This window comes from Mytilus galloprovincialis, chromosome 2 (genome assembly GCF_965363235.1).
Source record: "Mytilus galloprovincialis chromosome 2, xbMytGall1.hap1.1, whole genome shotgun sequence".
Taxonomy (NCBI): Eukaryota; Metazoa; Mollusca; class Bivalvia; order Mytilida; family Mytilidae; genus Mytilus; species Mytilus galloprovincialis.
In genome coordinates, this window is record NC_134839.1 from 100,304,848 (window position 1) to 100,425,690 (window position 120,843).

Consider the following 120,843-nt stretch of genomic DNA (forward strand, 5'->3'; position numbering starts at 1 on the left):
AGGGAAGAACAAAATAATTGCGAAAGCAAATTTATAGTTCTAACATTGTTGGGTTGATGTTTAGACGAGTTGTACATATATACTTCTGACGCTAGATTAAAACTGACGTGGAAAGGTAAAACCCGACCACCGAAAGCTTCATTTTTATGAAGGCCAGGTGGTCGTGTGGTCTAGCGCGCCGGTTACAGTGCAGGCGATTTGGTGTCACGATATCTCAGTAGCATGGGTTCGAATCCCGTCGAGGGAAGAACAAACAATTTGCAAAAGCAAATTTACAGATCTAACATTGTTGGGTTAATGGTTAGACGAGTTGTATATACATAATGTATACAGCCATGTATCGCCATCATTGCTAGTGATCCGATGAATAAATCTGTTGTAGAGTTGTCACTGGCTCAGACGTACTTATAAATATAATTATTTTCTGTGACTGTATCTTACATTAATTTGTTGGATCCTTTACTATAGATAATTTAGCTGATCTGTAAAAATAACATCTCCATGCCTTATATATCATGTACTGTAGTACGATGCTAGATTAAAACTGACTGAAGTGGAAAGGTAACACCCGGCCACCGAAAGCTTCATTTTTATGAAGTCCAGGTGGTCGTGTGGTCTAGCGCAACGGTTACAGTGCAGGCGATTTTGTGTCACGATATCTCGGTATCCGGCGAGGGAAGAACCAAAAATTTGCGAAAGAAAATTTACAGATCTAACATTGTTGGGTTGATGTTTAGACGAGTTGTATATATATATATATATATATATATATATATATATATGTATACATTATAGTTAGTGTAGTATTCTGTGATACGTTATGTATTAAAGTAGATAAACTGAAACTTTATATCAGCGTTACTTTCGAACTTAATGTAGTTTTATTCTGCAGTGTAGAGAAAAATGTTTTATTAAAGTCACTCTCGCTATATAACATTACTCTATAAGTAAATGCCTCTGCTAATGGACTATCAGTCCCAGAGGGTTTCATTAGCTCATTAGTTAGTATACTTCTGTACTGACATTAATTAGAAGATACCTTTCTAAAACTGTCCATTTCTAGATTCTAAAATTTTATAAAGATTTCCACTCCTTCAGGCAAAGTTGGCCTTTGACGGACTTATACACCCTTGGCTTTCAAGTATTCGGCTTAGTGTGTTCCTTATGAAGATAGGTCCAGAAAAGCGCTTTGGACGAATGAAATTTATAACGTGCTTTTTTTTTATTTTATCAAAAAAAACCACTGGGTAGATACCTCGATGGTATAATCAGCCCAGTAGCAGGTACTTCGATATTGACATGATTAAGAACAAACCTTTCTACATTCTCCGTTTCTAAATTTTGATTATAACTTGAGAAACTAAAGTTCAACACCTCAGTCAAAGTTGGTATTAGATGGATAAGGCTTTTATTTTATGTCCTTTATAGCTCTTCAACTGTGTTGGTTTATTGTATATCATTGGCTTTAAATATTCGGCTTTGATCGTTGCTGATAATGGTAAATCCATTGTTGTTTTCATTTTTATTTACAAATAATATCTATATTCTTTTTTTTAATTTTCATCTAAAACAATTTTCGATTAAAAAAATAAACATGTTTGGTGGTTATGTCCAGCTGTTCGTGTCAAACAAATGAATCAATTAAACTAGCAATAATACAATAATAGACATCCGTTTTGTAATTATTTAGCAATAATTAATCGCTACTTCCCTTTTCATGTTTTTGTAGTCTGCAAATTAATTAGGTAATAGATTTGATATTTACTAAATAAGTTTTCATATTTGATATAAACAAACAGAAATATATTCAATTCCAGTAAATAATACACACAAATAGAAGAAATCAATCTTTTGAAGTAAATTCAATTTACTGAATTATTCAAACAAAATTTTTGACGTATACTATGAAGCGACCACAAATATGGCGACGGGTCTGCAAAACAATTAAATAGTCATGCAATCTTGTGTTTGAATTGAAAAATGCATCCTTTATTGGACAAAACACATATGGATAATCAGTCAAGTCAGAAACTTTAAGAACAAATAATTAAGAGAACTAATCAATCTTCAGTGGCGAATTCAGAAATTTTCTTAAGTGGGGGCCCACTGACTGACCTAAGAGGGGGCCCGCTCCAGTCACGCTTCAATGATTCCCTATATAAGCAACCAAATTTTTTCCCAAAAAGGGGGGGCGGACCCCCTGCCCCCCCCCCCCTAAATCCGCCTCTGATCTTACAACGGAATGTTTCCTCAAATGAAATATATTATGAACATGAAGGCTGAGATTAGTTTCAAAAGCAGGTTCTGCTAAGCGCGATATATTTTGATTGTAATGGGGAAGAGGACATGCGTGTTTATCAGAGACAGGCATTTTACCTCGTCGCGGGTCACTTACGGACACATTTGTAAAAATTTAATTAATCTTAAAACCGTAAGAAAAAAAAAATGTCAAGCTATTTTTATAAGAAGGTTTATTGAAATATAAAATATTATAATGACAAAAATGTTTGCTCTGTTTTCTCTTTGTGGTACTTTGAAAATGAATCCAGATTGACACAATAAAAATGACACGGGAAAAATACAATCTCAATAAAACTCAGAATTTCTAATTTAAACAAGTGCTGGTAGTCTCGTTCAAATAATCAAAGTATAGCTTTTTCTGTGTTTGGGGAGTTATTCTAATCAATATGTTCGTTTGTTATTTGAATATCAGTCCCACTTGTTTAACGAATTGTATTATTCAAGAAGCGATCTCAATATTACATTTTGAAATGCTCTCTACGGGGAATTAAGAATTCTCGATAGAAAACAATGGCAAATTGCTTACAAACTCTACGTGATGTTGTTCGCTTAGAAATTAAAATGTCACTTTAATGGGTAGTCTACATATAAATGAAGCCAGGAAAGGTATGATATAACTTGCTGTGTGACGCGTTTTACCCAATGACGTCACTGGCCATAGTTAACCATTTGCCTTGCATTGGAGAATGCACTAACTTTCAAAACCTGTAAAATACTGAAGAATTTTTTTTGTCAGTGACTGTTACGGGTCAGATAATTTAAACAATGCATAATGAAAAGGAGAATATCTCATTTAAACGATAGATATATAAGAATGTGTTACATAAAAATGAGAATGGAAATGGGGAATGTGTCAAAGAGACAACAACCCGACCATAGAGCAGACAACAGCCCAAGGCCACCAATGTTTGCTTTTCGTTTATTGTTCTGTGCATGAATTGAGCAGTTGATTTTTTCGTTGGAATTGTTTTGCATTTGTCGTTTCGGGGCCTTTTGTGGCCGACTGCGATATGGGCTTTGCTCGTTGTTGGGTTTTGTGTCGTGTTGGTCTCTTATGGAGAGTTGTCTCATTGGCAATCCTGTCACATCTTCTATTTTATATATATAATTTTTCCCTGATTGTTTGATTCAATTGGACATTGATATTTTTCATATTTTTTTAATAATACAAATACGGTGCAATAAAACATGAATATCAAAATAAATGTTGATGATGTCTTGCATGTATTATTATTACTGAATATCCATTGTGATATTTTTTTAATGTTAAGACTTCAAATTGCGATTTAACCTTTAAAATTAAATCTCGAATGCCGCGTGATATCACAAAATTAATCGGCTATTTCAATGGTTGATTCTATCCTAAAATATCGTATGTCCATCTACCACATCATCTCCCCTTCTAAACAACGTGTCTTGGCTGAACAAATTTTCATATAGTTCAGGCAGTCAGCAATGATACACAATGACGTAGATGTAAGAAACTAAATGCAACCGTTTGACCTTTTACTCAAAATCCGAAACCGAGAAGTAACCAACATAAATGTGAAAAAAAATCAATCGGGAAAAATCCATGGCAAGACTGGTTACATATCACAGAATCTTCTCGTCGTTCCATATCCAAGAACGAATGGATATAAAATTGCGAACGGAAATGGGGTATGTGTCAAAGAGACACCAACCCGGCCAGAGAGTAGATAACAAATGCTAAAATAACAGAAATTCAGATTATTTCACAACAAAGCTCCATGAGATGTTTTTGAAACCGGAACAGAGATGAGAGGATGGGACTGCACAACCAGCGCATTTCATTTTGGTATATGGAATGTTCAAAATTAAATGTTAATTTTCAAACCAAAACAATTACAAATTTGAATAAGGAAGTATGAAGATCCATTTCTAGATATTTTCTAACTTGTATAGGTCTTTTAGATCTACACAGATCACTCATACGTAACATAACTGACGACTTCGAAAGTTTTAAATTTTTGCGTACCTATCTTTTATAATATAAGTTCAGTTATGGACGTTAACAGGGATAGGCCAGTTTAACTTGTTTCAATCACATCCTAAAAGTTGGCCGACTGGAAATTCAATGTTAAAGAGAATGTAAGATTTACTTCAAACAATATTTTCAACCATTTGACATACTTCTACAAACTCTATCCTATTCATAATCAAACGTCTATCACTTCAATGATGGTGTTGGAACGGCATGGGTTCATGTTAGTTCGTATGTACTCTGAACTTGTTTTCAGCCACTGCGAGTATTCATTAATACATATATTATAACGTATCACGACTGTATACTTACATATCACTGCAAATATTAAAGATATCAGGGATTAATTTTTTGTTAAATTTAATCTAAGTACCCGCCTTCCTCGAATGATTGCGAACACCTTTAGATTGTCCTAGAATAATTGAAAACACCTTTTAAGAAAATGATCGCAAGTTTCTGTCACCGATTATTAGTAATTAAACAAAAGGGAAAACCAATATATAGAAACTAAAATAATTTTTAGAATAAATAACATTTATTGGAAATTTGAGTTTCTCCTACCTAACAAAGACAATATAATTTAATGACTTTTGTCAATAAATAAAATAATGTATCTTCGATTTTCGCACTTGTGCCTGGAAAGGTAAACATTAAACCACATGTTCGATTTCGAAGCTTGCGGAGTAATTCCGGCTGCATATGCTGTCTATTGGCGGATGTTGACTATTTACATTCTGTGTTATGTGGTTAACATTGATGATCTATAGATCGGGTCGATACATTGAAAGGAGTGAATAAACGAACATTGATGCAAATTAATTTCTCGACATGTAACGTTTTGTTTGGCATGTTAGACTGTAGAAGACCTGGAATTTACTGTGGTTAGAGAAGCGATGTTTAAAGCATATTCTTTTAATGGATTTTTATAAAATGGGTTGAAATAAAGGATTTTTAAAATGCCAGTTCGACGCGGACATGTCGCCCCTCCTAATATCTTTATTGATACTATCATTAGAAAATTCGACGATCAAAGTAAGTAGATATAGTATACACAACGTTTAATCAAGGGAATCGAACATACACAATATTTTTATCATGATAGAGATCGTATTGCTTATTTATATTTAATGTTTTAGTGTTTAATAAGTTGCGTGTTACTTGACTTATAGACACAGTATGCATGATACTAAACAAAATCTAGATAAGCCAAAATCTGGTTATAAAAGACTTCTTATTCTTATATACCTCTCTGAAAAAAAACCCCAATCGTTTTAGAGATAGCATAAGAAAACACACGTTTGATTTCACTTTGAGAGTAACAGCGAAGAAGAGACCGACCCCACACATTGATTAAAACTATAGGTTAATTGGTATGACTTATAAAGACCACTCTTGTGATTATGTTACTTCAAGGAAATCCTTTATATAATACAGTTCAAAATCCAGGTGTTTTTTAATAAAGCAATTTTTGATTTTGCATTTGTTTTGAATGTTTATGAATATATTCCATACATGATGATTGTACACGAAAAGCATATAAAGTAACTGCAAAAACGCTCCTCTGATATAATAATAAAGCGACAAGACAACTTTTGTTTCAATATATTTTCCCCTTTTTCACGATAAGGCAAAAAAAGACAATATAGAAAAATGTTTCCTGTTTCTAAAATTTACATGTGCAACCTACGTATATATTTTATGCCTTTATTATCATTGTAAATTTTATTAGGACACATTTTAATATGGCTATTTTAAACCATATACAAATAGGACGATGTTGTATGATTGCCAATGAGACAACTCTCCGCCAGAGACCGTAGTTATAAGCTCTTGTGCGGATCCAGGATTTTGAAAAAGGGGTGAGACATTGACAAACCAAGTATAGGAGAAAATCGTGTAAAAAAGGAAAAAGGTAAAATTCATTAAGGAAAACTTTACAAAAGTACAGTTAGAAAATATGCGTAATTACAAAATATGTAGCTCCACATGGAGGATGAGGTCCTCACGGGCCCCCAAAATCCGCTTCTAAAAGGAGTCGAGCTGATAAATGATAATGTCTTCTTTAAAAATCAACAAAACTCCAACAAATTGAATGTTTATCCTTTTTGTTTATGTAAAAACGTATACCCATTGTTTTATGTTTTAACAAATTTTAAATTATCTCTGAAAATTTTGAGATACTATTCTATAAAAAATACTTAACTGAAAGATTGTTCTAGAAATTATTTTTAGATTACTTTAAACAGACAATTCTTCTTTGAAGTTATATACTATTTTCATTTAAAGATATAATGGAAAGAATTAATTTCGAATATACTTTCCTGGTCGATTAGAACTAAATGCTCTTGGCTTTAATCTGAATTATTGTAAGGAGAATACAAATGACCCCTCTTCACCTTTCTCTATCGCTGGCGAAAATCAATTGTAATAGTAACTTTCTTGGTCAATACTCTACCAAAAAAATCTTTGCATAGTAAGGACGATAACAAAACTCTTAAAACAGGATCTATTCAAACAGTGTATTCAATAAACTGGCCAAGACACTGAAAAAAAATCACAGTGGTCCAGCAAGAGGCATTTTGTCAATTATCTATGTTACAGTCGAACCTCGTTCTGTCGAACTCGGTTAATTGTATATTGAAAGCGCACATATATCGAGGTATTTTGCCAGTACCGTTAAATATTATCATTACAATTTTATAAGCGCAAATAAATGATTTTTTTTTTTTTTTTAAGAAAAGTGATCGTTTTACGTCAAACAAATCTATTTTCGACTTGAGGAATCACTGCTTGGGTGGATTAGAATTATGCTGAACAATGTATTGGTATCTAGTTTGACATGTTCACCCTCGACATTCTTGCGACGACGTAAATTTTCTTCTCCTAATTGAGCAATATTATCCAGACAAAGTGTTAGTAATTCAGTATTGAATGTTTTATATTGGTTTTAGTTAGGACTTGAATGATGGTAAGAGGTTAACAAATGTCTCCGACACATCGTTTAGCCGCTTATTGGGTTCCAGAACAAATAATTTGACGAAAAAGTTCCTACAATGCCAAATAAATGGTGTATACAATTCTTTGTATATTGTGCTTACTGTTGATTACAACCCGGCAATCTATCATAGTTCCATTTTATATTTAAAGCTTTTAGTATTATAGGTTATAACTGAAAATCACAAATTACGCAAGTAAAACAAGAAGGGTTATTGTAACCTCAAATGAACTATCTTCCAGATATGACGTATGTTCGTTCGTGTATACCATACTTTTACTAACTTTTGTAAAGTTCTTTGTTTTTGTTGGCATAACATGAGAGTGCTTCGATATTGTGTTTGCTACCGAAACTTTTTTTGAATCAAGATTTGTTTAATGTACAAATGTTCGGATAAATTGAATGATTGTGATCACAAAAAAAAATCAGTCAGTGCTCGTTTCGGTAGACAAATTAAAAACCCCTAAGCAGATTGAAATACAAACCATGCATGTGTCCACGTTTCGGTTTCAAGAGCGTTTACATATTAGGATAACTAAAGCATATACATGGGATCTGTATTCTAATTAGATTCTTTGAAATTAACAATTATAAAGAAAAGAAAAGTTGAAATATATTTTCAGCTAGACAAGTTTTTTCACATTAAATTGTTTCGTAGAAGTAATTGTGACCAACAAGGATGCCGACGCGCGAGATTGGAATGTTCCTTATATTTTTCAGAGAATAAAGAAATGGCTCTCAGTCAAAGTTAATGAATATTAACCTATTATTTTCTTGTGTCAATGACAATAAATAGCAAGTACATATGATGCTGCTTTTCAGGTCTGTACTCGAATCGGACGCCGTTCAAATTTCAGTACGACCATACACCTGTTTTATGCTACATTTTATAGTTTTATTTCTCTTCAAGTAATAAATTGGCTAATCCCTTGCAATTTCAGCAAAGTTAGTTAAAAGGATCGATTAAAGAAAAGAATCCGTTCGACGTGCGTGACAATGAAGATTGAATCTTCCATGTTACGCAACCAAGTGTCGTAAAATGGAGTCGTTTGATTCATATTTAATGGTAAATATAGCGGGGATGAAAAAGTGTTAATCTAAAATACCGTGCGCTATACATGGGCATGAATTCCCCGTGTAGATATAAGGTTGAATGAAGAAAACACGTATCATTACCGAGATAAGTCGAAAATAATTAATTACACTCAAAACAAATAAAATGAGACTAATACACTAAATTTTAGTTAAGATTTTCTCTAACGTCTCTTATTTCTTCCACTCTCTTCAATACTGTAAACCTTGTGAAGACCATGTTCTGCTGAGATTTGGTAGTAACAGACTTCTTTTTGGAGAGTTTTGACAACATTTTGCAGGGCCGTAACTAGGGTTTGAATTCAGGGGAGGCAGGCGTTTGGGGAACGCCGATTGAGGCCCCATAGATTTTTTTCTCTCAGTAAAATGGCTAAAAAATGACCCGTTTTCCTTCGATTTCCTTACTTTAAGAAAGCTCAGTATTGCTTGAACCACTGGAAGCAATTTTTATGCAAAAACAAGCTGAGATTGCTGTTCAGGGTGAGCCAAGGCTCCGTCGTGAAGGTCGTACTTAGACCTATAATTATTAACATTATATACATTGTGACCGCGGATTTTTTTCTCAATAAAATCAGTGGCTAAAAATGACCCGTTTTCCTTCGATTTCCTTACTATAAGAAACATCAGTATTGCTGGATCCTGGAAGCAATTTTTATGCAAACGATTATTATCTGTATTTAAAGATATTTTTGTTAGAAATCAAACTGGTAAGTTAAAAAAAACATATAAAACAAGATCATAGAACGCAAGATATTTTTTATCGGGGACCTTGCATTTCAATATTGTTGAAAGCTGAACAGACATGTATATAACTACAACCAGAGACTTTCTATATTAGTATATACTTATAGTATAGAAAGTCCCATATACAACGAGTTTGAGTGTTTAACTACCAAGGCATTGACAATAATGTTATCGTACGATCGGGAGTCGTTAAAAAAAAATATCAAACAGTTGATTCAGCCAGTAACGAATTTCCGATATCATAAAAGATTCACAATACAAAGGGAACTTTCTCTGCTCAATTGAGCCCCTTAATAAATGTGAATAGTTAGGTTTTATTCAAAATTGTCGAAAGCACAGTTTTATGAATGTGTTCTCGTACGAATACTGAAGGTGTAATACCACCAAATCATGGTACGTCACATCCGGTTTCCTACGAAAGTAGGTCGAAAAAAATATTCCCTTGAATTTGACAGTTGTAGGTAATTAATCCTACATTTTATTGCAGTAAAACCATTTCTGTGTCATAAACACCATTACTTTTTATTAGCTCACCCGGCCCGAAGGGCCAAGTGAGCTTTTCCCATCCCTTTGCGTCCGTCGTCGTTAACTTTTACAAAAATCTTCTCCTCTGAAACCACTGGGCCAAATTAAACCAAACTTGGCCACAATCATCATTGGGGTATCTAGTTTAAAAAATGTGTGGCGTGACCTGGTCAACCAACCAAGATGGCCGCAACGGCTAAAAATAGAACATAGGGGTAAAATTCAGTTTTTGGCTTATAACTCAAAAACCAAAGCATTTAGAGCAAATCTGACAATTGTAAAATTGATTATCAGGTCAAGATCTATCTGCCCTGAAATTTTCAGATGAATCGGACGACCTGTTGTTGGGTTGCTGCCCCATGAATTGGTAATTTTAAGGAAATTTTGCTGTTTTTGGTTATTATCTTGAATATTATTATAGATAGAGATAAACTGTAAACAGCAATAATGTTCAGCAAAGTAAGATTTACAAATAAGTCAACATGACTGAAATGGTCAGTTGACCCCTTTAGGAGTTATTGCCCTTTATAGTCATTTTTGAACCATTTTTCGTAAATCTTAGTTATCTTTTACAAAAATCTTCTCCTCTGAAACTACTGGGCCAAGTTCATTTTAGATAGAGATAATTGTAAGCAGCAAGAATGTTCAGTAAAGTAAGATTTACAAACACATCACCATCACCAAAACACATTTTGTCATGAATCCATCTGCGTCCTTTGTTTAATATTCACATAGACCAAGGTGAGCGACACAGGCTCTTTAGAGCCTCTAGTTTGGGATTTCTATAGAAAATTTTGTAATCTTGAGGTTACATGGTGACTAAACCTTGTACACAGATAAAATAAGGGGAGAAATTTGATTGGTTAACTTCCAATGATGGTTATTTTCTTATAATATGCAATGAAATGTTATGTGAATTTTTTTCTATAGAACTGGACAGGATAAAACTTTACTCATGTCAAGTATTTCTTTATTTGAAACAAGGATAAATTCTGCACATTTTTTTGAAAAGTGCAAATTTAACAAAGACTAATAGGGGGAAATCAATGGTGGTATTACACCTGAATAACAGACGGACGGCCACACGAAAATAATAAAATAAAACAACTACTGAAACGGTTCACTATCGATCAAAAATCCGGAAAATGACACATATATCACGTATCATGATAACACTGTTAAAACTGTAAACTTGTGTTGTTTATAATATAAATTCAAGTTCTTCGTGTACATATTGTCAATATTTCATTTTATTACTAAAAAAAAAGATTTTTGGTGTAGAAAATTCAGGGGAGGCAGTTGCCTCCCCTGCCTCATAGGTAGTTACGGCCCTGTTTTGAAGGACCCGCAATGCCATACAGTGCATAAACAATTCTGTCCTTACCGTTTATACGTTAGTCCGTATGCACTCAAGTTTTTCTGATCCCTCGTATAAGCGAAGTGAGGACACGCACAGGTTATGTGTTTTAATCAAAATGTCAGTTGGCTTGCCTGGATAAATCATCGCACTCCCCTATCGAAACAAAACTTTTTTTTAAATAATCATCAGATAAAATCATATATACGTATATTGAAAAAAAATTGTTATGAACTTTTGCCGTAAAATGGGAACTTTGGGTATGAAGTAAACAGTGACAAGTTTTCCCATAATCTGAGTAACAAAAAAAAAACAAATATTATAAATTAATATGTTTTTATAAATCATCATGATATGATTTCGATGAAACTTAAAAATGTACAGTGGCGGATCCAGGGGGGGGGGGTTTCGGGGGTTCCAGGGTTGGAACCCCCCTTTTTAACCGATCAATGCATTTGAATGGGAGCATATAGTTGGAACCCCCCCCTTTTAAAAAGGCTGGATCCGCCACTGATGTATGAATATGAATACAATATGAATACAAGATTTTCGGTAAAGTAAAGAATGTTGATAAACCTCTAGCTCGAACAGATTAAATTTACGGTTTTATAACGATGCATTTTGTATGTCTCTTACACAGAAAATCGAGATAAAAATATTAATATTCAATACTACAACAACTATAAAAGAGAAATAAAAGAAGAATCAGGTTAAAAATATAGTCTTATTCTGCATTTTTTAATAGTGACATACATAAATCAAGAACGGCGATAGTGACCCCACCAATATTCAAAATTGATCTGTGTTTGGTGGTAATAAGCATTTTTATCATGAACATTTGAAGGAAGCATCACATTATACTGACTCCGGAAAGGACGATACTTTGCTCTTACTCCAAAATACTTACCCAAGAAACCATGCTTTGTTTTTAAAGGTGTTACCAAAAAAATATCAATGACACACTGACAGCATTTTATAACGACATACACTCGCAAAATAAAATGAGATAAACACATATGACAAACCAAAATGTGTTACAAGTCATTTAGAAGCATGAATTTAAGTAACTCTGATTAGAAATACCACTGGTTGAGTTTTGAAACTTGATTGCCTTGCCTATGCAAGTTTACAGAAAACCGCGTATAAAGATTAATTAGCAGATCAAGAAAGCAATTGGTAGATATTATTATTCCCTCTTTAATTCGACACTGTATCGAAGGGTAATGACAGCAAAAGTAAAATATGCATGCAGTTGCTTTTTGATAAGTGAGGATCATAAGTCTAAATAATCCGCCAAGGTTCGCTCGAGTTAATAGGTTTATGTAAGTATAATTACGGCGTTTATCTGATATATGAAGAAGGATATAATTTCAATAACCAAAAATATTCAAAAGATTTAAGTTGAAAAGCTCAGTCTATGTCAAAGAGACGTCCAAGAGATAGCCCATACACATACAGACACGCAGAAACAAAAATCGGATTATTGGTTTCATTCCCCTTTATAACAGGGTTCTAGTACTACATCAAGTTTACAGATACAAGTCAACAATTTATTTGAGTTTTAAAGATTCATTGTTTTCCTCACTACAGAAGATGGTAAAACAAGCAAACACTTTAGTTTCATTTGACATGGTCCACTCAATTACAGGTTAATCACCTTTTGTTTTGCGAGAAGGACGATTAAACTTCAAAAAAAGGAGGATCGGTTTATTTTTTCTTAAAAAATATTCTGATCCCAATTGTGGTCAAGCAGATGACAAAAAACTATATCCTGAATCAAAATAACCCCAATACCTTAATGTTTTTAAAATATTAAACTTTGAAAAAAATAATTTGATTGATAAATCACCAAAACTAAAACAAAAGGTTCTGACTCAGACAAAAAAAACATAATCCTCTGGTTGCTCCTTAACAGTACACATTGTTGATGTTATATATAGCATGCACATTTATTCATTAAAATACTTTTTATGTTTAAAAAAGCAAATTGTAGAATTTAGTAACCTTTATGAAGATCTGAATATTTATATTTTTGATATATCCTGTAAAATAGTAGAAATATGGTCCGTAAATTGTGAAAAATTATCACAAGCTACCGTTTGAATTTTGCTTGTCATATAATTTATATTTCTTCATTTTTCCTACTACAATTTTCCTGATAATATATGTAGACAGATGAGATCAATATGTTTTAAACCTGTTGAGAGATATAAGATTACACATGTCTGGTATACTCCCACTACATGTATCGCCAAATGGAAGAAAAGCTGAATACAGTGCATCTCAAAGTTTTCTTATACTAATGGGGAAAAATTATGAATACTGTTTTATACTGCAATCAGCTATTTTACTATACAGATAAAGCTATATACGTATAAACGTTAGCTTTATACGTCAATGACCTCAACTCACCTATAAGCCCCGCCTACTCACAACGTCACATCACAACCATGAAAATGTGTAGTAACAATGGTCAAACTTTTATGAATTTAAACCTGTTATGTCTTCAAATTGGTAATTTATATACCATGTTTATCAAATGTTATTAATTAAATTCATTTTCCCTTTCTAATTCCTTAAATTGTCAATGCTTACCGCCTAGACTAGGCTCATAGGGAAATACCCCAAAATGGTACCCCAAGGGGGAAATTCCAAACACTTTTTTTTTAATAATATTTGATTCATATTTTTATTATTTTTTTGATTTTTTTATCGATTTCAGTATAAAAACAATATACGTATAGTGTCTTGAAATATGAAATTTATTTGTATTCGGCACGAAACGGGAAAATGCGAGGTAGAACCTCGCATTTTCCCATTTCTAAGCCTCATACAAATAAATTTCATATTTCAAGACACTATACGTATTGTGTAAGTACACTCATATAAAAAGAAGATGGACAGTTGTATGCAGGCTGTGGCATGCATGCTGTCAACATATATGTGTTCCTCCTAACAGAACCTCATATGGACACGTTATTTTGAATAATGCTATAATATCTGTTCCTTTTGGAACAAATATATTCTATACCCTTTATTCTGTCAAGTACTATTACTACTATTCCAGTTTGAATCATATTTCAGAATATTTTATCCATTTAAAACAAATATTAATAAGGAACTTCAACTTCTTGACAATGTGCCCCCTCCTGAAATTGTCAAAGCACAGGTTGTTAAATTATGCAACGGAAGCTTTGAATGGTGGGGATAAAGGTTGGACATAAATTGAGAACTATAGTAGGATAAATTGAGAATTGTACTGTAAATGGAAACAGAAATAGTACCTATGCAAATGGAAATTCTGAGTGGACATTCTTACCTGAAAATAAATTATAAATACAAAACTGACAACCCTGTATCAAATATTTGTTAATTTCTTCATAAAATTTTGGCATTTTTCTAAATTAATTATTTATCTTCTATGAAGAGTATCTGTAATTTCATCTTAAGTTGAATGTGACACAAAGGTCTACTTATATATATATGTACATGTTCTGTATCTTGTTAGATGACAATTATTCCAAGACAATCATAATTGAAAGATTGAGTCAGAAGATTGTTATTATAAAACCAGGCTCCTTTAATCATTCACTTGTCTGTTTTTACAATACCAGAATATTTTATTGCTGTGCATAACTTTCAACAATGTATGAAATTATGTTAAAGAAAACTATAGCAAATCATGATCAGCAGGTGGTCTTGGCAAGGTACATTAAAATATATTTCATACCTAGTTGAAATTGATTGCAGTAGGATTCAAAATCTTCTTACATCTATCCCTGTCATAAGTCAGGTGTGATGCTAATTATACAGACACAAAAGATACAGAAACAGCTTTATAAACATTTATGTGGAATGCTAAAGCAATTAGCAGGGTCTGTGTAACTTGAGTTAGATATGTGTAAAGTGGTTTTTATGACAAAATAATTTCATTGTTAATGAGCAGATAATGTATGACAAGCTGAGTTTTGTGAAAAAAAGTTAATAACTGTGATGGTGATTAAGTGATTTAGTAAATTTAACATTATTGTACTCCTTCACCCTCTTTCACTAACCTGGTTAGGTAAGTCACATTAAACTGTACTCCTTTAATCCTTCTTTCACTAACCTGGTTAGGTAAGTCAACATATATTGTACTTCCTAACCTTCTTTCACTAACCCGGTTAGGTAAATTAACATATATTGTACTCCTTTAACCCTTCTGTCACTGACCTGGTTAGGTAAGTCAACATATTGTACTCCCTAACATTCTTTCACTAACCTGGTTAGGTAAGTTAACATATTGTACTCCCTAACATTCTTTCACTAACCTGGTTAGGTAAGTTAACATATTGTACTCCCTAACATTCTTTCACTAACCCTGTTAGGCAAGTCAACATATTGTACTCCCAAACATTCTTTCACTAACCCGGTTAGGTAAGTCAACATATTGTACTCCCTAACATTCTTTCACTAACCTGGTTAGGTAAGTTAACATATTGTACTCCTTTAACCCTTCTTTCACTAACCCGGTTAGGTAAGTCAACATATTGTACTCCCTAACATTCTTTCACTAACCCTGTTAGGTAAGTCAACATATTGTACTCCCTAACATTCTGTCACTAACCTGGTTAGGTAAGTTAACATATTGTACTCCCTAACATTCTTTCACTAACCTGGTTAGGTAAGTCAACATATTGTACTCCCAAACATTCTTTCACTAACCCTGTTAGGTAAGTCAACATATTGTACTCCTTAACATTCTTTCACTAACCTGGTTAGATAAGTTAACATATTGTACTCCTTTAACCCTTCTGTCACTGACCCGGTTAGGTAAGTCAACATATTGTACTCCCAATCATTCTTTCACTAACCCGGTTAGGTAAGTCAACATATTGTACTCCCTAACATTCTTTCACTAGCCTGGTTAGGTAAGTCAACATATTGTACTCCCTTACATTCTTTCACTGACCTGGTTAGGTAAGTCAACATATTGTACTCCCTAACATTCTTTCACTAACCTGGTTAGATAAGTTAACATATTGTACTCCTTTAACCCTTCTTTCACTAACCTGGTTAGGTAAGTCAATATATTGTACTCCCTAACATTCTTTCACTAACCCTGTTAGGTAAGTCAACATATTGTTCTCCCTAACATTCTTTCACTAACCCTGTTAGGTAAGTCAACATATTGTACTCCCTAACATTCTTTCACTAACCTGGTTAGGTAAGTCAACATATTGTACTCCCTAACATTCTTTCACTAACCCTGTTAGGTAAGTCAACATATTGTACTCCCTAACATTCTTTCACTAACCCGGTTAGGTAAGTCAACATATTGTACTCCCTAACATTCTTTCACTAGCCTGGTTAGGTAAGTCAACATATTGTACTCCCTAACATTCTTTCACTAACCTGGTTAGGTAAGTCAACATATTGTACTCCCTAACATTCTTTCACTAACCCTGTTAGGTAAGTCAACATATTGTACTCCCTAACATTCTTTCACTAACCCTGTTAGGTAAGTCAACATATTGTACTCCCTAACATTCTTTCACTAACCCGGTTAGGTAAGTCAACATATTGTACTCCCTAACATTCTTTCACTAACCCGGTTAGGTAAGTCAACATATTGTACTCCCAAACATTCTTTCACTAACCCTGTTAGGTAAGTCAACATATTGTACTCCCAAACATTCTTTCACTAACCCTGTTAGGTAAGTCAACATATTGTACTCCTTTAACCCTTCTTTCACTAACCTGGTTAGGTAAGTCAACATATTGTACTCCCTAACAATTTTCACTAACCTGGTTAGGTAAGTCAACATATTGTACTCCCTAACATTCTATCATTAACCTGGTTAGGTAAGTTAACATATTGTACTCCCTAACATTCTTTCACTAACCCGGTTAGGTAAGTCAACATATTGTACTCCCAAACATTCTTTCACTAAACTGGTTAGGTAAGTTAACATATTGTACTCCCTAATATTCTTTCACTAACCTGGTTAGGTAAGTCAACATATTGTACTCCTTTAACCCTTCTTTCACTAACCTGGTTAGGTAAGTCAACATATTGTACTCCCAAACATTCTTTCACTAACCCTGTTAGGTAAGTCAACATATTGTACTCCCTAACATTCTTTCACTAACCTGGTTAGATAAGTTAACATATTGTACTCCTTTAACCCTTCTGTCACTGACCCGGTTAGGTAAGTCAACATATTGTACTCCCAATCATTCTTTCACTAACCCGGTTAGGTAAGTCAACATATTGTACTCCCTAACATTCTTTCACTAACCTGGTTAGGTAAGTCAACATATTGTACTCCTTTAACCCTTCTTTCACTAACCCTGTTAGGTAAGTCAAGATATTGTACTCCCTAACATTCTTTCACTAACCTGGTTAGGTAAGTCAACATATTGTACTCCCAATCATTCTTTCACTAACCCTGTTAGGTAAGTCAACATATTGTACTCCCAATCATTCTTTTACTAACCCTGTTAGGTAAGTCAACATATTGTACTCCCTAACATTCTTTCACTAACCCTGTTAGGTAAGTCAACATATTGTACTCCCTAACATTCTTTCACTAACCCGGTTAGGTAAGTCAACATATTGTACTCCCTAACATTCTTTCACTAACCCTGTTAGGTAAGTCAACATATTGTACTCCCTAACATTCTTTCACTAACCCGGTTAGGTAAATCAACATATTGTACTCCCTAACATTCTTTCACTAACCTGGTTAGGTAAGTCAACATATTGTACTCCCAAACATTCTTTCACTAACCTGGTTAGGTAAGTCAACATATTGTACTCCCTAACATTCTTTCACTAACCCTGTTAGGTAAGTCAACATATTGTACTCCCAATCATTCTTTCACTAACCCTGTTAGATAAGTCAACATATTGTACTCCCTAACATTCTTTCACTAACCTGGTTAGGTAAGTCAACATATTGTACTCCATAACCTTCTTTCACTAACCTGGTTAGGTAAGTCAACATATTGTACTCCCTAACAATTTTTCACTATTACCTGGTTAGGTAAGTCAACATAATGTACTCCTTTAACCATTCTTTCACTGACCTGGTTAGGTAAGTCAACATATTTACGATCAAACATTCTTTCACTAACCCTGTTAGGTAAGTCAACATATTGTACTCCCTAACAATTTTTCACTAACCGGGTTAGGTAAGTCAAAATATTGTACTCCCTAACAATTTTTCACTAACCGGGTTAGGTAAGTCAACATATTGTACTCCCAAACATTCTTTCACTAACCTGGTTAGGTAAGTCAACATATTGTACTCCTATAACCCTTTTTTCACTAACCTGGTTAGGTAAGTTAACATATTGTACTCTCAAACATTCTTTCACTAACCCTGTTAGGAAGTCAACATATTGTACTCCCTAACATTTTTTCACTAACCTGGTTAGGTAAGTCAACATATTGTACTCCCTAACATTCTTTCACTAACCTGGTTAGGTAAGTCAACATATTGTACTCCCTAACATTCTTTCACTAGCCTGGTTAGGCAAGTCAACATATTGTACTCCCTAACATTCTTTCACTAACCCGGTTAGGTAAGTCAACATATTGTACTCCCAAACATTCTTTCACTAACCCTGTTAGGTAAGTCAACATATTGTACTCCCGAACTTTCTTTCACTAACCCTGTTATGTAAGTCAACATATTGTACTCCCTAAAATTCTTTCACTAACCCTGTTAGGTAAGTCAACATTACAGTGTCCTGTGACTTACTCAGTTAGGTAAACTAACATTATAGTGTACTTCTTAACCTTGCTTCATTGGCCAAGTTAATTAAGCGTCTAAGCTATTTAGTTGCAAGATATATATGTCATTTCAGCTAGGCAATTACCATGATAAAATGTATAATTAGTTGTTAGTACACTTTTGAGAGCTTTGCTATTTCAGTCTCTGGTACATGTAATTTAGTCATTATACATTTTGGAGAGTTCTGCTATTTCAGTTTAAGGTCACTTTATAGTCATAAGTATACATTAAAGAGATCTGTTATTGCAGTTTCTGGTTCATGTCACATAGTCATTAGTGTACATTGGAGATCTGTTATTGCAGTTTCTGGTTCATGTCACATAGTCATTAGTGTACATTGGAGATCTGTTATTGCAGTTTCTGGTTCATGTCACATAGTCATTAGTGTACATTGGAGATCTGTTATTGCAGTTTCTGGTTCATGTCACATAGTCATTAGTGTACATTGGAGATCTGTTATTGCAGTTTCTGGTTCATGTCACATAGTCATTAGTATACATTGGAGATCTGTTATTGCAGTTTCTGGTTCATGTCACATAGTCATTAGTGTACATTGGAGATCTGTTATTGCAGTTTCTGGTTGATGTCACATAGTCATTAGTGTACATTGGAGATCTGTTATTGCAGTTTCTGGTTGATGTCACATAGTCATTAGTGTACATTGGAGATCTGTTATTGCAGTTTCTGGTTGATGTCACATAGTCATTAGTGTACATTGGAGATCTGTTATTGCAGTTTCTGGTTGATGTCACATAGTCATTAGTGTACATTGGAGATCTGTTGTTATTGCAGTTTCTGGTTGATGTCACATAGTCATTAGTGTACATTGGAGATCTGTTGTTATTGTAGTTTCTGGTTGATGTCACATAGTCATTAGTGTACATTGGAGATCTGTTATTGCAGTTTCTGGTTGATGTCACATAGTCATTAGTGTACATTGGAGATCTGTTATTGCAGTTTCTGGTTGATGTCACATAGTCATTAGTGTACATTGGAGATCTGTTATTGCAGTTTCTGGTTGATGTCACATAGTCATTAGTGTACATTGGAGATCTGTTGTTATTGCAGTTTCTGGTTGATGTCACATAGTCATTAGTGTACATTGGAGATCTGTTATTGCAGTTTCTGGTTGATGTCACATAGTTATTAGTGTACATTGGAGATCTGTTGTTATTGCAGTTTCTGGTTGATGTCACATAGTCATTAGTGTACATTGGAGATCTGTTATTGCAGTTTCTGGTTGATGTCACATAGTCATTTGTGTACATTGGAGATCTGTTGTTTTTCAGTAACTGGTACCTGTCACTAAGACATTAGTACTTAAGGTAGATGGCATTTCACTGATACTGTGGATTCATTTATTTTTGTGGGCATCAATTTTCGTGGATGAAGGAAAACTTAAATGTTCTTGGACATTTAATTTCGTGGTTTTGCCGAAGTCTTTCTTCAAGCCTTTAGAAAATTTGTCATTTTTTGAACTTTATTTTCGTGGTTTGTCTATACCCAAGAAATCTACCAAAATTGGTATCCAACGAATAATACTGAATCCACACTCCATAGTAGAACATTTTAGATGACCTTCATATAACACTGTATTTTTATGCTTTACTGTATTTAGTCATAAATGGTGTGATTCTTAGCAATGTTGGTAATTTTTCACGCTATAGTCTATAGAGATGATTTTTGATTAAATGATATATTTACTGCAGAGTTCCTGCAAGTGCAGTCATCCTTTATTGATAAATCCTTGAAAGATGACAGGATATTATTTGTTTAGTTGGTAATCTAATCGACTAGACTTGTTAATGGGGATCCAAGGTCAGTGGTTAGACATTGCTATTTCTGTGTTTATTTTAAGTTTCTCTTTAGAAATTAAGAGTTTAAAGAAATTTTACTCTGAATTACTCTTAATAAAATGTGTTTAAACATTGCACAAGCCTCTCTAAGGAAACCTATAGCAGTCTTTAATCTGTATTTTCAAATTGAATTTATGATTTGAATAGTAAATAGGACTGTGGTAAAATAGATTATAATATCCCAGCACTACAGTTCATCCCTCCGCACTTAATGTTAAATTTTCTAAGAAGGTTCATTGCAGAACATGAATCTAGTTTTTTTTAAAGAAAACCATTGATAGTTTGAATTAATGACAAAAACATTGGAAAGTTCATGAAAAGGATATCCACATCAATATAGATGCAGTCATAATTTAGAGGTATTAAATTACTTATTGGATTTTGCTTAAAAACAGGCACAAGTTATCAATATGCTTGCAGTTTTCATTGTGTTGTTGGTATGCTGTCCAATTGATATATGTCATCTTTTTCATATCACACAAAATCTGAAGATCCTGTAGGAAATAACTTTTTAAGTATGTCATGTATGTTAAATTACTTTCTTTTTAAAAGGAAAACTACATGCTAAGCTTTAATATGTGTTATAACAATGGTCACACAGTCAATATTGAATATTACATGGTTGTTTATTATATACAGTTACAAGTTTTGGCAATTAATGGGGTGTTTATCTGTTCAGTCAAGAGTTATAATGTATCAGTTCAGATGGAGTGTAATATTTTTAAAAGCAATTAAATTTCTATTCCAAGAGCAAGAATATTTACATTTTCCAAATTCAAATAATTAATATAGAAGAGAACACAATTTTTAATTATATTGTACATGAATTGAGAAGGCTCTTGACCTCAGATAATGAGAAAGTTGCTGTTTTCTTAATACATTTATTTATGTAATTAAATTATGAAACTTCAAAAGCTAATGGGTAAAATAAGCACTGCAGTTAAAATGTACAATCAGTATAAAGATCATAAACATCTTTATTGTTTACAGTTTATGTTATAATTAATATATTCTGGTACTTTATTGATCTGACATCTTGAATTTTTTATAACCATTATATGAAGCATTTTGTTCTTTTATTATGACCTGATAGTATGGAAGTGTCAATAAAAAATAATTAAACAATACTTCAATGATAAAGTATTTTTAGCATCAGTAATTATAAAGTTCTTTTTATGTTATTTACTTATGAACATAGCAAAAATTAATAAATGGGTATATTTTTGGATTATTGATTCAACACAGTATTTAAAAATGAAAACCTATATATCCATAGATGTAGCATAAAAATGCATGTTCACACGGTTGATGAGAAATGCGACCTAAAAACAAGGTATTACGAACAGTTCACCAAATGTTAAGTAAAAGCAAATATAATGCCAAGTGATATAATACTTAAATTTGAAAACAGTAAGGAACTAAAAAATTAATTTGTCCAAATCAGTATATGAGTTGTTAACAGTAGTGAGAAATCTTGAATGTCATATCCTTGATGAATAAGAACATGTATTCTGTCAAGCATAGACATATAACCAGACCAACCAATCATATGAAAAGTTACAGAGCAAGATAAATGATAGTCAGTGATTTTCAAGTAATTTGCCAGATACTACATTCCCACCCTATATGGACACATTGTTCTGATTCTGTGTTGACCAGTTTTTGCACTTTTAAATGGCATCCTTTTTGTGGAAAAGTAGAAAATTCCAATCTGAAAGTAATTGATGTGATTAAATATCTAATGAAATCGGCAGCCTCCTACACCTGAGGACAGCAATGTACTGGGAGACAAATTAGATGGCAAGGTAGCTGACATAATAACATACATTAGACAAAACCATTCATTACATAATTTCAAAGGCATATATCAATTGCACAAAAAGTACATCAATCACATGTCCTAGATGCCTGAGGTTATCAATCTGTAAGGCATATCTTGTGAAATTTGCTATACAAAGCTCGACAAGACAGACACTACTGGGACTAAACAATGCAGTGAAGAGGAAATGCAAGATCATTTTCTACTGCAATTTAGTCTATACAAACTCTGAGAAATAATCCACACTGTCAGCTTCCAAATCATGGATTACACATAAGCTTTATACCAGAATATAAGATATAGTTTGATTAGAATAGTATCTCTTATGTTTCTATATATAGACTGATTAATCATTGTTTGCAATTAATCCCCTCTACCAGTGCTTAAAATTTTGTGAAGGATTCTTACACTTTAAAACGATATCAAATATCTAGGAACTGCAAAGTTGGTTTGTCATGTTTGAAGGCAAGACATTGAACAGCCACTGAAATTGGCTTAGGGGTAGGGACAAAAAATTGACTTTATAAGTAATTCATTCCAAAAAGTTATTTCAAGCGGTCATTAATCATTGTGCAAAGAGCATTATATTCTCTTAAAATAACTTAAAAGCAACTGGTTGCTTCCATAGTACCAACCCAAATTTAAAACTCATATCTGAACCCATTACAGGGAAGATAACATAGTATAAAGACAAATTATACCTTTGCTAAGATGATAAATTTATACTATCTTAAATCAAAACAAATATATTCTGTTTGTTTGACATATTGATGTTTCAATAGTAATCTTTTTTCTCAAATGATAACAAATTTTCATGGCAATTCTTTAAAATAAAGACAGATACTGATAAAGCAACTTCTTGGCATTTAATGTTTCTTGTTCAAACTGATGTATCATACTGGCTCCTTTGTAGCAAAGAATATAATGATCTACAAAATCCATTTAATATATATGTTGAGTTAAAATCATCATGAATAGTGAAAGTAAAAAAAAAAAACCAATTCTTGACCAAAAGTATTGATAAAGATTAAATATTATCATGTTTTGTCAGTACACAGATGTTGAAAAGTACTTGACCAAGTTTGTATAGAAATTGGCCTATATAGGCTTTTCTTTATATTTTATGTTAGATCAATTCGTTACAATGATGTAAAGTAAATAACAAGTTTACTAGGCTTAATAATGTTTGTTAATTGAAATATCAGAAGTAGTGGAGTTTTATCATACATGTTTTTGTTCAGATGTCTGCACAGATGGCTTTTTATGGGTCTCCAAGGAAGGTAGATTGGATAAGTTAGTTTTTGATGTAACATATACGAAACTGAGAATCCTCATTTCCATCTCAGTATTTGGCAATAATATAACCGTTAACTAGATATTTATAGACGTTATTTATAGTAATTATTTTGTTTTTGATCTTGTTTATTGTGAAAGTTGGTACATGTACCCGGTATATGAAAATTAAAACAATGGTTAAATTTCAAGGCTATATAGCATTCACTGTTACTGTCTACCAAATTTAAATTTCAATCACATTTGTGTAAGATACTGAACAGAATGACTTAATATTTGGCTAGCAGTTGTCTCTCTCTTGCTTGTATATATATATATATATTTTTTTTTTTTGGTAATTGAGTCAAAGTCATATGTACTGGTTGTAGGATTATTATTGTTTTTTAACATTTTTTTGCATTTGGTTATGCAATTTATTTGGTTGTTTGTTTATCTGAAGATATTCTTTGTCTCGCCATGGTAGTTATCTGACTGAAAACATACTGGGTTTCATTACTTTTATTTAAGGAAATGCACTTGTATTTAAACTTGAAAAAGTGACACCTAGACTTACCATCAATCCAAGCTGAAAATATTTGACATTTAAATTGTAATCTAACAAAAATGGTGGATTAAAAATGACATACATTCATTAGGGGGAGATGGAAGACTCATTTATCATATTGCTAACCAGCTGTCATGTTATTCAATGCATATATGCAGATTTGGTGTACATCTTGGTGGGTGACCTTCAAATTCATAGTTCTGTAGGAAGAAAATCCATAACCTCTGCTTCCGTAAATAAAAGAAATTTATTGAATTTTTCATAATGTATGTAATAGTTAAGACACATGTTGTGTAAATTTAAAAAAAGAACAAAGTTTTTGAAATGTATTGTGTAACACAATACTATTGTAAAGCATTGATACTATTGTCAAGAATTGACTTAGTTTACAAAGTTTGAAATGTCAGCATGATAGCTACCCTATTACATGGGTAACAGTTGGTATAAGCTATATAAAATATATCAGAACCATGGTGTTCAGAATAATGTAGTGTTGAAAAGAACTAATTTCTTCCTCCCATATTTGTATCCATAAGATAGAGTAAATTTAGTTAGGTAGAACATTATCTTCAGTAAGGCAATTGGCTGGAGCAATCCTGCTCATCTCAGGCATGAAACACAATATTGCATTTTGCAGAATATTTATTAGAAATTTCATAGTTGACTGCTTTTATAAATTATTACCAATTTTTTATACAGCTGTAATCTGATTTTTTTGTCAGTGCCCTTTTTGCTTGGAACACAATTTTCTGTTTTACGAGTGAGTGCTTTAGTATAAGCAAAAGTAAACAATAACAGGCAAATACAGTAGATCATTTTTCTGAAGACCAGGTAGGAATTGCTCACTGTGTCAACTAAGTCTTATAAAATCAAGAATGGAAATGTGGAATTTGTCAAGAGACAACAACCGGACCAAAGTGTAGATTACAGACGAAGGCCACCAATTGGTCTTCAATGCAGTGTGAAAATCACTCAACCAGAGGTGGGCCTCAGCTGACCCCTAAATAAAAACATGTTCTAGTTCAGTGAAAATGATGTTTCAGTAGTAGATATTTCTATATCATTGATATGGGGCACTATTGTTTAACCAGGCTGCTAATGGGTGTATATATATGTAGGACTCTAAAGTGCGATGGTACTCTAAAGTGCGATGGTCACGCTAAAGTGCGATGGTCTACGCTAAAGTACGATGGTGTATCACGGCGTGACGCTAAAGTGCAATGGTTGTTTTGTTTATTAACGTACGATTGTATATCACGCTAAAGTGCAATGAACCAATATAGTAAGGTTCGAGGGATTAAAGCTAGTTTCATAATGGTTGTAGAGTAAGCCGACTTTTTAGTCAGCTTGCTTGCATATATGCAATATTCGCCAAGCTTTCTTCTTCTTTGTAATGAGTACCAATAGATATAGGTAGATGTTGTATGAGTGCCAATGAGACAACTTTTCATCCAACTGCATTACAAATTTATAAAAGTAAACCATTATAAGTCAAGATACGGCCTTCAACACAAAGGCATCACTACATGTTATATTTTCCTACACTGTACAAAATAATGTTTTAGCGGATAATTTATGATTTACGCATGAATCTACTAAATTACGAACGAAAAGGTGAGAATTCAATGAACTTGGATCCATTCTTAAGCGAGCATGAAGAATTTGACCAAAACGATGTCCTATATAATAATACACTGGGGCCTTACTATTTTGGGTACTAATTTGTGTTTTGAATAATGACAGAGATTCACATTTTCTTATGTTTAGGTTAAGAGTGTTCCATAGTTTTGTTGTTGCAGGGATGAAATATTTAGATTATAAACGGGTCCGTGTGTTGACTTCTGTAATATTATTTCTTGTCTTGTATTATGATCATGCCGACTTCCTACTGAATCAGGCAATAAGTCTATTAAATATTTGAACGGGGACCGCAAAGTAGAAAAAAAACTGCAACATAAAAAATAATTTCAATTATCCGTTATAGCTTCTAAGGGAGCTACCATTTGATTTTTATGGGGGGGCTAGGATGAAAAATTTTGTCCTGCTTTTTTTTTTAGTTGTAATCCCTGTCCTGCCTTTTTATTTTTTACTCTATTCGGTCCTGCCTTTTTTTTTTACTAGTTTATCCTGACTTTTTTTACACAAATTGTCATCCTGCCTTTTTTTTTTACCAAGTTGCTCATCCTGCCTTTTTTTTCCCTCAAAACTCCTGTCCTGCCTATTTTTTTCAAATTTCATCCTAGCCCCCCCATAAAAATCAAATGGTAGCTCCCTAATATAGAAACAAGATCAAGGATACTTTTGTATCTCATCTGTATAGTAAAATGGTCGACTGCAGGACATAAGTCCTTCCAGAACCCGGAAAAAACATTTACTTCAGCCAACAAAGCACGGTTAGGTTTAAATTAAGTAAGTCATGGACATTTCGTTTAAAGTTATTAATCAAATACATTTTTTGTATTTTAAACATTTATCTTTCGGCATGTTCATTTTTCGTTTGTATAAACGACTGTTCTCGTCATAATTCATTGTACGTTTATTACGTCTATACTTTCGCGGACAATCGCACTTTAGCGTGTGTAGGCATCGTACTTTAGCGTAAACCATCGCACTTTAGCGAAACCATCGTACTTTAGCGCCCCCATCGCACTTTAGAGTACTACATATATATTTCTCTAAGGCAGCAACCATTTGATTTTCTGGGGGGGGGGGGGGGGGGTTTGGAAAAAAAAATTTGTTTCCAGTTTTTGGAGAAAAAAATAATTTGTTTTTGATTCTGAGAAAAAAAAAATGTTTGTTTCACCCTCAGCTGCCACTATATGTAATGCTAAAATTGAAAGAAAAAAATTGTTTTCGACTTGTCGTGAAAAAAATAGACTGTTTTTCGCCGCAGGCGAAAAAAAAAATTTGTCCAGAAAAAAAAACCATAGCCCCCCCCAGAAAATCAAATGGTTGCTGCCTAATTATTCAATTTATCCCTTTCTGCACCCATTGTATAAAAAAATTTAATCAATGTGTGGTTCGTTTGAACTCAGTTCTTCATTGGTTAAAATCCGTTTATGATGTTGAATTTTCTTGCTTTCCTCTGAATTTCCAATTGTGACGGCATGAAAAAAGGCGACCGTATCTGATGACGTCACATAGAAAGAACACATCTTTTTGCAGATCAATCGAAAAGAAGGAATACGTTTGCCTGCATATTGTTTAAAATCAATAGAGAAACGGATTCTACCACCAAATCTTATGTAATACGATATGTATCCACTCTCGACAGTTATATTTTGAATATTTAAAACGCTCGGTGAGCCTCACGTTTTAAATTTGAAAATTTAACTGTCTCAAGTGGATAATATCATAACACACTCGATTCAGTGGTAGAATCTATTTATATATATATATATATATAGTTTTATTAAATTAAAAATAAATTTACAACGAACTAACATGTTTTAGCCTTGTTCAATGTTGCACTTTTGGTGAAGGGTTATGTTTTATATATCCAATTATTCAGTCTATAGATAGTGTGACGTCAACGTGGGTCATTTGCATAGCTAGGTCAGTAGTCCCATTCCTTGAAAATGTGGTAGTCAAGTGATGAAATGAGTGTAAATGATCGACATAATAGGACAAAATTGTAATGTAATTTCATTACAAAATTGCTTGTCTCCACCGGACTCGAACCCGGGACCTCTGTGTTACAAGGCAGCGCGCTAACCGACTGAGCTAAAGAAGTACTTCCTTAGCTCAACCGCTTACAGCTGACTAAGTATCTACCAAATGTTCTAAGGGAAGCAATCCCGTCACACTTCCCCCACCTCAAGAGTCATCATACCATTATGACTCTCACACAAACATACCCTAGCTAGAATTCCTCTCTAACTACCGTGGGTTTTTTAGTTGGGCGCCAATGTAACCGGAGAGCACGAATTTCATTACAAAATTGCTTGTCTCCGAGTCCCGGTGGAGACAAGCAATTTTGTAATGAAATTCGTGCTCTCCGGTGCTCAGTCGGTTAGCGCGCTGCCTTGTAACACAGAGGTCCCGGGTTCGAGTCCCGGTGGAGACAAGCAATTTTGTAATGAAATTCGTGCTCTCCGGTTACAAATGAATTAAATATTTCATTACAAACATCATGGATAATCTACAGAATTCAATATTTCACAAGGAGCAATCATGGAACTAAGGAAAACTTGCGTGAAGTTCCCCAGGACAATGGTTAGCAACGTCCGGGGATATGGGTTAGCAACACCCAGGGGCTATGGGTTTTGTAACGACGTGCGTTAACCAATCAAAATCCTAGATATATACTAAGCCGGGGATAATGTGTTTTATTTCTCATATTAAAAATATTTAATGTATCATTACACACGAAAAGTAAATATATTGGGCAAGACTTTTATGTTTTATTTAATTACATAAAATCAAGGTTATAATAGAAATAATAAAAATAGAAAACAACAAAATAAATTCATAAACAGAAAAGTTCCTAAATTCTGACAAAATCAAACTTTATCGTTACCAACAAAGGAGAGAAAAACTAACTGTTTTATTCCTGACTTGCAACAGGCATTTTCTGAAGAAAAAGTGAGTTGAAACTAGTTTTATAGCTAGCTACACCTTCCACTTGTATGACAGTTGTTTATAAATTCAAATTTTGCAGATTTGGAAAAATTTCGAAAGTTTAATTTAATTTGAATTAAGTTTTATTTTAGTCTCAGATGATATGATTCTAATTTGGGTTGCATTGTTATACTTTTGAGTTCCTTCCAAAAAATACTCTTTGGTCGGGTTGTTGTCTCTTTGACATATTCCCCATTTAGATTCTCAATTTTATTGTTTTTTAAAATGACCTTGATACCTAGAATTGCTTGCTTTTTGCCCTGTATCAACCAAATGCCAAAACTATTAATTATGGACCCTGTACAATAACCATGTGTATGTACTATTAAAATTATTCAATTTACAGATGCACACAAAGTAATGTATGCTCCAGATCTGACTAACGCGTAATTTAAGTTGTATAACAAAAGATTATTGAAAATTAAACTGCTGCGTTGTTTACTTAATTTATTTTTAATTAAGATATTGTTTCACTTGACACTAAATATAAATGAAAATCAATTATTTTATTGACCGAAGCTATTTTCTTTGAATGTCAGACAAATATTTATTTAACAGACATTTAGAATGTACAAGAATTAGAAAGCATTTCATCATTTTATTAGCCAAAAGGGAAAATGCAGAGGCAGATTTAGAGGGTTTTTCAGGGGGTTGGGCCCCCCTTTTGTGGAAAAAAATTGGTTGATTATATAGGGAATCAATGAAGCATGACTGGAGCAGGCCCCCTCTTAGGCTGTCATTGGACCCCTCCTTATGAATATTCCTGGATCCGCCACTGAAATGTGCTTCTTGTTTAATCATTTGGCAAACCTTGTCTGCCTACCATTGGTTTGTAGTCGAAAAATTTGTCAAATCTCAAATCATTTGGCCAATTAGAACTGCACTGAACCTCCATCTTAGGGAGTCTTTTGTAAAAGTTGACAGTATGTGTGATGACCGGGAATAATTATACCAACAGGGAGGGGGGTAGGAGGGTTCTTATCCCGAAATCCCGGGTTTATAAACATGAAATACCAAAATCCTGAATTTGGAAAAAAGAATTCCCGGATCCCGAAAGGACCAATCCTGAAATTGTGAGCTTAAAAACACCACGTTCAGGAGTCCTGATAAAGTTACTACCCCTTCAGCAGGGTGGCTTATTATGGCATAAGTTTGGACATAGGTAAAATTTAGATGAAAGGAGTCAATTTGGTCCCTAGTATCTGTGTTATGCTTCACATGAAATAGCATCTGATCAAAAAGCCAATATCTTTCCTATGCTTGATATTGTATGTACTTTTAAACATAGCATTTATATTAAAGTCTATTCTTAGATCAGGGTTAATACCTTATGTATAGAGAGAAATGATTGATTCAGTAAGGTTAATTGTCTATTTGTCACAAGACTTTTGTTTCAAAAATGTTTTTCCTAAATATGCATAGTGATTAATGTAACTAGACAAATTGGTGCTTGTTTTTTTCTAAAAAATTAAGAATGTCATTTTATGTATGGGTTGATTGTCTGTTGGAGATCTATGATCAGTGGAGAATTGCTGCTGGTTATTTTTGCATATTCAAAATGAATGCATGTATCACACATTTAATATTTTGTTTGTATATCAACAGATATTTCCAACATTTTAAAAGACCTTATCACTACTTTGAAATCTGTAACGCTACAAAACTATTGAAGTCATACAACAATCACTTTTCCTTTGTAACGTAAGACATTTTCTACATGATGTCAAAATTTTATGAGAACCTTTGGGATGTCCAGTAATGGCTGACAAATAGCAATATGGTAAAATAATTTCAATCTCTTGTCTCTGTGTTTTTATTGATTATGATGCACCACAAAAATATCAAAATTTCAAGTAAAAATTTAATTTTTTTTAAATATACTCTTTGGAATCAACAATCATGGTTAATTTTACTGAAATTTTAGATTGAGTTTTACTTTTTTTTACATCGATTAAGATATTTTGTTCTATAGAACACCAATTTTTTAAAACTGTTTTGTTCTGATCTGATCACAAGAGAGGTATAGTTGCCTTTTGTGAGTCTAGAAGTATAGTCTGTCACACACTGTAAGATTAGAAATTATTGTGTGGATTTATTATACCGGTACATACATGAAGCTGTGGTGCTTTCTATAATAAGTAAAATTGACAAAACTTTGAAAATGACCCTGGTGTGAAATTTATTAAGGGGAAATTAACCCTTCTTTTTACTGTTGTTAGAATAGATATACTTCTTACAGCATATCATGATAACCTAATTTCTAGGACAATTCTGATGATTATGAAAAAGGCTATATATAACAGTGCCTTTGTACTTTTTACTTGACAAATACATTTTATGGTATTCAACAATGATTAGAAGCTATTATAACATGGTCTTAGTTTAGCAGTCTGCTCTGATTGTTCATCTGAATAGGTTTACTGGTTAATTCCTATAGAGATCATTAATACATTGATTAAGTCATATGGCTATAAAAATGTTCTTTTATATAGAGACAATCTGTTTACATTTTTGGACATATTTCTCTCACATCCCATGATCTTTTAATGTAATATTGTCCTTGAGTTTATGAAGCCATAAATAAAGTAAGAGATTTTTGGTTATGTATGTACGACAAGAGAAATCTTACATTCAAGTAAGTTTTAGGTTTCTACTATCTTAAAAGCCACACAAACTTTTTGAGATAAATCTCTTGAAAAGGAAAAGAGACATGAAACTGTTTGTATAAGAATTATTCCATGAATGATCATTTCAATTAACTCCACAAGTTCTTATATATTCTTACACATAAAAGCCATATTAAGCAACTTTGATCAAAACTTTCTTAGGTAATGCAAATTCTAGGAAATTCCTGAAATTTGGAAACATTAGCTTCATGTAAGGATTTTTTACTGGGTGATAAGTTTTTTCATCTATCCCTCGTCAAATTTCAATTTACCAAAAACTTTTGGTGGATATACCATAAGCGAACAATAATTTTAAAGTACATTTTGTTTTTACATGAATAGAAGGAGTTGTAGGGTAAAGTTAAATTAAACAAAAAACCAAGATCTGTGAGTACTTGAAAAAAAAGACAGACATAAAGAGATCACTGATGGTCTTTAAGAAAAATATACATGTACAATAATTGTCTTTTTCATGGTCTTTTTCCACCAATATAATCATACCATCACGAAATAGCCCAAAAGCTGTGCTTAAAAGTGGCGTTAATAATACATACAATCATAAATTTTTCATGGTGCATGAGGTACCTATATTGTCTTGATGCTGTTGGTAGTGTTTGATTCCAATCTGTATTCATAGTTTTTATGTCTCAGATATTGAATTTCCCTTCCTATTCTTATTCTTGTTGGAATTAGTTGAGGGTGTTTTAGGCTTAAATTGACTTTTATGGAAAAATACAATCACAATTTGTTCGATTTTGGCGACAGAAAGATATAGTTAATTTGATACCATACATCTACATTTTGATTTCAGTGCTCAATGCAGGCTGTCGAGTGACAAACTTAATTGTATTTTCATTGAAAAACTTCCGTGGACAGATTATTGATAGAAATACAACTTAATATTGGAAATTCTTATTAAGAATTGGCTTAATATAACGATAGATTTATTTAATTATGGGAAAAGATGTCACAAGACAGCAAATGATGTATCAATTTTTTCATTTCCTATGTGCAAGTCCTGATAATTATATTACTTTGGATTGTATTAGAGAGAAAAGTATTATTAACAGGCTATTATTGGAACTTGGAATTATTTTTAATTATTGAATTTTCATAATTTCTTATGCTGGAAATTTATAAAAAATTTCATGTTTATTTGGTAAAAAAATGTATTATAATGTTTTGAGCAGATCATAACACTTTCCATACAACATATTTTGTATAGACAGTGTTGTGCGCGGCACAGTACATTCTAATGAAAATGTACTATCTTCTTTGTAATAGAAAGTGTTGTGCGCAGCACAGAACATTTGAGTACAGAATAAACATGGAATTTATTAAAAAATTTCCAGCACAAGAAATTATGTAAATTCCATAATTAAAAATAATTCCAAGTTCAAATAATAGCCTGTTCATTAGTATTTCGAAACAAGTAAAGTAACTAGCAAAGTTAAGGTTCATTGATAGATTTCGAAAAAGACTTTTTGGGGGTATTATTATAGCAGTTGAATGTTGATGAAAATATTTAACAGGATAAATACCATGCCAGAGATGATAGCATTTATAAATTCCCAAAAGAAGACAGTCCTTGGTTCTCGTAGGCCTTTTCTTATTCCTCTAAGTTGGAAGCTTCAACTTTTAATTTCAAATGAACCTTACAGAGCCAAAGTTATCTTTTTGTCCAAGTGGATCTTAAAGATATGTTGAGTGGAAATTGCATGGTTAGCAATTAGTATATTAGCAATAAATTCCTTTATTCTGAGAAACATTAAAAAGCCAAAAAGCATTTTCAATATGATTTTTAATGACTTGTTTTATGAGAAGTTCATAATTGCATTTGTTATCGCTTGCATACAGAATCCAGATCGTAGCTAATCTCCCTTCACTAATGAAAAATAAAATGCTGGAAAATGTTCCGGACAGTGACAGATTTGATTGAAATATTGATGAATATAATATAATAGTTGACAAATATCACAATATTTTAACCATAAATATGCAACCTAAGGCCAAACTACATCTTGGCTCTTTAGAAGAAATATGACAGCTGAAATGTTAGGACCTGATCAACAGTTAGAAATTTAATCAGGCAGAATGTTAAATGAACCTTTTGAATAGAAAACAAAATCAGAGGCGGATTTAGGGGGGGGGCCCAGGGGGCCCGGGCCCCCCCTTTTTGGGAAAAAATTTGGTTGCTTATATAGGGAATCACTGAACCGTGACTGGAGCGGGCCCCCTCTTAGGTCAGTCAGTGGGCCCCCACTTATGAAAATTTCTGGATCCGCCACTGAAAATCATGTTTGTTATTTTTTCTTTCATTATTTGAGCATTCTTTTTCAATGTGTTGTTTTATGATTAATTAATCAAACCCATCTTCAAGCCCTTATATGAAAATTTTCTTTGAAAATAAGTATTATATGAATCTTGGACAGCTTTTAGATTGTTTAATAGTAGAATAGATGTCATTCTAAGAAGGGACACACTTGATAGACCAAAGTTTTTTTTTTTCTTCTTTTTTTATGAATAATTCATATATATATATGTATATATGTATACTTGTGAGATTTTATTAAAAATTTAAGTTTAAATAAGTGAGCCTAAGAGACACACCACTTTATTAACAGTTTTATTTAACTGAGAATATATGAGATGTCAGTGAAAAGGAATTTATACACAGGGTTATATTGCTTTTTTCAATGTTACTGTAAAATGATTTGAGTTCTTTTAAAAATGAAATCACTAAACTCTGAGGAAAATTCAAAACGGATAGTCCCTAATCAATTGGAAAAATCAAATGATAAAACATGTCAAACTATCATCTATATGATCATTATATACTTCATTCTAGCTAGGAGAAGGCCTATATTTCATTTATCTTTTCTACAGTCCCCTTTTCGAATTCTTCCATTTCAATGGGGGAAAAAAATATAAAATTGAAATAATGTATACAATTCTTTCGATCTTTCCACCAGTGTTTTAGTCACATTTTTGTCTAACTTGATTTCTATCTCTCCTATTATTTTATTTTTCAATATTTAGGACCAGGAAAATAAAATTTAGCTTAAAATTGAGAATGGAAATGGGAATGTGCCAATTATTAGAGACAACAACCCAACTAAAGAGTAAAAAACAGTGGAAGGCCACCAATGGGTCTTCAACACAGCTAGAAAATTCCCCATCCAAGAGGCAGACTTCAGCTTGCCGGCCCCTAAACAAAAATGAGTTTTTGTGTTCAATTGTCTCTAGAATTCAATAGAGATCTATGCTTAATTTGATTGTGGTGTTCTTAATGATACAGATCAAACATAACTTGTGCACAATTTATATCTGAATCAAAAATTATTTATTTACAACATTTCATGTTAATAAATAAAATAAGTATGGTGGAAAATACTGATTAACAATTAGATTTGATGGGTTAGTTACTATTGATTAGTAATTTTTCAAGGTACTCCTGTTCTGCATGTAATTTATGAGATTAGAAGAACTTTGTTATTGTAGACTTGAGAATGTGTAAATTAACAATTTACACAAGTAAGTCTGTTCTTCCATTTAACACTCCCTCTTCTTGAGAAAAGACATATTGATAATGGTGTTTCCTTTGTTACAGATCGATTGATTACTCCTTCAGTTAGATATTATATGAGGTTTGTTAACGAGCCGTTATGAAGACTGACAGATCTGTTAATTAATAGATATTTGAACATGTTGTTTTCTAAATTATCCATTCAGGATGTTATTTTCAGATGAGAATGCAAATACATTTTCTGTTTCATTTAATTTTACTTGAAAAAATAGGCTATTGTTAGGCTCATCATACTGTTGAAAATGGTAACATGATTCGGATAACTTCCTTATTGTCAATATAAACAAATTATTTCATGTTGAAATATTCTCAAAGGTTGCCAATTTTACTTTAGAATCAGAAATTCTTAGATCCTAGATTTTTGCAGGTCAAACCAATTACTATATGATATGGATTTTGCTTATTGTTGAAGGCCAGCAATGACCTGTGATTGTTTATAAATTTGTCCTTTTGATCAATGGATAATTGTCTCATTGTCAATTATGCAACAATCTCCTTATTTTGACACTGTCTTGTTGAAATACTTGAAGCTACACTATAAAGGATATATTACAGAATTGTTGACTATTTTAACCTCTAAATTTATATTTTTTACAAGTTTAACGTTTTTTTTTTCCATTGAGCTCCTCATGTTAATCACTGTCTTCAGTTAATCTTCATAAAAATAGTTTGATATTCATTCATACAACTTTTTTTCTGTATAGAACAGGATTATTATTTTTTTTTGATAACACACACTGTCAATTCCAAAAGTGAAGTATTTTTGTTTTTTTTTCCAATTTATACAGATAGCCATTATCATATATTGTTATAATTTTGTTACTACTCTTGCTTCCATGCATCTCAACAACATCAGCAGCAGCATATATGACTTTAAAATTTCCCCCTTATACTGTGTTCCCAAAAACAATTTGGAAAATACAGCAGTGGCGTATCCAGAGGGGTGGTTCTGGAGCTTGGAACCCCCCTTTTATTTCAGACGATCAATGCATTTGAATGGGGATATATAGTTGGAACTCCCCCTTTATCCTGGGTTGAGACCCCTCTTTTTTTTTGAAATGGCTGTATACACCCCTGTACAGTTTGCTGTTTGGGTAAATGATGTGTTATGAATGTGTATCGCGAAATGTGTTTGATATGTCTTAATATAGCATGCTAGCTTTTGCATTATTTAAAGCCATGAATTGTAATAGGTTTTTCAAGCAGAAAGTAATTAAGATCTACTCATTCAGTCATGTTTTAATGACTTTTGAATTCCTGATAACTTCTTCTATAGAAGATTTTTAAATAGGAGTATTTATTGTAAAAAGCATATGACATTGATCCATTTAGATTAGGAAACTTTAGGGTGTTAATTACAAGTAATATATGTAAAATCTGATTGGTTCATGTATTGTTCGCTGAGCATGTCAAATCATGCTTAATTGGTTTAGAACTTCCTGTTTCAGCAACTAAAATTGTATTTAAGTGAATATTTGTATTGGTAATGAAAATATCATGGGATAAAATATTTACTAAACAAAGAATTGTATAATTTCTGTGTAAATCTGTGTTGATTGCATTTCTTGATGTATAGATGGTTAGTTGTCATATAAAATTAATCAAGATTTTAATTCAGTCCATGTAAGAACTCAAACTAACCTAACTGAAGCAAATGTTTTTTTTCGTGTGTGTATTAATATTTCTCTCATTTTTACTGGATTTATCCTTTTCCTGATCTGTTGTTTTTTTTTATTTAATCAACATGTGGTTTGTTTGATCTCAGTTCTTCATTGGTCAAAATTCGATTATGTCGTTAAGTTTTCATGCTTTCCTCTGAAATTTCTATAGTGGAACTATGAAAAAATGATGACCATGCCTGATGACGTCATATAGAAAGAACAAATCTTTTTGTAGGTTGTTTAAAGATTGCCTGCATATCATCTAAAATTCACAAGAGATACAGATTCCACATCCAAATCTCTCCTCCCATACAAAGTAACTGCCACAGAATAACCAATAGTGCAGAAAGTGTGTTTAAACATCAAACAATCACCTGTATTACCTAAATGTGTTTAGTTCACCTGTTTAACCTCCATGTGTTTAGTTCACCTGTGTTACCTCCATGTGTTTAGTTCAACTATATAACATCAACATGTTTAGTTCACCTGTATAACCTCCATGTGTTTAGTTCACCTGTGTTACCTCCATGTGTTTAGTTCAACTATATAACATCAACATGTTTAGTTCACCTGTATAACCTCCATGTGTTTAGTTCACCTGTGTTACCCCCATGTGTTTAGTTCAACTATATAACCTCAACATGTTTAGTTCACCTGTATAACCTCCATGTGTTTAGTTCAACTATATAACATCAACATGTTTAGTTCACATGTACAACCTCAATGTGTTTAGTTCACCTGTATTACCTCCATGTGTTTAGTTCAACTATATAACCTCAACATGTATAGTTCATCTGTATAACCTCCATGTTTTAGTTCAACTGTATTACCTCCATGTGTTAAGTTCACTTGTATTACCTTCATGTGTTTAGTTCACCTGTATAACCTCCATGTGTTTAGTTCAACTATATAACCTCAACATGTTTAGTTCACCTGTATAACCTCCATGTGTTTAGTTCACCTGTATTACCTTCAGGTGTTAAGTTCACCTGTATAACATCCATGTGTTTAGTTCACCTGTATTACCTCCATGTGTTTAGTTCACCTGTATAACCTCCATGTGTTTAGTTCAACTATATTACCTCAACATGTTTAGTTCACCTGTATAACCTCCATGTGTTTAGTTCACCTGTATTACCTCCAGGTGTTAAGTTCACCTGTATAACATCCATGTGTTTAGTTCACCTGTATTACCTCCATGTGTTTAGTTCACCTGTATTACCTCCATGTTTTAGTTCACCTGTATAACCTCCATGTGTTTAGTTCAACTATATTACCTCAACATGTTTAGTTCACCTGTATAACCTCCATGTGTTTAGTTCACCTGTATTACCTCCATGTGTTAAGTTCACCTGTATAACATCCATGTGTTTAGTTCACCTGTATTACCTCCATGTGTTTAGTTCACCTGTATTACCTCCATGTTTTTAGTTCACCTGTATAACCTCCATGTGTTTAGTTCAACTATATTACCTCAACATGTTTAGTTCACCTGTATAACCTCCATGTGTTTAGTTCACCTGTATTACCTCCATGTGTTAAGTTCACCTGTATAACATCCATGTGTTTAGTTCACCTGTATTACCTCCATGTGTTTAGTTCACCTGTATTACCTCCATGTTTTTAGTTCACCTGTATAACCTCAATGTGTTTAGTTCAACTATATTACCTCAACATGTTTAGTTCGCCTGTATAACCTCCATGTGTTTAGTTCACCTGTATAGCCTCCATGTGTTAAGTTCACCTGTATAACATCCATGTGTTTAGTTCACCTGTGTTACCTCCACGTTTTTAGTTCACCTGTATAACCTTTATGTGCTTAGTTCACCTGTATTATCTTCATGTGTTTAGTTCAACTATATAACCTCACCATGTATTACCTCTATGTGTTTAGTTCAACTATATTACTGTGTTTAAAGAATTGGATGCTACATGTTGTGTCTCTGTAGAACTTACCACTGTGATTGAATGTTATGTGTGTTGTCAATGGTCGATCCCCCTTTTTTTCACTTTTAAATATCTCTGTGTTTTATATTTACAGTTCACAGAAATATTTAAATATTGTATTTTAACTAATGGATATTTTCGTAGCTATCTGCTGTAAAACATCTGCAATGGACCTTCTAGTACACAATTATAATAACTATGATACTGTTATATAAGTAAAGAAAAATAATATATGTTCTGCAAAAATTTTACCTTTCTCAAATTTTATGTAGTTCAAAAGTTATAGTAAAATGCCTTTCAGATCAAACTCATATTTGATATCAAATTAACTTAAGCAAATGAGTGATTTGTAAACTTGAGCCTAAATAATATGTTTGAGAGAAAATTATACCAATGTCTTGGTAGTTATCATAACTTATAGGACAGATATACTGATCAATGATTCTGGATAATTATCTTATGTTACAACTTGACCATTTATCTATACTTATCACCATAGTGTTTTATTTTAATAGTTTGTGCAGCTTATTTGGTCATATGTTTTCTCCACAATTTTAAGCAGATATAAAGCACGTGTCGTAAAGTATTTGAGATGTAAACCAGTTTTCTAACAAGTGTTTTTTTTTATTTCAATTTTGAAGTTTTGAAACCAAATTACTTAGATGGAACTTTGGTAAATTTGAGGTTGGAAACAGCTTTCTTTCAATTACATGTTTGAACAGATAGAAAAAGAAGTTGAGAAACTTAGTAACAAATAAAAGTTGTATTTTATTTTGTAATATATTCACTTTTTATTTGAACGCTAAAAAAGTTTTTTGGATCGTATAATGGTATGATGTCATGGTCGTCTGCATTGTCGTCCGTAGACACATTGGTTTTCAGACAATAACTTTAGTTTGAGTTAATAGATCTCAATGACAATATTTAGGAAGGTTCAATACCACTAAAGGAAGATTGAGATTGATTTTGGAGATGATAGTTCCAACCGTTTATGAATTAGGGGTCCAAAAGGGGCCCAAAACAAGCATTATTTCTAGTTTCAGGATAATAACTATTGTATAAGTGCTTAAATCGGGACATAAACGATTTTTTTTCTTGTCATCGGAGGAAAATAAACTTACAGTTGCATTTATTATAGCTCTTAATAAATGACATAGTAATAACTATAACATATTTGTCAAATTTAGTAAGAAATCGTTTTTTTGTCGAGCCTGCAACTTTTGTTGCAGAAAGCTCGACATAGGGATAGTGATCCGGCGGCGGCGGCGGCGGTGTTAGCTAACTTCTTAAAAGCTTTATATTTTAGAAGGTGGAAGACCTGGATGCTTCATACTTTGTATATAGATGCCTCATGTTACGAAGTTTCCGTCAGTCACATGTCCAATGTCCTTGACCTCATTTTCATGGTTCAGTGACCACTTGAAAAAAAAGTTCAAATTTTTTGTAATGTTGAATTCTCTCTTATTATAAGTAATAGGATAACTATATTTCATATGTGCGTACCTTGCAAGGTCCTCATGTCTGTCAGACAGTTTTCACTTGACCTCGACCTCATTTCATGGATCAGTGAACAAGGTTAAGTTTTGGTGGTCAAGTCCATATCTCAGATACTATAAGCAATAGGGCTAGTATATTCGGTGTATGGAAGGACTGTAAGGTGTACATGTCCAACTGGCAGGTGTCATCTGACCTTGACCTCATTTTCATGGTTCAGTGGTTATAGTTAAATTTTTGTGTTTTGGTCTGTTTTTCTCATACCAAATGCAATATGTCTACTATATTTGTTGTATGGAATGATTGTAAGGTGTACATGTCTAGCGGGCAGATGTCATGTGACCTTGACCTCATTTTCATGGTTCAGTGGTCAATGTTAAGTTTTTGAGTTTTGATCTTTTTATCTAATACTCTATGCTATAGGTCAACTATATTTGGTGTATGGAAATATTTTATGATCTTTATGTCAGTTGCGCAGGTTTTATTTGACCATGACCTCATTTTCACGGTTCATTGCACAATGTTAAGTTTTTGTGTTTTTTAGTCTATTTGTCTTAAACTATTAGTAATAGGTCAACTATATATGTTGTATAGAAGCATTGTTAGCTGTACATGTCTGCCTGGCATGGTTCATCTGACCTTGACCTCATTTTTAAGGTTCATTGGTCTTTGTTTAGTTATCTTGGTTAATGTTAAGTTTATGTGACAGTTGTTATAATGCTTAACTTTATACTTAGGACTCAACATAATATCAATGATTAGTATAGAAGGCGAGACATTTCAGTGTGTGCACTCTTGTTTAAATTTTGTACAAAATTCAATCGTATCCGAATCCAGCTTTGTTCAGACAAACTTCACAACATATAATTTAAAGCATGTCATAAAAGTTTTTAAATTTAAAATCTATGTGCAACAAATGACTTATCCTTAATCATTAATGTTCAGTGAATCAGCCTGAAAAATATTCAGTATTTTATAAAGAGCATGTCTGATTTTTAAAAAGAGTTGCATGTAAGCCCCTTATTTTTTTTACAGTGGATTATTGGTATGAAAGTCAGTGAAGTACTGTTATAGTTCAATGTACTTTTCTGGTGGTATAGGTATATAGTTACAATTAAGCCAATTATTTCAAATACTTTTCAATACACTTTAGTCATCATTGCTTCATACAAAACATCATTTGACATCACAAAAAAGGGTACTTTCTGAAGCATGAAAAAGGTGCCAGGAAATGGCTAGAATGCAGGATTTTGCATCATTTACCCCAGAGCTTCTGGGGGCCTTGAGCGGCCCCCAGACCCCCGGCCATAAGGGCGGCGAGCTAGAGCTTTGCGCCGTCCGCATTGGTTGGCGGATTTAACTTTTAGATGTGGGTAAGTAATTTTTTTATTGATCTTACCCGTGGTAAGTCAAGGTGCCAAAAAAATCCTAGAACACTGCACTGGTGGTATCAGGCAGTGCTCAGTGAAGCATTTTGTTACTTAGGTTAAGAAAACATCATTGGATGCATGATACAAACAAATCAGGTTTTTGTCCTTTTGAAATTGTTAGAATCCAAGGTCATATTGGCAGTTGTCAGAAGAATGCATAAATAGTTCCGGATAGTTAGATATTACAAATTAAATATTCCATTTATAACTTTTTCTTCAGAAAAAAGTTATTCCTTTTGTATTCTACTGGAGGACACTGAAAGGCATAGATAATTGTATGTTTCTGGTATGTTAATCAGTGAATGATCAAGTGTATCCTTTTGCAAATGTTATGATTGGCTGTTGGAGAAAGTTTCTGCTATGATCTTTCATTTCATGCATCTTTAATCATACGATCTTTGTTTACACCATCCAGTACATTACGTTTGAGATACCAGAAAACTGCAGTGAAAACCCTGATAAAATCATTTGTTATCAGATTGTAGGGAATCAAATGATATGAGTTCTTATGTGTATTACTATCAAAGATTGGATCTTCAATTTAATTAAAGGTACCAGTGCAGAGCTATGCAGCAATCAAAGTGTTGTCTGATTACAGCATATTTGATCTGATTTATGACCTATAAAAAGGATTACACCAATATTCTGTCATTTTCTACTGTAAAATATTTTTAAAGATATTGTTTTTCCGCTCTGCTTATTATATAAAGTCAAGTGATTAAAAATGAATGAGATTACAACATGTGAAAATTAAAATTAAATTATGTAATTTTATTTGAAGTACATGAGGTGTATAGGGCCAGACTTTTGTGAGAAAATTGTGCTTTGCTTACATTTGTTTTTTAGGTTTCATAAAGAGTGAGAATTGGTTATTGCTTGACATCAACTGAAGTTATTTTAGTTTTAATTTAATAATAAACAAGCCTTTAGTGAGTTTATTTTTAATATTTGAATTAAATAACCAGTTGATTTATCAAGCAATAACCAATTCTCAGGAGTTGTTTAAACGATTTCTCTTATGGTCAACACTGGTAATGTGTTAAAATTCTGTGATTTTGTCTTTTGCAATTACCAGTATGAGAGCATGTGTCCTGCTAAGGCATCAAATTTTAACGTCAGACATTTTAAAACATTGTGCATGCTTAAGAATGTAATAAAATTAACAGAAAAGAAGATTTTCAGGTAAAAAGTACAAGTGTTTTTTATATTTTTGAAAAACATCATATATGTCCAGTGGTGGATCCAGAACTTTTTGTGAAAAGGGGGGGAAGGGGGGGGGGCAGTCACGCTTCAGGCACCCCTGGATCCCCTTATGATGTCTGTTGACTTTGATGATATGTACATCTTCTGAACCTTTCAATGTCAAATTTAACAGGAATAATGAAATGAATTTTTTGTATATTATTGAAAAAAATATTTTTTGTCCTTTTTACTGTGGATGAAACCTTTGAAAGTTAAATTTAACAGAAATAATGAATGAATAGTCCTTCTAAGTTTCAGCATTGGTGAGAACCATGACTTCAAGTTGCAATTCATAATTCTAGTTTAATAGGTGTTAATTTTAAAACAGAAAAGAAAATGCCACAAATAAAATCTGCAAACTAGTATTGCTACCAAATTTTTAAGGCCCCTGAAAGTTTTTTTTGCTTAATAGTGGCCATTAGGCACAAATACCATGTGAGCAAACAGGTTCTACTGAGCCTTAATTTTTTATAGCATATAGAAAAAATGCTTTCTAACTCAGTTCTCATATAATAAGAATGAGGTTATTTATCATGAAGTTTTGAACACTTTGCCAATCAATGATACTAAAAGCTTAAAGCTGTCATATACAATATTAAGGTATAGTTAAGGGAGATTGAGCATGCAAACATTTACAGATCTCTTTGAAATGTTAAATTAACCTGCTAGAACCCTTTAAGTTTGTGTGTTTATTTAATCAGCTACCTTACCCATTGTTTGTTTATGCTAGTAGTCTAATGAAGAGTTTTATTGAGTATGGAATACTGACATCTGTTTTATTAAGCCTACCCTATGATGTGTTTACATTTATGACAGAAAAAAATATCAAGAAAAAGATGTGTTTATTTGTTCATTGGAAAAAACTCATTTAGAAACCTTTATTGTGTGTGGTAGGTTTTATGAACTAAGAATTCGAACAAAAATATGTTTATCACAGTATTGAAACTAGCTGAGGTTAGTAAGGTAATTGAACTCTACTTGATACTAGAGGGCAGCACTCTAACGATCATCAATCAATGTGTTTGTGTCCTATATAATTAATGAGCATTTTACTTTCATATTATGATTAGTTAAGGAGATGATATTAGTTTGTGAAATTAGTAGATTGAAATGAATTATACCTAATGTCATTCAGTCTGATTCAAATATAGCTGCAGAACCGTACCTAAGAGCTACTGTTCTACAGCTAATTCAAATACAGCTCCTGCAATGATGCTTTGCTTGCAATGTTTTGGTAACAAATTCAAAGGTGTGTATCAATATAACAAAAGCAGAGGGTCTGCAAATGGAAAATAGAAGTATGAGTTGTAAAGTCCTTATAATCAGATTAAATGTTCTTCAACCTCATTTCTATATTTTTACGGGCTTCCTGATCAGGCCTTTTTCTCACACACTCATAAGCAATAAGTCAGCTATATGATATGGACTGATTGTAAAATGCAAGCATAGTTCATTTGACCTTGACCTTATTTTCATGGTTTATTGGTCAGCATTAAGTTTGTGTAAATAGGTCTGTTTCTCAGAAACTTAAAGTATTAGATTGACTATATTTGTTGTATGGAATGATTTTAAGGTGTCAGCTTTATTCAAAATTCTACTATGGAAGTGTTTATCAATCAATTATTTAATGGATATTAAAATATTGATCCCCTTACAGAACTGAAATGTTTGCAGCAGATCTGCTGCAAACAAAATGCTTGCAGGAACCCTTTGAATAATGTTTGCAGATGTTCGCAGCTAGCTGCAAACATCCTGCAAACATTGCAGCTTTTTGCTGCAAGCTTGCGGCAAGCTTGCAGAAACAAATATGTTTGCAGTAAGATTGCAGGAAAAACTAGAATATAAGGGATGTTCGCAGCTATTGAAGGAATCTTTGACAATTTTATATGTTTGCAAGAGCATTGCAAGAAACTACATAAAACGACTGAGCATGCCTATTTGGTAACTTCCTGGAAGATAAAGATTTGAAATTTGAAAATGTTGGTGATGTTTGTATAGTTTGGCAATTAACAGATAAGTATTTAAAGACATTATTTGTAAGTACATATTCATCGTAGAATGTTAACTTATGAAATTCATTCCTTCCACAGATATCTGCATGAGGTTTAAAATACATTTTCAGATATGTAACCATGCAATATACAGTACTCCCTCATATGCTTAGAGATTATCACTTACAAAATATATGTAAGTCTAGTTGAACTATAGCTGTATATAATCATATACATCATAGCAAAGAAATTTTCAAATTAATCTTTTTAACTTTAGATTCATGCATGTAATTCATTTGAGAACGTACTTGGAATTAATTTAACTTATTAAACATGTTAAAGGGTATAAACTTATGCTATGACAATTTTTCAAATGATAAAGTAATTGAATTATTTTATGAATGAATGAATGTAACATAACTTTTTAAGAATTTGCTGTGTAATATAGATAAAATGATGTGTACACAACATGCATGACATGACATTGGTTAATTGTATAACAGATTGATTTGATTAAAAATGTTTGCAGCAGGTCTGCAGCAAACACGCAGGAGAAAGATTAATTTGCATAAATATGTTTGCAGCAGGTCTGCGGCAAACACTCATTTGCATATAAATGTTTGCAGCAGGTCTGCAGCAAACAGGCAGGAAAAATATTAATTTGCATAAATATGTTTGCAGCAGGTCTGCAGTAAACACTTATTTGCATATAAATGTTTGCAGCAGGTCTGCGTCAAACACTCATTTGCATGGTAAATTGTTTGCAGCAGACCTGCAGCGTATTTGCAGCAAAAACGCCGCAAACACGGACTCTATGTTCGCTGCAAGTCTGCAGCAAGTTCGCAGCAGACTTGCAGCAAATGTTTGCAGGAGGCTGATTTTTTCAGTAAGGGGAATACACAGTTAACAATGTAAAGTTCTTTTACCTGTTATGAGCAATTTGCTTGATAGTTAACAGTCACTCAATTGTAGTTAAACATCTTTGAAATGTCAATTAGAGGTTGGTTGCTGTTTAAAGTTACATGAATGGTCAGTTTTCTTGTTAATCAATTTGTTTGTCAATAAGTGGTAATACAATACATGTCTGCATAACAGTTTAAGGTTCTGCCAAAGTACACACAATAAATAAAATTTCACCAAACAGTGGCGGATCCAGGGGGGGGGTTCCGGGGGTGCGCACCCCCCCTTTATTTTTGCCGATCAATGCATTTGTATCGGGACATATGTTTTGCACCCCCCCTTTGCCCTGGGTGCCCTGGGTTAGCACCCCCCCTTTCGAAAATTCCTGCATCCGCCCCTGACCAAAGTACATGAAGTATTGAATTTTTTATATTTGATAGATTTCATATATATAAAAGATGTGGGATATACATCATTGCTACATCAGTCTTACTAGAGGGTTCACAAAAAAAGATATCAAGATGCCACTTTATACAAGACCTTGCTACTCAGAATTATATAGATAGTTGAAATATTTACTATGAAGCTATAAATTACAAAAACAAGAAAATCTTCAAAATATGAGGCCAAATAGTTGTACCTGATTTATAATATGGATTCAGAAATCTTAAACTGAGGGATTTACATTTAACTTTCAATATCCCTGATTGCTTTACCAAGGAGTTGCTACAAGAATATAAATATGGGGGTGAAAGTTTCAGACTACTGAGAGCCTCTTGTTTTGATATCTACTGTTGAAATTTAAACATATCATATTTTTCTAATTTAAGATCGAAAGTTTGTGATTGCCAATGCTCAGATTGAAACTTCACCAATTATATTCTGCAATGATGGATTTTGTGAACTTACTGGATATTCACGAGCGGAGGTTATGCAGAAATCGTGTATTTGTGATTTCTTACATGGTCCCCTTACTGGTTCACTGGGAATATTACAGATTAAAGATGCTTTACAAGGCACAGAAGAAAAACAAGTGGAAATTCTTTACTACAAAAAAGAAGGGAATTCTCTCGGTAAGAATTTATTAAGCCCTTAACTTACTAATTAATTTATTTTATAAATTCTTCAAAACTTCATATTCTAATTTTAAGTGAATAATTTGCTGAATAATTTGTGTTTGATGAAAGATTTACCAGCATCTGTCAACGTTTGTCTCACCTTCCAGTAAATCCCAGAAGTGAGACTTAGGCCTGCTGTTTACAGTGACAACAATTGATAAACTTTGTGATTAGGTCAGTGAAGACCAACGTATGTTAAGTCAATGACATTTGGTATGCAGTTGTATGAGCCTTGGTACAACTTATTGCCATGGAGATTATTTGGCTCTGCCCCCTTAATCATGATCCACTGAATAGAAAATATTTAATACCATGTAGTTCACATGTTTAAGTTTGACAAAATGTTACTGATGTATAGATAGTTATTCAATGCTGCCATTTTAATTTCAATATTGCATTTTTTAAAATATACAGATAACACACACATGATCTTCTGTTGAAGATATGTGTTCATTCAAACTAGAACAAATATGTTCAGTAAGTTAGTTAACATTGACCAAATCGTTCATGATTCTGAAGACATTTCTACATTTTATATTTGCTAACCAGACAAGTAACCTACAAACAATAAATATTTCAAGTTTAATACATTTTACCTTTGTCTTCCTCAAGATCTTTCTCTCCATAATTTGTACACAAGTCCAATTATATGCTGGATATCTTTAGGACACTTTAACAAATTCGCTGTTTGTGTACTCTTTTGGAACATCTGTCTTCATATCTGTTTTGTACCTCATTTTTTTGTCAATAAGGTTTTGTATAGACATGTTTTTGTATGATTTTGTTTTGTCCATGGTGTTGTCAGCAACAAATATTTTGTTATTATGAACTGGCTCCATGATGCATACAAATATCAAACCATCAGCATCAACCAAAAGAAGACTTATATGGATTTAGTTGTTAAAACATGTCTAACCTTGGTATATAATAATCATAACTATCAAGCTTCATAGACCTAAAAGAATAAGACATAATATTTGTTTTGACTTTGCCACTAGTTATTTAAGTCAAAGCTAAATATTGGAGTATCTGTTGGCTTGTTTATCTTTTACTGGTAAAAAATAAGGAAATATGGTATGGTTACCAGTGAGGCAACTCTCCACCAAAATAAAGTGGAGTTCAAATGACATGGATGTAAGAAGGTGCTTATTTTTTTTTATATTTTTTATGTAATTAAATGCATTATTACCTTTTTTACTCTCAACTTTGAAAAAAGAAGTCATTTATTCTATGCATAGACCTTAATAATATATAGCTCAAAATGAAATTACTGTCTCATACATATTTTTATTGGAGAATTTCATGTAACACAACCTTTTCATTTACTGCTGCACTCAAATTGATTTACTCTGGATTTTAATATAATTTGTATAAAAGATTCACTTAAATGTCATAATGGTGCTGTTGTCCTTCCTTGGAATTGATGTAAAGTAAATTTTCAATCTGAACATTTTATTAAATTAGAAAATAGTTTATTGTTCAATTTCACACAAGAATTTGATTACAAAAATCTATTTGTTTCCTCCAAGTAAAGAGTAATTTCAACCTTTTACACAATTTCCAATAACATTGGGTATTATTGAATTGCAATTTCTTCTGATTCCATCTGGACACAATTTCTTCAAATAAATTGTTTTCTTTTTTTTTGTCTTACAGTATGTCTATTCATACTGAAAGGTTACTGGAATTTGTTTAGTAAAAAATAAGTACAATTTGGAAACTCTGAGACAGCTTCCAATATTCATTTACTTTTATTGAATTGCCGTGTTCTTTCGATTTCATTATGCAAATTTTCTTGATAGAGATTGTTGTCTACATTCAGTAACAGTATGTTTTGTATGGTATTTGAATAGCACCTTTAATCTTCTCCCCTAATACAAATAGAAAATTATTTGAATAGGATCATGTCAGATGGTCGGGAACCAAACATCTACCATAATATTCAATATAAATTTTTCCCTCCTACGATGAATGATTGATATTTGATCAATATCTTAGGTTTGTCAAATTCCCAGCACTGTAAATCAACCAGTACAGAAACTATTTATAATACACTTGTAGATAGATTTATGTGAAGAAAATGAAATATGCAATAGAGCTGCTATTTATTAACCCCAAGTGAAACATTAGCTAACTCGCACCAATCTAACTAGAACCAGGATTTAGTGATTATCCTCAAGTCATTTTGTTAAATAGTTATTTATATTTGTCAGTGTTTTTGTCTAAGTACTAATGCTCATGGTTTAGAGGATAAGGGAAAGTTCATTTATCTTGCTTTACTTGATATTCCCTGATTTTTACTGTTTTATTTGACAGTTCTTAAGAACTGTTTTAGTAAATTACATTTATTGGATTCAAGCAGCTGAGGATTTTCTTAGGAATATTAAGATTTTAAATGTCAAAAGTAAAATCTGGTCAATTGAAATGAACTAAGTATAAAGCATTAAATGATCTAGAGGGACTCAAATGTACACAGTAGTACAGCAACTATCACATTGTTGCATTACCGTAGTTACTATATGCTGTATTAACATGATAAAATGTTGGTGCATCAGATTTTTTTTAACAATGTTTTAAGCAGATGTTAGCTTTGAAGAGGTTAATTATATTTTTTGAACTTAAACAGAAATATATTGTACCACAATACTTATAAAAAATAATCTCAAATTCATGTAGATTTTATGAATTTTGGAGGAGAACACCTCTAGTGTTGATAATTAAGGTTAGCTTATAAAACCCTAGGCATGCAGCTTTCCTGATGAGCCTGTTGATATTAGATAAAAATGATGGAACATGCCTATAAAATAGTTCTTATGGTCCACTTAATTTCCAGGAAACCCCTCTCATATATGTAGCAAAACATTCGGACCAGTTAACAGATTTTCTTCCGATCCTATAGGATTCATATTAATAAAAAAAAGTTCTAATGTCATTTATGTCTAAAACCAAAAATTAGTTATTTCTATCTCAATTTATATAGGGATAACCTATGCATTTTATAAACCCCAAATTATTTACCATTCATTCATTTCATGATCCCAGTAAACGTTCATGTAAATAAGAGGCTTGTTCATTGTAAAATGATAGATATATCAGGGACCCGATAATAAAAAGATCCGTTTCTTCTTTTATTATTTTCATATAGTTTAACATTGTACATTTTTGTTTTAATTTATTAAATATGTTGTCTTCAAATCAAAAAGTCAGTTAGGATGCAACTCTACATTTTAAAGTTAACAAGATCTCCCCATAGTGATCTGGAAAATACCTCTAAAAACTTTAAACTTTAGTACTTTTATTGCAATTCTTCAAAGTCACAGTCAGGCCTTCATCACAGAGCAAAATAACTTTCAACTCACTGCAAGTTCAGGTGGCCCCTAGCACAGGCAACATGGTCATATGTTGTCCAAAGACCCGATTCTTAAAAGTATTTTGTTTTCATCAATACCAGTTTTTATTAATTGAGGAAACATTGTATTGTCATGGATATTTGATTTTGTGGTTTTGCAAAAGTCTTCATACAAGGCTATAGAAAATTTGTATGTTGTGGAACATTGATACTCGTTGTGCACCTGGTATCAAGGAATATTTGCTACCAGTATGTTTTTCCTTTTTTAAAACTTTGGAACTCAGTTAGTTTTTCAGCAAAATTTGAAAAGACAGTACCTCTCTTGATTATCAACCTATTTTATAGGAGTAACACAGCGGATGTCACATATTGAGAAGGATCAGCTAACCCTTCCAGAGCTGATATCACTCCCTGTTTTTGGTGGGTTTCATGTTGATTAGTCTTGAGTTGTCTATGTTGTGTTTTGTATATTGTTGTTTGTCTTTTGGTTGTATTTTGCTTTGTATTTTTATGGAATTGTCAGTTTGTTTTTGACTACAAGTGTTTTTGTTCCTTTGGTATCTTTTACTCCCTTGTATGTTCATTTCCTCATTCAGACTCAACACAGATCCTAGAAAATTCACAAATTATATAAGCTTAAACACATATTTAATTTGTACATCTGATATTAAATGGTTTGAAATTTTTTTTCTATATTTTAATACTGTGGAACTTTTTTTAAGCAAATTTGCAAATGACAGTTCCCATTATGTGTTATCTGTCAATGTCAACCTCTCTTGCTGTTATCAACCTAATTCATTAAAACTTCACAGAACGCTTCTACATATATTGGACTTGCGCACCTGGTATTAAAGAGATATTTGAAGGTTTTTTACAATTTTTCCAAATTTCAAAACCTGGGAATTCTTCATGGTTTGAGAAATAGAGAAATATTCTTTCATTGTTTTAGAAACATTCTTTCATTGTTTAAGAACTATTCTATGCAACCCATGCAGCCATTTGAGTCTTTGTTTTATTTTATTATAAGTTTATTTTTGCTGTTTTCGAGCAATTTCAGCTGTTAAAAAATGGCGCCCCAAAAAAAAAGATTGGTTCAAAATTTCCAAAAAAAAAAAAACATTTTGTGTGGTTAATTACATTACTAAGGTGCACCAATGTGCCAAATATGAACTCATTTGGCAAAAATGGCATTCGGACGGTTTTGCATGGTTTTCTGGCAGATTGGCTCTTAAGGAATTTGGTTCAGATCTTTGGTCCACCCACCACTTGTTTAGAATCAATGTGACCTCTTTTTTAGTTAAAAGAACAAACACACGATAATGATTAGGAATCAATAGATTAGGTCATTAAGCATTCATTGAGGTTTGAAGATGATTACTGAAAATCTGAAATCAGTGAACTAATAACACCTTCACTTAGAGTATCTATTGGGGAAACAAGTCACTGAAATCTGTGTAATATTACTGCATGATATCAAATAAATATACAAATGTTTTAGTAAAATTTCCCCCCCCCCGTAATTGTTCTGGTAAATTCAATGTTGTATTTTGTCTTGAGAGACTATTTTGTTATGTTTTCACCATTTCCTGAAAAGCATAAAAAGCTTAGATGATTTGTTTATGGATTGAATTAGTGATATGAAAGGAATCTTGATTAAAACCAGAGGCGGATTTAGGGGGGGCCCAGGGGGCCCGGCCCCCCCTTTTTGGGAAAAAATTTGGTTGCTTATATAGGGAATCACTGAAGAGTGACTGGAGCGGGCCCCCTCTTAGGTCAGTCAGTGGGCCCCCACTTATGAAAATTTCTGAATCCGCCACTGAAAACAAATTGTTGTTGGATGAAAGTCTAGAAAAACATTTTCCACGTACATTTCTAAGACAATTAATATTGTTGAAATAATTTAAATCATGGATTGAGTAAGGAATAATTGGGTTAGACTTCATGACATAAATACTCACTACTATTAATGCATGATCTGTTGGATGATATTGACATTTTCACATTTGTGTCCCTTTGAATTTATTTGTCTTTGTAATCAAGTTCTCTTTGTTATTGTTTTTCCTGATTGTATCTTTCTTGTTCACTTGTTATTAAACAACTTGAAGTTGAAATGCTTTGGAAGTTTATTGATTGAAAGTTATGTAATGGTGCAATTAAAGTTCACATCAATCCATTTAGCATCTTCAAGACAATTTTAAAATCAATTGAAATTGGAGAAGATGGACCTGCTTTTGTATTATCAGTCCTACCAAAAATCAATGATTGTTTTAGATTTATCACTATAACATTTAAAGTGTATATTTGTGACCGGATGTTTGACTGAAGTCAATTGACTGACATTTTACAGATTGTCAGTACAGTAGTGGTGCTATAGCTTTGATTTGTCATTCTAAAGTGAAACAGCAGTGATGCGTTACAATAAGCCAATCAAAGTTCCCAATGTTTCAATGTAGAAAGTTGTTTTTGTCTGGCTTTGATGGAGATTTGGAGGCCAAACTTAGGCATGCTGTTTCTTTGGCCCCACCACACAGTCTTGGTCTTTTGACTTTGAAACTTGCATATTTTATATGTTGAGGTCTGTGATTAGTATGATAATGAGGAAAGTATTATATCCACCAGAGTTCATAGGAAGTGGATGTATTTTAGCAATTAAAGTCAACCATACAGCCTTCAACAATGAGAAACCTTTAGGTCAAGGAGAACAGCTAAGGTGTAGTGAAAGATATTTGATATGCAATTGTAATAGCAATAGCACATCTCCTTTTCTTGGAGATAATTTGGCTTTGCCCCATCTCAGGCATGATTGACTTGACTTATTGCACATTTAAGGAGAACCTCTGACAATAATTCAGTATTTGAGATGCAGTTGTATTAGCATTGACATAACTCATTACCAATTATACACCCTCAGTCATGGTTCAATATGTTTCAAAGTTTATTTTTAAGTAAGGCAATTTTAATTTCAACCTTTACATTATACTGCTTAAAATCAGGCAAGACATATGTCAGTGTCAACAGTATATTATTTCGGGTTATTATTCAATAGATATAAGAAGATGTGGTATGAGTGCCAATTAGATATCTCTCCATCCAAGTCACAATATGTAAAGAGTAAACCATCATAGGTGAATGTACAGTCTTCAACACGGAGCCTTGGCTCACACTGAACAGTAAGCTGTAAAAGGTCCCAAAAATGACTTGTATAAAATCATTCAAACGGGAAAATTAACGGTCTAATCTATATAAAAAACAAGAAATGAGAAACACTTAAGAACAACATCAACAAAAGATAACTACTGAACAATGCATGTTTTGTTATAATGTAACATATCTTATTTACAATATGACATTGTTATACATTGTATTGCAAATCAGGAACAGGTTGTATGGAGACGTAGAAAAACTAGGTGTCTGTCTGGTCTTGTTAGAACTCTCACTTGTATAATCCTTGTCACATTTTAGTAAAACTTATATCATAGGTCTATATCAACAATATCTTTGGTAGGTTTGGAAGTCAGTGTTGATCAACTGTTTTTTATGATTTATGCCCCATGGAAATGTATATGGGAAATTGCATTGTAAGAACTCTCATGTGTACAATACTTGTCATATTTTTATGAAACTCATATCATAGGTTTATTTGAGTTATGCCCCTTATAAATATTAATCATATGGGAAATTGTAGTGCACATACTCTCACATGCACAATTTTTGCCAGATTTATTTGTCAATTTATATGACCCTAGGAAATATTTATTATTCTAGTATAGGAAATTTCATTGCATTTGCACTCAAGACTGCATGGTAGTGTGTACACTCTTGTTATATGTTTAGTTATCTTGACACCTTTGATTGAAAGGCAATTTTTTAATTTTTTATTTTTAGGAACAAAGTTTGTATGTAGTGTCCTCATAGCCCCTGTCAAGAATGAGCATGGTGAAGTTATAATGTTTATTATAAACTATGAGGACATCACTTCTAACTCTAACAGAACTCATTCTGTGGATGTTTCAACCTTCAGAAACAGTAAGTAACAGTTGTTATTATATCATTGGAGTTTATCAAATACAATATGACTTCAGCCAAAATATCAAAGGATATACAGACTATAAAAAAAGGAGATGTGGTATGATTGCCAATGAGACAAACTATCCACCAAAGTTCAAATGAAGTTTATTTGAGCAATTATAGGCACCTGTGATGCCATTATTTGATTTTTTCATATTGTAAAAGTATTGGTTTTGCAATGGACTATATTTTGCTGATTTTGATACTTGCAAGAATTGTAGTACTTCAAACAAAAGTAATTCCTCAGTCAATTTTCGGAAAGCTTACATTGTGCTTCTTAATAACCGAGGTTTTCTAAAGCAGGTTTGTTGGGGTCTATTTAGTCAAAATAGATAAAAGTTCCATTATAGTGTTGACAATTATGAATAACAAATATGATGACCTTTTTTTTATATTGTTGTTTGGTTTTGCTTTGGTTGATAATTTGTTTTAAATATTTTTTAACCTAAAACCTTATATAAGCAGCTTCAGTAGTACTGATAAATAGGAAATACAAACTTACAGACACTTATTGATGTCTGATGTTTTTGTGATGTTAAAATTCTCAATTACGACTATCATCGGTTTGTATGGCTGCTTTAATGACCTTTTTATTGTGTAGATCTTAGAAAAACATATCCACATGGGAAATTTTGTAATTGATACACCAAAAAACTAATGCATTAAGTGTAAAATAACATTGGAGACAGAATTGAACTTTTAAATTTACATTTCTGCAGAGGTCTGGTTTCATTAATAAAAAAAAAAATACATTGTTATTGTCAAGGGGGGATACAGATTTCAGTAAACATGGCATCTATATGGAAATAAATCTTATAAAGTATTCATTCAACATATGTAACAATTATTGTTAATTGATTTATTTTTGAAAATAAGTGTATTGAAACTCTGTCCTCACTTCTAAAATGATCCATTCAAAACTCGTTTAAAAAAAAAAATGAATAAGGAATTGTGATTATAGTCATCCGTTGTGATTTGACTTTCACAGTTTTTTTTGTGTGATAGGACAAAAAAAATGCTGGAATTCAAAGGGTTTACATTATGGTTGATTGGTTGTGTTAAGCCCCCTTCAACACTTTTGGCTATATTGTGGCAGCCAGTTTTTATTGGTAGAGGAAGTTTGAGTAGATATAAGATGTAGTATGAGTGCCAATGAGACAACTCTCCATCCAAGTCACAATTTGTAAAAGTAAAAAATAATGGGTCAAAGTACAGTCTTCAACACAGAGCCTTGGCTCATACTGAACAGTAAGCAGTGTCTGGAAAGAATCATCAATCTTATGAAGGAAAATAGATTAGCAATCATAGTCAATTAATATTCAAACTCACTACCTCAGTGTTGACATGCTTTGGTTGTTTAAGGCTTAACAGTGAGTGACCTATACATTGTTTATTTCTTGGTCTCATGTGGAGAGTTGTCTCATTGGCAATCATAACACATCTTTTTATTTTTATAGTGATACAGTAGATGATGAACTACCTAGGCCACTTGAGTCACTGAGCCCCATATTATATTTGAGTAAATAGCTCCAAAGTAATTCTAAACAGAATGATATTGCATTGCTCTTTTACTTATTATTCTATGAATTACCATTTTGAGAAGGCAAAGTAGATATTTTGATTTTTGTTTTTTGATAGATCGCCACAAAAGCTTTAGATTACGTTTACCATCAATACGTAGAGAACTTAGAACAAAAGTTAAAGTCTCAGATAAGTCACCTGACCCTGAGAACCCACCCATTCCTGAAGAAGAAAATATGCCGCTTAATCAACTACCAGTGCCTGGCCCTGATTTCCCTATCAACTCGCCACCCCTACGACACAGACCAGTGGATGGCTGTATTCTTGATGTAATGGAGGCAGAAAAGGCTAGTCAAGGATTCATTAGACGAGCTTCTTCTTTGGAGGGTATAGAGACACAGAAACAAAATGATCTAGATAGAACCAGTGATAACAGTGGTGGTTAGTATTGTCACTTAAATCCGATTTAATTCTCCTTTATTACATTTGATAGTTGAGCAAGCTTGGAATTAAACCACATTTAGTTTTTCTTAGAAGTTCAAAACATTTATTTTGCAGCTTAATACTTAATGAATTTTAGGCATTGTCCATATTGTTCTACAAAAAGCCAATTAGGATTGCTACAGGAAATAAACAAATTGAAGAGGATTCTAATTTAGAAATAGGTTTCAATTTGCAAAAATAATCACTATCAAAAGGGAATTCAAGAGATATTCGCAATGTAGTAGTTCAATAACAAGACATTAGATATTCAATTTCAGCTGTAGCAACAAACTTTGTAGTAGTTCAGTAACAAGACCATAGATATTCAATTTCAGCTGTAGCAACAAACTTTGAGTTATTCTGAATAGATTAAATATAGAAATACATTTATTAATGTTTGATAAATCAAAATTCTACACTTAACTCTATAAGAGTGGTAGGCATTTTTTTTTTTTTTGCTAATGAAAGGGAAATAACTCAATGACTCTTCCCATCTTATTTCAGAACTTTCAGATTGGGAATCCATTTATGAGAAAGGTAATAGCAGTGGGAATAATTAATGAGAGTAGATTAATAATGAATTAGACTGTCATAGATTATTTGTTAATCACTAGTTGTAATAGTATCTAAATTTAAATGTTATTCTAATACATTACTAAATGTAATGAGAAGATTACAGATATTGATATGCATTGAATTCTAACACATGAGATTATACACAATATTAATGTACTTTTTATAACAAACACAAAAATGTAATCAACAAAAAAAGAAACTTGTGCAATGATATTTGAAATAATTTGTTATCTGATAGTATAATTTTGGTATAATACACCTGAAAAAAATAATTGAAGACTGTTTTTTTTTAGCTTCAATTTGCCAATTTTGAGTTCTAGTTGATATTAGACTGCAAAATCAGTCTGAAGTCAGATTTTTTCTTTTTTCTTTCTTAAAATTAGCTTATCATGGTGAGGTCTAGATAACTTTTGAGAAAAGATTTTTATCTCATAATTAATGTATGCAATAAATCTTGTAAAATATAATTTGGCATGTTACTGTACACTGAGTTTAAACAAAACTGTAATATTGAATTTGAATTTTTATTTGGTAAAATTATCACTTTTAAAATATTAAAAAAAATATTTAAGTAGAAATGAGAAGAATTATTTCATGTTATGCCAGTTTTATATTCTCATGTAAGTGGTTGAATACCTTTTTGTACTTCTGCAGTTTTTTGACAATATATTACAATGTACATTTCGTTTACTTTTCTTTTTAGTTGATATCCAATAGAAAAAAATCAGAGAATAAAGACCGCCATTTCTTAAAACTTACAGGCAAACATTCTTGAAGGAAGAAATTTTGATTTAGCACTCATCAAGGCATCTATATATTTATATATACAAAGTTTGAATATTATTACAGGTTCATCTCCAGAGATACGACCTCGTGCCCAGACAATAGGGTCAAGTGAGTCCCATCACCTTTGCATCTACACATGATTAACATATACAACTAGATTAATCTAATTCTGCAGCATGTACATGTTTAAAACTGTCTTTGACCTTTAAATAGTGACCTTCACCTAGAAAACATGGTGTCCTGTTACCCATAGCTTTTAATTAATTAAGTTCACAGAAGCTAATACTTATTTTCTAATCTATAAATAGCATATTAATTATCATATTAACTCGACAGGAGAGATGGTACCACTGATATACATACTGACTACTCTAATTTGCAGCAAAGTTGAGAAAAGTTAGCTATGAACATACATAACTAACTTCAAATGGAACAGATTATTTTGTTAACAACTTTAAATGCAAATTAACTTCAAGCCCTTTCCTGAATGAACTCTTATAAATGTTTAAATAATATGTTCACAGCTTGCATGGAATTTTATTTAAACTTGCACAAACAGTTTTCTTTCAATTGCATATGTCTTTTCTGCAAGTTCTGTTCACACAAATTTCTTATAGCTAAACAACCTTTACAGACTTTGAAACATATTGAATTTTTAATGCTGTATAAGTAATGATGTATTTGATTTATTATTTTAACTTTCTTGAAAGTAAAAACTTTTTTATTTATTTATGACTGATCCATTTGGTCTACAAATATCTGGAATTCTCCAAGTCATTTCTTTAAGACTTCCATTTTTTTCAAGGTTGCAAGGTGTAGGAATCTCATATATGTTCTGAAAATATTGATGATGTCATTATTAAAGTCATCTATAAAAATTAGAGTTATCTTCCTTTGTCAAGAATTGCAGTTGAATCAACTACACAATGCAATATATAATTTTACTTCCCATTGACAATTTAAAGAGCAATCTTTGCCATTCAGTGCTTACAAGCACTTTGATTGTCTCTGCTTTAGCACTTGTCAAAATTTGGGTCCTAGCCAAAAAAATATATGTAGATGGACTTTATCCTACCCCTGAAGCATATATACTGGTAATGCAAATAATAACGTAAAAGAAGGTAATCACTAGGTGGGAAGCCAAAATTATAGTTGAAAAGAATGTTTAAAGAGTTCAGCTGAATCCACCAAGAACACCATTTAGTGGCAGACCTATATTTCTTGGTCTGATTTTGTTTCTTTCTATTTCTATGGTTTATATTTCAGAAGGTAGAAGACCTAGATGCTCAATACTTTGTATGCAGAAACCTTATAATATGAAATGTCCGTCTGTTAAATGTCCATTGTTCTTGGCCTCATTTTCATGATTCAGTGACTGCTTTAAAAAAATAGATAGATTTTTTTTTGAGTGTGTTGTCTTGTGAAATGCCCTCTTATAAGGTGTACATGTCTGTCTGGCTAGGTTCATATCACCTTGACCTCATGTTCATGATGGTTCATTGGTCAATGTTAAGTTTTCATGTTTTTTTTTTCAGTTTTTCATATACCATAATCATCCTAACCCTAAAAAGGTCAACCTATATGGTGTACAGAAGGATTGTAAGGTGTATAAATAAAAGGTGGATGTGGTTTGAATGCCATTGATACAACTCGTCACAAGAGACCAAAATGATACAGAAATTAACAATTATAGGTCACTACAGCCTTCAACAATAAGCAAAGTCATACCACATAGTCAGCTATTAAAGGCCCCGGAATGACAAATGTAAAACCATTTCAAACGGCCTAATTTATGTACAAAATAAAGAATGAAAAACAAATATATAACACAGCAACAAATGACCACCACTGAATTACAGGCTCCTGACTTGGGATAGGCACATACAGAAAATGGCAGGTTCTGTTTGACAGGTTTCACCTGACCTTGACCTCATTATAATTATTCAGTAAGGATAAAAACAGCAGTGACTTTTCAGCATGTCACTCTTGTATAAATACAATATACGCACACTCCATTGATTGCAATCAGTAAAATAACTTAAAACACAAAAATGGGAGTACAGAAAAAAAATAATATAGGTATTTAAAACAATACCAACAGCTTTAAGTAGAATGATATCAACATCCCAAATTTCTAAGTGATAATCCTTTCTTCTGGGTGTAGTTTTTGGGGTTAAAAATGCATGAAATGCAATTAAAACCCTATGGTACTGACATGATTCTAAATCTTCCAAGGCTGATCACTACTTTTGAGATACTTGTTTTCAAAATTCCAATAGGGAACATACTTTTTATAATTGTATAAATAAACCAATTTTTCAAGACGTTTCGGCCATTGGCCTTCTTCGGTTCTTTATTTTTCCTCTCAACTACATGGCTGACATTTTGTTTTCAATCATTGAAAAGATGTTTACTTTTGAGATACACAAAATATAGTGCATTGAACATTACATTCGAAACATCCTATCCATGAAATATATACTTGAATATTCAAGTTCATTATGATGGTATACTTGTCATGACAATTACATAACCTGTACAAGGTGCAGTTATCTAATGCCTGTTCTTAAAATATCAATGATGTCATTGTTAAAGAAATCTGTTAAATTAGAGTTATCTTCCTTTGTCCATAGAATCAACTTCAACCAATGTTTTAACAATGCAATGTTTAACTTTACTTAAAAACTAAACCAATCTTTACCGTTCAGTGCTTACAAGCACTTTAATTAGAAAATATTGTAGGAAAAGCTATTTACAAGGATTTATATCGTGTTATCAATTCTGTGGTTGATAGTTGGAATTTTATGACAAAAACATTGCACATTCCAAGCTGTTTAGTTTTGAACCTGTTAGGAGTATTGCATTAGAATATTATCAGTAATTCATCAATTTTAGACTTGACAGCCTCAAATGTCCATTTAACAGGCTCTGCCCTGTGTTCCCTGTAAAACTGTAATTCTCAATTAATAGTGGCAACTCTTCAAACACAGTAACATTATTCCTTAAATCCTTAAAAGACTCAAGACTAACATTCAAATATAATCAGTCCAATAGCTTCAGACTGAATACATGTATATACTGGTAGATTTAGGTTTATCTAGTTGTTATTAACATGATATATTTTCTTTGTAGGCACAAAGAAGGCTTGTCTGATGATGTTATGTTATGTTGAATTGTAAATTTGATATCTGATCATGTTTCCATTCTCTAGCTTAAGTTTGTGTCAAACAAATGTCATAAAATATATTTGCAATACTTATTACAACCAAGCATAAATCTAGTTTAAGTTTTGCCGGTGTTACTTTTGCCTTCTTAAGTTGTGTCCTTTTGTAAACTGGGACGGGCACCACACTGGACTCATCAAAATTAGGAAAAAAAATATCTTCAATTTATTTACCTGCTTTCAATTGCATTTTTTTTACTTTGCACATTCTGTATAAACTGCATCTTTGGGATGAACAAGATGTTTTGAATTCTTTGTTGTATTGCTAGGATTTATTATTTGATTCTTTATTTATTGGTGATGGTAATGCTCTTGTTCAATTATATTTTATATTTCATGACAATGTATGGTCATTTCATATATATGAACACAAGTATGTTTCACATATGTCTACAAATCATGTTTTAGCATTACAATAGAAATTATTTCCATAGGATAAGTAGTAATATGATTGCCGAATTCAGGTTCACATTCACACAATATTGTATTATAGTCTGACATAGATAATGGAGATCATTTGCTTTTTATTTATTTAGGAATTGGAAACCATGTCAAATCTAGTATGATAATTCAAGCTTCAAGTGATTCTGAACTGATCAAAAATCGTGCCAAACAAGTGAATGATAGTTTAGGGAATGCCACTGCAGACAATATGAACAAAATGCCTGATCCTGATGGGAGTATCCCAAGTGCCAAAGGAATTTTCTTGCCAAATGTTCAAAATATGAAGCATAATGTATCAGAAAAAGTTGCTCAGGTAGGTTGTTTTGATAATGATAATTTGCAGGTTGTCCTCTTAATGATATCTTGTTGGTTGTTGTCATAGTGATAATTTGCAGGTTGTCGTCTTAATGATATCTTGTTGGTTGTTGTCATAGTGCTATTTTGTAGGTTGTTGTCTTAAGATATCTTGTAGATTGTTGTCTTGTATGTCATGTTTGCTATCATCTTCATTGTTAGAGAAACCAATGATGTAGACTGCTTATTAAAAAATTACTATAAATATTAACCTCACCTGTCCTCAAAATACCAGTATGATTTATTGTCTCCCTTGCTACCTCTGGTTAATTCCTAAGTCTTTTACCTGATTTCTTCTCTAAAGAAAATTTAGGATCAAATTAAAATGAAATATACTTGATTAGCTGGTTTTTGAATGGTTAGTTAGAAGCTTTTATCGGCTGTTCTAAACTTATAATGCCCTTTTACAAATAGAAAAAATGCTGAAACTTTAGTTTGCCTCAACCAAATATTACAAAACTTGTATACACTACTTATATCCACAAAACTCAGATCAAGTACAACTTTGGGTATCATCATTTTTACTGTTCTTCAGTTTTGTTTCTTTATAACTTTATTTTTGATATACAAGCGGGGGGAACATCTGTGTCCCATGGACACATTCCCAATTTATTGAAATTATAGTTGGGATTTACAAATTTATTATAATTGGTTAATGTTAAAATTGAAGAACAAAAGAAAAGATTTCTGAAAATTATTGTTAAGAACCAATTGCTACTACATTAGTACACTTGTGGAGCCTTAAGCAAGTTAGAAATTCATCTTTTCATCATTTGGCTTAGATTCACCAGTATTTGAATGATAAAGTTTTATTAGAAACTGGTATGCCAACTATTTTGGATCAGCTTAATTTCACTGCCCAAGCTTTTGTTTTTTTACATCATTGTTTGTTTGCATGTGTTCCTTGCTTTTGTCAGGGTATTTTCTTATATTCTTTTAATTGTTTCTGTGAAGTTGTGCATGCATGTATTTTTTTGAAAGATTAACTTTTTTGTTTCTCCTGTTGTCATATTTTTGAAAAAAAAAGTCTGTGTATTACAGTGCAGTTGTATGTGATCATTGTTTCTTCTATATAATTGATTTTTTGGCTTAAACATGTCTTATAACTCAGTCATCTTCTGTTATCCCCTCAAATCCAGTCAACCTTTAATTAAGTTACTGTGCTCTTAATATTTTATGTTTTACCTTTTACATTGTACGAAAATTATTTATCTTAGCAATGTTTTAATCATGTAATCCATCTATATATTGCATGGCCATATTGATGACAAATGGGAACAGTGATTGCTGATAGTGTGTCATCTACTCAGTACTGATAATTGCTTGTAAGAATTAGATTGCTAATAGTTTGTGATATATATGTGTTAAAATTGAAAAAAAAATATGTGCCCAAAGAGAGAGAACTCTAGATGATCTGTCAGTGAGAATCTATGGGAGATAACTCTAGATGATTAGTTGTGAGAATCTATGGGAGATAACTCTAGATGATTTAATAGTGAGAATCTATGGGAGATAACTCTAAATGCCTTATTGTACTTACAGAAATTTTCTGTCAAGGACCAAATTGAAATGGTAAGGAAATTGCATGTTTCTTTTTAAAGATTTATAATATCTATGATTTTTTTTTATCTGGAATACACACAGTTTAGAAAAAACACACTTTGGGATTGATTTAACTAGTCAGTAGATTTTCTTTTATTTTCTTTAAGTTATTTTGGGAAATTAAATTCAGTTGTGAGAAATATACCAATGTCACAAACCCATTGTTCCAATGCACAGAGTACAGAAAAAAAGTAAAACCATGAATATTTCACTTGTCAGTTTTAATGAGGTAAAAGCACTAAATTGTTTTATTAATTAATTTTCTCTAATAAGTGTACAAAGGAAGAATATGTCATATATAAACTACATAGATTTGAATTCTTTATTAGCATTATTATCCACCAAACCCTCTTTAATTAGGTGGAAGATATGTTCACCTTGTTTGTCTGTTTCTTTATCCATTCATCTATTAGTCCATTTGTACATTTGTCCTTAAAAACATATCCATTACACTTTTCTCAGGTAATACAGAATAATTTCATTTTTGGTTAGCAGTTAGGCAAGTACAGTAATGGGGTTTTCTCTCTGTTTGCTGATACTTTTATATTTTTCATTAAGTTGAATGGACTTGGAAACAAATTTCTCTCACATTTGTCTTTTGTATTTGGTGAGCAGCTTGACGTTGATAAGTTGTAATGTGTGAGCACTTTTCTGAATTAACCAATACTGACATCCTGTTTGAAGATACTTTGAATTTTTGATTTGTGGAATAAACTTTAAATTTTTATACGCCCGTCGTCTTTTAGACGGGACGTATTATGGTATACCGTTGTCCGTCCTTCGTCCACACTTCGGACAATAACTCAAAAACACTTTCACCAATTTCCATGAAACTTAAGTGAATTGTTTATATCTATTGACGTAAGCTCCCTTTCGTTTTTTTTTTAATTTCAGATTTTAAGTTTTGGATTTATGGGGCTTTATTCATAAAAAAGGGGGGATTTTCAACACTTCGGACAATAACTCAAAAAGGCTTTCACCAATGTCCATGAAACTTTGGTGAATTGTTTATATCTATTGATGTAAGCTCCCTTTCAATTTTTATAAATTTCAGATTTTAAGTTTTGGATTTATGGGGCTTTATTCATAAAAAAAGGGGGATTTTCAACACTTTGGACAATAACTCAAAAAGGCTTTCACCAATGTCCATGAAACTTTGGTGAATTGTTTATATCTATTGATGTAAGCTCCCTTTCAATTTTTATAAATTTCAGATTTTAAGTTTTGGATTTATGGGGCTTTATTCATAAAAAAAAAGGGGGATTTTCAACACTTCGGACAATAACTCAAAAAGGCTTTCACCAATGTCCATGAAACTTTGGTGAATTGTTTATATCTATTGATGTAAGCTCCCTTTCAATTTTTATAAATTTCAGATTTTACATTTCCGTGTAATGAATTTTTATGCTTAAAAAAGGGGGGATTTTCCAATTTTGGGACAATAACTAACACTTTCACAAAATTTTATGCAACTTTGATAAATTGTTTATATCTATTGACATAAGCTCCCTTTCCATTTTTATAAATTTTAGATTTTACGTTTTCTTAAGTAATGAATTTTTATACTTAAAAAAGGGGGATTTTATGAAACTTTGGTGAATATATTAATGTAACATCCCTTTTGATTTGTATATATATTTCTAGTTGATCATATAAATTCATTTAAAGCATAAAAGACAAGTTAAAAGAGCAACGGGCGTATCATGCGCTAAAGCGCAGCCCTTTATTATTTGTGTTACACTTTTCTCAAGATCTACTGAAAAGATTTAGTTCATATTTGGAAAACCATATTAGGCAGTGGTAAGTTGTACCATGTGAGAGTTTTTGGCAACTGTTAAGCTACTGCTGTCTGTTTTCAAAGACTTCATTGATGAATTACGAGGGGAGTATGCTTAGCATGACAACTCACATGCATATTCATTTTACAGACTGCAAACTTTTGACCTTAATTCATTTTTAGCATAATATTACATACATTGGGGGAGGGGGAGGGGGGAGACACAGAGACAGATAACATCACATGAAAAATATGCATCATTATACAAAAGGACACAACTCACATGACTTAACTACAAAACACATGTGACCATACATATACATAACAATAAGACAATCTTGTATTGTGTTTAAATTGATGTGATTTAAAAACATGTATTTCTACTTACTTCATAAACCAAATTAAAAAGGAGGCATACAGTGGGTCCCTGTTGTCCGCGCGGCAGGTGAAATCGTGCATTACCTGATATCGTTATATCCGCAATGTAACACATATAGAATCTTTCTTGTAATTGTTAGTCTTCCGAAAGGACAGAAGAGATTAAAATAATGATAAGTTCAAGAGCAAATTTGTAACTGCAATCTAATGATTAACCATATTTAGCCAATTTTAATAAAAAAAATATTACATCAAAAATTTGTATTAGATTGAAATAAATTTTACTCTGCATCCATAACAGTCTGTTTGGTTCAAATTCAACTATATTCCCTAGTATAAAATCTTCCCTTTCTTAAAAATAAGCTATTTTTAGAAGGCATTTGTGAAATCACTGGACATTTGAGTAACTCTCAAAACAGGGTTTTCACTTATTTTGGACAAACCATACACAAAATCCTGGTGAAACCATACATACAGAAGATTTTATGAAATAAAATAAAATTGAGAAAGGAAATGGGGAATGTGTCAAAGCGACAATAACCCCACCATAGAGCAGACAACAGCCGAAGGCCATCAATGGGTCTTCAATATAGCAAGAAACTCCCGCACCTGTAGGCATCCTTCAGCTGGCCCCTTAAAAAATATGTATACTAGTTCAGTGATAATGGACGTCATACTAAACTCCGAATTATACACAAGAAACTAAAATTAAAAATCATACAAGACTTACAAACACCAGAGGCTCCTGATTTGGGACAGGCGCAAAATTGCGGCAGGGTTAAACATGTTTATGAGATCTCAACCCTCCCCCTATACCTCTAGCCAATGTATGTTATGAATTTGTACGATATTATCCGATTATTGGTTTAGTCAGTTTAAAAAAGTGAAGTCATAAGTATTCGTTGTGCGGATACACCTGACTGCACCGTAACCATTAAAAATCCAGGATATCTTGTTAAGCACGGAAAGTTAATTAATGAAAAATAACCTCTGTTTGACCTTGATAAACATTATGAAGTGTGCATTTAGCTCTAATGTGTGATGGTTTATCTACAACTTTTATTAGCTCACCTGGCCTAAAAGGCCAAGTGAGCTTTTCTCATCACTTGGCGTCCGGCGTCCGGCGTCGTTCGTCGTCCGTCGTCGTCGTCGTCAACTTTTACAAAAATCTTCTCCTCTGAAACTATTGGGCCAAATTAATCCAAACTTGGCCACAATCATCATTGGGGTATCTAGTTTAAAAAATGTGTCTGGTGATCCGGCCAACCATCCAAGATGGCTGCCATGGCTAAAAATAGAACATAGGGGTAAAATGCAGTTTTTGGCTTATAACTCAAAAACCAAAGCATTTAGAGCAAATCTGACGGGGTAGAATTGTTAAACAGGTGAAGATCTAGAGTTATTGCCCTTTATAGTCAATTTTTAACCATTTTTTGTAAATCTTAGTAATATTTTACAAAAATCTTCTCCTCTGAAACTGCTGGGCCAAATTAATCCAAACTTGGCCACAATCATCTTTTGGGTTAGTAGTTTGAAAAATGTGTCCGGTGACCCGGCCATCAAACCAAGATGGCCGCCATGGCTAAAAATAGAACATGGGGTAAAATGCAGTTTTTGGCTTATAACTCAAAACCCAAAGCATTTACAGCAAATCTGATGTGATAAAATTGTTTATCAGTTCAAGATCTATCTGCCCTGAAATTTTCAGATGAATCGGACAACCGGTTGTTGGGTTGCTGGTCCTGAATTAGTAATTTTAAGGAAATTTTGATCTTTTTGGTTATTATCTTGAATATTATTATAGATAGAGATAAACTATAAACAGCAATAATGTTCACCAAAGTAAGATTTACAAATAAGTCAACATGACTGAAATGGTCAGTTGACCCCTTTAGGAGTTATTGCCCATTATAGTCAATTTTTAACCATTTTTCGTAAAAATCAGTAATCTTTTACAAAAATCTTCCATCACCAAAACACAATTTTGTCATGAATCCATCTGCTTCCTTTAATATTCACATAGACCAAGGTGAGCGACACAGGCTCTTTAGAGCCTCTAGTTATCTTACAAGTAGATAAATTTGATTTCTCTGTTTTTTTTAGAGTGCTTATTAGTTTCACTGGACTTTTTTATTAACTTTTAAGTTTGTTGAATATTTAAAAAACTTTACCATGTTTACAGACCTTATATATTCATGTTGGAAAATTAAGAAGACAGTTAATCAAAAAATTAAGATTAGTAATAATATATTATTATGGATGCTTGTCAGGCTTTAGGTGCTGTAAGCTTTCAGTAACCTTATAAACATTGTTTGCAATAGTATTCAAAATCATTGTACACTTTTTTGTTTAGGGGCCAGCTTAACCCAACCTCTGGGTGTGGGATTTATTGCTGTGTTAACCCCCATTGGTGACCTTGGACTGTTTTCTGTTCTTTTGTTAGGTTGTTGTCTCCTTGACACATTCCCTTCCCTGATTTCCATTCTAAATTTTTATTTCATCTTCAAATCATTGAAATTCTGAAAGTGGATTTTAAGGTAGAGACTTGACTTGAGATTCCCCTATAAGGTTGCCATGGTATCATAACCAGTTATAAATGTTATAAATGACCGGCAGACTTGTTTGGTTTATAGATTAATTATATGGTAATTATGCAGATATGAGCTATTTCGTGTAACTATGACAACATTTTCACAACCTAGTGTTGTATATTCCGGTTTAAAAAAAATTACAAGATAGATATTTGTTGATGTTGTTATTGATATGAAAACTTTAATTTAGAATACCATTTTTATAAATTTTATGATCTCTTTATTTAAGTAAATATATATATATATAGAAAAAAGTGTTGACCAATTCATTTTTTTTAGATGTTCTTCATGTTAAAGTTTTCTAGTATTTGAAAATAATGTGTCTTTTACATCCCAAACACTAACCAAAAAAATGTATGTATAAAATTGTGAAAACAATACAAGGACTGCTGTGTCTCTATTATTAAAGTAAACTTACCATTTATTGTAATTTAAGGTGGTACCTAACACTTTCACTGAAATTAATTTGGCTCGTTTAATTTTCTTAAAATTTTGACAAAGTATTTACTTTGACCCTTTGACAAAAATATAAAAAAATCAAAAAAAATTGAACCAACCGTTTAATCAGAAAAATTACACTGGTTATATAGCAGTTTGACAAACACTCATTTTGATCATTGAGAAGCTTAATATTCCCTTAAGAACACAACGTCATTAAAACATTCTGCTGATTTTACAGAGTTATCTCCCTGTAGTGTTAGGTACCACCTTAATACAATAAAGTTTGCTTCGTTTCAAAACAATGCTAGTTTATATATTAAGATACAAACATCTTTAGTATTCAGGTTTAGTAACATATCCATGTTACTGTTTATATGTGACTGTTTGTTAGGAAACATGTGACTGGTTATAAGTGACTGTGTTTTGGTAACATGTGACTTTATAAGTTACTACTTCCTCAGTATATAAGATTCAGTGTGATTGTTAATTGACTCCTTGCCTTCTACCTGAATATGTATAGTGATGTGTAATGTATATACAAACAAGACAGATTCATTTACACGATGATGTTTTAATGTAAATAGAATGTCTACAGTTATCATGCTTTGTCCTAAAGAGTCAGATTCCTGAAACAAACACTTCTAAATTAATGTGAACGTTTTTATTTTGCATTACTCAAGATAGCTTGATGTAAGTTGGATGCTTAATATGGGGTCTCATTGGGGGGTTATATTAAGCTGAAGATCTGTATACTTTTTCAAAATTTCATTTTTGAGTTATTGAGTATTTTGTAAAAAAAGGGGGAGGGTTTTTTTTTACATGTCGTGTGGTATCTCAAAAACTATTTATGATTATTGCTTAAAACTTTACACACTTCTTTGTTTTATTAATCTTAAGAGCTGTATACTTTTTGGTTTTGATTCAAAATTTTATTTTAGTGATATTTTGTTTTTTGTTAAAAAAAAGAGGGGGGGGTTTCACATGTCCCACCGTATCTCAAAAACAATATATGGTTATTGCTTAAAACTTTCTTAGAAACTATTTATGATTATTGCATAAAACTTTCACACAAGACGACGGGGGTATCATGCGCTCATGGCACAGCTGTTTTATTTGTAATTTCCTATGTCCCGCTAAACTTCATTTCCCATTTTCATGGCACAATAATTTTACTTTCACGTGTCAGGCTTACAAAAAATTGGCAATCCCACATCATGCTTTGACCCAAATGAGACCCACTAATAAGGGATACATATATATATGGTACATTAACATGTACTTAGTGATACAAAACACAACTAGGTTATTAAGGGGGCTCGCCGGTATAAATTCAATTTTTTTTTTTAATATAGGATTTCGCTATATTTTTCTATAAATGAACTTTGTCTTATACTTAATAGAAAAATAAAATAAAAAATGGGGTCACCATTCATTTAAGCTCACAATATGTCATCGAAAGAAGCATACATATTTGTAAAGTAGCTTTTTTTCTGTTGAACTAAAAAGTAAGAACTAATAAAGTAAGAAATAAACTTTGTAATGAAAAAAAAAATGTTTAAATTTTTTCGGAAATTTTTATATCCGTGAGCCCCCTTAAAATATGTTATCTTCATTTTCATAAATGTTTAATAAAATAATGATATATTTTCTGTGATACCTGAACCAGTAGAATTAAAATATAAGGGAAACAATGAGATCTTTAAAGATCAGTTTGAACTTTGAATATGTTTATTTAAGCTTTTGAGCACTCTGTTGAATCTAATATAAGACCTGATATTTGCCAGATTGGAGAAGACCTGGTAGATTTGATTTGATGGTCTAGATGAGTTGATTAAAACTTGTAGTCAATAAGATGTGTCAAGGTTTACAGGAAACATTCTCTCTTATTAGATAGTGGTTACCTAATTAATTTTAAAATGGAGGGGAGAATAGATATAGATTCTGATATTCCGATAATTATATATACATATAGACAAGTCTGAATGGAAAATTTAGTTGTAGAAGGGTCTAAACACAGCACAAACAACATTTTCTAAAAAGACAAAAAGAGTGAAAAAAGTATATTTTAACAAAACGCATTTGACTAACAGTTTGATATATACATGTAATTGTAGAAACCCAATATTTACACCATAAACCATGTGTGTGGTAATAAACTTCCATGAAAGTAGTCATTTGGAATATGGAGTTTTTCTTAAAAATCCTTAGCTGTTGATGAAATCTTCAGGGTCAAACAAGCTTACATTACTCACTAATTGATAATAGAATTGCAAATTTCCATTTTCACCCCAGAAATGTTGAACACATTAGTTTACTTTGGGAATACTTTTAGTTTGTTTTAAGTATTTTAGGTGATCGTAAAATTAAGCTGGTTTAAATAAAATTGTTTTTGTCTGCTTTTAAAATCAATAGTCAATACTGAACAGTCTCCATGGACAGTTTTGAAAAGTTTATGTTACTGTTTTGAATAGCCAAATTTAGGAAATTGATAAATATCTTGATTGGACTGGACATGAATTAGAATTGTTATGTTATGTTATATCCTTACAAGCTGACTATATTGTACGAGGAGTTTTGTTCATTTTCAAGGTTGTTCAATGACCTTGCCTCATACATGCACATTATTTGAACTCTAGGCGATAGTCAATGACAATCATACCACATCTCCTTTATTTCTATATTTGCTTGTCCATAATGTATATTACTTACAATTATATCAGGTAATAGACTCAGGTATAGGCAGAAAATCAGTATCATACTATAAAGAGAATGAATTGAGTAGTACAATGAGTATACATATCTTAATTAAGGAAATGAAAAAGTCTTTTATACACACCTACTGATGACTTTGTTCTGTTTATAGATCAGAAGGAAGGTAAGAGATCACACCAATCAACCATTTAAACACATTTTTATTACTGTTTTTTTTGTAATACATATTTTAAAAATCCATTTTTTGAAATTTTAGACACATAGTGTTAAAAATATTTGAGTACACCATTTCCTACTTATTGTTGGTATTGATGGCACATTTTAAACTACTTTCCAATTTATATGACACTTTTTATTTTGTTGTCCAAGTTAATGGTCATTCTGTTGGTAGCTTCACTGTACTGAACTTTTATAGTGTGTTTACATTGATGACACATGGTCTAGATAGACTAACAGATAGCATTAGGCCGACGAACCTTGTTTAACCTAAGTCAGACTATCTGGACTATGTGTTGTTCAATGTTATATGTCTTTATTTGTACATGAACATTATGGAAAAGTCAGTTGTTTGTTGATGGTTTGTGTTGTCTGTTTGTTTGTTGGTTAAATTGTCTGGTGTGCTAGTCAGTTGATTGTTTATGTTGGTTGTTTATGTTGTCTGTTGTTTGTTGGTGGTTTATGTTGTCTATTGTGCATGTCAGTTGGTTGTTGATGGTTTGTGTTGTCTGTTGGTGGTTTGTGTTGTTGGATGGTTGGTTTATGTTGTCTATTGTGCTAGTCAGCTGTTTGTGTTGTCTGATTGATTGTTGGTTAAATTGTCTATTGTGCTAGTCAGCTGTTTGTGTTGTCTGATTGATTGTTGGTTAAATTGTCTGTTGTGCTAGTCAGCTGTTTGTTGAAAAAATGTCTGGTGTGCTAGTCAGTTGATTGTTTGTGTTGTCTGTTTGTTGGTGGTTTATGTTGTCTGTTGTGCTAGTCAGTTGTTTGTTGGTGATTGGTGCCAGTCTGTTGTTTATTGGTGGTTTATATTGTCTGTTGTTTGTTGGTGGTTTATGTTGTCTATTATACTAGTCTGTTGTTTGTTGGTGGTTTAAGTTTTGCTGTTGTTTGTTGGTGGTTTATGTTTTCTTTTGTGCTAGTTAGTTGTTTGTCGTTGGTTTGTGTTTGTTGTTGTTTGTTGGTGGATTATGTTGTCTGTTGTGCTAATTAGTTGTTTACTTGTGGTTTGCCTTTGCTGTTGTTTGTTGGTGGTTAATGTTGTATGTTAATGACTTATGTTGTCTGTTGTTTGTTGGTTGCTTTATGTTGTCTATTGTGTTTGGTGGTTTGATGTTGTTTGTTGGTGATCTTTGTTGTATGTTGTTTGTTGGTGGGTTATGTTGTTTGTTGGTGGTTTGTGTTGTTGGATGGTTGGTTTATGTTGTCTGTTGTGCTAGTCAGTTGTTTGTTGCTGGTTTGTGTTTTTTTTTTGGTGATTGTTTTTGTTGTCTGTTGTGCTAGGTAGTTGTTTGTTGCTGGTTTGTTTTATCTGTTGTTTGTTGGGTGGTTCATGCTGTCAGTGGTGATGTTCTAAAATGTGGGTAATTCCTTTTATCCTTATTTTTTATGTAAACTAACACTGTATTCATATTGTTATAGTCCTGAGTAAAGTTTTAAATCAGTATCCCTTGATGATTTTGTTAATAACCACAGGAACTTTCATATATATATTGGTGTATTTGAATTGGTAGCACATATGACAATCAAAAAAACTTAGCTTGAGAAATTTGCAATATTTAGAGCACTGAACGATTTTTTTTCAATACAGCATGGTACACTGCAGGTCCAGATTTTCACAACAGCACAATATTTCACATTTATAGTATTGGTCTTATTAGTTTATGTAATGGCCTTTAATGTTAAGCCTCAATTCCCCATTTTTTATACTGTCACAGTCAAATGTGCCTTAAAAATCTTGTTATTTCACAAATCAAATGTTTTGAGATATCACATTAATCATTGTGCATATTACCTCATTCCCACCATATTTCAGTCATTACACAAGATTAGATTAAATTGGAAGTATTTTGTCTCTAAATTTGTTGTATGTACATGCTCATCAAGCAGGTTTTCAATAGACCTTGACATCAGTTTCAGAGCTCATTGACCTTTAAAATAATCCAAAGAGTATCAGTGGCTGCAGACATTTAAATTTGTTAATGGGTATCACCAAGCCAAACCTATCTATTTGATATTACCGATGTAAATTAATTATATATCTAGTCTATACCCACTTTGAAATTTAACTTGATTGTAATCATCATCCATGGTGATTGGTTTATAATTGAAAATGTAATAAAGGAGGAAATCAATTTATTCATGTAGTGTTTTAGAAATGGCAATACTATTGTTAAGAGTAATGAGTAGAACCAAATTGTATATGATGTTCTGTATTGCAGATTTTCCATTGCATTCACCATTGGTAGTGTTTATCAAATGTAAATTGGTAGAGAAAATCTAAGCAAGATGCATTTGTTAAATAAGATATTTGAAGCTCTATCTTCTCATTTGTTTAATGACTTTCTTTGATAACTTAAGTCCTCCTACTCACCAAAACATAAGAAATTTGCATAATTAATATATTAAATGAAATGTTTTATCATTCCTTCCCTATTACTCCTACATATAGAACTTGTTTTGAAACATTATTAATTACAGATAAAATTTACTCCTGTCTAGAATTTTAACATTATCTCTTTCAATGGTTTTAAATGAGATGGGAATTAATGTCATCATCAAGTTATTATTTATAATTATAAATGCATGAATATTTGATAAAAGCTTGGGATGAATTGTTATTCCTATAAAATGTTATTTCCCATTGGTGTGAATTCTGAGAAATGAATCTGATTAAATGTGTATATATATGATTAGATTCTTTTATTAAGTTTTAATGTAAATTAAGTTGGACTAAAATGACACTTTAATTGTAAAGATTTTATATTCAATGAATGTCTGACAAGAATACTGCACCTAGATGATCACTTTACTGTGGATATAAACTGTTATAATTTATTGTTTTCAATTATTCCAGCAAACATTGATTGTTTTGTAGACAAATATGCCTAAGAGATTGAGAGATTGGATTAGGCATATTTATGGATGAGACTGAATGTATCCTCTATTAAAAAAAAAAAACACTTATACCTTGCTAATTTAAGATATTAAGCATTAGAAAATTACCAAAAAAAATCCGAGAGTTTTTGTACTTGTATGTAAAGTGTGAGTGATAAGTGTTTAAGAAAGTAATGGTGAACATCTAAGCATCCTTTTATTGACAATACTTAACTTAGTTTTAGTGAATTGATTTGGATATACTTGTCAGATATTGTGAAGGTTTATTATCTTCTATATTCCCTATAGGGTATTTTTCACTCTTAGATTAAAACAATAAGCTGACACTGGCATGAACCAAAGTTGGTAGAAAGTGTAATCACAGCTCAATTTATAGCTTTGTTTTCTACAGTCGGTTCTTCAGGGAAGAATGTATTGGCTTTACCTTATAAATCTCAGAAAGATCAAAATGTTTACGATTTTCTTCAATAAAAATACTGCAGGCTATACCAAAAAACAATAAACAATGTACATAAGTGTAACTTTGGTATGTATTGTCTTTGTTTAGGTTCTATATGGGTTACTGTTCACTCATATTTCCATTCAGAAATATTGCCTCCTTTTCTATAAACCTGAAGTGTAAATGTGTGTATAGAAATATGGATATGTGAACTTCTGCCATCCAGCAGTAAGTCCAAAACTGACCATTTGGCTGTATGAATATATAACTATCTTTGGTTAGAATGGGAATGATAATATTAGTTACATAGTGCGCTAGTGGCCTAATACAATATATATGGGGTCAGTTAATTCCATATGGAGTGAGATCGAGCTTCGATCCCCGTATGGAATTTACTGCCCCCATATATATTGTATTAGGTCACTAGCACACTATGTAACGAATTTATCTTATCAACTATCTTAACATGTGATATTTAGACTAGTGGCCTATAAAAGTGAAAATATTAAGTCTTCATACTGTTAGTATCATGAACCAACTTCCATAGGTCTATTCAAAAACGAATGCCAACAATTACAACTTGTTAGCTTTAGATTAGTTGTATGGAATTAATTTCAGTCGTTCATTATCCATTTAATCGTCTGTTGAAACCTTTAAGATTTTTTTCTCGCAACCGTGTTGTTTGTAAAAAGGGACACAACTCCCCTTCTCAGCTAATATGGAACCTTACTAACCTAATATGGAATATACAGGATCCCCACAAGGTTGCTCTTAACCAATTGTATTCTTAGAAATGTATAGGGGATAAGACAAACTCTTGTCCTCTTCATTATTGTTTAAAATTGAAACTTAGTACATTGTTCCCTGTGATATTTTCTTTCAAATTTTAATGCCAAATTTTAATGCCGAATTATAGTTTCAGGGTCCACTGAACATAGAACATGATAGTTTTATTTGACATCCATGTACTGTGGACACATTCTTGTATGTTTTTGTTTTATCAGCACTTGAAAGTTTGTATTTTAGGTTTTGGATTTTTAAGCAAAAATGAAGAGACATTAATTTTTGAAATTGATACCTAATGCAGCAAAACTGGTACTGTAATACCCGGTACATGCTAAACATCTTTTACATTGATTTGTTTGATGCAAGGTTTCAGAAGTATGCTTGTTGCAAGGAAACATTTCTGTCCCTATCCCTGACCCAACAGACAAATATTTACCAGTTGTAGTCCAAAGTTTCATCCTTCATCCTGTTCCACATTCTGTGCTGATCCTACCTAACTGATTACTGTAAAATTTGTTTTTGCCTTGAATATACATGAGATATTTGCCACTATACATTAGCAAACAGTAAATCTAATTATGACTCTTTGGGAAGAGATATTCATGCTAACAGTACCATAATCAACTTTCTTTGTGTAGAGATAGTACTCATGCTATCATTTTAGAAGATTGTCTTTGGAAAGAGATAATCATGCTATCAGTACACTAGTAGACTATTTGGGTATAGAACTTAGGTCATCTGTACCATTCAGAATTGTAGACTGTGTATGGGAATAGATACCCACACCCTCTGTACTATAGTAAACTGTCTTTTGGTATAGAACTGATGTCGCCAGTGTCTAGATAATTATTGTCCATTTATGTTACATCTAAATTTACAATCCATTTAATAGAATTGGAATCCACCCCTATTTCCCACGTAATGTAAGACGAATTTTTAGCAGGTGTGTTTTGAATCTAGATTGTGTTCCATTATGCATCATTAAGTATCGTTTCTTTTATTTATGTCCTACTTGGGGGAACATTATGTGTTTCGGTCTGTGCATCTGTTCATTCGTTCTTCTGATACTTCGTTCCTCCGTCCGTTCATCCTTACGTCCATCTGTCCTGCTTCAGGTTGAAGTTTTTAGTCAAAGTTTTTGATGAAGTTGAAGTCCAATAACTTGGAACTTAGTGCACATGTGCCTTATGATATGATCTTTCTAATTGTTATCAAAATTTGAATTTTGACCCCAATGTCACGGCCCAATGGACATAGAAAATGATAGTGTGTGTAGGACATCCATGTACTATAGACACATTCTTGTTTTATGCTGCCACAATGACAAACTTAGGAACTTCAAGAAACTTCTAACTTAAGTAGTTTGATTGATTTATTGATACAATAATCCATAGCAATAAGATCCAACTAAATACCAGAATGTACATAATGATACATCTGATTACCAAATCTTCATCAGTGCAATAGAGGTTATTTGTCGACTTCAATTAGTTTGTACTATTTGGCAGTGCTTGATATGATTGTGTCGTAGGAACAACAATTGTATGATCATTTTGATGCTCTTTGGAAGATTGATTAAGATTTCAGTCGATCTTTGACATGGAATGGATTTCTAGACTTAATTAAATTCTTTGAATGTCCGAGAGGTTAAACCTGAATTTATAGAAAATGTGGAAGACTGTTTAGATGTTAAGTAAGACAAATATAAAATATTATAATTGTCTGAGCTCTTGTATATTTGAAAAGTGGGTGACTGATATCCAAGATCAGCTTGAATAATTTAAAAGGCATTGCTCTATTTCAGAGATGTCTTATAGAATACATACTTCTATGTTGTGTTGTGGGAGAAAAATACTTAAAACTATGTGAAATAACTTTACCCAAATACAGTGATTGTTCATAAGTATTCATAATGTAATGTTAGTTCAATATATATGTCATATAAAATCAAATCTGGTTTATTTCTGGTCTTATTTCATTAAATCAGTGCCTTGTAGATATACACCAAGATCACCCCTGGTTTTAGTGGGATTTCTGTCACTGAATCTTTTGCTTTGTGGACTTGTTTATCTTCTCATCTTTTTTCTTTTTTTTGGTTTGGTCAGATTTTTATTTCTTTACAGAATTTGATTACCCCTTGGCATGTTCTATTTACCAGGTGACTTAAATGACCTTCTCCAAAAGGAAGGGGTCGAGAGAGTTAAATACCTGGGGAGTTTTTAACAATCTTGACCTCATGCAGGTGCACTTGTCTTCAATCTTAACTGACTAGGATTGTCAGTTTTTCTAGTGAGGTTGGTGGTTTTTTCATGACACTCCAGCTTCCTTCACCCTAGTCTAAATAATTATGACGTCTTGGAAGGCTATTTTAAATTTTTACTTTTACGCCTTCCTGTCGATGTAAGGCGTCAAGGAAAAAAAATATAATAGCCTTTCAAGATGTAATAATTATTTGGACTACCTCCACCAATAAAAATTGACCGCCCCGAAATAGCTTAAATGTGGCGCTTAAAAGTGAAGTTAAAACACCAACAATCGATCAATCAATTTAATGAACTTTAACACCCATGAAGATAATGCACTGTCTGGAATAAGAGAGGAAACTTCATTCTCAGATACTTTCAGGTTTTTTTTTAATTTTTATTTATCAAATACCAATTTTTGTTTTTAATCTTAACTTGTGAAAGCTTTTTTAGAAGCTAGTACTCATTAATATTAATGAGTTAAGATGGTCATCATTGATGCCACTATTGATCCCATGCTCATCATTACCATTAATTGGCAACAACAATGGCTGTTTCAGTCATAACTGTCAATTCATTATAGCTCTCAATGAAGCTGAATACTGTGACAGAATATTAATTTGTGCTTGTTTATATGCTGTCAAATCTAATATTAATGAAAGGAGATTTTGGGTATATGTTAATAAGACAGCAATCCAATTACACAGAAAAAAATAGATTTACAAGCTTAAAACCAGTATGAAATATTCATTTTAAACGGTTATTTTTAATTTTTGAACCAATAAAAAAGTACAATATTCTTTCCATGTAGTAGTATTTTACTTGGTCCCAAGATCTGTTACAAATGTACTATAAGACAACTGTTTGCACAATCTTTACACAGTATATTGAGATGAATTTGTATGAAGAAATAAGTAACTGTGGTTAAATATTGTGGGTGGGGGGGGGGGAGCAAATATTGTTGAAATACTCTTCTAAAGGGGTGCAATGTAGGTATTTCGAACTATTATGAGGTAAAAGTAGCGAGAAACCGCCTAAAACCAAACTGACAACAATCTACAATCACCAGTGACTGACTGACGGATGGACTGACAGAGGTGAAACAACATGATCCTGTTCCGCAAAGAACCTTAGACTTATAATAGCAAGATCTCTTACAAATTAGAAAAATCTACAACAATCTCTTAATACCCCTAATTTACGCAATAAGAGATTCTTATTGCATATACATATGAGTTTATAAAGCTATAAAGCTGCATTCCAAAAAACAGAAGCTGAAGATCATGCAAACATTTTAATTTGATTCTGTGTTCCTATGCAAACCAATCTACAATTAAGACACCAGCACTTGTTGTAAAATGATTTATATAGCAATATCAGTTAATAAATATCTCAACCAATCCTTGAAAGACATGGTGCTGGTAGTTGTGACAAAAAAAAATACAGAAACATCACAAAAATAAATAGCCCCTGTTTGCAGATTGTCAATGTGTCTAAGCCAATTGTACATGGTTTCAATAACGTGAAATGAAACCGGTTCACTTAAGAATTACTTTAACACTCCATAACACCAGCCCTGACAAACTTGGTTAAGACGATGGAAATGTGAAGAGTTAACAGATAGAAGGGCGGACCGATGGAATCAAAGTGATACTAGTATTAGATTTTGCAAACGAAAATTTCTACTTATCGTCGTGATGTTTAATTGTCCTTTCATAATAGCTGTTTTTACTTTTCTTGATTTTCGGAGGTCGTTCTGACTGACTGTTTTATATACTTTGAATATTAAAAAGGATGGAATGGTCTCTTCTGATTCTCAAATAAGTTGAAGATAACCCATGCTTTGCAAATTTTAGGGGGGGCACATGCACGCCCGCCACTCCACCCCCCGCCTAAATCCACCCCCGAACATAAGTGAAAAAATAGTTTGCATTATCAAAAGGCAGAATGAACCAGAAAACACAAATGCATTACTATACAGTGAGTTATTTTGCTCATTGTTGAGGATGTACAGTGACCTATCATGTTTGCATCCTAATCCTTTGGTTTCTGGTAGATAATTGTCTCATTTTCAGTTATACCACAAAACCTCTGATTTTTATGTTATGTGAAAATCTGTGTGTAGCTATCTCATTTAGATTGGAAAAGTTTCAAATCAGGTATGTGCCTTTAATAAAACAGGCATAAACCTTCATAAGAAATCGAACTCAATTTTTGAACTTGTATTGAACAACTTAATTTCTGAACTCCTAATTAGTATATGGTGAATTTGATTAGATATTCACAGTTTGAGTTATTATTATATTGATGAAATAAGAAGGAAAGTTATTGGAATATATTTTTTTTCAAAGCATATATGATTATGTTTATAATAAGTTCATTTTGATTAATATTTACCTTATTGAACTCCATGTTTAGATAATGTATTTCATATCCCTACTCAGTGAATTATAGATCAAATGTAGTGTTAAAAACTAGATAATATCTGATGAAAATACTCTTTCACAGATTACAGTTAATTATTTAGGAAACGTGAAGGCAACTGATGTGAAGATTGTTTTTACCTTTATTTTACTTGATATAATTTTTCTGGACCTTTTTAGGACTTTTGCTCTTGGTTTAAAAAGAATATGACCACTTGTGCAACCATTGTTCTGATGATTATAAATGTGCTCCGTTGTTTGTTGCTGTTTTGTAAGGTTGCTGTTACATTTGCTTTTCAAATTTGTATTCATAACTAGTAAATCCATCCTTAGTTTTTAAATTTTTACCAATTTGAAGAAACAAAAACAGAGAAAAGAAAATCCATTAGATCAATTTAAAGTTATTATTGAATTTAAACCGAGTGGTTTTATGACAATACGATTTCATGCTTTGTTTGTCTATATTGGAGTATGATCTTAGACAGAGAATGATACACCTGGGTATTAGTCGGAGATTAACTGATCCACGATTCGATTGACAACTGTTCTAACAGATCCGGACTTGATCAATGTCTCATCTATGTTTGATAATATTCTTTAACAAAAGGAGAGGTTAATCGTGAATGTACATGTAAAGGCAGAATACTATTTTATATTCTTATTTGATGCAAAGATTATTCTATTATTAGTACTTCATCTCCTAATTTGACAGTCTTTAGGTGATAAGAAATTCTAGTTAATTACGAATCCAACTCTGCAGTATATGATTATATATACAGCTGTATGATGATAGGCAGGAGGAGCAATTTTACAAATTATAGTTTTTATTTGTGATGAGAAACATCAATATTATCCGACTAATTGGATATACTCCTATTACGGCATCATTTCATATTTATAGATCATGAAAACTACAAAAGGAGGAGTCGTCTTGAAATATTTAATTGTTTAAAAGTATTCTTTGATGAAATTAGGAATAAAAAAAAGAACGGAAGGTGCAAAAATCGAGTTCTTCATAAAGTGAGGATTAATGAAAAACAGTTTTATTTTAGTTTTATTTTTGTCTCCGTGTTAATAATTAAAAAAAATTTGTGCATTGCTGTTGAGATTTACGAGAGGAAAGTGTCCTAGAATGAGATGAGCATCATGTGAGAATCATGTGACTTTAATTAATTATTATCCAGGTATAGCTACAGGTGACTGTGGAATTAATTGTTATACCGGTAGAGTTACGGGAGTAACTTCAACATTCAATCAGTATATTCTAATTTCCGGTAAGGCAGCCTTAAAATCAAACAATCGTGTAACTTAAATGTTACTAAGACTAAGGGACTGATGATTGAAAATTCAATAATCTGTCCTTTCATTAAACTCTTGAGACCAATTATAATATTGCTGTTTTTCAGCTTCTGTTTTTGATGGTTTCGTGTGGTTCATTATAAATGTTTAGTCTATACTGGTACATTTATTGGGATGTATGCCTTTATATTTTAACAGAAATGTTATTGAAAATGTTCAAATTTAAAGCATTTAATTCTACTTATCTTGGAATTATAGAAAATGAAGTTACAAATGTATAAAGAAACCTCTTATCAGGCAATGAAATAAAATTAAGATTATTGGCATTAAAAAAAGTGTTTCCATGGTAAATGTTAGTTTTGACAATTACCAAGTTACACCAATGTTGGATTATTTCGGAAGTGGATTTTATAAGCAGGATCACAAACTGGCAAAAACTGCTGTGAGAACCAAGAGATATGGCCGTCGCCGATCAGCCATTACTGAGGTGAGTTGTCATGGTTAGGTTTCAATAACTCAAAAATTATGATTATTTGACTGATGTTTAAGTTGGAAATTATTTAGATTCTAATTTTTTCTACCTTAGAAAGTTGAATTCAAATAGAATACATGGTGTTTTTGTCGATAACAAAGTTTTGTTCTGTTAAAACTCTCTTTTAAAGAAGTTGTTTCCCTTTGCCAATATATAATAGTTGAAATTTGGACATATAAGTGATATCAAAAAGTTTTTGTATGTGCTCTTGACCTTTAAATATTTCTGGAGATATTTTAATAACATTTAATATCATGGTTTTATTCACAATGATAAGATATAGTTTTAAAATAAATCATTGTGTATTAAATCTTGTTTTATTGGAGTTATGCCCATGTTATGGGAAACTACAGCTTTTTGCTTCGACTAAGTAGCAATTAATGTTTTGAAGAGGAGTCCACTTCTTGTGCCCTTGGACATATAACCTTGGATAAGACTTTTTCATAAATACCTTAATTAAAGGATACATAAACTATGTGAGATCTAAGGGATGCTTATAATCTATTGATGGTTATAACAGCCTTAGGGGGCCTCGGTGGCCAAGTGGTCTAAGTAGTTACTACAAGTCAGTCAACACTGAGTTTGTGATTCAAGGGTATACAATACAGTTTTGATCCCGTAATTACATTTTGATAAAAATTTCCATATACCATAGACTATTTTTTACCTGATTAAATCAAATATGTAATAAAAAATATACCTTCATGTGCTACTTTTTGAGTAAAATAAGGTCGAAATTTTGTATATTTGCTTAAAATTCGGATTTGTGGCCGCATTTTCTCTTTCGAAAGAAAGACATATCTTTTTTTGTTTTAAAAGATAAACACAAATTGTTTTTTGTTAAATAATTTGTAATTTCTGATTTTATAAGTATTAGAAATATTTATACATTTTATATTTAAGGAATGACTGTAATATTTTTCTTTCTATGAAGAAATAACATAAAACAATTGAAACACTGAATAATGTGCGTAGAGGGTTATTTAACAGTGTGCACCCCATTTTTTATGTTATTTCGAATAAACAGAAAAAATATTACAGTCATTTCTTATAATTTAATTCTAAATTCCATTTTAAACCTTAGAAAACCATGAAAAAACGTTGATGACGTCACGGTCACATGACTAAATTATGTATATGGGCTAATAACAAAATAACGTTAGCCAATCAGAAGACGCGTTGCATCCAAAATTAAATTATTCAGAAAAATCTCATATTTAATGTTCATGCACTAATGTAGAAGAAAACATCATTTTTTGAGGTATATTTATCAAATTTAAAAAAAATGCACTATTTATGTTTTCATGAAAATTAGCACACATAATCTGCTCGCGTAATCAAACCAAATGTCATTTTAAAAAAGAGGGGTCCATGAACTCGTTTTCAAGTTAAATAAGTTTGAATGATAAAAATCTGTAGAAAACAGAAATTTTTCCCGATAAGTCATAGTTTGACGTCGCGAAAATAACTATTTACATTAGCAATGTCATTACCTCCCCTGCAACTGTATTGTATGCCCTTAACCCTGCTTGTGCAAGTGCACTCGACTCCAATGTTAATTGACTAGGATTGTCAGTTTTACTATCAAAGGTCATGGCTTTCCCCAGACACTCCAGCTTCCTCCACCAATAAAAACTGGCCTTCAAGAAATAGCCTAAATGCGGTGCTTAAAAGTGGCGTAAAACACCAAATTTCAATTATGACATCCTTTAGCTTTGCGTTCAAAGCTTCATATTTTAGAAGGTAGAAGAGCTTGATAATCCATATTTTGTTTAGAGATCCCTATGTTATTGGCTTAATTATTTGTCTAGCATGTCTTTTATTGTTGACCTTTTATTCATGGTTCAATGAGCATATGAAAATTGTTTCTTAGTTTATCATGTGATTTCAAGCTTGAATGACTTCATTGACTATTTTATCTATAACTCATACTCATTGATTGTCATTGTTTATAGTTAGCCTAAGATTTAAAAATGTCTTTTCCTCAGAAACCAACCGAATATAGGCTGAATATTTTGGGTATAAGTTATTTCCCTACGGTGACTACCAGTTAACCTGTTCAACATGGCTTATAATAGTGTTAGTTTAAATTGCAAGTAATTGTCGGATTTCTTAAGAACCATAACATTTACTTTGTTTTCCTTATATTATTATTACAAATATGGAAACGATAGTGGGTGGGGTGGGGGTTAATGTACAACAAAGAATTGTTGACATCTTATTTAAGATTACAATTTTTGTTTGATATGAAAAATTGTAATTATTTTGTTTGATATGAAAAATTGTAATTATTTTGTTTGATATGAAAAATTGTAATTTGGTAAATGAATTATATGATAGCAGAAACCACTTTAACTGCAATGGCTTTATATTGCTACTGTCAAGTAACTTCAGATTAAAACTATAATAGATAATATTGATGACATAATTGTTTGCTATTTCTTGCAAGATATATATTTAATATAAATGTCAATAGCATCATATTTGTTTGTCTTTTATCGTTGATTAATAGCTGTATGTGCAAGGTATTGTCAAAGTCAGCAGTTAATCAGTTTTTTCATTGTAAATCATGAAAACTGTATTTATGCACTTGGCATTTCATTGTAACAAATATGGATGATTAATTTAAAATTGTAAGGTTTTACATAATGTGTCTGAAATAGAAACCATGTAGAAGCAGGGTTCATAGAAACTCTAATAGTTATTTTCCAATAAATCATTTGCAGGGCAATCAAAGAAATATTATAAGTCATACAGTGTAAGATTTCATAACAACAGAAAAATAAACATGGAAAGTCAACATATTCCAACTCCTCAGAAACAAGGCCACGGCAGTGCACTTTAGCAAACAAAGCTATGTTTATCAATCATACATATTCCTACTCCACAGAAACCAGGTCAAGGCAGTGCACTTTAGCAAACAAAGCTATATTTATCAAACATTCATGCAAAGTCATAACATTTTCTAGATTATTACTTAAGTTTCAATTGATTTCATGATGATAGACAAACCCCGATCAAACTCTTTACCTATATATATACCATATCAAAAGGTATTGGTGAAATAACCCAAAATATCAGGTACTATAAATGCAGAAATGTTTTGCTAATTTTTTTTTTTTTTTATGTTTTAATATTTCAAATTTGCAATAGGATAGGTTTTGCAAAGATAACAAAACAGGCATTTTAGAATTTGATAGCTTTACATGTATGATGTATCTCAGATACTATAAGCAATAGGTCATTTTGTATTTCGTGTATGGAATGATTTTAAGGTCTTCCAATCTGTCTGACAGGTATCCACTGACCATGCCATTATGTTCATTGGTCATTGGTCAATGCTAAGTTTCCATAGTTTAGTCCTAATTTCAGATATTCACTATATATAATAGCTAGGTCAATTTCATTTTGTGTAAGGAATGATTGAAAGGTGTACATGTCTGTATAGCAGGTATCATCTGACCTATTTCATGATTCAATTGCAAATGCTCAGTTTTGGAGGTGAGTATAAGAAAAGGGAGATATAGTATGATATCATTCTTAAAAGCGATAAAAGTTTTTCCATATAGGTCAGATTCTGAGTCAGTTTGAGTATTTTGTCAGATATATTTGGCTTTTTGAATTTGTGTAAGGTTAACTTGTCTGCCAGAAAGGATTCACCTGACCTTCACCTCTTTTTTAATAGACTTTATAGATCTGCAGTCAACTCCCAATTATCCAACTGACAAAGAACATGCAAATAAACTAAAAGACAGTTAAAGCAATGATTCAAACTTGACTAAATGCAGTCACAGGAAAGAATTTAACTATCCAGCAAAACAATAATAAACAGTACTATATCTAAGATTGTTCGATGCTACTGAAAGTGAATTCAAATGACTAAACTGCTGATATTAAATATTGCTGTCTTTCTAAAGAATTTACCTAAAATTTATCTATAATAAAACTTTTTTAAGCTGTACATATGTGTTTCAGAATTTACTTGTCCTTGACCTCTTTTCATAGTTCCTAGTTCAGGGAGTCCCCATAATCATTAGTTTTCAGGCTCCTTTTAATTTTGTAGTTGTTAATAATTTGTTTTGATAACCATTAGAAGTTGGTGGGCCTATCTGAATTGGTCTACGAAAGTCAGAGTACCTGTAAGAGAACCACTGACCTTTGCATGAGATCTTACAATCCTAATGAATCAAGATTGGAGTCAAACACACCTTGCTATGATCAGGGTCTTAGAGTTAGAAGGCTTAAGATCACTGTAGATTAATTACAAAGACCACTCAGCCATTGAGGCCTTTATGTTGTTTGATGATCCAGTGTTGAATATAGAATAATCATGACATTTAGGAATATTTGGAATATGGAAGTTCTGTTTATGACTAATATAAGAATGGAATAAACATTGCACAATAAACTCTTTGACTATAAAATGTGATATGTAGCATTGATTTAAGAATGATGTACCAACTAATGGATAAAATAAGACTGTAAAGAAATAGAATCAGCTGTCAAACCCAATTTGTATTGTTATAAAATGACCATTGACAGATTTATTTTATCAGATATTTCTATGGCAAATTACAATAACAATAACATGTTGCTTCACATTAATGTATCATGTTGTTTCTGTCAGAGGACAGTAATGGATGTATTGTAACACAGTGCTTGGAAAACAATAACTATTAATTATAGAAATTTGCTGTATATGATTTTATATTGATATATTTATTGTTTATAGAAACTCATTTTCATAAAACTTTTGACCAACAAGCTAAATCTATTAAGATATACTGGATAGTATTTTAGGTTTCATTTAGCACACATTAGCTGAAAGTTTAATCTTGCAGAGTTTTCATTCTAAGATAATGTTTTCAAGAATAGTATGAAAGGGGTATTTATATTCATCTATCCTTGGTACTTCTTGTAAAAGCAGGGTAAACAATTCATTGCATGGCTCCTTTTTGTATAAAGTTTGGGTGTCGGTATGGCCTAATTTTGTTTAGAGTATGGGTACATGACTGCACATATTAATGGCTAATTTTTAGCTTTATAGGTTCAAATATAGTTTGAAATACATTTTGATACCAATATCAGTATATAACCTATTCCAGATGGTGACATGGTGAGTCTAATGAACAATGTGACCTCAATTTCATGGTTGAATGAAACTGATTTAGAGTGTACAAATTTTAATAAAGTTACTTTATGGAAAATAAAACGCACCCCTAAATAAGGCTCACATAAAATGCACCTGAATATAAAGCGCACCCTGATGAAAACGTACATGCATTCTATTGACCTTAGAATAATTTATGGTCACTCATTTTTGTAACTCAGCAATTTTAGAAAAATTATTTAATATTTGGTATGATGCTATGCATCGCTGCTGCTTTTTTTGTAAGGATACATATTGTTGTTGGAACTTAAACAATGTCTAGTATGTAATATATTTTTTGATATATTACAGGTCTTGTCTCTTGGTGCAGATGTTTTGCCAGAATACAAACTTCAAGCTCCACGAATACCCAAATGTACAATTTTACATTATTCCCCATTCAAAGCTGTATGGGACTGGATAATTCTATTACTTGTGATATATACCGCCATTTTTACTCCATACGTTGCAGCTTTTCTGTTGAGTGAAGAGAAGCGAAATAAAGATCAGTCAGTTCAAGAACGTTATTCTGATCCATTGACAATAATAGACTTGATTGTGGATATTATGTTTATTGTGGATATTTTGATAAATTTTCGTACAACATATGTAAACAAAAATGATGAAGTAGTAAGCCATCCTGGGAAGATTGCTGTACATTATTTTAAAGGATGGTTTTTAATTGACGTTGTTGCTGCCATTCCATTTGATTTGTTATTATTTGGTTCAGAAACAGATGAGGTAAGTTTGATGCTTGGTAATATTGAAATGTGGGATAAATCAATCTGTATTTATATGACCCTGCTTTAGGCCTTTTATTGATGTGGTCAAACATATTAAGGGTTTTAATGTTAAGGGGAGTTGATACTGTTTCCTGTTCTATGGCATCTTATTCTTGCCTGCAAAAAAAGTAACAGAATGTGATACATAGGGATGCTAATCTGGTGGGGACAGTATAAACGATTAAAGGCTTTAACATTGGCGCTTCATACCTTGTATATAGATGCAACCTTTAAGGAGACCAACATCCATACCATTACTCAGGTCTCTTAATTATGCTGAGTCTAGACAAGCTGCAAAAAGTCAAACCTTATGTTTGATTGATTGATGTTTAGTTAATGCTGTCTCAACACTAAAATCAACTATAATAAAAAAATTCCCAAATCTGAATAAACAAAATATAACATGAAAACACAATCGCAACCACTGACCAGATTCTGACATAAAAGGCACCTTTTCAATGAAGTAATGTCAAAATATGCTGTGTATACTTCAATGAGTACATTATCTCCCCTTGTTAACTCTATCAGTTGGGAAAAAAAGAAGTGAAGATATAAATACTCAGAATTTACCCATAAACTCAAATTTGATCAATATTTCAAATTACCAAAAAAGTCATTACCATGTAAAGATTATAATTATTTGAATGGGATTAATGTTAATGTCTTGTATCTGAGATCTTGCCAAAAAAATGGAGTTCACAATTGGTAAAACAGCAGACTCTAACAAGAAACTGATGTACTCCTATTAGATATAGAGATTATCTGTTCCTTATCATTTATTCATATAACTTGATTAATACTTGAAGTCTTTGATCTGTACTGATAGATTTCAATCAACTACCTATATATCCTGGCCATTGAGCTCCAAATATATTTTTGTAATCCTTAACATATAAGTCATGTATTTTTGATTAACAGCTTGTCGGTATCAATCATGTATGAATTATAACCACATGCATTTTGCATTCTGTTGTGTTAAATGCTTTATGTTATTTCCTTTTATTTCCAGACAACAACATTAATTGGACTGTTGAAAACAGCAAGATTGTTACGTTTGGTCCGTGTGGCTCGTAAACTTGACCGATACTCTGAGTATGGTGCAGCAGTTCTTATGTTACTTATGGCAATATTTGCTCTAATTGCTCATTGGTTAGCATGCATTTGGTATGCAATAGGCAATGTAGAACGACCTCATTTAGAAAGTCCGAAAATAGGCTGGTTAGACGAACTAGCAGAACAGACTCATCAATATTACGTCAACGACACAGGAGGACCCACGATAAAATCTAAATATGTGACAGCATTATACTTTACATTCAGTAGTTTGACTAGTGTGGGATTCGGAAATGTGTCACCAAATACTAATTCTGAAAAGATTTTTTCCATAATTATTATGTTGATTGGATGTAAGTATTAATATACTGTAGAAACATTAATTTTCGTGTTAAAATTCCGTGGTTTTGTCTCTATATAAGATTTCAATGGGATTTAATTACATGGTTTCCAGTAAATGGTATGTTGGTTAAATTTTCTCGGGGGTTTTAATATATTTTGTGGATACATTCTTTCCACGAAATAAACAATATTAAATCCTCCATGAAAATTTCTGCTTTTACAGTACCATATTTATGGCTTTAGGTGTATAAATATCTAAAATAACATCACATTTGAAAAATAACTGCAGACATTTGAATGGCATTTGTTTTCCTGTATTAAAGTGTTTTTGTTATATGTAAATTTGTTTTAAATTCTCCATTCTGTATAGTTTGAAAGATTTGGTTAAGATGAATTTTAAATGGCTGCTGTGGATTCATTAATTTTGTGGATCGAGTAAATCTTACATTTTCATAGATATTTTATTTCATGGTTTTGCCTAAATCTGCAAGCATACAAGCCTATAGAAAATTTGTTGAACTTTTGAATTTGTGGTTCACCGGTACCCATGTAATCCACAAAAATAAGTATCCAATGAATAATAGTGAATACACTGTAGTTTGATATGACTTGGTGTTAATTTCACCAAACAAAACATTAAGATATTATATGTTGAATATATCTGACATCCCTTTTTTAGCTCACCTGGCCCAAAGGGCCAAGTGAGCTTTTCTCATCACTTGGCGTCCAGCGTTAACTTTTACAAAAATCTTCTCCTCTGAAACTACTGGGCCAAATTATCCAAACTTGGCCACAATCATCTTTTGGGGAATCTAGTTTAAAAAATGTTTCTTATGACCTGGCCATCCAATCAAGATGGCCGCCATGGCTAAAAATAGAACATAGGGGTAAAATGCAGTTTTTGGCTTATAACTCAAAAACCAATGCATTTAGAGCAAATCTGACATGGGGTAAAATTGTTCATCAGGTCAAGATCTATCTGCCCTGAAATTTTCAGATGAATCAGACATCCCGTTGTTTGGTTGCTGCCCCTGAATTGGTAATTTTAAGGAAATTTTGCTGTTTTTGGTTATTATCTTGGATATTATTATAGATAGAGATAAACTGTAAACAGCAATAATGTTCAACAAAGGAAGATTTACAAATAAGTGAACATGAGCGAAATGGTCAATTGACCCCCTAAGGAGTTATTGTCCTTTATAGTCAATTTTTAACAATTTTCATAAAATTTGTAAATTTTTACTAACATTTTCCACTGAAACTACTGGGCCAAGTTCATTATAGATAGATATAATTTTAAGCAGCAAGAATGTTCAGTAAAGTAAGATGTACAAACACATCACCATCACCAAAACACAATTTTGTCATGAATTTATCTGTGTCCATTGTGTAATATGCACATAGACCAAGGTGAGCGACACAGGCTCTTGAGAGCCTCTAGTTTTTGTTATTCGTTATAATAAAATTAAAATAAGTTTGAGTTTTAAGATGTGCAGCAGATATGGTATTAATAGGATAATAATACAAATGGTGTGTCCATCTTAATGTCATGAATAGAATGCTTAATTTCCTGACTTGTCTCAGAAATATTTGAATATTTGAGAGCGTTAAAATAAATCAGTTATTAATTTTTTTAGCATTGATGTATGTATCCATTAATCATAATACAAGTTCTTCATGTATGTTTAAATATAAAATGATTCCTTAATAATTTTATTTTTCAGCTTTGATGTATGCCAGTATCTTTGGTAATGTTTCAGCAATTATTCAGAGACTATATTCTGGTACATCCAGATACCATATACAAATGATTCGAATCAAAGAATTTATACGTTTTCATCAAATTCCCAACCCATTACGACAGAGGTTAGAGGAATATTTCCAACATGCTTGGTCATATACAAATGGTATTGATATGAATATGGTAAGTCAACCAGCTACAGACCGTGAAAGACCCTATTGGGTAGTCAATTTCATTAAAAAACATTGTCTTTATCAGTTACTGGGTAGTGGAGTGTGAAAAAGATTGTATTGACAAGGCCAAAAACTAGTACTAGGGATTCATTTATTTTCATGGGTACCAAGTCTTGGTTTGAGGAAAACTTGCATTTTCATGCATATTTAATTTCATTGATTCGGCAAAGTTTGCTAACATTCTTTTATACAATTTGTAATTTGTTGAACATTTAAATATATGGTTCTCCTGTAGCACTGAAATTCAAGAAAATTAGTATCCAACAAATAATTTTGAACCCACAGTAGCAAAATATAGGTAAATAACAAAAGTGGAGAGACAAAACAAATATTAATCAGTCAGGCACTGAGAGTTATCCTGGATTAGCCAGTAAAAACACCTACTTAACTCCCTTTATTTATAGTCAGTGGAAAACTGCAAGGGAAAACAAATAACCCTGCCATTACAGATAAGGCTGTTAATAATAAAGATCAAAATTTCCTGTTGATTATTATATATAAGACAGGAAAAAAATAATCACTAAGAAAAATGCCTACAATTATAAACAAGATAACAAACACCCATTCTCCAGATAAAATATCATTATTTTCCACAGATTGGTTTTGTATCTAATTTAATATGAGCTTGTTATATAACTTAAATAGTTATTACCAATGTCATTTACTTTTGGTTAGGGATGGATGCTACATGAAACAAGATCAAATGAATTATTAATTAGTATAACCCTTGGGAAAAACAGTATTTTATATTTTTATAATTGTTTAAATTTATTAGAGGAGCGAAAGATACCAGCTACAGGGACAGTCAAACTCATAAATTGAAAATAAACTGACAACGCTATGGCTAAAAAATAAAAAGACAAACAGACAAATAATAGTACACAAGACACAACATAGAAAACTAAAGACTTAAGCAACACTAACCGCACCAATAACCGAGGTGATCTCAGGGCTCTGGAAGGGTAAGCCAATCCTGCTCCACATGTGGCACACGTATGTTACTTATGTGATTACAACTCCAGTTGATGGTCTTATTAGTTAGGTCACATTCGTGAAAAGGGAAGGGTATTGTAGTTAGGACATCAGGAAACAGTTATTCCATAATGGTCAACAAACTTGTTAAATTTCTCACTTTGATGATAAAATCTATTTGATTGGTTTTTTTTCTTTCTAGAATTTGGGATGGTAAATTGCAAAAAACTTAAGGTGACCATTAAATGACCATCTCATACCTTCTAGGTGATGGGGGCATTAAGATTTACCCTTGTCTGTTTGTTGTCAAGAAATTGGTTTCTCTTTCACTATCTTTAGTTTACCTCAACCAAATATCATGAAACTTGTAAAAAAAAGCTTATTACCACAGATTAAGAATGAATTTGGGTGGCGTCACTTTCTCTGTTCTCAAGTTATGTCCCTTTCTAAAACTGCTTAATTTTCTGTTTATTTTCAAACAGAGGCATATGTGAACCATGCACACATTCATCATTTATTTAAAAAAAAAATCTAATGTAAATGTCTTATTTAGAAATCAGAACTGTTTGTAAGAAAGTCTTGACTAATGCATAAAAAAATCTTACTATTTAAAGGAATTTAAAGAATTTGAGATAGAGGTTGACATTTAAAAAGAAAAAGGCCAGAAAGGCTAATATCATAATTGTAAATGTTTAGCATATCTATAATACTAAAATAATGAGGTCCAATTTGTCAGCCGTCATGGGGAAAAAACGACAAATCAAAGAATTCAACTTTATATATATAGCTAATATAGGACAATGATGTTGATTAAAAATTACACCACTCCAGACCATTTTGTTTTCCACATAATGAATATTGCCAATAATTATCAAGTTCCGGGTCGAATCTGATACCTATACCAATAGTATATTCACCTGTTACCTATTACCTTATCTGTACGTTCCGCATCTGACAGGCGCACCACTAAACGGTGTATTTAGGATTTTGCTATATACACGGTCATAATCACAGGGTTGACACTACTAAATTCAATCATTGTCACATTGTTCCCTATTGTAGTATTTTAATGAGTATGACTGTCTAAGATTACAATAGGAATACTAAAAATCTGGACCGAAAATAAGGCGTATAGGTACAGTTTTCAATTTGTTAGCCGGAATGACTTAAAACAGAGAATCAAAGAATTCAACTTTATTGATACATGTAACTCATATAGGCAAAGCTGTTGATTAAAAAATATTCCATTCCAGGCCGTTTTGTTTTCCAAATAATTAATATTACCAATAATTAATAAGTTCCAGGTCGACGGGTTCAAACAGAAAGATTTTGAAAGCAGAGAAAACTGTTAATCTTATAATCAGCATGACTTTATCAGATGACAATACCAATACTAAAATAAGGCCTACGCATAGTTATATACTTTAATTCAGTCACGAACCCGCGATATCACGGGTGTGTTCTAGTATAATATAAAATAAGACAAAGACTTGTGATGTTCAAGAATAAATTCTGCTGTGACTATGCTAATTGATTAAAACTGTTAATTAAAATAATCAATGTATAGTTCTCAAACAGTGTGCTGATTAAAAAGTATTTTGTAAAATTTGATCCTTCCATGTCTCTGATCTCTTGTAATCGTGCTTCAGTTGTTAGTCTATAATCCTGATTTGTGAATGAGACTTATACAATAAAGATATTTATAATTGCTGTGAAAAAGCAGTGTTGGAAATTTGATTCCATCTTGCATTGAGCATTCATATCAAATGTATTGATTTCTACCTAGAGAAACTATTTTTATTACATCTGTGTATTGGTGTATAGATTAAGTATTCAATTGTCTTTCCATGTGCATAAAATTATATATATACATGAATAGGTATGATAAGAAAATATTCAATTTTTTTTTTTTTTGATCTGCACATAACTTTTGTAGAACACATGTATGGCCAGTTAATTTATTCCTTTTATGTACAAAGGTTTCTTGAAAAACAATTGGGTTTCTTTATGATCAGTTGATGTTTTGATATGAATTATTGTACATGTATGTGTGGCCTTTTTGAGAATTATCTTTACATATAAACCTGTTTTAGAGACCACCTGTATTAAGCAGAAACCTGTGTTGTTAGACCATTAATTTAAGGTGCCTCTGTAGTCCATTTCATGTAGATTGAACCTGTATTGAAAAAACATCTGACTTATGAGAACACATTTTTGTGGTCTTGTAAAACTGGTTTCACTGTACTTATAAATTGTATCTTTTGCAGGTGTTAAAGAGTTTCCCTGAATGTTTACAAGCAGATATATGTTTACATCTAAATAAAAATTTAATCAGTAATTGCCCAGCATTTAAAGGTAGGTATACAAAGCAGAATTTTATTTCAAAAGGGAGAAAAGTAAAAGATATTGAATTTAAGGAGGCTCGAGGGTAAAAAAATTTCAGTCAAATTTTAAACATTTTTTTTTCAATATAAGTTTTATTTATTACACTATTTGTTGTTACTTATTGAATTGGTACAAAAATCAACCCCAAAAAAAATCGGTTCGTTTTGGCCCTAGCTGACTTTTAAAATGTTTATATCATTGTAAAAGCTCAAAATTATCTCCATTTGGTGCAAAAATGCCATGTTTTGGCATTAAAATTAAAATATCTTATTTAACTCATCATTATTTTTTTCAAATAAGCTGTACTTAATCTAAAAAATAGCAAAATTTAAGCGATTTCTTTAATTAAGTTCTTTTTTTATTTCGATATTACCTCTTTTTCTCCTATTATTTCAACAGAAAAAAAGTACTTTAAAGAAAATTTATGTTTCTTTTGAAGACAGATTGTGAGCTTAGATGAACGGTGACACCATGTTTTTATTTTATTTTTCTATTATTATAAGTATGTGATAAAGTTCATTTATAGAAAAAAAATAGCAATATCCTATATTTAAAACAAAATTCGATTTATACTCGCAACCCCCCTTAAGGTGGTATGGGAGTCTAAATTAAAAATGATAGAATTTGTTCATACTTTGCCAACACGTAGTATCTATTGATATATGTTCAAAAATATAATAAAAATGATAGGTCACCCTGCATTTTCTCAAGCTACAGGTTGTGACAAAATGACACATTTTGTATGGATTATACAGGAAAAAACACCATTTTGTGATTAGAAACTAAACAAAATGATAGAATTGTAAAATAAATTAGGAAAAGACAATGCTTTGAGAATATCAAAAGAAAAGATAGGGTCACTGTTTGTTTTTTTCCGGCAATAATATAAAATAGAAAAATTCCATGTAGATTCCTTCAGAAAATAGACTGTTACCTCCCCTTAAAATGCCAGTTTAAAAATTAATAATTTAATAACAATCTAAATAATCTACACTTGTAACAATATTATACAATTACTGTCTTTTGATAAGGTAAATATGCAGTTTTATTGACTTTTGAAAAAATGATATTCACTAAGGCTGATGTCAAAAGTCAATTAAACCCCATATTTACCGAAACAAAAGACAGTAATTGTTTTATTCCATATTCCGAGAGAAGAAAATGTATTTAATGACAAACATATACCAAAACAAATTTTACATGAAACATTTTACTATAAGGTTGCATGTAAAAGTGTGTGACGTTTAGCGTGGTGAATATCACTTTCTCAGGTGAATATGCTTTTTTTATTCAAAATCCAATTCATATAGAGAAACCTACTAAAATAATACCAATATGGAATAATAATATTTATAAGTTATATTCTTATAAATTGGTCCTTTTAAATGAAAATTCACATAAAAATATCTGCATTCCTGCAATAAAGGAGTAGGTCTGGTAAGGGCCGATTTTGGCCCCAAATTTCAGTTTCATCTAACGAGATATTTAGGACACTTTTTAAACACTTAAATGTCTATTTCAATTGACTCGATTAGTTTATGTAAAAGATTTTAACTGATTCAGTCATTAAAAACGCCCTGATTGAAGCTTAAATATGAAAAATCTATCAAATATGCCAAAAAACGTCACTTTTCAGATGGTTTTCGTCAAAAATGAAAGTGGCCGCATCCATGTTCATCCTCAACCTTTATATATGTTATGTATTATCATCAAATACAACTTACATTTCAATATTATGAATGAATACGAATGCGCCAACTTTCATTTAAGACGGAAACTGTCTAAAATTTAACTAAAATGCTATAATTGTGAAGATTTCAGTAATTTAGCATGACTTTATGATGCTAGTACACGATGTATGTGCATTGTATTGTCAAAAACAGCACATATTTATGTAGCAGAAGCATTCTACTTTCCAAAAAATAGCAAAAAGATTACATTTTCACAATTTTGCAAAACTGCTTAATTTTGGGGCCAAAAAGGGGTCTTACTGAACCTACTCCTTTTAGTAACTTGATAGAAAATCTGGACCTTAGGTTCTCTGTTTTTTACAATCCAAGATGGCGGAAGACACCCATATCACCTTAAGAAAGATGAATTGATGTAGGTAAGGGATCCATTGATAGTCAAAGTTAGGTCATGAAAATCAAAGTATTCTAAAAATTTCTTCATATACGGTAAGCAGTTACAGTGTTTTAAGTTAATATAAGTCAAAATTTTGTTTGTTCCTGACTAATTTTACTCAGATTAAAATACCTCTGATGAGAGAAAAAAAAAATACCCCCAAAAAACTAACATAAATAAGATTTCTAGATATATATGCATAATAAGTAATGTCGTGAATTTACCTGAGACTTGGAATAAAACATTGAGAATAGTAACCATTATATTATAATGACCGTGCAAGACCCTTGGAGGTAGTCAAGGTTGTTAAACACCCCCAATAGTGACCATTATATTATAATGACCGTGCAAGACCCTTGGAGGTAGTCAAGGTTGTTAAACACCCCCAATAGTGACCATTATATTATAATGACCGTGCAAGACCCTTGGAGGTAGTCAAGGTTGTTAAACACCCCCAATAGTGACCATTATATTATAATGACCGTGCAAGACCCTTGGAGGTAGTCAAGGTTGTTAAACACCCCCAATAGTGACCATTATATTATAATGACCGTGCAAGACCCTTGGAGGTAGTCAAGGTTGTTAAACACCCCCAATAGTGACCATTATATTATAATGACCGTGCAAGACCCTTGGAGGTAGTCAAGGTTGTTAAACACCCCCAGTAAAGGTCATGGTTAGCAAAAAGAATAAACAAGTTCTACTGAAAAAAATGAAGAATTTCTATGTTCACATGTAATACTAAGTTTTCATTTCTGTTTTGTAGGAGCCAGTCCTGGTTGTTTGAGAGCTTTATCAATGAAGTTTAAGACTACCCATGTACCACCAGGGGACACCCTAGTACACAGAGGAGATGTCTTAACAGCAATGTACTTTATATCTAGAGGCTCTATAGAAATACTTAGAGAGGATATAGTAGTAGCTATTTTAGGTAATAGAAAAATTACAAGATTGTGTACTCTAAAATATACTAACTAATGGTATATTTATTTTGTAGACAGTTTAGACACTGGCAAGATAAAGACCATAATTCCCTTACTCCCTTAGGTAGATTTACTGGTTTTATATATAGAGAATAAAGCTTTTTTTTTGGATGGCTTTACATGGGTTATGGAGCCAATACTTTATTAAACAATATTTAAAACCATATTGAGGCTTTTTAGGTTGATTTACTTGGGTGCAAAATAAATGATGAGGTGAAAGAAAAAACCTATATCTTTGGTAAAGCAGGATTGCTGATGATAACTACAGGTTTTCTAGTGATAGGTCAGATTGAGTTTAAAGCAATGGCACCATACTATGAATAAAAGGAGATGTGCTAGAATACATCAAAACCTTTTTCCTTTTTTTTTTTTTTTTTAACATATTTGGGTGTTGGAGTAAATTAAGACGAATTACATAAAGGTGTTCAAAGTGTTGTAACTGTGTTGTTGCCTCCTCAGATTTTACTTTTTTGTTATTGAGTACTATTTACTCAAATACAGCTTTAAATGATATAACCATGATGTTTTCTGCTGATTAGTTACTCAGATATGACAATCATTAAAATCTATGTTAGTTGTATAACCTAAACTAAGATATATTGGTAAAGATTCAAGTACTTCTCACTTGAATGTGTGAATAATTTGATGCATACGATACTGTTTTTTGTTTACATAGAAATTACTCTATACTGTTTTCTGATTTTTAATAATTTCATATGATACAACATTTATAAGTTTAAATTATCATTTCAGGAAAAGATGATGTATTTGGAGAAAATATTTGTAGACATAAGAATGTAGGGAAGTCTAGTTGTAATGTTCGTGCCTTGACTTACTGTGATTTACATAAAATTCATCGGGATGATCTCCTAGAAATTCTAGATATGTATCCAGAGTTTTCAGATTTTTTTATCAAGAATTTAGAGGTCACATTTGACCTCCGTGATGTAAGTATTGATATATGTTTACATTTATTTTGAAGATTAAAAGAAAACTTTGTACTGAATAAAGTATTTTACTTTATTTGTAAATTCAAAGTGATCTGGTTTGAACCATGCACAATGAAGAGAAAGAAATACAAAGATTCCACCACACTACTTAGCTTTTGATACTTAATAAAGTAGTTCCTTGATTTAATTGACAGTTTCAATAGGTGCAGGTTATTTAGTAACAATTAGTAATCTGCAGAACAATCATACACATCTCTTATATAAACATAGGAAGATGTAGTATGAGTGCCAATGAGACAACTCTCAATCCAAGTAACAATTCATAAAAATAAACCATTATAGGTCAATGTGCGGCCTTCAACACGGAGCCTTGGCTCACACCGAAAAACAAGCTATAAAGGGCCCAAAAACTACTTGTGCAAAACCATTCAAATGGGGGAAAAAAACAGTCTAATCTATATAAAATCAAAAAACAGACGACAACCACTGAACATCAGATTATATGATTTGATCCAAGCGATGGAAATTTTCAAGGTTTCAACTACCTAGATTATATAATGTTAACTGATCCCAATTCAAATGAAATGGATGTACATTATTATAGGCAAGCATATGACCTTCAACAATGAGAAAAAAAACATATTGTAGTCGGCTGTAAAAGGCTCAACATGAAAAATAAATAACAATTCTTCAATTGGGTTAACTAACGGCCTGATATACTGCATAGCGGGTTATTTTCACGATTTTCATTGAATAAGGTATACAAAATATTTTGGTGGTTATAATTTTGGCGGATTCAAAACATTTATCAATACCTTTGCATGAACACTTTTAATTTGGGGGAATTTATTTTACCGATTTTGTTCTATCCATGAAAATAAGCCAAAATTTACACCCTGCGAAAATAACCTGCTATACAGTATAACAAAACAATTTACAAAAAAATATATGACTTGTCTTAACTAAATTTAAAGGACATAATTAATTCTTACTTGAAAATGAATTTTTATAACTCTTCCATAATTAACCATTCTTTTTACATATAAATATTATCTATTCTTAGCAAGAGTTGGTTGTTCGTACAGACAGTGAAAATCAGCGAAGGCCAACACTTCGTTATCGAAGAGCTAACAAGTCTTTCCATTCTTCCTCAGGATCTCAAGGTACCAAAGTTTACTGCGGATTCATTTATTTTCGTGGGTATCAATTTTCGTTGATTACGGAAATCTTGCATAATCGTGGATATCTAATTTCGTGGTTTTGCCGAAGTCTACATATAAGCCTATAGAAAAAAATTATTCGTTGAACATTTAATTTCGTGGTTCACATGTACCCACGAAAGCCACGAAAATTGGTATCCAACGAATAATAATGAATTCACAGTATCACCGAGTTATCTCCCTTGAATGCCATATTGTAGATGTATAGGTATAAAAAAGAAGATGTGGTATGATTACCAAAGAGACAACTCTCCACAAGAGACCAAAATGACACAGAAATTAACAACTATAGGTCACTGTACGGCCTTCAACAATGAGCAGTGAGCAGGGTTTACTTTTAGATTTGACTAACTTAATTGATAGAAGTGGTTCATACAAGTCTTAATAGAGTTCCTTATTGGGTTGACTGATGAATGTAAAAGCAAGACTGAAAGATATTCAATTTGTTCAGATAACTACTTTTTATAACAATTTGACCTATGTTGATTTATGAATTAGTTTGTAAACGTAAAGACCTTCAACAATGAGACAAAATTCTTTCAACCTCAACAACCTTCTAGTTACAATAGTAAGATGCTATTGATATTTCTTTCCATTCTTTGGAAGCTTATATTTTAAATTTATTATCATATGTTACAAAGTATTGACACCTTTAATATACAATATTTGAGTTGTAATGTCACTTTTGGTCCAATTTTTCCATTATTTGTAACAGTTTTTAGAAAAGTTGACTGAAAAATACATTTTCTCTTTATATTTTAATTATTAGCTAGGCAATTTATGCATAGCAAATGTACTTCAAAAAGCCTTAAAACTTATCTTTATAAAATAAAATTTTAGTTGATTATTCACACATTATCTAATTCATAATGTAGATGAAACAGAATATAAATTCCGACCCTCTCGGGCTAAAAGATTACGGCGGCATAAAAGTCAAGAGGATGGACCTACGATGTCTATGTCATTTGAATCAAGTGATGAAGACATCAGAGAAAGTGGAGTAGGGATTTTAGAATTCTCACCAGCCAAAGCTGGACAAGATATCACGCCTGCAAAGTTTGATGACTTTGAATCCAAGGAAGAACGTAAACGACCTTCAGGGTTTGGTTCATCTCTTGTTGGTATGTACTTTTGTGATGAGATTTATATCATATCTATCAGCTAATTTATATAATATATTTTTTATAAATTTGGTTAATTTTAAGCTCCCAACAAATGATTTCTTGTCATTTTGATTTTTTTTAGAAAATTTAATTTACCTTTTTTAGCTTATAATTGTATGTATTTGCTATTTGTTTGTGACATGCCTTAAATTCAGAAATACATGTTAATGTAAAAACTATAGTTTTTTTGTTAGTTGATTACTGTTACTTTGTTGCTATCATTTATTTCCTATTATTGAAGTTCATTTGAAATACGGACCCAATTTGCAAATTGAAATATAAAAGTGCATTTTCACTTTGTACTTCTTACCTTTACAACATGACTGACCAGTTGAACAGTTTGATTTGATTAAACAAAGAGCAAATGGGTCAGCATAATTTGAATGAATTGCAATATATTAAGTGCCCATCCATGGAAGAATCAACAATTTAGAAGAATTTCAAAACATGGCTGAAAAAAGAATAGATATCCTAACCATCCAATTTGAAGCCAACTTTCATCATGAGTTAGAAATATAGATCCATTTTGTTTCTGTGTGTCTGGTAATTAAAGAAATATCTACATAACTTTTTGTTAGAATGATAACAAATTACAGAGTTATCTCCCCTAAATTTTTAATTTCTAGTGCATTTTATCCAAATTATATCTTGAAATACCAGAACAGGTAAAGGAAACGAAAACAAATGTTATATTAGTGCACTATTATACACTCTGAAGTTAAATTAATGTAAGGATAAACCGTTTTCTGTTTAACATGTTTTCAACCCTGTCTGATTCTGAGACTTACAGAGAAACCTGTAATCCAGTCGCATTTATACTTATAAATAAATTTGTGTGTTATCTGATATCGTTTAAAATTTTGCATTCTATACACAGTATGAAATCAAGTCTTACATCAGAGAATATCATAGGTATGCCATCAACAATAAATTCCCAGTCGAAAAAATTAACAAAAGACAGGTATTGTTTTGTAAATATTCTTTATATAAAAACTATACAATTTACTTAATTGTAGGTGCTTTTGCCAATGTTAACAGTTTAGTAAATGCTGTAACAGGGAGATATGAGCACCAAGGCAAACAGACTGACCAAGATGCTACTCCATTGTTACAGGAACATAGTCAAAGTTCTGATACCCAGGTAATACAGGAACATAGTCAAAGTTTTGATACCCAGGTAATACAGGAACATAGTCAAAGTTCTGCTGCCCAGGTTATACAGGAACATAGTCAAAGTTATGATACCCAGGTAATACAGGAACATAGTCAAAGTTCTGATACCCAGGTAATACAGGAACATAGTCAAATTTCTGATACCCAGGTAATACAGGAACATAGTCAAAGTTCTGATACCCAGGTAATACAGGAACATAATCAAAGTTCTGATACCCAGGTAATACAGGAACATAGTCAAAGTTCTGATACCCAGGTAATACAGGAACATAGTCAAAGTTCTGATACCCAGGTAATACAGGAACATAATCAAAGTTCTGCTGCCCAGGTAAAACAGGAACATAGTCAAAGTTCTGATACCCAGGTAATACAGGAACATAGTCAAAGTTCTGACAGGAACATAGTCAAAGTTTTGATACCCAGGTAATACAGGAACATAGTCAAAGTTCTGATATCCAGGTAATACAGGAACATAGTCAAAGTTCTGATACCCAGGTAATAACACACAGCCTGAAAAAGGAATGTCTGTCTGTCCATCAATGCATCACACACAACCTTTCAAACAATGTGACACACACTACGGTACCTTTTAAAAAATGTGCCACACAGAAATGGTTCAATTTTGCCATCTGTAAAATGTTGGCATTATGAGTTTAATAAGAAAAAGTCCAACTTTTTCCAGTTTAACCTTATAACAGATTTGAGCTTCCATCTGTTTTTATTCTGAAAAAAAAATTACCACTTCTTTTGTGGCTGTTTAATAAGTAAGGACTTTGTCAAACTTCATGTAGAGGAGGATGAATAACTTTTTTATGCATGATGCTTGAAGAGTGCCACTTGGCTGTTGTAAACCATGCTACAAAGTTATAGCTGTTAGTTTTTGACCCATCTTTCTCTCAATTTTTAATAATCCTTTCATCATAATAAAAGTAATTGATATTATCAGTAACATCCTCAGCTTCCCTTTCTAACCTATATATATATTTCCTTACAGAGGAGAGTGACCTCTAGTTCCAGTGTGCCAAAGTCCACCTCGTCCATGACACTTCCTGTTTCCAGTCCTTCCACACACTCCCAGTTTGAGGAATGTCAGGGTGGACAACAGTTTATTCCAGCATCAGAGGTGTTCCAGACAGGAGGAGGACATACAAGTCCCCAAGATGTGGAAAGAAGGCTTGATGAATTGACAAGGTAAAAGCCCTCTATATACCCTTAATTTATAGTGATATTTTGAATTATTTTAACCAATTATTTATCCAGCATTTAAAGTAAATTAGCAGGAATAGATATTTAAAAAAACTTATGGGTCAGACTTTTCTTACATCTTAAATCATGGAAATTATACTGATTTGTAAATGTATATATACATTTGGCCAGGTAATCTTGACAATAGCCTTTTATACTGTTTTTTTTTACATTTTCATTTTTTGTTAACTTCTAATCAGAGTAGAGAACATTGTGAATTTAGAAAAAAAAATCTATATTTCTATTTTAATCTTTACAGACAACTAAGTCGACTAGAGAACAAGATGTGTTCAGATATTGCTATGATATTGGATATATTACGAACACAACTTGGTCCTGCACAAAACGTCCAGTCCGATACCCAGGAATCGCCCCCTGATGGTAACCTGCCCCCACCCCCAGACTATAATCAGATTAGTGAGTTTGATGATGATACAATCTCCAGTCCAGGATCAACAGCCAATGACACGAGCCACCTGGTATATCAGGAGAGGCTGGTATGTAAGTGTTCTTTTATTTTTCTTACACTATCTTTTAGAAATGTCAGTATGACAAACAGATACCGGTCAATCTAGCCTAAATTTGACCTTATTATTGAATTAAAAGTTTTTTTTGACCCACCTACGATAGTAGAGGGGCATAATGTTTTCTGGTCTGTGCTTCTGTTCGTTCGATCGTTAGTCCGTTCATCGTCCGTTAGTTCGTCAGTCTGTCCAGCTTCAGGTTAAAGTTTTTGGTCAAGGTAGTTTTTGATAAAGTTTAAGTCCAATCAACTTGAAACTTAGTACACATGTTCCTTATGATATGATCTTTCGAATTTTAATGCTAAATTAGATTTTTGACCCCAATTTCACGGTCCACTGAACATAGGAAATGATAGTGGGAGTTTCAGGATAAAGTTTTTAGTCAAGGTAGTTTTTGGTGAAGTTGAAGTCCAATCAACTTGAAACTTAATACACATGTTCCCTATGATACGATCTTTCTAATTTTAATGCCGAATTAGAAACTTTACCCCATTTTCATGGTTCACTGAACATGTTAAATGATAGTGCGAGTTGGGCATCCGTGTACTAGGGACACATTATTGTTAAGTTTTAATCTTTAGCATTATAGCCCAAATGTACACAGAAAATAGTCCTATAAAATCTAACTTAAGGAAAAAATCATGATTTTAACATTCTTATGGAGAGTTTCATTAGTATGGGAGATAACTCTGCAAATAGGCAGAAATATCAATAAAAATTGATACAAAATTATAACTTTACCGTTTCTATTCTGTTGAATATCTTTTATCAAGCTACAACCCAGATTTCATAATTCATTAGTTGACCATTTATTAGATTTTTCAGCATATCAAGGTAAAGAATCTCAAATTGAAAAAAAAAATTTAAGCATATATATATTTTTCTTTTTGTGGTTTAAAGTTTCTTTAAACAAGGTAGATGCTGAACAAATATAATTTACAGAATATAAATAATACCAAATATTCAAATTATTTTTTCAAAATAGTCTCAAAGCCATAAATTTGTAATTTCTTAAATAAAAAATGTGCACAAAAATTAAAATACCCATATCACTTCGGTTTTGTACATTTCATGAGCAGAAGATTATATAATATATTCAAATAAGAACTTATAACCCCATCAAAGTATTAAATTTTACATGAATTTTTAAAAAATCAACCAAAAACTGACAACAAGACTCATTTTTGGAGAGTTATCTCCCTTTCCAATGTTAATCTCCATAAGAAATTAAAAATGCAAAATTTGAGCTTCCTCCAGTTAGATTTTATGGGACTTTGTTTCTGTTTACATTTTTGCCTTATGCTATAAATTAGAACTAAAACATTTTCTGTTGCAATTAGTTTGAGGTTCAAACTTAGTTTGACTGGACATATGTGATATCATAATGTTTAAAAAAATATATTTTTTTTTACCAGAATGTCTCTCAGAACCAATCAATGATATTTGACCATTTCAGCCTTAAAAAACAAGAAGTATTCTCTACCATATTAGAAAAAGGAATATTAAGATTTGTTATGATGCCAATGAGACAATTATCTGCCAGAAAGAAAATAATTTGGCTGTAAATTATATAAACAAAAATGCCCATGAATAATAACTCTTGATAAATTAGATGCTATCTAAACAAATGCAGTTCAATGTCAACTCAGCTGCTGAACTGAATCTGAAGTGATTACTGATCAGAAGAATTTAAGAATTTGCAAAAGACTACAAATGGTTTTACACTAGTAACTTTTGGGGCCCTTTATAGCTTGCTGTTCGGTGTGAGCCAAAGCTCCACGTTGAAGCCTGTACCTTGACCTATAATGATTTACTTTTATAAATTGTGACTTGGATGGAGAGTTGTCTTATTGGCACTTATACCACATCTTTCTATATCTATGTAAAATTTAAATTAATGTAGTAGTATGACATGATACATGTAATGATATATTATAGCAGTTCATCATGCATCTATTGTTAATTTTGCTGAAAAGCCTATTTATTTTATGATTTTTTTTCAGGATCACCAGTGTTTAGAATCACCATGGATACGAAGATCTAAAGAAGAACTAGAAAAAAATAAACTAACATATACAGATTCAAAGACATATAAAGTGGAAAGTCAAAATAAGGCCATGCCAAATAAAAAATCAACAAATGATCAGCCACTTACTAGTCTATTAGGAGCTTGCTCAACAACTGACAATATAAACCAATCAAATGCAGACTCTCAAAAGAGCCAATCAGAAGTTTCTACCACAATCAGTGCGGAAAAAGCTTCTAAAACTGTTGGTTCAAAACAACATACAGATGTGTAGTAGTGATGTGGAGTGACTAGCAATCTTCCAGTTTTTTGTTTGATAGTAGCCAAAGTTGTTTACAAACTAAGACAAACAGGTATCAACCAATTTACTGCAACTGGTCAGTGTAATTTGTTCTTTGATCTAAATCAATTTATACAGTTGTAAGAAAATATAATTAATACTGCTCTTATAAAACAACTGATGTTTGCTTTCTTACATTTGATCTGCCTCAGGAATTTTTGTTTCAACATACTTGTTATTTTAAAGACAACTAACAGTCTAATTGATCACTTGCAATAAAAATGGTTAACACTTGTGTGGTTTCAGTTGTAATTGTTGATGTTTTTGTTTCTTATTTGTTTTGTTTATTGTTTAACATAATGTTGATTTTTGTGTAATAATTGTACAAATAAGTGCTTACTGACGAAATTGTGATTGTTTGTATAATATTGATACTTACCGACAGTTAGATGTTACTTATTTACTAATTACTGTTGTACAGTAAATATACAGGTAATGTTTTAAGAACCAAGTACTCTGTATTATATTAACAATAAGCCAATACCTATTTCAAAATCGCATTGAAAACAATGAATCAGAAGACAAAATAATGCATATATAGTCATGGAATATTCACTTTTTGTTTAAAGGTTAAACACAGATAAAATATGAGATCTGTCCTTGTAAAGTTACTGGAACAGGTTTTTCCAAAAGTGGTTTTAAAAAAAGTGAACAGAAAGTTATAGCTCTGAAGTTGACCATAGACCAGGATAGAGGTATATAATCATAGCAAAACTATTATGGGGAGATAATCATATTTACTAACTTCAGAATGCTACATGTAATAGTTTTGTGGGGAGGTGGTATTCTCTTGTGAGTTCACCCAAAGTTCTAGTTTAACTTTATTATTTAGTTTTTAGTTTTACATCAGTATGCTATTCAAGACAGTACAGAACTGATATTTTGAATTAACATTGTCTGCTAGTGTAAGGCAAGTAGAATCACTAGAACTCAGATGATGTTGTTTAAACATCAATTCAGTTTCAAAGAATTTTCTATTTGACCAACAGGGGTTAAGTTTATGGTTCTAACAGGGCAAACAGCTTTAATGTGCAACTCCTGGTAGAACAATCAACTATCTCAGACACATCTACAGGAAGAAAATTGCAACTACTATTTTGATTATTCTCATTGATTTCTTGATTATGCCTTCTAAAGAGAATGTGCATATAAGTACTACAAAATAGATGTACATATTTCATGGATTTTTGTCTTCTCAGTTACATAATCTGAACTTTTATACACACATGAATTATAATGCAAAAATGAACATCTTTTATAAAAAGACAATATTTGATAAATGCATCAAGTTATGTTATATTTGTGTTAACATTTTAGATATAGTATTACAGATATTTTTTCATTTTACTTTGTCCATTAGCGATGTCAGTTTCAACAAATACAGTTATCAAATTAATGCTGTTCCTAACTGTTCTAACCATATTGGAATAGTTTAACATTCCTTGTTATTCATTTAGTTTTGTATATACACAATTACCAATGTTTGCCTCCATTAAAATACTCCTTGTTTTTGTTATGTACATATGTATAATTATATTGTTGCAGTGTGATAGATGTTTGTTTGAATGAATGATCCAAACCCTTATTGAATTTACATAAAAATCAATTAGGAAGTTCTTTATTTTAACACACAACTAAAAAAAAGTTGTTTGTTTTAAAATTAAGGTAGAACAGGACAACATATTGTTTTTTATTCAAGAAGGTCAATATTCTGACAATTTGTTTCATAACTTTATCTATGCTGGAATTGGGTGGAAATTCAGACTAGGGTAATTGGTTGGGAAAATACTTGATTAAGCCAGAATGTCAGTTAAATGTTGTTCAAATGCCAACTATTTAAAGTGTTCTTAAATTTCAGCTGTTGTTTATCAAATTATTCACCAAACACTAAATAATGATCCTCAGTTTTCTTCATCTATTGTATCTGGAAATATTTCATTTTAATGTCATGGAAATCAAAAGGAATTACAAATTGATTTAGGAGATTTGATAGATGGTTAACATTTTGTAATACTAGTATTTATTTTCTAGAAAATAGAAAATATTGCATCCTACCTTCTTTTATGAAAATAAAAATCGTTCACAGCTTTAGAATGTCAAAGTACTGTATGTGATTGTGCAAACCATCTAGGCATGATAAACAATACATGTTTTTACTTCTGTGAAGTTGTTGTGTGAATCTGATGAGTTTGCTAAATCTGATGTCTCATTTTTGGAATCCTATGCTTTGTGCATGTTAAAGAACCCTTAAAACAACAACTGTTTATGGGTCCTTCAGATACCTATTGTGACCAAATATTTGCTCTCACCCTACATAATCTCTTTTTTAGGACAATTCCAGCAAGTCAATCCACTTTCCAGAACCTACCTATTTGAGATATTGTTAATTTCCTTCTTGTTTTGAATATGCATGAAAATAGCTACTGAACCCTTGATAAAAAAATCTTTTGAGCATAAACGAAGTGTCATTTTATATTATTATACTTCACATTAAAATGCCATATTTTAATTGGCTAATACGAGGGTGTTAATTTACTCTATCACATGGCTGAGAGGGTAACATTTGTTTTGAATATCACCTTCTCGTCCATACCAATCAAAATCGATAATTTAAAGGGCAATGCATTGAATTTACATCAAGTTATTAAAGACAATGCTTAAGTTCTACATTTTAGCTCAGATTCTATTATTTGACTCAAAATAAAAGAAATAAAACATCTTGCTTCACTTCTGTTGATTGTTCTGATACCCATATCGTTGTTATGTACGTCATGTCCCTAGAAAATACTTTTTAAATAAATTTTATCTATAAAAGACAATAGAAATAGGACATTCAGTATAATAAATTAAATAAGACATATATTTACCTCGAGAAAAAGCATTGTAATCCTTGGCTTGCCGCGGTTGACAATGTTTTATCGGGGTACCAATCTACTCTATCACCCTCTCAGCTATGTGTTATTTATATAATGGTCAGAGGTAACAGCTGTAAAGCTTAATTCTTCATCTCTTAATAAAGATCTGTATCATTTTAAAGTCATTCTTTCTAAACTTTCATAAGATGGCAGGCCTTTTCACAAAACATCTTAGAATATGAGCTGTGTAGGATAAAAATAAATTTTGTGCAAGTGCCATGACATTGTATACATGTGCATTATAAGACTTTGATCGGTTATATCAGCTTAATTTCAAAACAGTTACAGACTTTGTATAGAGTTTTTTTTTCATCCCGAAATAAGTTAACAGATGTATTGATATTCATTTGCATAAGGTCAGTTTTCTATCTGATTCTCCTCATATGACTAAAATATCATACAATTGTCTCTTCAAGCAATTTTACATTTCATTATTGTAAAACATTTTGTGAAAGAGCCATACAAATTGAATTAAGTTATTTTGTTGTCTTAGTTATTTTAAACAGTCTTAAAAAGTCAGAATAATGAGATTAGTACTATTATTATGTTTATCATTGTACTTAAATCATGGCAGTCATTTTGTATGTTTTGTAGAGAGAGTAAGATTTGGTTTGACAGATAAAGTTCTGTAAAAATAAAAACTGTTTGTTGTTTTTATCTGATGCCTTTTTAAAGCTCACATGTCCCAAAAGGGCCTAGTGAGCTTTTCTCGTCACTTGTCGTCTGTTGTCGTCCTCACTTAAGTTTTACAAAAATCTTCTCCTCTAACTGCTTTGCCAAAAATCACCAAACTTGGCCTTTATCATCCTTAGGGTATCTAGTTTAAAAAAATGTATCTGATGACCCTGGCCATCAACCAAGATGCCCACTATGGCTAAAAATAGAATATTAGGGTAAAATACAGTTTTTGAGCAAATCTGACATTGGGTTTTAATGTTCATCAGGGCAAGACATATCTGCTTTGAATTTTTCAGATGCGTCAGACAACCTGTTGTTGTGTTGCTGCCCCTAATTTTAAATAGTAATTGACCACTTCTGGAGTTATCCCCATTTAAAGTCAATTTTTCGTAAATTCTTACAAAAATATTTTCCTCTGAAACTACTGAGCCAATTTCATTATAGATAAAGATAAATTTTGTAAACAGCAAGAATGTTCAGTAAAGTGAGATCTACAAACTGCCACCTTCACCAAAACAGAATTTTGTCTTGAATTCTGTTCAGCTTGTCTTTAAACTTGTGTCCTTTGTTTAATGTGACCAAAGAGGCTAAGGTGAGCGATACAAGCAAGTTTGCAGTTTTGGGGAGGGAACACAATTCTATGTACCTAAAATAATTTTTGGTACACATAACAATTTTTTCTATTCTTGGATATAACTTTGAAAATCTTTAAAGAAATGCACATGCAATGTTCCATTTCGTGCTGTTTACCTTCTTAAACGTCTTCAAAGTCTTATTCATGGCATCCTTAGTATTTTCTAACATCTCAGCTTAGGGACATCATCATGGCATACACGTGGTACATTCAGTGACAAAGTGGACTACGTTTCACATATTGGAGATATACAGTATTGGTGCACAATGACACCAAAGTTTGAAAAAAAAGGTTGAAGAAAATCCATCAGATTTGTACGTGGCATAAATTTGATACATTCTGTATATAAAACTTTGATTGATGATAAATTAGAGAAAATCAAACCTATCTCAGAAAAATTGAATTTAGATCAAGCATTTGATGAACTAAACAAAATTCTATCAGATACAACTTCAAAAATTGCTCCAAGAAAACAAAAGGGTGAGAAAAAGAAGAAACTTTCAGTGATGAATGACGAAATCTTACACGCTGTGAAAAGAAAGAAAACTGCCTTCTATATTTGGAAACAACAAGGTCGACCAAAAGAACCTGGTAACTTCTATCTTAAGGAAAAAACAATCACCACATATGATCTCAGGACACTATGTAGAAAAGAGCAAGCACTAGAAAGGATTAATACTAGACAACAAATCTTGGATGCTAAATCCAGTGATACAACATTATTTTATAAGCTAATTAGAAAACAGAGGGGGAAAATGGGTAGATTTATTGAAGAACTTATAGTTGAAAATGAAACATATCAAACATCTGACAGTGTATTGGAAGGATGGACAAAACATTTCGGAGATCTTGCCAAAAAATCTAACTATCAAAACTTTGATCAGAATCATTTAGAAGCAGTTGAGGTTGAAACAGAAATAATATTAAAAATATGTAAGGAAAATTATTTACATGAAAAAGTCTCAATCCAAGAACTGAAAAATGCTGTAAAAAAATTAAATACAAATAAAGCTATGGACTTTTATGGAATCACTGCTGAAAATTTCATTTATGCCAGCGAAACACTTTTAGAGTATCTTCAACTTTTAATTAACACAAGTTTTGAACACTGCTACATACCAAATTTACTAAAAATTGGAACCCTTTTTCCTGTTTTCAAAAACAAAGGTGACATTAAGAATGCTAAAAATTACCGTGGGATCACTATAACGCCAACTTACTCAAAGATAATAGAGATTATAATTAAAGGAAGGGAAAATAATAAGATTTTGGAACATCAAAACCCTTTACAAAAAGGTTTTACGGCAAAATCCACTCCATTGCTTTGTGAATTGTTCATTGAGGAATTTGAAAGAGAAAATAAAGATCTCAAGTTACCAACCTATGTTGCATTACTGGATGGAAAATCTGCTTTTGATGTTGTAGTTCATAAAAACCTGATACGACGTCTTTTCCAAATTGGATTCTCACAGCAATCTATTTTACTGATCAGCAATTTATATGAAAATGCAACATCCTGTGTAAAATGGGGTAATACAATGTCAAATCGATTGTTTAATATTGAACAAGGTGTAAGACAGGGTGGAGCCATTAGCGCTGACCTCTACAAAGTTTATATCAACCCCCTACTACAAATTCTCAGCAACTCTGGACTGGGAGCCAAAATAGGAAATATAAACTGTTGTGCGCCAACTTGTGCTGACGATATTGCCTTGATATCTAACAATCCGTTTGAACTCCAAAATATGATAAATTTAGCAGTTGATTTCAGCCAAAGAGAGGGATATCTACTACAGCCTCAAAAAAGCGTAGTCTTGCCAATCAAAACATGTAATAAAATGCTAGATGTTGAACAAGGTTTTTGGAAACTTAAAAATATAGATATGCCCATTGTCCAAGACTCCTCTCATATTGGAATAAAAAAATCTCAAAAAGATTCTACTAATGCAACCATCACTGAAAATATAAAAAAGGCCAGAAGATCTATGTACAGTCTTATGGGTGCTGGATTACATGGGGAAAATGGATTAGACCCGGAAACAATAGTCTCCTTATTTAGAACATATATCTTGCCAGTTTTGACCTACGGCCTAGAAGTCTTGATACCAACAGGCAAAAATTTAGATCTTATACAACAGCAACATAAAAGGTGGATTAAACAGATTTTATCTCTCAAACTAAATGTGGCTGACCCGGCTGTCTATATGTTATCAGGTTTGCTCCCACTTGAAGCAGAGATCCATATTAAAATTATTACACTATTTGGGAATATAACCAGATCTGAAAGATCGTCCTTAGAATGGAGAATAGCTGAACGACAACTTCAAATTAAAACCTACTCAAGCAATAGCTGGTTTATTGATCTAAAAAAGATATGTGGCAAATATGACATCATAGAGATAGAACAGTATCTTGATAAGCCATTAACAAAAATTGAATGGAAGAGATTTATAACCAAAAAGATTCACAAGTACTGGGAGGATGACATAAAGACCAAAATGAAGGGGTACTCAACTCTAAAATATCTTAATTGTGAATATGACATTGGCAGAATTCATCCTTTACTTAAAACAACAAGTGCAAATATAACGGAGATCAAGAAACTGTCAATCTGCACTAAATTTGTTACGGGTACCTACATACTACAATCTAATAAAGCGGAGTATTCAAACTATGCAACAAATCCGATGTGTAGACTCTGTAATAAAGCTGACGAAACCATTGAACATTTTATCTTATTGTGTGAAACAACTTCACAAATAAGGTCATCCCTTATCGTCAAAATTCTACACGAAGGTAGTCTGGTCTTAGCAAGAGAGAGCCTGCAAACTCCTATTGATTTAATAACATTAATCATTAATCCTTATCATTACCTACCAAAGAAGATGTGCAAGGATGTTGAAGATAGAGTCGGTAATCACTTGGTACCGCTATGTCGCCAACTATTATATACACTTCATTCCAAGCGATATGATGTGTTGACAAAAGCTGATACAAAAGCAAACAGAAAATGAAGAACTGTGAATTCATTTTAGCTGTAATATATACATGTTGGGGTACACATGGATCTCCCTCTTTTAGAAGTTTTAAAGTCTATTAAATTTTTTACGGATTGCACTTATAAACTTTCCTATTTTTTTTTTCTTTTAACAGTGTTAAAAAAAAACTTTTTTTTTAATATATAATTGTACTTATTGTCTCTATTGTAACTTATTTTTAACTTATTTTAAAATTAGTTTTTACCATTTTAATTGCATTTGAAATATTTTTAACACTGTCGTGGCGTAAACATGTATGTTAAATAAGATAACCTTGTGTATGACTATTGTGAACTGTGAATTTACCTGTGTACATATATTGGTGGAGGAATTTCATTGACGGAACTACTTTCCTCTTTACGGAGGTGTGCCTTGATTGGCAGAAATTCGTTTACAGATACAGATACAGATATATACATTATTCAAAGACCAAAATGAACACAAGGAAACTCTTTAACTATTAAATACAATCTACGTGTTGACAGAAAAAAGGAAAGCACGTATATATTATACACCTGTTATTGTAAGACACTTTTCCAGTCACATCCGAATCTTCCGATGCTATTCGGGTCAACCTAAAAGAACCTACGTTTTAATTATATCATGTGTTATTTTCTCAGTCTAAATATGTATGAAATACTTGCCACTGTACGTGTATTTGTTGATGTTTTACGCTGTTTATAACTAAATTGACTACATTATGGGGACAAGCTTTTATTTCTGGAAGAATCACCGAATTTCGACAGAAAAACTGTCAACTTGTCACTTTAGCTTGAAGCCACAAGCGATGTTTAAAAAACAACGAGCCAAAGCTTAATTATAAAGGATAAGGGCCATTTCCCCCAATTTGCAACACTATCTTAAAGTTGTCAAATCCTACTAGAGATTTTTATATTTTTGAAATATTACTTCCAGTCATTTGTTAAATATTGCAATAAAATGTACGAGTGTATCCGAAAGAAATTAAATAGCTTTACTTCTAACATAATTTTAGTTTCTGCTTGTACGTGATGCCAGAGACATATATTTGGAATGACTACTTAACATTTGCCCAAGTCTATGAAAGTTGAGATTTTTTTGCCATCTTCTGGCTTTAATAAAAACCTTTTACTTTGTTAAAAAATAAGACTAATTATTGTAAGAACCTTGCAGTACATATATTTGAATGTGATACTATGAAATAATGTAAAGATTGGAAAACTGGAAATGACACTGTTGCAAATTAGTCATGGGGAAACTGACCGCCTACTCGTTTGTAAACCCAAACGAAACGGTTCACAACATTAAAAACTTTCAAAAACAAAAATGTTGCTTAAGGTTTAATGGTGAGTTGTACATTATTATATACTCAACGATAATGAATACTTATATTTCAATTTATTTCAGTGGTATTGTGGATATCCGCAGTCATGGAATCACTGATGGTAGAAACCAGCTACCGTATTTTAAATGTGTACTGTCTAGTTGATTTAAATAAAAATAACTTACTAATGCAATAACGTAGACAAAAAAGCTACAGAAAGGTCAAAGCTTAATGACTGTTCCTAATAAGGTCTGTCTAGTGAACCCACTAAGTTTATGATAGGCGCAATCGGTGCTAATGCTTTATTGACTTGGTGGCTTTTTGCTTTTCCAGTAATACACCAAGTAGCAAAATGTTCACAATTACTGGTGAGAAAATCATAAATAACACGCATTTCCTTCTGCAGTTTCAACAGTTTGTACGCACGATTTACCGACTCACTTCTGTCTAATCGTCCATACCTATAACGGATCAATATGATTTCAGTGTTAAATTCGAAAGAAAGAATTTCCTCCTTGATTTCTGCCGCAAAGCCTGACCTTTTCTCACCAGTGAAGTGTATTACTTTATACGTCTGATTTTCTGGATACACATCTACAACTACGGCATGGTGGGAATAAAGCTCTCGTTTGTATTTGACATGGTCACCCTTGTTTAGCTGGAGTATATTGTATACTCGTTGATTGCTTGTTTTAAAGAAATGGTATGTGCCAACGCCAATCAGTATTCCAGCCTGAAAAGTAGAATGAAATATTCAATCCTATATAATATATTTCTCATATTATCGTATAGGAATTATGTGTTATGTTAGCAGCTTTAAAAACATTAACAAAAATTGGAAAATTTTATGTATCGGTTCTAGACATTACATATACAATAACAACAACAAAAGCTGTTGATGAAGAAAATAAAAACATACCCCTGTCACAACTGCTGCCATTATCGACAGTATAAAGCCTGCAAACTTTCTACCTCTGGCATAGGGCCTATTTCTCTGGTAATTGCATTTATAAATAGAAGTATGATATATACTAGTTTCATGATTATATAAAGTCTAGATATTAACAGTCAACAATCTTTCCTCCGATGGCGTCGGGTCGTTTTAGAAACGAATCTATGCGCAATAAATAAATTAATAGCACATGTTAAAGTGAACAACAAAAAAAAAGAAAAAGAAAAAAAGAAAGAGAAGGTAAGTCAATACAAATATCCTACATCAGTATCACAGACACTTGTTTTTTAAATTAACAAAAAATACCTATATATACCTATATCATACCTAAACACATTCGGAATATATAGTTCGTCTAAATTTATATAACAGCCCAACAATGTAAAATTTGCGGAAGCACATTTTTGTACTCCCATGGCCGGGATTCGAACTCGTGCTACTAAGATACCGTGGCACCAAATCGCCTTGAACTATGCCCGGAGCGCTAGACCACTATAGACCGTCTAGACTCGACAAAAATCAAGTATTCGGTAGCTGGGTGTTACTTTTCTTCGTCACTTTTTATCTAGCGTCGTAACACAGTACATGATGTATAAGGCCAGCTTCCAAGTAAGGACCGAAGCTCATAAAGTCGACAATCAAATGTTAAACGCAGAACTTCGGGAAAGTTTCAGTGGAGTGCCGACAACCATGCTTCGGAAGTTGGTAAAAGGCATGAAGATGGAATATTACAGATCAGCTGAATTATCTATGTTAGAGGATCTTACAAATTAATGTAGGATACAGTCTTAGAAATATTAACATGTTTTCCCAGGCTCTGGCCTGTTTCATTGACTTATGTGTAACATTAAAATCGTCTTACTGTTACATAACGTCAGAGTACCCAAATTGCACCTATTTTGACAGTTTTTTAACCTACGTTTATTTATACTTCAAACAAAAGTTTTCATTATATGTTTATTTTGTAGATGTATCTTATTCATTATATGGTTTCATCAATTACATTTTGAATCCATATGGAATCATAGAAAAATTGGTCTAAACTGACCTCCAAACCATCAATGATTCACAGTACATGATGTATAAGGCCAGCTTCCAAGTAAGGACCGAAGCTCATAAAGTCGACAATCAAATGTTAATTTCTAAATAGGTGCAATTTGGGTACCGTTACGTTATACTAAAATTTACCTTATACATAAAGCTGCCGAACATAAATTACTTACAGTAACAGGAAGAGCAAACGCCATAGTTCTGAGCTTATCATAGAGTGCTGCTTTCATAAAAAAAAAGCAGTCACAACCAGTCTTGTTATCCTTGACGTCATACTAGTATCACACTGATTCGCGCTACTAACACCCGTGTTCACATTGACCTAAACTCGGTGTTGTGTAAGTGTAACTCACACGTAAGCTAAACAAAATTACGTTCCCATTGATAAACCTCAATGTTTACATGTAGTTTAAATCATGTTTTGTCTACATGCAGTCGATAGTCAATGTAGGCCTTGTGTAGGTTAAGTGTACACAAAACTAGACATTTAGAATATCAATTTTATCATATATATTTAAAGAAGAAACGATTTTTGAATAAAATTGATATTTATAATAATTATTAATAAAGTTCTTTACAGAATTATTTATTTCTTATAAATACCACTTAACGTTTCTTTATTAACCCCTGGTTATCAAGACTCATAGCATCATCATTTCCGAACAAAAAAATCATTTGAAAAAGTCTTTCCCGAATCGACTGGACGTACACAGAAATATTTGTCACTGGTCTTTACTCAAACAACGATTCGCTTATAAATGCATTACTAGAAAAGTGTGAGGTAAGTTTGTTTGTCTAGTATCTCAGATCCGTTAAAATACACTTAGAAATATCAAATAAACATTACCCCCTACTTTTGCAAAATACTCCTTGGAGAAAAAATACCAACAAAATAAAAAGAAACAAACAGAGAAGATAGAAATGTAGTGCTCCTTAACATATCAATCCTTTTTCTTCGTCTGTAAGCATGCTGAAGCAGCTTACGTTTTCTGATGCGTAGTCTAGAAATCTTTAAGTATCTCTTTAAACTACTGCAAATCATCAAAATGGCTTTCATAAAGGAGCAACCACTTAACTTATAAAAAGGGGGAAGAGGGGGGGGGGGGTGAGTCAGAATTGCTTTCGGGCGAACGTTTTTATTCATTTTTTTCGATGCTAGCAATCAAATTTTATTTTTTTTTACAATATTTAACACTATAATGTATGGAGAAGCTCTGGATTCCGATTTTTTTTAATCAACTGTATAACCAGAATATTTTTATCAAATTGGGGATCAGAATATTTTGCGAGGAACCCCCCCCCCCCTTTTTTTTGAAGTCAATCTGTTGTTCTCTAATTGCTAGAAAAATTACATTTGGTTCTACGTAATGAACATTTAAATGACACATAGTTTACAAGTGTGAACAAATCTTATGTACAGGTAACTAAACAAGGTGTATGCAGTGGCGGATCCAAAAAGGGGGTCCGGGGGTTGGAACCCCCCTTTTTTTGGACGATCAATGCATTTGAATGGGAGCATATAGTTGGAACCCCTCACCCTTTTTTACTCTGGGTTGGGACCCCCCCCCCCCTTTCAAAAATAGCTGGATCCGCCACTGGTATGGATGTGAACAAATTTAAGGTGAAACTGTAAGAGATAAATTTGTCCTGGTAAAATATGTCTGGGCGGACACATATAACTAGTAGAAAAAGTCCATGGTTACAAAATTTACTAGTATTTTTTGTCTGATGTTAGTAATTTATGTCCTCAGACTAATTTTCCTAGGAATTCTAGTCCATGTCATTAATATTCCTAGGTAAAAATGTCCATACTCTCTTTATAGGAAAAATATATATTAATGAATCAAATCATTTACCTTTAAACAATGGAAACTTATGAGTTTTGTATTTATATTTTTAATAAAATGTATGTCCCAGACTAATTTTCCTAGGAAATCATGTCCGTGTCATTGATATTCCTAGGTAAAAATGTCCATGCTCTTTATTTTGAAAGGTAAATAAAAATGTTATATTTTGATATTGTTATAAAGAGCTTTGTATCAATTCTTTTAATAAAGTTTATGTTCCCAGACTAATTTTCCTAGGAAATTTTGTCCATGTCATTAATATTCCTAGGTAAATTTATCCATGTCCTGTATTTTAAAAGAAACGTTTTAATGAAAAAAATTATTAACATGGAAATGCAATTTTTATGTTTTAAAATATTGTTCTGTTCAAGAGCTCGGGCATTAAAAATTCAATGAAATGAATGTCCCCAGACTAATTTTCCTAGGAAATCATGTCCATGTTAATAATATTGCTAGGTAAAATGCCAGACCCTTATTTTGAAAGATAGAGTTGTGTTATAATATTTTAATACAGTTGATGTCCTCAGACTAATTTTCCTAGGAAAATCGTGTCCATGTCAATAATTTCCTAGGTAAAATCGTCCATGACCTTTATTTTATAAGATCAATATGAATTTTATGTTTCAATTTTCGGTTATACAGTTTTGTATTAATATTTTATTAAAATCTGTTTCCTAGGACATCATGTCCATGTCATTAACATTCCTAGGTTATAACGTCACTTTCCTTTATTTCAAACATTGTCAAAAGGGAAAAAAATAATGAAACTTTCAAATTCTTAACTAAAAATATGATTCTGTTTTCATTTTCAATAATTGTTATAATATGATAAAAATTATTAGTATAATGTCTTAGGACAATTTTTTCTAGGAAAATAAGTGCCAGACATATTTTGCTACCTATGGACTTATTTTCCTAGGGAAATTTGTCCTGGGACTTACATTCCTAGTAAAATTATGATCATGGACTTGTTTTCCTAGGAAAAAAAGTCTGGCGGACAGATTTTACTACCGGACCAAATTTACTGTTACAAAACCAGTATACATTACACTAAACTAAATGTAAACATGTTTACTGTACACAGTAGCGTTTGGTGTGAACACGGCCTCAGTTTCAGAGGGTATACTTTTAGATACCGGTATGTAGAAATTTTGATATGTATATTTCAACTAAAATTGCGTCTTATGTTAAAAAAAATACACAGTTATCTTGGGTTTGAATTCGACCAACCTAGTACTAAAATGAAATGAAAATACTATGGGCGTCAAGTTGGTTACCTATTCCCTATTCCCTATTCGTTACCTATTCCCTATTCCCTATTCGTTGCCTATTCGTTACCTATTCCCTATTCCCTATTCGTTACCTATTCGTTACCTATTCCCTATTCCCTATTCGTTGCCTATTCGTTACCTATTCCATATTCCCTATTCGTTGCCTATTCGTTACCTATTCCCTATTCCCTATTCGTTGCCTATTCGTTACCTATTCCCTATTCGTTACCTATTCCCTATTCCCTATTCGTTACCTATTCGTTACTTATTTGATTTTTAATATCCTTCCCCCTTTTTAATTATGGCATGGAATAGTTTAATATGGCTGCCGTTACCATGGAAACGGCACAATTGTGAAAAAAATCAGTTTTTGGTTTCTGGTAAACGGTTTGGATATGCTTCAACTCAGAATCATCATATTTTAAAACAATGTAGGTGCCCACTATATACAGGTGTTGGATGATTTTGGCGATCATTGGAACTACTATGTTGCCATGGAAACTACACCAAAATTTTCAAAATTCTAAAAATGCTCAAAACTTCATGAAACTTCACAGTAATGATGAGCAACATTGGAGTTGGAATTTCCAAAATAGGTCTTGTTACCATGGAAACAATGCAAAAAGGTCAAAAATTTCAAAAATA

General features: G+C 32.1%; 1 protein-coding gene and 1 long non-coding RNA gene across 6 annotated transcripts; one reads left to right on the forward strand and one right to left on the reverse strand.

Annotated features, from left to right (window-relative positions):
* Positions 1 to 5,041: 5,041 nt before the first annotated feature.
* LOC143065118 (voltage-gated inwardly rectifying potassium channel KCNH6-like) lies at positions 5,042 to 110,066 on the forward strand. Of its 5 annotated transcripts, XM_076238478.1 has the most exons (22): positions 5,042 to 5,335; positions 46,677 to 46,919; positions 50,659 to 50,733; positions 54,199 to 54,339; positions 56,020 to 56,343; positions 56,890 to 56,922; positions 57,811 to 57,855; positions 61,507 to 61,727; positions 63,311 to 63,340; positions 71,421 to 71,432; positions 87,567 to 87,995; positions 89,046 to 89,442; positions 91,156 to 91,355; positions 94,645 to 94,732; positions 97,653 to 97,817; positions 98,623 to 98,816; positions 99,883 to 99,982; positions 100,915 to 101,160; positions 102,219 to 102,343; positions 103,370 to 103,566; positions 103,880 to 104,117; positions 106,148 to 110,066. In XM_076238478.1, the coding sequence occupies exons 1-22, from the start codon at positions 5,260 to 5,262 to the stop codon at positions 106,442 to 106,444; spliced, it is 3,876 nt and encodes a 1,291-aa protein (XP_076094593.1). In that variant the 5' UTR covers positions 5,042 to 5,259; the 3' UTR covers positions 106,445 to 110,066. The 5 variants fall into 5 exon arrangements, with proteins under 5 accessions (XP_076094593.1, XP_076094594.1, XP_076094596.1 ...); XM_076238479.1 differs by lacking the exon at positions 71,421 to 71,432; XM_076238481.1 differs by lacking the exon at positions 50,659 to 50,733.
* A 5,015-nt stretch (positions 110,067 to 115,081) lies between these two features.
* On the reverse strand, positions 115,082 to 117,454 carry LOC143065121 (uncharacterized). Its single transcript, XR_012975403.1, has 2 exons — positions 117,254 to 117,454; positions 115,082 to 115,811 (listed from the first exon to the last, which is right to left on the reverse strand). It is a non-coding gene; the product is annotated as an uncharacterized LOC143065121 (long non-coding RNA).
* Between the last annotated feature and the right edge of the window lie 3,389 nt (positions 117,455 to 120,843).

What these genes read in the sequence shown, in the direction of transcription:
- LOC143065118 (XM_076238478.1), top strand. Translation starts at nt 5,260, where the DNA reads ATGCCAGTTCGACGCGGACATGTCGCCCCTCCTAATATCTTTATTGAT. An exon ending in TATAGTAGTAGCTATTTTAG is followed by an intron (nt 97,818 to 98,622) that starts GTAATAGAAAAA and finishes TTATCATTTCAG; the next exon opens with GAAAAGATGATGTATTTGGA. An exon ending in GTTTGGTTCATCTCTTGTTG is followed by an intron (nt 101,161 to 102,218) that starts GTATGTACTTTT and finishes ACTTAATTGTAG; the next exon opens with GTGCTTTTGCCAATGTTAAC.